At 40.9% G+C, this 144,179-nt stretch overlaps 1 long non-coding RNA gene across 1 annotated transcript; it reads left to right on the forward strand.

Moving 5' to 3' along the window:
* The first annotated feature begins 55,365 nt into the window (after positions 1 to 55,365).
* On the forward strand, positions 55,366 to 92,863 carry LOC117064224. The gene is made up of 4 exons (XR_004429333.1): positions 55,366 to 56,603; positions 83,091 to 83,155; positions 90,757 to 90,797; positions 92,327 to 92,863. It is a non-coding gene; the product is annotated as an uncharacterized LOC117064224 (long non-coding RNA).
* The last annotated feature ends 51,316 nt before the right edge of the window (positions 92,864 to 144,179 follow it).

Genomic DNA, 144,179 nt, shown 5'->3' on the forward strand with positions numbered 1-144,179 from the left:
TGAGAACTGACTAAATTCCATCTGATTTTCATCTGTTTCAGTGAAAGGCAGAATTATTACAAAGCAAAAGATAAGAGTAATTTTGACCTCACAGAATATCCCAGCAATTTAACCTGAGTTTTTACAGACCTGTTCTGATGTGGCTTTTCTTAGCATGAAAGGAAGGCCATTTGTAAAGAAAAAGGAAGGAAGAAGTAAGTCACTGAATTCTGTAATGAGGCCAGAGAGCAACACTAATCCCAAAGAGACAGAGACTTTCACCACCCCATGGCTAGGTGGAAATTGACAAGAAATTATAAAAAACATAATTCATATTTTAATAACTTCCTGCTTCAGAAACATTTGTAAAGAATCAGGAGTTGGCCAGGCACAGTGGCTCATGCCTGTAATCCCAGAACTTTGGGAGGCCAAGGCAGAAGGATCACCTGAGGTCAGGAGTTCAAGGCCAGCCTGGCCAACATAGTGAAACCCCATCTCTACTAAAAATACAAAATGAAGTCAGGCATGCTGATGCACATCTGTAATCCCAGCTACTCGGGAGGCTGAGGCAGGAGAATCGCTTGAACAAGGGAGCCAAGATGGCACCACTGCACTCCAGCCTGGGCTACAGAGCGAGACTCTGTCTCAAAAACAACAAAAAAGAATCAGGAGTCAGAAGATAAGGCTCACTTTGGTTGTATTTTACCCCTCTCATAGGTAAACCTCTGGTCCATTTTAAAATTTGCTTCTCTACTTTCACTTCTGATAACAGCACTTCAAATTTGTATATTGAGTAGACTGAACAAGTTGCTTTCTGTCTCACCTGATTGGTATGAAGTTGAAGAACGAAGCTTGAGAAGGAAAACCTAACTCAGGCAAGTCTTTCTTTGCAGTAAGGGGCAAAACTCAGACTTGGACACCGGGCTTCTGGATTGGAGCCATAGTAGTCTTGCTGCACCATTACCCTCAGAGGCCTGTGTCAACACCAGCACCCCGTCAACTCACACACGAGCCTGAGGAACAGGGTCGCGCTGGTGCCATGGAGGATGCAGAGACACAGAATGAGGGCTTCACCTTGAAGGAGGATTGAGACAACGGAAGGTTACAGAACTAATTAATTAATCCATTGAATAATTACTGACAATCTACTGTGTGTCAGGAAATATTCTAGACTCCAGGATACAAGAAAGACTAGATCCCTCATGTCATCTGCAGAGACCGAAGACAAAACACAGTGGCAGATGATGTCATCACTGCATTAGTAAGATGGGCTCAGATTCTGACCAGCCTCCTGCGGCTGGGAGTGGGAGACTGGGAGGCTGTTCCTCAGGAAAAAACTAACCTGACAATAAGCCAGTGACAGGAGAAGAAAGCAGAGGGCAGGGAGCCTTGGGGAGGATGGGAGAAGTGGGGGCTTTTAGAAGGGATGGGATTTCCAGGAAGTTTTGAAGAAAGCGTTCGATTTGCTTAATTGGAGGGGGTTAGGAAAGCTGTAACAAACAACACAACCTCCCTCTGAAGTGTGGGCGCTTTTTCTGGCTACAGCGTGTTGTAGAGAATGCTTCTTTAGAGACAGAGACGTGGCAAGCATGGAATAGAGGATGTCTTTGTTTAGAAACAGAGAGAGAATTTCTTTCATGACTGGGAAGAAAATTGCGTCATTCCAGAACAATTGGAGGAGGTCACAATCAAAATGGTAACTCGTGGGACAGATGATTCCTTTTTTAACCACCATGCCCCTCTCTTGAGATGAATAGAACCATAGTTGGTGGGACGAACTTGAAGTTTTACTTGGGCCAACATTTTAAAGTTGTATGGTCTTCCTCTAAAATTTACCATCTTATCATTTTTAGAAAATTATGATCATGCCACTGCCATTCATCTATGCTGTGACAAATTACAGCTCTTCACATTAACAGTGTGCAATTCAGTTTATCACTGAGTCGCTTGCACCTAATGTACATGAAATTGATATTTTTTCTCAATTTGTAGAAAAAGGACACTGGCCTTGAAGTTGTAAACTCTGAGTTCCAATCTCGGTTCTACAATTAGTTATGTATCAAAGCCTATCTAATGCCAGGTTTCTCATACTGGAAATGGGTCTAGTGATGTCTGTCTGGCCTGTCTACTGAGGCTGTTGTAAACATAAAACATGTGAAAATACTTTAGAAACAGCAAAGGTCTATAAAGCTCTATAAAGCCAAAGCTTTCTAATATCTAACCATTACCATATTAAAATCTTATTTATTCTTTTGAGTACTATTTCTAGATGCTTTTAGAGCTATCAGGAAATAACCAGCCTGAAACCACATAGGATAAAAAGAAGACAAAATCATAGTGATGTTTAAGAGAAAAAGTTACTCATAACTTTTAAGTAGATATAAGAGGCCTTGAAAACATTAATATACACAAATGTCATGTTTCTAAGTACTTACAACAAGCTTGACTAATTGGCATAAATATTAACCACGACTTTAAAAAAATTAATGTAGAACTCTTCGCTTTCTTCCGCTTTGCTTCTCTGCAGTGGATTACAAGTGTAAATGGAGGAAATGCTAAAGCCTACATGTCGGGCCTTCGTATCACGATTGGTATCTTTTGGCTGCTAAATGGGCTGTCTTGTTTCAAACTATGAAAGCACTGAATGCCCATCTGTGTTTTTGTAGCTATAAATACACACTTTTATTAGTATAGTTAACTACCACGTTATAAAAATCTAAAATGTGGGATTGGCCACTGTACAGTCTCTCTAAAGAAAAAAAAAAACTGAGTAATAATCATAATAATATTATATATATTTATAATATAATCACAATAATAACAAAAATCGTAGAATCAGTGCCCTACCATTGCGTTCAAAGGAATGTAAAGGTTTTGGAAAAGGTGGCACAGAATTACTAAGTTATCATTATTTGGTTGAAAGTCGACCCAAAGTTAGAGAAGTTAAAAATGATCCCACAGCCCTCAGGCAAATCAACAACGGAGTCATGAAGAAATCAGAGTGGTAGGAAAGGTGGGACACTGGGCTCCTTGGCCCTCCCTCCCATCACCACTGAGACGTCCCAGCCTTCCTATGAAGCTAGCAAGGAAAACACACTCAGGAATTCTTCCAAGGAGACAAATATTGACGATGGAGTTCTTGGAAATCAAATGGCATTGTTCCTTGCTTAATGCTTTCTCAATAATGTGATTTCAATAAACATATTTGCTGAATTAAATTAACTACCTTTTTTTAATTTTTAGTGATTTTTTAAAAGTACATTTTTGGGCAACAGGATACCTGAAAATGGATAAATATGAAAAGCCAATAAAACCACCCACCATCACACAATTTCCTACTAGGAAGAGACTGAAGAATATTCAGTCTGTTTCCTTCTAGTCTTTTACAGATAGATAGATACATGGCTTTGAAACATTGGGATAATCCTATATATGCATCTCATATTTTTCCTTAATATTTAATTGTCAACATTCAATACATTTTTGCAAATAATTTTAATGTCAGCTACAATTCAGTAAGAAAAATTAAAATTATGATAAATATTTCTTGATGGTTAACTCTTTGGGAGTGAACACTGTGATGAATATCTATACATCTGTATCTATATCGATCTATACTGGTCTGTATTTCTTTCTTTCTGTTTTGTATTAGTGCTCTAATTGGCACTACTGGAAAATTTTTACACATCAAAACAGGCAATTAGATGTTGTCTTTTCTTTCTTATGATATCACATCTCTAAAAATAGTTGTTACCCATAAGCAAGCATTCAAAGTTGGTGATAAAATGTGTATCATCTTCTACTTTCTTGAAATAAAAATCATTTACTTTTACTTTTAAAAATAAGTATATAAGATTTTCTTCTTTCTACATATATTTAATTTTCTAGTTATCTCTGATTTCTCTTAAAGGCTGATAAAATTGGGTTTTTACCTAATTTCAATTCTAATTGAAATTAGAAATTCCAGTTTTCTTCCCTGGGTGTCACAATTTCACTCAACAATGACTTGAAACAATGCAATTGTTTCTAATACGTTAGTTTTCACATGATGAGCTCTATTGGCTGAATAGAACAGCTTTCATTTTTGTTAGCATCTTTTAAGATGGGCATCTTTTTTTTTTTTTCTTTTAAGTTCTGGGATACACGTGCAGAACGTGCAGGTTTGTTACATAGGTATACATGTGCCATGGTAGTTTGCTGCATCTAAGATAGGCATTCTCTATATGGAATGAGCTGATTAGTAGAAACACTGTTCTTTGATAAAACTGTAACTGTGATTTACTTTTCTTAGGGGAGCCTCACAAATATGAAGTTTTTATTGCCAAGCAGCAAATACCATATTTTTTAAATCACTGGTGATGTTTAGTAAAACATGTCTCTACAGTTTAAACCAGAGAAACTGAAAACAATTGAGGGCAGAATTACATTGTTTCTGTTGAAAAACATATTTCAGCCTCCATCCCTGCTGAGGACAAATGGCACAAATCCTTTATACTTGTCTCTCCCTTCTCATCCTACCGTGCCTGTTTTCATTAAACACTTTACATTGTCAAGGTTTGTGCCATTTTCTTTCTCCTTATTTCCCTGCAGCCGTTTGCTTTTCTTCCCTGGGAAAGTGGGGAGCATCTTCACCACAGGGCACGCACCTGGCTCCTGCATCTCACAGCCCCCGATGCTGGCTCGTTTCCCATCGGCTTGGGTTTCATGAGTGAGAAGTGTTGTTCTCGGGATGAGCCCGAGGGTCCTGGCTGCTGAACACCTAGATACTTGAACTCCTTCTTGACTTGTGGAATATTCACGTTCCCAATGGCCTCAGTTCAGAGCCCATGGAACCTGCATTCTGAGATCCAACGACCTCACATCCTCCCTCTGCAGGTCTCTTGCTTCTGAATAAATATCCCAGGGATACTTCGTTTATCCCAGATATTCAATAATAGAAACCAGGATAGGTCTTGGTGTCTCTCCCTGTATCAGACTTTCCTGGAATAGACTGAACTGATAAAGAAAGACTTTCGAACCTAATGATAGTTTTGACCATTTTAATCTACTAGAAGTAGATTATTCTAAGCAAAATTAAAATGTTTGGATATTGTGTTTTTACTAAAAATGATGTATTTTAATTCAATAATGGTCCACAGGAAACAAAATGTGTTTTTTTAATGAAAGAATACTATGTACTTATAATTAATATTCTGTTTTTCCCAATAATTCGAAAAATGTATGTCACCGTCATAAAATTAACCAAGGTATATAACTATCTTCCATTTGGTAAACAGTTAACCACAAGCAATGCACATGGTTTAATATTTAGGGTTGAGTTTTCAGTATATTCCAAGAGTTAATGACACTATCTTTAGATGCAAGAGAATCAAGATTTTTTCTAGAAAGCTAGAATTCTAATTGTGATAAAAGGTTATTAACAAGTCTAAAAGACCAGAGGCTAATCAGTTGTTTTAAACAATCAAACCAGGGTAAATGATATCTTGCTTTCCTAAAATTTTCTTACAATTTCCTTTTCAGTTAGCTTAATTTGACATTTATTCCATCCTTTATAAAAGCCAGTCCAAAAGAACAATGGAATCTTTATGGTACAGAAAACAACATTTTCAAGTGACTTCAGTATTTGAATCAGAGGAACAACATTGTTTCACCGTGATTACCCAAAATGTAATGCTTTTCCACTCTAGAAACATAGTTTTAATTTTTGGAATGGTTTAAGGTTAACCCGAGAGATGTGTGGTTGATCTTAACGCTATTTGACAGTGTGTGATCAGTCTTTGGACACTTTTCTGCAGAGAGAAGTGTCTTTCTCTCACTTTTTTATAGTATATGAAACTTAAGAAAAGATTTTGTTGGGTAGACAAAACCTTTGATTTACTTTAAAGTATGATTATTTTATGTATGTTAAGTAGCAACATCTAATATTAAAGATGACAATTGGTATAGAAACGTAGGTTTCATTCAATTAAGGCAGAAGTGATCTTTGTTAACATGAAAAAGATTTTGACTATGAGTAATATTGGTTGATATTTTGGAAGTTAGTGACAGAGAAAGATCTGTTTTTGGGCTGATGAATCTTTCTAACAAAGCTTGCACAGGACCGGGATTGGGCACCACCCTCCTGACTTGCAAACTGACAGTTCTTTTATGTTATTCATTTGAGCCGTCTTTCTACATCCCTCTCTACATTAGCATAAAGTCCCACTGCACAAAGCAGGATCATTTCCAAACCCACATTCCAATAACTCTAAAGATTAGGACTCTAGCCTTCTACTCAAGCTCAGAATGTCAGATGGGCTTTTTCTTGCTCTACTACTCTTGCTTCTCCTGCAACTTTCTGTAGCACATTTAGATCAGCTCCTGGCTTACAGAGTAATGTGTGTTGTGAAGCATAACTCTGGGAAAAGTTACTCTACTAGAAGCCAAGAGATCTCGTTTCTAGGCCCAGTAAACGCAATGACCACCGGTGGCTTGGCAATCACAGCACCTTTCTGAGTTGTTTGGTTTCCAACTGCAATGTGAAGATTTTACATTAGAATTAGCTCATCTCTGGATTCCTTTTAACTTAAAAAATGTGAACTTCTTGCATCTTGAATTTTAGAAGACTTTGTCTCTAGACTATAAAACACAGATTCCTGCTATTTCACACCTTTCACCTCTTCTTCATAGCTTGAGATGATCATGAGAACATCAAGCCTTTTGCGTTCTGTAACACGGTAAGAACACACACAGTTATCACAGCAGAGCACACATCGTGTGGGCATGCAGGGTGAAGAGGAGGCAGCTTTGGTCCAAGTCTGGACTTTCTGTGTAATTTTGGGCAACTCCTCCATCCTCCGTTTGTTTCAGCTGTAGTGATGATAACACACATGTCGTAGGGTTGTTGAGAGGATTCAAAGAAACCATCGGTTAAGGCATTGTTAGAGGGTGCAGTTAATGTGTATATTTGAATTGATTGTTTCCTTTGCTGTGTGGAATTGACCTCAAAAGATTCCACACAGCAAAGAAAACAATCAACAACATAAAGAGGCAATCTAGAGAAGAGGAGAAAAGAGCTGCAAGCTATTCAACTGACAAGGGATTATTAACCAGAATACATAAGGAACTCAATTTGATAGCAGAAAAACAAATAATCTGATTAAAAAGTGGGCAAAATATCTGAACAGGCATTTCTCAAAAGAGGACATACAAATGGCCAATTGATATCTAAACAAGATGCTCAGCATCACTAATCATCAGAGAAATGCAAATCAAAACCACAGTGAGATACCATTTCACTCCAGTTAAAATGGCCTTTATTAAAAAGATAAACAATAATGGAGGCTGGTGAGAATGTGGAGAAAGGAGAATCCTCATACACTGTTGGTGGGAATGTAAATTAGTATAGCCACTATAGAGAACTATACAAATGGTCCTCCAAAAACTAAAAATAGAACTCCCATAGGATCCACTAATCTCACAGTTGGGTATATATACAAAGGAAATCGGTGTATCTAAGAGATAGTGTCGGCTGTTGAAGCCCACTGATGCTGATTGTTATACAAAAGAAATCAGTATATCTAAGAGACAGTGTTGACTGTTGAAGCCCATGGATGCTGACTGGTTTTAAATTCTTGCCCAAGAATTCCAACAGTTGATTTTTCCTGGTGTCAGCTTTAGTTGTTTGTGGTTTCTCTCTCAGATCGGCGTATTCCTGGCTCTTGACATAGTGATTTTCAACGGCACCGGGACATTCAGGTCATTGTCTTAGGAGATCCCTGATCCTCTTTAAACACCCCGTTGGAGCAGGCGGCTGCCCTGCCCTGGGCTGGCTTGTGGCCCTGGCTGCGTTCTGAGCTGCAGCTCCAGGCTGGTTTGGTTTTCAGAGCCATGCAGGATTATTCTGAGCATCTCTGTTCTCCAGATGCCTTGGACTCCTGCTCTGTCCCTGCTGGGGCCACCCCTGGGACTCAGCCACCACCCTGAGCCCTAGTGTTACTGGTCCTGGGTTCCCCATGGCCTTTGTGGTGGGGGAGGGTCCCTGTGTGGGTAACCAGTCCTGGCTCCAGTGGGCAGTGCTGGCCGCCTTCCGGGCCCCTTGGATGCATGGGTGCCCGTAGTGGAGTGGGCATCGGGCTCCCCACCAGATCTCTGCAGGGCCCCTTCCCACCCTTCAGCTGGAAGGAACAGGCTTTATTTCCTATGTCATTTTGTCTGAGCAGTTGAAAGCTGAAGCTCCTTTCAGTGCCAGGTGGAAAGGACACACGACAGAAAGGAAACCCAGGAACTCCCAGCATCCTCATCCCTCCTCTCGAGGTCACGGCCGTCTTCTTTCCCACCTCTCAGAGTCTTTCTTGCCATCCTGTTCCCTAACGTCAGAGAGACTGAGCTGTACTTACAGGAGAGGGCAGGGTATGGGGAGTCTACCCCTGCTGGTCCAGAAACTGCCTACAGCTTATTTATTTCTGTATTTAAAATATCGAGTAACATCAAAGCAAAACTCAGACAGGTATAACTGATGATGCGATGATGCCACTGCATTGAATAATATTGATCTTTTTTTCTGTAATTTTATTGCAGTATTTTCCTGTATAGAGGTTCATAGATGAAGGTCTGGAAAGTGGAGAGAAAGCCGGGAGTCCAGATGGAAGATGAAGGTCTACCCTCACCATCCTCGTGTCCCCAGCACCTGACAGGTAGGGAGCACAGGAGCTGAACATTTGCAGAAGTTGTTCTAAATCTCTGAAATGTGCACCATCTCAGGACCAGCACCATCTCTTATCAAATCATAGAATCAGGAGAACAGTTATCTTTTTAGTCTTCCTTCTCATATTAAATGCAGATTATTTTCCTACAAGTATTATCTCAGGTACTTAAAGTGCACAGAAAACTTAGAATGTGCAGATTATTACTTTCATTTCCCAGATGAGAAAATAGAGGCCCTGGGAGTACTTTGCTTAAAACTCATCTAGAATTTGGTAGAGCCAGAATTTGAACTGGGATCTTCTGATTCCAATCCTAGCGTGGCTTTGTTAGAGTTTAGGCTTGTTTGAAGGTCCATCATCCTGCAAAACCCTCATAACAAGTTGTGGGATCCAATAAATTGATGATTACCAGTAACTTCTGTCTGTCCCACAGGTAGAGGGAAAATACCATTGTTACTATAAAGACCTGACAACCTACTTTCATGAAAAATCACTACAAGGCTCTTAAGAGTCAACTTTCTGAGAATGATGGTTTCCAGCTGCATCCATGTCCCTACAAAGGACACAAACTCATCCTTTTTTAAGGCTACATAGTATTCCATGGTATATATGTGCTACATTTTCTTAATCCAGTCTGTCACTGATGGATATCTCAGCAAACTATCGCAAGAACAGAAAACCAAACACCGCATGTTCTCACTCATAGGTGGGAATTGAACAATGAGATCACTTGGACACAGGAAGGGGAACATCACACACTGGGGCCTATTGAGGGGGGAGGGGGGAGGAATAGCATTAGGAGATATGCCTAATGTAAATGACGAGTTGATGGGTGCAGCACACCAACGTGGCACATGTATACATATGTAACAAACCTGCACGTAGTGCACATGTACCCTAGAACTTAAAGTATAATAATAAAAAAAAGTCAACTTCCTCACCTCATCAGGCCTTAATTAACTGAGCAAATATGCAATTACGGGAAAAGAAAGGGAGGGAAGAAGGAAGCTATGTGGAGTGAAGTCATTTCTGAGCATAAACCTTGCATGAGACTCAAGTGGGAAGGCTGGTTGAAAACTCAGATTCCTGGGCCCTAGCCCTGAAAGCCTGCTGCAGGTAACCTGGATTCGCACCTCAGAATGCATTCTCATGATGTAGTCCAGGTTGTTAGGGCAATGGGCAGTCCAGATATGACAGTTCCAGGATCTTTAGGATTCAAGAGGTAAGCAGGTCTGTATCCAGGATGCAATTCACCGAAAGTTAAGGTTGAAATTGAAATGTTAAAATGCCACTAAAATGTCTGACAAAAATTAGTTTTCAATTTCTTATGTGCATGCCAGGCATACTACACTCTGAACACTACAGGTAAAATTAATGCATTGGTAACAGGTAGACAAGCAGAAGATAGGAGGGTCACTTGCTCTTTACCTTTTTGCTCAAAACCAATTTTCTTCAGGTTGCAAAGTGAAGTTGCACCAGGTCTAAATTAACTTTATCTGTGGAGTCTGATTGCAACATGAAGACTGGCGAGGGTTGTCAACTGAAGCCACTTAGGTCCCAGCCGAAAACGGAAGGGAGCAAAATCAATCAAGCACCACCAGTCTTTCATTTCTCAAGAAACAGAACAAGTGCCAGCAAACGCTGCGGGGAAAAAAAAAAAAAAAAAAAATCCATCGCAAATTGGGGCTGGCTGGCTTCTGGCAACTCTCTTTCCAAGTGTTGTCCCATCTACCTTCTACGCAACTCTCAAACCTTTGTCTTCTGTTTTCTCTCTCTGAGCTGATAAAACGGACGGACAGCCAGTGATCCCAACTCCATTCTCAATTCACCGTAAGCATTTTCTGAAACACTGTTGCCCAAAAGGTCCTTCTTAACAGTGACTTTATTGCACACTCTCATGCTCAAACCCTTCTGGGCTGCTGCAGGTGGGAAGCAGACCCAGGGCGGCCTGTCTACGAGCTGAGTGTGCCACGGTACCATTCACACCTGTGATGTACAAGATAGGCCGGCATTTAATGAAAATTGTCTGCTCATACATTCCTGGTGAATAATCCAAACTACAACTCTTTTTGGAAACAGTACAATATGCATTTCTTTAAATAAATGAGGGATTCATGTAGTTCACTCATATGCTGTACTCAACAGCCACCTACTAGGAAATCAATCCTGTGTCTAGTATCTCAGTTCAGGAGATCATCAGGTTGCTATTAGAATTAGGATTATATGAAAAATGCTAAATTTTATTGTTAAGTAACAAAAGATGCATAAAGAAGAGCAGGTCTATTTTGGTAGCTTTGGCGTTAAGCTATGGTCAACACACACACACATGCAGTATTGTGTATGCAAGAAACGGCTTTGCCATCAATGCTCCCAAGAAACTTGTAAGACAGTGCTTGCTTCTTTGGGGAACTTGAAATTACGTGTACAAGAGAAGTTTATTTTTAGTTATATTTTCACTGCCTGCAAGTTTGTGTATTAATTTTATAAATATTCTTTTAGTTAACATCCTATTTATAGAAGATGTTAATTGTAACAATGTTATAACAATATTACATTCTAATTATAACATAATATGATATAATAATATAAAAATAGAATATACTGTGAGAAGATGAATGTACATAAAAGTGCAATTAAATTAGATTTTTGTATGTTAGTGCACTCATAATAATCATTTAGTAACTCCATTTACTAAGTCTATTTTTTTAAATATTTAACATATTTCATTTTAGAAAGCAATACTATCCATGTATAATTAACACAAAGGATACAAAATTTTAGACATGAGAAGTAAGTTCAAGGGAACTATGGTATATCATGATGACTACTGTTTAAAACAATGTATTGGATAGTAGAAAGTTGCTGAGAGTAGATTTTACATGTTTTCATCTCACCAAAAAAATCATATGTATGTGAGGTGCCACATGTGAAATAGCTTGATTTAGCCATTTTACAATGTATACATATATCAAAGCATCATTTTGTACACCATAAGTATATACAATTTTTACTTGTTAATTAAAAATATGATTAAAATAAAACTCAAGACCAAAAAAGTTTGAGGCACTTCATGTATGTATAGTGTTAATAATAATTTCTGAAAATTACAAAAACTCCCAAACTGTGCCATAAAATTAAGAAATGAAATGTGATAGTTTAATAATAATTTTGTATATTTTATTCTTTTACTTAGGAAAAATCTAATAAGAAAGTTTCTTATTTTTTCATGTTGAATAGAAAAATATAGATTCAAATATGTTTATTTTAAATGTTGTTTTGAATATAATTAAATACTTTTACTTAATTTATGCTTTTTTAAAAATGCTAGAGGCCGGATGCAGTGGCTTACACCTGTAATCCCAACACTTTCAGAGGCCGAGGCAGGTGGATCACGAGGTCAGGAGATCAAGATCATCCTAGCTAATTTGGTGAAACCCCATCTCTACTAAAAATACAAAAAATTAGCCACGTGTGGTGGCGTGCACCTGTAGTCCCAGCTATTCGGGAGGCTGAGGGAGGAGAATCGCTTGAACCCAGGGGGTGGAAGCTGCAGTGAGCCGAGATTATGCCACTGCACTCCAGCTTGGGCAACAAAGCGAGACTCTATCTCAAAAAAAAAAAAAAAAATGCTAGCAAAAACAGAAATGAAAATATAATTTATATTCATAGGCAGCGAAACAGCATGGAAAATTTTTCAAATCTCAGGTTGAAAATGAAACAAGCCAAAGTATATTATGACAATAAATGTCAATGAGACACACGTTTCTATTTTAAAAGGTCTCATTTTCTCAGTTTGACTTTTTAAAACTAACCTAGGAATAAAAGTGGTAAACATTGTAGAGAAGCTCTAAGATGTAGCAATGATAAACATCATAGGAGACGATGGATAAGCTGAGAAGCACGCAGTGTTACTGAGGGTGCAGTGTGGAAAATAGGTTGATTCTTGCCAGAGTTACTAGTTGAGAAACACATTCCAGTTCCACTGAAGATTCTTATGAGATTTTAAAAAAATAATTCTACAGTTCCCTTTAAAGTTACATGAGCATCAGTAACCACCAAAGCAGAAAAAGATTAAGAAGGGTCTGCTTTGCCAACACTAACTGTAGTTTAAAGCTTCAAATTTACACTGCTGCTAGTCCAAAAATAGGTAGATTAGTGAAACAGAACAGAAAGCTAAGAAACAGATTGTAAATTTTAAAATATATATAACTTCAGTAAATGGCAAAGGTGACATTTCAAATTAATGAGAAAAGGGTTCATAATTCAATGTTATTTCAGAATAATGTATTATTTAATACCTCTCTCCCTATTTTACATTAGATACCAAAATAAAATGTATTAGCAACTAGATGTAAAAGTATGAAACTATGAAAAATATAAAAATATATAACAATATTACAGCCTCTGAGTGAAGTGCATTTTTGTTATTGGTATAAGAAATAAAATGAACAAAAAAAAGGAAACTATTCAATGATTTTCGTAAGTTACAAACTATGTTTTATTTCCCTTTACTATGCATAATTTATCTCTAAGGAAAACGATAAGAAAAAATGGTGAATTCGAAGTCATGCTTACTCTCTGGGAAAATTTCTTAAGAATTTTACAATTATTACCTTGCCCTGAGGTAAGCAGAAGTGTAGAAAAGTGAGTTAGCTTTTAAATTTCAAATATTATGGAAAAAAAGAATGAAGAATCACATTAGCTAGACAGCAAGACAACAGCAATCATGTGAAAAGTTATTTGAATACCAAACTTTCCTTAAAATGCATTAGTTGAGCAGAAATTATTATGCTCAGCAATTACAAATAACTTGAATGAGTTTTAGAAGTAAAATAAATCAACATGGAGCCTTTCAATGTTTCCTGGAATGGTCTCCTGAAGATGGGTCGGGGGTCCACAGTGCCTGGGAGAACTCAGAAAGGATGGAGCCCTGGTCTGAGGGGGAAGCTCGGACGGTTGCACACCCACTGGAGAGGCGACCCTGAGACATTGCCCCAAACCTCGAGTTTTCATCCACAGTCAGGGAGTCATCTCGGAGGGATCAGGCATGTGAGAGCTGGTCCAGCCACTTCCATGCAGCAGGCATGCCTGGACGGGCCTCACCTTCCCCTGGAGGAGGCCTGGCCTGGGACAGCTGGGCAGAGTGAATGGAGTTGGAGCAATGCAGGCTCCACAGCCTCCTGCGCCTCCTTCTTTTCTCAGGACACCAATAAACCTATTTTCCTTCTTCTTAATATTGTGTGTTAAGTGCTTAAGTCAATCCTTCCACAAGGCGAAACAAGAAAGATTTAGATAAGCCTTTTTGCTTTAATTCAAGGTAATAGCTAGAGTCATCAAAGAGAAATCAATAGAAACAGGGTGCTCAAGAAATGGGGATTTTTACAGATTCTAAGCAGTGTGAAGTTGTGAGTGAAGACAAACCCGGAGGCTTGGCACAAGGCTACAGGACAGAGAGTGCAACAAAGATTTGATTGTAAAGAAGCTAAAGGTCAAGTTTCCTCCAGCTGCACACTCAGACCAGAGAGGCATGCTCTGGTTTCACATTGAAGACACAAGGATTCCAATGAAAGATGAAAAATTCAGCCAGTTGAGGGGCATTTTCCTTAGGCACTACTGAAAATATATTCATTTGGAAAACACAATTCTAGATTTTTCAGACGTTCAGGATCGTGAAGACAGGAATAACTATCACAAGACATTTCAATATGTGAGTTTTTGATATTCTTACCAATCATATGCAATTCAAAATTAGAAGCTCATGGATGTAGGTTGTAATCTAAGAATTTGTCAGGGAATGGCAAGATTTTTATAAACGCAGCTATTTAGGTTCATGCTTTGTGCACATGGGCATACCTTCATGGTTTGGTCAAACTATTGTTTATCAACAAGGACTCTCAAATTGAGAAGAGGGAGGCAAACATAAACACTGTCTGTAAATACCAGAAGTCGTCACCGAAAGCAAAGCTTCTGCTGCAGCTAATGTCAGATCTCTGCAGTGTTAATTGGATATGGAGCTATAACTTAATAACTAAGACAGCCTTTCAGCACGGATTCCATGGCAACAAAGTCATACCTAGAAACCAGGCTTCATTTCCTTAGTGATAAGTGAATCAAAATATGTTTTATTTTTACGGCATGGTCAGTTTAGTAGAGGAAGTCACATTGCTTTTACAAGGAAAAAGGAATGATATCTGAGGGGGAAGCTCTAATGTATAATCTGCTTTCATACTAACACAATTAGAAGTGTACATCGTTCGCCTGCTGGGGTTATCAAATAGGCAGGGGCTCTTGCTAGGATCAGTTGCACGAACACATTTAGACATCACTGTTTACAGCATTTCTGCCATGAAAGTATGTGGAAATTCAATACAGTAATACTACTTGCCTGTTCTTAACATTACGACAAGCACCTAATGCTTGTGAGGCTTAAAACCTAAACGACGGGTTGATGGGTGCAGCGAACCACCATGGCTCATGTATACCTATGTAGCAAACTTCTATGTTCAGCAAATGTATCCCCAGAACTCAAAGGAAAAGAAAAAAATGATAATATGCACATTCTTATTTCTCATTCTCTGAAGCCTATTAAAACGCCTACCTAAATTTCAAAAAGCCTCAACACTTCAGTAAAGAAGGAAAAAGAAAAAATGGATTCAATGCAAACTTTTTATTCTAAGCAAAAATATTTCTCTTTTTCTAAGGTCATCTCAGAGTTTGTTTAGAAAGTGTCCTTTCACTTAAGATAAACTTGTACATTTTTGTTCTTTTTTGGAGCTAAGATATATCTTACTTAATCTCTTCACCTCGGGATGTGATATTTATTTAGAGGGCCTTTCTAAATGTTGATACAGCTCACAAAGTTAAACTTACTTTGAGATTCTCAATAGCTTTTAAGAGTAAAAGGGGATCCAGAAACCAAAAAGCTTGAGAAACACTGCCATCGGTCATCACCTGATTTCACAGCATGGGGCTTCCGGCCTTAAAGAATGAGATACGGTATCCCATCCCAAAGCATTTGCTGCCATTAGAGGAAAAAGTTCTTCCCTCCAGCCCCGGAATAGGAAATTGCTCCAGGCCAGACTGATGCCCATTTGGAATCCCCTAATTTGCACGTACATTTAACAATAATAACGTCAGCATCAGTCTTTCCAGCCTCTCCTTTTCTTCAGTATCTGATTCCTGCTACTAATTCACTCTGCCTTTTGAGATAAGCGAGTTTGCCAAAATATTCCATTTGGTCTTGATTTCTTCTTAAGTTCCTTCAACTTTAAATAATAAAATAAAAGAATAGATGCACCACATTGTATTAATAAAGGAGGCTGCCAGCTCTTTTGGCCCTACAACAGCAATACACGGCCCTCAAATCCAGGGTTCTGTGAGGGCCAGGCTGAGCGTTTCATTGCATTCTCAGTTCCACAAGATTGATCGACGTAAACATCTCAGGGGCAACTGTAGGTTCACTATACCAGATGCTGAGGATAACGGTATCAATGGTTAACATTTATTAACATTATTGTGCCACGAGTCATTCATAGCCCGGCTTATTGAAGCCACATGGCAATTTAGAGGGTAAATCCTCTTATTATCTCCATTTACAGATCAGAAAACTGGGGCTTGCAGTGGTTTATTAATGTATCCAATGATATAAAGTCTGTTTGCAATTCAGCCTCTCAGATGCCTAAGCTCTTAACCACAGTATTCTCCTGCCCTAAAATAATGCTAATGATAACAATGATAGTCATAGAAAGTTGAATTCGTTTCTGCCCGGGAGAGGCTCACATCACCTAGAAGGGAGAGAGAAAATAATGCAAACTAGAAAATGCTACTGTAAAGCTTTCCTCTACGCATTTCATAAAGATTTGATGAATGCTTGAATAAATTAAGGATCTTGTTAAAAAGTTATCAAAGTATGGCAAACAGTTTAACTGGTTCAACCCAGACGGCTTGGAGAGGGCTGTAACCATGGTGACATGCAAACCAAGCCTCAATTCTTACGAGTTTACTTCAGAAAAATGTGGGGACTTTCCAGGGAGCAGAAGGAAACGAGAGCCCAGGAATGGGTTTATCCTGAACAAAGCTCTAAGGTGGTGAAAAGTCTGAAAAAAGGTCAGGAAAACTGTACCCAGGAGCCCAGTGGGCACTCACTGGGGCAGGAGACCGGGCTGGCGCGCAGGTTATGATGGACGGGGAAGAGCCGGGTGGCCGTCCCAGGATGCCCTTGACTTTCTCTAGGCAGGAAGAAGCCAGGGCAGGAGAGCCACGAAGAGACCTGACTCGGTGTTTCAGAAGCTCCAGTAAGGGTGGGCGAGGCCGATGTGTGAAAGAGAGCTGAGCAAGCGGAGCATTTAGCGGGCTGTGTGGGGTCCTGCTGGTCCCTTCATGCTCAGAGTGAAGGACGAGGACGCTTGGTTTCCATCGCTCTTCTGAGTCTGTGGTAGCTGCGAAGATTCCTCCGATTTGTCTCAGGTATGAGGGCTGACCCTGATCTCCGGATGGACCTTAAGGACGTTAAGCTCTAGGATGCAGAGGGAGGGTGGACGCATGCACACGTGCACACACACAGACACATGCACAGATGCACACGCAGACACATGAACACGTGCACACACACACAGACACGTGCACACATGCACACATGCACAGACACATGAACATGTGCATGTGCACACACACATGCACAGACACTTGCACACGTGCATACTCACAGACACGTGCACACGTGCACACAGACACATGCACATGTGCACACACATGCACACATGCAGACATGCACACATGCACACGTACAGACACACACATGCACACACAGACACACACACATGCACACACACATGCACAAGTGCAGAGACACATTCACAGATGCACACACAGAGACACATGCCCACGTGCACAGAGGCTCACACACGCACACAGAGACACATGCTCACGTCCACACACACATTCACAGATGCACACACACATGCACACTCAGACAGATGCACACGTGCACACACAGACACATGCACACACGCACACACACAGACACACCCGTGCATACACAGATGTCTGTTTCCACAAGAAGGAGGCTGTGTCTGGGCTATTGCCTTTAGTGTATTCTGCTTTTCAATGAAATTTCATTTCTTGTTACCACTTCTGTCTAAGCCAGTGTATTAGTCCATTTTCATGCTGCTGATAAAGACATACCTGAGACTGGGAAGAAAAAGAGGTTAAATTGAACTTACAGTTCCACACGGTTGGGGAGGCGGCAGAATCATGGCGGGAGGCGAAAAGCACTTCTTACGTGGCAGCCGCAAGACAGAATGAAGAAGAAGCAACAGCGGAAAGCCCTGATAAACCCATGAGATCTCGTGAAACGTATTCACTATCATGAGAATAGCACGGGAAAGACTGGTTCCCGTGAATCAATAATTTCCCCCTGGGTCCCTCTCACAACAGGTGGGAACTCTGGGACATACAATTCAAGCTGCAATTTGAATGGGGACATAGCCAAACCATATCAGCCAGCAATCTGGATTTACCAAGGGCTGTGATCTCTTTCCTGAATTACGATTCTCACACTGTTGACCCAACACTGGGAACCATTCTATTCCATCTGCAGTACAGCTTCATGGCTCCAGACAAGGGCAACTCCTGTTACTGCTGGGTAGTCCGAGTGTGGATCCAGGGAATTGCTGGAAATTCCACATCACTAACTATATTTCCAGTAGCCAACAACATAAAAATAAAATGGCAATTTGAAAACAGAATAAGGCATCTTGGGCCTAACACAGTCTCCTGAATCTGAATTTGCATCTTGGTAAACCCTGTGGCAATGCGGAGACCCAGCCAGGTACTGCTTTTACAAGTAAAGAATACTATGAGAACCTACAGTGCTGTGCACTGGGATTGCTTTTCTTGTGTTTTTCAATACTTTCCTATTTCCCACAAAGTATTTCAGAACTGATAATAATTGTCGAATGCCTTCCCAAATCTAGGGCCAACCTCCTTTTCCATCCCTGCCTCTCATTCTATGCTTCTTGGTGACATTTTTGGGTCAGATGGGACTACTGGCTCTCTCTTGAAATACGGTGCTAATGTCTCTCTGCATTAACTCACTAAAGTTTTTTGTTTGTTTGTTTTATTTCACAGCTTTATTGCCGTATAATTGGTACACAAAAACCCGCACATCTTTAATGCATATGATTTGATGGATTTGGGCATAGCTTACACCCATGAAACCATCACCATATCGAGGTGATAAACATATCCATTCCATCCAAAATTTTCTTTGTGTCTCTGTGTATTTTTTATTTTTTTTGGTAAGGGAAGACAAAGACAAGGCCAAGAATAGCACCAGAAAATATAAGAGGGTAGATCTCATGTAAAATGAGATTTACCTTTCAAGTGCACAATGCAGTATTTACACTTTCAAGTGTGCAATGCAGCATTTTCAAGTGTACATCAGTGCAGTATTGTTAACTACAGGCACGGTGCTGTACTGCCGATGTCTAGAGCTCTCCACCCTGCACAACTGAAACTCTACCCACTGAACAGCACCCCCTCCCCCCTCGCCCTAGTAATCACAATTTTACTTTCTGCTTCCATATGTTTGACTATTTTAGAGACCTCATGTAAGTGAAATCACGCAGTATTCATCTTTCTGTGGTTGGCTTCTTTCTGTTAACGTCATGTCCTCAAGGTGCATCCATGTTGCTGCACGTGGCAGGATCTCCTTCTTGGTTAAGGATGAATAATACCCCACTATAGGAATATACCACATTTTCTTATCCATTCCTCTAATGATAGGTGTTTGAGTTGTTTCCATATCTTGGCTATTGAGAATAATACTGCAATGAACATAGGAGTGAAGATATCTTTTTGACATACACATTTCACTTCTCTTGGATTTTATATTGAAAAATGGAATTGCTGAATCATGTTGAATCAATCTATTTTGATTTTTTCATGAACCTCCATACTGCTCTCCACAATGGCTGCACTAATTTACAATCCTATGAACAATGTGCAAGGTTTCTAATTTCTCTGCAATATCATCAACACTTCTCTTTTTTAAGTAATAGCTATTCTCACAGGTATGATATAATATCTCATTATGGTTTTGAGTTGCATTTCCCTGATAATTAGTGATGTTGAGCATTTTCTCATAGACCCTGTTGGTCTATTGTATGTCTTCCTTGAAAAAAAAGTTACTCAGACTTTAATTCATTTTTAAAATCATATTATTAGACTATTATTGTTTTACTACTGAGTTGTAGGAGCTTTTTTGTACATAGTTTGGACGCAAGCCTTTCATCAGCTGAGGCTGACAATGATTTGCAAATAGTTTTCCCCAATCCATAGGCTGCCAATCAACAAGATGAAAAGTTGACCTATGGGTTCTGTTGATTGCTTCCCTTGCTGTGCAGAGCTTTTTAGCTTGATGTAGTATGACTTGTCTCTTCCTGCTTTTATTGCCTGTGCTTTTGATGTTCTAGTGAAGAAATTATTGGCAAGACCAACATCAAGAAAGTTTTCCCCTATGTTTTCTTTCAGGAGCTCAATGGTTTCAGGTCTTACATTTAAGATTTTGACCCAGTTTGAGTTGATTTTTGTGTACGGTATAAGATAAGGCTTCAATTTTATTTTTTTGCATGGGGATATCCAGCTTTTCTAACACCATTGTTGAAGAGACAGTTCTTTCCCCAATGTGTGCTCTTGGGAAGTTGTCCAATATCAGTTAACCATGTGGTTTGAATTTATTTCTAGGCTCTCTCTTCTGTTTAATTTATCTATATGTGTATTTATGCCATTGCCAGACCTTTTTCAGTTACTGTTGGTTTGTAATGTATTTTGAAATGAAGAAGTGTGATGGCTCCAGTTTTCAGAAAGATGTGATGTTCATGGATTGGAAGAGTTAACAACATTGTTAAAACATCCATGCTACCCAAAGTGACCCGCAGATTCAGCGCTGTCCCCATCACAACCCCAGTGACATTTTTTACATAAATAGAAAAAAATCAATCCTAAAATTCATATGGAACCACTGAAGCTTTTTCTATACCTGATATACCCCTAGCCAGTCTCTCTGTCTAGCCAACTCTTACTCATTCCTCACTCACACCCATTAACTATTTTATTAACGCATTGACTATATTAAAATCCAGAGTTTTTTTGTTTCTGAATTGGCCCCTTCTTTATGATTTTGCTCATACAATGTCTCAATACATTAAATGTATTTTAAAAGAAAATAGTTTATAAATCTTATGAATTGTAAAGTGATCCTCAAGGCATCGACCACACAGTGCTAGAAGCCCAGTAGGTGATGAGCAAGTATCTGTTAAGTGAGAAGGCAACCCAGTGGATGAAAGTCTCTGAGTGATTGGTCACTTCAGGTGTTGACTAGTTCCTCTCACCACCTCCAGCCCCATGGCTCAGCCTGGTGGTCCAAGAACTCTCCTTTCTTGACTACGACTCTGCTTCCAGCAGTGCCCTTCTCTCCTGAGGCTGACTCTAAAATGGTCAGCTGTAAGCTTTTTGAGAACAGAAGCCATGAGTCAAATTTTTCTTTACTCTACAATATTTGAAAATTGGTCTTGCACAGCACAAGTTCCAAATACAAGACTACTGACTGATTGAAAAACATGTGCTGTGAGTTGCTATGACTCAAACTGATGAACAAAACCTGAAGTCCTTTCAGAAGAAAAGTTCCCTGAAAAGAACGTAGGAGGTTCTCATCGCTTCGCTCAATATCACTGTGCTTAACCTCTTCACAAAGAGGAAGAAAGCCTTCCCTTCTGGCTAATCAGTTTCTCTTACTCATCTCATCATTTGGCCACTTTTTAGAATAAAAGATTACAGTGATATGACACTATGTTCACTGTCAGGGCAGGCACTAAAGATGACTGTCTTAAATTTAGAGTTTCTGTGTCAGAATCTTGACTCACTTTTCCCACACAACAAAGTGGGAAGCAGCAATCACTTGCTCAGGGCTGGAATAGAATGAATGGCTTGGTGGTCATGGGCGTCTGTTCCTCACAACCAGCCTCTTCCTTTAAATGACATGGATGGCATCAACGTGCAGGCTGCCCAGAAGAAGGGTGACACCTGTCACCATGGAGACCAAGAGCAGCTAACCATGCTGCTGGCTCCAACCTCTTCTCAGTGGCGGTGGGAACTGGATTTTGAGGATGGGGTTTCACAACTAACGGGATAAACCAATCGCTTCCAGAATCGCTTCCAGAAGTGCTCTGAGATGCTAGGAAACATCTCAGAATCTGTTGTGCTGAACTTAAATTTTAAGTAATTCTGAAGAGCATTAGCACCTTTGAACACCAAGTTTGGTCAGGCAAGAGATCCACACTGGTTCAAAGCCAAGTGCATTTTGTCTTCTGGGTGCAAAGGAGCGTTGCTTGTACATCCTGGGGAGGGGAGATTCCGAGCTGGAAATGTTGGATTTCATTCCTAGCTGCAGAACTTTATTGCTGCAGGGCTTTTGACAATTCATTTACCTTCTCCGTGCTTTGACTTTCTCTGTATTTCTATCAAATGTGTGCTAACTCAGGATGGAGTTCAGCTGGATATAGAATCAGAGGATAATTAAGTCTGAGAGAAAACTGCAAATCCACCATATATTTTTTAAATCCGGGTGTCAGTTAACTTTTTCTGCAAATAGAGCTTTTTACTGCGATTGTTGTCACCAATTGTTGGAGGGTGGAGGAGGGAAGTATTGTGGTGTGAGTGACAGGGCAGTTATCTTTGGATGCAGAGCTGGGACAAGGATAATCCCCTTCGTCTCCACACAGGCCAACTGCTCCTGTTTTGTTAACCAACAAATGGAAATTCCGCCCTCTTGAAGAAATGATTTCAGGAGGAATATACACCTTACTTTGCAAATAATCACAGAAATTAGTGGAAAATCTGTGTCTGATATTTGTGAGAGAAGGTTGTGCACAAGTAACCACCCAGCAGGAGGTGCAGGAACTCACAAGTTGTTAGAACAACTGGACCTCCTGTTTCAAAGATGGTTCGATCAGGCAGGTGTAAAAGGAAGGATGGACGGATTCTAGCAACCCTGAGTTAGTGTGGGTAATAAATGACCAGATTAAAAGGAGCTATTGTAAATAAATCAGAGAGATAGATAGTCATCAAGAGGTTATTTGTTTCTGTGGGATGAGTTGTCAGAGTCACTAAGTTTTTGGTGGAGAAAGGCATGTTAATATTTATGCTAATCTTGGAATGAGTGAGCTGACTGTCTGTAGCAGCAGCTAGCCCAGAAGTGGGTCTGTGTGTAAAGCCGGTGGTACGTGAGCTGGGGAGGGAGCCCCTAGCAGTCAGCACTCACCCCTGGGAGCCCCACTCGGAGTCTATACAAATCCCTAGAAGAGGCATCCCATTTCAATAGCCAAAGCTCACCACCAGAATTGTCAATCTTATTAAGGTTTTCTTTCATTGACTTATGCTAATTAAAATAAACGTAAGACAGACATTAAAAATGTGTTGTACAAAGACGGCCTCATTTTTAATACAGAAACTTCCTGTAACACAGATCACTCTAAGACTAGCAACAGTAACCAAAATGTGCATTGTTTTAAGTAAACACCATGGACACAGCCAATATTTATGCAACTTCTGTGTATTCAGAACACAAAACAGTCATTTTGTTCCAAATAACCTCACTGAAAAACTTCATAAATGACGTTATAATTGCTCTTTTCAGGTGATTTTACTTTTACATTGGTGTCATCTTATCCTAGAATCTCCCCATGGGATGTATCACATAATACAAGGAGAAGGTTACAGAAAGGCAAAGCCGCTGTAGGCTGCCTGGCTTTTAAGCTATGAGAGATTTCCCAATATATGATTTAGTTATGACTGTGTTATAACTCAAATCATGTGATATCGAGGAGTGATGCAATTGCTTTAAAACACTGTGAAATTATTTTTACTGAGCCTAACAATGTCCACAGAAACAGACAATAAAAATTTCAGTTGAAACTTTACACATTTTATGTAAATTAAATGACTGCCTTTTAAATTCACTAAGCTAGATCATTTAATTATTTCTATGTGAATGATACTTAAAAATTAGTTCAGAAAAACATTGTGTCGACAGTTTTTTGTGTTAATTAATATTAATACATAAAGCATTGAGATAGGGATTATTTTGAAAATGAATGCAGTCTAGGTTTAAATGCTTTATGTGTGTGAGTGGGTGTGATAGTGTGGTTGTGAGAATATGGTTATGTGTGATTGTGTAGTTGTGTGAGTATATGGTTGTGTAATTGTGTAGTTGTATGTGCATATGTGAGCATGTGGTTGTCTGTATGTTTGTGCAGTTGTGAGTTTGAATATATGATTGTGTGTGATTGCATAGTTGTATGTGCATGTGTGAGTATATGGTCATGTGTGAGTGTGTATGATTGTGTAATTGTGTAAGTGTAGAGTTGTATGTGTGATTGGGTAGTCCTATATGCATGTGTGAGCATGTTATTGTGTGTATGTGATTGTGTTGTGTGTAACTGTGTATTTGAGTGTGTGAGTACATGGCTGTAATTATGTAGTCATATGGACGTGTGAGAGCATGTGACCGTGTATGAATGTGTGTGACTGCATTTGTGAGTTTGAGTATATGGTTGTGTGTGTGTGTAGTTATGGGTGCATGTGTGAGCATGTGGTTGTGTGTGTGAGTATAGGGTTGTGTGTGTGATTATGTAGTTGAATGTGCATGTGACCGCATGTGACCGTGTATGAATGTGTGTGATTGCAGTTGTGAGTTTGAGTATATGGTTGTGTGTGTGTGCAGTTATGCATGCATGTGGGAGCATGTGGTTGTGTGTGTGTAGTTTTCTGTGACTGTGTCATATGTATATGTGTGAGCGTGTGGTTGTGCATGTGTGTGTAGTGTGCGTGAGTACGGGGTTATGTGTGTGACTGTGTAGTCATACATGCATGTGTAAGCATGTGGTTGTGTATGTGTGTTTGTAAGGATAGGGTTGAGTGTGTGATTGTGTAGTCATATATGTATGTGTGTGCCTGTGGCTGTGCATATGTGAATGTGTAGTTATGTGAGTATAGGGTTGTGTGTGACTGTGTGATCGTATGTGCATGTGTGAGCACATGGCCGTGTGTATGTGTGATTGTAGTTGTGAGCTTGAGTATAGGGTTGTGTGTGATTGTGTAGTTATGTGTGCATGTGTCAGTGTGTGGTTGTGAGTGTGTGTCTGAGCTACTGTGTGTATAGGAGAGGAGAATGGGGAGGGAGCACACACTGCCCGTTATTAAGTGTTCATGTTCTGCAAATTCCAAGTCTGTGCAGCGGGCGTTTACTTGAGAAGCTTCTCTGAACCATGCAGACATCCAACAGAGATTCTTTACAAAGATTTTTATCCCTCTTTAATTCGATCATTAGGGCCAAGATGAAAGGAGCCCAGGCCAGGCGTGGGGGACAGTGCGATGTCCCCGCGTCCTCCTGGCGCGAGCAGAGCTTGGCTTGGTACCAGGCTCCCCGGGGCGGCGCCTCCAAAGTGCGGCCAGCGCTTCCCTCTCAAGCATGAATTATTCACGCGTCATTTCAGAAGCGCGAGCTAGACTTCAATTTTAAACATTGGAGTTAAATTTCCTTTGGGAGTCTTTTGATCTCACAATAATAAAAGACATGAAGAAGGAAAGTGGATTTGCTTCTGACGTAAAAGTTAAGGAATCTATGAATATATGTGATATGGACCTGGCAAGCCTGAGACTGTCTTCAGTCCGATGTGTTGGAAAGGAAGACGCCCTCTTTTTTGTGCTAACTCATCTGCCTCGGTGAGCCCCTCTTCCCACTATGGAAAAGAAAATGCATCTTGTCTCTTCAAAGCGTTCTGGTTGCGTTGGGTTAATGGTCTCTTTCCAGTAAATATTCATTTGCATTCTGGAAGGGTCCTTGAGGCCCTCACTCAGCTCCGAGCCTTGTGGCTCCCCACTCGCCCTGCCCACCTTCCCTCTGGTCACTCACTGCGAAGAATTTAAGGGCCGTCTAAGAGCCCACTCTGCAGAGCGGAACCCCTGCAGGGCTGCCGGGCCCTGCTCGCAAGAACCTGGCTATCTCAGCAGGGACAGCATCTGGGGATGGGACCTGGCATGGCAGCTCTTCCCAGCACCGTGTCCCCTGCACCACTTCACAGCTTTGGTGGGATGCGCCAGCGGACCCCTGTGCTCAGCTCCCCGGCCACACACTCTCAGGTTGCAGGACTCGGGCAGACCCGTGGAGCTCAGTTCCCACAAGGAACGAGTGCCTCTGCTCTGCCCTGCAGTCTCTGGGTAGGACCTTCCAGCTGTGCCTCGGTGCACCCCGTCTCCAGGTCCTGCCCATTGAAGACCAGCCCCTGATGGAGGCACACGTGCAGTCCAAGGTCCACACGCGCACAAACGCGACACACCTCAAGAAATGGACATTTCTAGCCCCGAAAGATTCCACGTCTCCTCCTGTCTTCTCTCCCACGTTTCTCACTGGGAAGTCGTGCCATGTATGTGCCTGTGGGAGGGTCTCTTTATTAACATAGAAAAGCCACCACAGACGGTGTATAATCATTTGGTGTCAATTCTTTCATGCATCAACACGTTTTGCGATTCATTAGTATTGTTTTACAGAGTTGCAATTCTTTTATTTATATTACTGTATAGTTTTCTCTAAATGAATCATTATTCTACTTTTTTGTTTTACGATTTGTTTGTTTTTAGACAGGGCCTTGTTTTGTCACCAGGGCTGGAGAGAAGTGGCATGATCTTGGCTCACTGCAATCTCCATTTCCCAGGCTCAAGTGATCCTGCCACCTCAGCCTGCTGGGACTACAGGTGCATGCCACTATGCTCAGCTAACTTTTTTAAAATTTATTTTTATTATTTTATTTTATTTTATTTTGAGACAGAGCTTGCTCTGCAGCCCAGGTGGGAGTGCAGTGGCATGACCTCTGCTCACTGCAAGCTCCATCTTCTGGGTTCACACCATTCTCCTGCTTCAGCCTCCCGAGTATCTGGGACTAGAGGCGCCACCACCACATCCAGCTAATTTTTTGTATTTTTCGCAGAGATGGTGTTTCACTGTGTTTGTTATCCAGGATGGTCTCAATCACCTGACCTCGTGATCTGCCCACCTCGGCCTCCCAAAATGCTGGGATTACAGGCATGAGCCACTGTGCCCGGCCAGCTAATTTTTTAAAACGTTTTTTGTAGAGACAAGGTCTCACTATATTTTTCAGACTCATCTATTTCACTCTTGATGGCCAATGGGTTGGTTTACACCCTGGGGTTATTTCGAACAGTGCTACTGTGAGTGGGTTTTGCATGTTTCCTGGTGCATGTGTGTACGCATTTCTGCAGCATTTCACATTTTTGGTGCTATTGTAAATGAGGCATATTTTTAAATGCTTACTTTTAAATCATTGTTCTCAGTAATGCCACATATTAATTTGTATCCAGCAACCTTGCAAAACTCACATTTTATAATATTTTATATAAAGATTTATTTTATTTTTCTAAGTATATAATCTTATATGAAAATGACGAGTGTTTTTCCCTTGCTGATTTTTTTTCTTTTTTCCATATTATACTGGCCTGATTTCCCACAAAAGGTTGAATGGAATTGTTGAGAATAGCTCACCTTGTTTCTATTCTCAAAGAGAAAACTTCTGCATTTACCTTTTGAAGTCAGTTCTCTCTTAGTGACCGAATTCTCTCCTCACCTTGCTGCTGTAAGCACTCGAGGACGTTTCTCTGTGGTTCCTTCTTTGCAGGGCGGTCATACTTCCCTTTCTCTATTATGCATCCGAGGAACACTTCCTGATCAAAAAAATTTGAAATTATGGGTGGTTTCTTTATTAAAGGAAAATCACCTGTGCTGAGAAACTGCTGCAACAAATACTGATCAGAGAATAAAGGGATGACTACAAAGATGATTAATAGAATTAATACTTTCTTAAATGTTAGGACTTGGTTTGAACCTTAAAAAGGAAAGGTTGAGACTTGGTTTCAGGAAGTTTCATCCAATATCATGACTTTTCATAAATCACACTTGGGATCGGTTGAGAGACTGGAGACTTCAGTAAAGGTGTACTTACCTGGGAAAGGTTTTCCTTGAGGACAGTATGGCAATGTGGCCGCAGGCTACTCACCTGTCTCAGGTTAGGGTTCTGCCTTTCTCCAGCCTTGGTGGGAGACATGGAGGTGTCAGCAGATCTGGGGTTCTGGGTAATCCTGGCTTCTTGGGTCGTTCCTAGGTCCCAGGGCAGGACTCGTCACTGGCTCTCTTTATGAAGATGGTGATGGCCCCTGTCAGAGAGGAGAGGAGGATGGGTTTGCAGAAGCAAGAGGTTAAAGGAAGGCACAGTAAACCAAGCAGGCGCAGGCAGCACAACACTTCATGGCCATGTGGCTTGGAAGGCTGGGCAGAGGGCTGGGTCAGGTGGAGAGTACTGAAAGCAAAAGCAAAAGGTAGGGTTTAGAACAGCTGTAACAAGATGGTGGAGGGTTTGCAGGTCAGGATAAGGCATCTGAAAGTTGTTCCATGAGGAATATTCATCGACGCTGTGGGGAGCAGAGAGGAAACTCATGTAAAGCAGATTTTGAGAAAGTGAATGGGATTACAACGTATAAATTTGATGAGTGGAATAAAAACACTATGGACAGAAATAGGTTTAATAATCTCAGTTTCAAGGAATGACGAATTGAACTAGAATGGTTTGGAAGATACGTGGCAATGAATGCAAAAGACGTTTTCTAAGTAAATCCAAGATGATGTGATGGCTGTTGGGAAAGAAGGAAGGATCTTTGCTGTTTCCCACATTTTGAGGCTTGGAGATAGGGTGTTCTTGGCAAACAAGAGGTGTAAAGGGGGAAAAAATCTATTTGGATTTCAAGAATTAGGCAAGCATGGTATGTCCAAGTGGGAGTATTTAATAGGTAGTGAGAGAACAGCAGGAGAATCTGAATGGAAGTATTGATTCAGGATTCGGGTATAGATTATTGGAACTATAAGAGCTGATATAATCACCAAGAAAAGAGATCTGCAAAGAAGTTTAACAAACTGAGTTCTGTGGCACATTTAGATTATAGCAGAGGAAATGGAACCAACCAGAAGACAAAGAGTAAATGTCAGAAAAGGAAATTAGAAAGATAATATTCAAACAGTGCGGAATCACAGTAGCTAAGGAAAGAGAATTTCAGACAGTGTTAAATGCTTCAGAGAAGTCCAGGAAACAGTGAATGGCTAAACTGGACCAGGACAAATTCATCATCACTCCCGTGAGAAAGAGGCACCACTCTCAATAGGAATGGGTCAGCAGGATGAGAAGAGACAGACAGATGGACAGATGGATAGACAGGCAGACAGATGTTTTTATTATTTATTTAATTTTTTTTAATTTTTTTTTTTTTTTTTTTTTTTTTTTGAGATGGAGTCTCTCTGTTGCCCAGGCTGGAGTGCAGTGGTACAATCTCGGGTCACTGCAACCTCCACCTTCCAGGTTCAAGTGATTCTCCTGCCTCAGCCTCCCAAGTAGCTAGGATTACAGGCACCCGCCACCACATCCAGCTAATTTTTATATTTTTCGTAGAGACGGGGTTTCACCATGTTGTCCAGGCTTGTCTCAAACTCCTGACCTCAGGTGATCTGCCTGCCTCAGCCTCCCAAAGTGCTGGGATTACAGGTATGAGCCACCACTCCCGGCCTCATATATTTTTATATATAGACTTTCATATAAGAAACTTTCATATAAGAGACTTTCATATATGTTTATATGTGGGCTTTCGTATAAGCTTCTTTTGATAAACCCTAACAGAATTTTGCCAGCTTTTATTTTAGGTTCGGTGGTATGAGGACAGGTTTTCTTCTTTGTTTGTATGGAAATTAAGTATATGTTTACTAGTTTATATGATTTCTTTAATTTTATTTTTATTATACTTTAAGTTCTAGAGTACATGTGCACAATGTGCAGGTTTGTTACATAGGTATACATGTGCCATGTTTGTTTGCTGCACCCATCAACTCATCATTTACATTAGGTATTTCTCCTAATGCTATCCCTCCCCCAGCCCCCCACCCCACCTCAGTTCCTGGTGTGTGATATTCCCTGCCCTGTGTCCGTGTGTTCCCATTGTTCAATTCCCACCTGTGAGTGAGAACATGCAGTGTTTGGTTCTCTGTCCTTGTGATAGTTTGCTGAGAATGATGGTTTCCAGCTTCATCCATGTCCCTGCAAAGGACATGAACTCACACCGGAAGACAGTGTGGAGATTCCTCTAGGATCTATAACTAGAAATACCATTTGACCCAGTGATCCCATTACTGGGTGTATACCCAAAGGATTATAAATCATGCTACTATAAAGACACACTCACATGTATGTTTACTGAGGCACTATTCACAATAGCAAAGACTTGGAACCAGCCCAAATGTCCATCAATGACAGACTGGATTAAGAAAATGTGGCACAGATACAACATGGAATACTAGGCAGCCATAAAAAGATACAGGTTTTTTTAAATGGGTATATTGTGTGATGCTGAGATGTGGTGTGGAAACGTTCTCATTACCAAGGTCGTGAGCATAGTAGCTAATAGTCAAGTTTTTCAGCTCTTGCCCCACTTTCTCCTTCCCCTTCTTTTCATCCCCAGTGTCTATTGTTGCCATCTTTGTGTCCGTCACCAAACCCAGTGTTCAGTTCCGGCTTATAAGTGAGAACATGCATATTTGGTTTTCTGTCCTGTGTTAATTTGCTTAGAATAACACTTCCACCTCCATCCGTGTTGCTACAAAGGACACGGTTTCACTCATTTTCATGGCTACATAGTATCCCATGATGTATATGCACATCTTCTTTATCCAATAATATGCTCCAATACATTTATTTTGGGGGTTAAATCATCTTTTAGTTCATTTTTTGGTCTCTGAAATCCAAAAAACCAAAACAAAAAAGCAAACAAAACAACAACTGAAACAATGAGCTCACTACTTATGGTAAGTCTCTCATTCAATTAGACTTACTTTCGAAGGATAAATATCTTATGACTTTTTTCTTAAAATCCACAATACCTTGTTGGAAGAAGGTCTCCCCAACCATGTGTGTTTGTACCTTTATTAGTTCCCGTTGATCTGAGGACCAGAAACTCTCAATAATCCCAGAGCTCATTATTGCACTCTTGTCATGTGTTGCTGTTTGTATAAATCATCCACATTTAAGTGGATGATGCTTAAGTTATTTTTAAGTAATTTTTTTATGACAGGGTCTCACTTTGTCACCCCGGCTAGAGTGCAGTGGCATGATCATGGCTCACTGCAGCCTTAACCTCCTGAGTTCAAGTGATCCTCCCACTTCAGCCTCCTGAGGAGCTGGGACCACAGGTGCACACCACCACGCCCAACTAATGTTTTGTATTTTTTTGTAGAGATGAGGTTTCGCCATGTTGCACAGGCTGGTCTCAAACTCCTGGGCTCAAGCAATCTGCCTGCCTCAGTCTCCCAGTAAATTGGATCCCTTGAATAATTTGATTGTTAAAAGTTAGCATCCTAACAGGCCAAAGCCTCTATGTTTCCTAAGACTCCTGAGTTACAAGCGTAAGTCATTTGTGTACGTACATAGTTATGGGTTCACTTGGAAGTCACGGCCCCTGAGTGGGCTGACCACACATCCCAGCCTGGCCTGAGCAGTTCTAGACTCCCTCAGTGGGGGTAATTTAAATCATCTTTCATTTCACTCTTAAATCTGTCCTTGTCTTGATGATAGATTAAATGTTTACCACACCTTTGAAGTTTACAAGGCATCTCCATTACTACATATTAATCTATATTACCATATTACTACATCTATATTATTATACAGTAATGTAAAAAAAATTTTCCAAATTACATACAAGGAATCCATATGCTGAAGATTCTGCCATAAAAATTCAGCATATCTCAAGTACCCTGCCCACGTAATTACTCAGATGGTTGACAGGAATGTTTCTAAATACATTATCCCTTTAAACATATAGACAGACACTGTTAATCCTTGTTCTTGTCCCAGTTCCCTTAGGTTTACAACATATTATCAGGGCATTAGTTTATAAAAAATAAAAATGAATAATATAATCAGGGCATTCATTTATAAATGCCCTCATTGTATTACTCATATAATAAATATATATGGGCTGAATTTAGTGGTTAATACATGTTCTTTAGACAGATAATCTTTTGTATTTTCTGATTAAGCATGTGTATTTTGAAAATTTTGGTAACAGTGTTACAATTTAATATTAATAATTTTTTTCAAAAAAATTATTTGTATGAATGGTTGGCTCTGATAAACATTTTATTTATGCAGACTTCCAGAAGCGCTGATTCACGTCTTCTAAGTAAAAGCTCAAGAAACTGAGTAAAACAAAGGAGATTTAGGGCTCACTGAAATACAACAATGAATCATAAATATTCAGACAAAAACCTGGCATATTGTCTTGCGTCAGAGGAAGATGTCAGATACCATCTGAAGACATTTTGAAAACAAATGTTGAATTTTTAGTATGCGAAGTGTTTTACTTGTGACTCAGATTTCTTCCTCTTATAGAAAATCATTTCACTCTGCATTAATTTTAATAAGGTAAGACAAAAGCAAAGAAGAGGTCACCACGGCTTACCCGGGTTCCACACAGTGCAGATTTCATGAACCCTGACACGAAGCAGAGGCAGAGGCAGGCATTTCTGTTCTCTGACTGATACTTTACCAGGTTTCTCTTCGTCTTATCAGGAACCTGTGGGAAATTGAGTGTATTTTCATTTGCTGCAGTTTGAAACCCTGCCCTACAAAATGTCTTGCTGCTGTCGGTCTTCACATCCACACCATGTACTGCAAGAGTCTAAGTTTACCTTCAAGCTAGCCCCTTCTGTGAGGTCAACATTTATTCTCTCAGTGTTTTGTACATATTCATGTGGTTTTTTTAGTTTTTTTTTTTTTAATTTCATTTTATTTATTTATTTATTGAGACAGAGTTTTACTCTTTCGCCCAGGCTGGAGTGCAGTGGCTTGATCTCAGCTCACTGCAACCTCCACCTTCCTGTTTCAAGCGATTCTCCTGCCTCAGCCTCCCAAGTAGCTGGGATTACAGGAACCCACCACTGTACCCGGCTAACTTTCATATTTTTAGTAGAGATGGGATTGGCCATCTCTACTAAAAGACCATGTTGGCCAGACTGGTCTCAAACTCCTGACCTTGTGATCTGCCCACCTCGGCCTCCTAAAGTGCCGGGATTACAGGCATGAGCCACCATGCCTGGCCCAGTTTTTATTTTTATTGATACATAATAATCATACATATGTACGGGATACATCTGATAGTTTGATACACGCATACAATGTGCAGTGATCAAGTTGGGGTAACTGGGATATCCATCATCTCAGACATTTTTCATGTATTTGTGGTGGAAACATTCCATGACATTCACTTGCATAGATACAAAATGCTAAATGAATGAGGACAAGAAAACCATGAGGAGTTCTAATGGTGCTGAAATTGCCTTGGGTCCAGGGTCATGTGAACCTCAAAACTGAAAACCAGACACCTTCCAGAACAAAAGTCTGCACATCAGGAAGATCCAGATAAAAGGAACAAGAACAAAGAAAACAACCTCAGAAATTGCAAGTTCGTCTCTTTTATCACACCCTGAAGCCCACATAATTTCTTTTTTAAGGGACAAGGAGAACTCTCAAGCTGTGAGACTAGAAAGCTGTCCTGGTTCAATTATCCCTCCAAAAAGTAAAGGAAAAACATTTCACTTAAAAATCAGCAAAAACACAGAATCCCAGTCAATTCTCACATAAAATTATAAGAAAAAGAATTAAGTACAAAATGATTTATCTGAAAATAAGTACATCATGGGCAATGAAGTTTACTCTAAAAATTCAAGAGTGGTTCAGTATTAGAAAGTACATTGATATGGTTTGGCTGTACCCCACCCAAATTTCATCTTTAATTATGATCCTCACATGTCGTGGGAGGGACTGGATGGAGGTAATTGAATTATGGGGTCCGTTTTTCCCATGTTGTTCTCGTGATAGTAGGTGAGTTCTCATGAGATATGATGGTTTTATAAGGTCTAACATTTCCCCTGCTTGCACTCATTCTCTCTCCTGCCGCCCTGTGAAGAGGTCCTTCCACCATGATTGTAAGTTTCCTGAGGCCTCCTCAACCATGTGGAACTGTGAGTCAATTAAACTTTTTTGTATAAATCACCCAGTCTCAGGTATTTCTTCATAGCAGCATGAGAATGGACTAATACACACATTAACGAATCATTAAAGGTAAGAAAAAAAGCATGATTTTCATATATATATATATATACACATGCATATGACATTTCACATAATTCATCACTCATTAATGTTAAAAACAAACAAATAGAAATTTGTGATATTTCTCGTATGCCTCTATTAGAAGTAAAATATTTCTCGCGTTTTCCCTGTGCCTCTGGCGCCCTGGATGGATCCCTGTGTTGCCAGGCAGGAATGGTCGGCGTGGGGACCCAGCGCGCTCCCAGGGCCTTTCCCGCTGCTTCCTCTATCCCGTATTTCGCTTGGCTGTCTAAGTTGACCCAGCTCCAGGTAAGGTCAGAAACTTCTGCCAACTAGACCATCAGTGCGGGTGTGTGTTCGGGGCGGAGCCGCAGTTTGAGCAGTCACAGTAGTATTAGGGGTGTCTTCGGGTCTTGCAGGTGCAATCTGCTTCCTTCAGAGGGTCTGTGGGTCCCCTCGGGTTTCCTGGTTTGTTCCTCCGGTGGTTCTGGAGCTAAGATTCACCATGCAAGCCTCTGCACACTGCGGTCTGTCCGAGTCAGAGCTCCAGTCCAGTCCTTCCTCCCCTGCCATGATGATCCTCCGCCTACGCCGAAATAGTAACAACAGTTATCTCTAGGTTGTGAGGTTATGGAGGACTTTAATCTATTATTTATACCTATTTTCACGTTTCATCAATGAGCAGACATACGGCTTATTTTCAAAAATTACCTATATTCTTAAATCATGTAACCCCTCATGATTTAAGGTTATCATGGTCTTCCCAGAAGTCATTGTTACAGTTAGCTTTGTAAACTCATTCTGTTTTTTTCTATGCGATTGACATTAAAAACAATAAAGAAGCAAACACATATAACTTTTTTTCTTTTTCTTTTTTTTTTTTTGAGACAGAGTCTCACCCTGTCGCCCAGGCTGGAGTGCAGTGGAACGATCTGGGCTCACTGCAAGCTCCGCCTCCCGGTTCACGCCATTCTCCTGCCTCAGCCTCCCGAGTAGCTGGGACTACAGGCGCCGCCGCCTCGCCCGACTATTTTTTTTTTATTTTTATTTTTTGTATTTTTAGTAGAGACGAGGTTTCACCGTGTTAGCCAGAATGGTCTCCATCTCCTGATCTCGCGATCTGCTCGCCTCGGCCTTCCAAAGTGCTGGGATTACAGGCTTGAGCCACCGCGCCCGGCCAACTTGTGTGTGTGTGTTTTTAATGTGACTGATGTACCATACTCACATCTTGTTTTTTTCCAACTATTTTGGAGCTATTTTCAAGTAAGGACATGTTGTTCAACCTATTTTATCTTTTCTTTGTGATGTGAGAAGCTTGACCTCTGTGAACACTCTAGCCTGATTTGTTCACACAGATAATAAACAAATGAGTTAAGTGTTGCCTATTTCAGAGCATTTTCGTGCCTAGAATGAAGGCTATTTATTTGAAAGTCTGTTTCTACGACTGCAAAGTGTTGCTGTAGGTCCATTATAATTTACAGACCACCTAGCATGTAATGGGCTGTGTAAGACAGCTGGTGGGCTCACAGATCAGCAGACGTGGTATCAGACACACTATGGGGTTGCAGAACAGGTTCTCCCCTCCAAATCCAAATTGTATACAAAACCAAAGGTAGTGGGTGGCACAGCTGGCCACATCTTTTCTTCCTGAACGTTTCTCTTGTTTTGGCGTCCATAACATTCTCTTCTCGTGGGTTTTTGCTGATTCTCTGCCTCCTTCCGTTGTCCCTTTACTAATTCTTCTTTCTTCTACACTATTTTTAAATATTGGGGCCCTTCACATCTTGCTCACATTCTTTCTTTTTCTCTGCAGTTGTTTACCTGGTGAACTCACCAATCCTATTGCTTTAAATATGAACTATATTTTTAGGGCCCCAAATTATATATTCTTAAACTTTAGACCTATATGTCCAACTGCCTGTTTGTAACTGCCACATGAAAGTCTACAGAGCACCTCAAATTTAATGCTCTTTGGTTGTTCTCACTTTTGTTACTTTTTTATCAGAAAATTTGATAGCTTCTGATAGTTAGAAGTAGATGATGGCTAACGTCTTTCTTTCTACAACCTAGCTACCATGTGGCGTGTCACCAGGGAAGCAAGAATCACACTGAATTCTGCCATGTCTAGAAACACGACCAGCAGCAAGGCATAAAGGGTGATCCAGCCTGCTCTCGACAACACCCAGCCTCTCTACATTCTTTTAGGCTCTTTGATGAGGTCCTTGCATGAAAGGTTTACTTGGGAGAGAAGCAGCGGTATCAGCAGCAGGTCTTAGTGAATCTGCTTAGTGTGTGAAATTTCTGAGTGGCAGACATGGGCCCGCAAGGAGCTCTAAGCCTCCTGTAGTTGTCAGGTTTTTATACCCTGTTCATGCAACAAAGGGGGGTCCATGCAGCACGTGTGTCCAGTTCGTGTCTCGAATGGCTTTCATTTCACTGGTGAAAGGTGACTTCTAGCATCTATTGTTTTAATACACAAACTCTGGTGCTGACCCTAAGTAAGGCAAGTTAAAGAGTTTGTAGATGTTCCAGTGTGGTTTGTGAAGTGTATATTCTAGGTTGGAATCATTCAAATATTCGTCAACACCCCAAGGATACACAGACAAAAACTAATCTTTATGCGTGTATTGATTGTGCTGTCTCTGCTTAAGTATTTAAAAATAAATGACGGCAACACCCAAAGCCCAAACTCCTTCCTGCCCCATGATCTGCTTCTCAGTAAAGGCTGCCTTTATCTTCCCCAGAGCTGAAATGGGCATTGCCCTTGATAACGCCGCCTTTTACCTCCACCCTCAAATACCTGTCCATCCTGTTGGTTATCCTGCAATGTGTCCACATGACTTTATCTTTCCTTTTGCCAAGCCATCTTGCCCAGACCACAGCAGAGGCTGATTTGCTCTCCCAAATCCCCTCTTCCCTGCTCCATTTTCCTTGCGCATCCTACCCCCTCATCCGTAAAGTCACCAAGACTCACTCTTATAGGAATGATTATAATCCATGCTCTGAAAATGGCCAATGCATTCCCTTTGACTGTTTCCAGTGTATACATGATTATGGGTTTGAGGCTATTGTATGATTGTGTATTGATCTTTATCAGATATGTGTAGAGTGACGCTTCCCATCCATTCTGTCACACTGTAATGTGTTAGGACTATCTTTTGTAGCACAGAAGTTTTACATTTTTTAAAGTTGAGATTGTTAGGGTTTTTTGTTTTTCTCCCCAGTGCTTTTGTAGTTTGTTTTGCTTCCTTTACATTGAATGTTTTAATCCATCTGTAGTTGATTTTGGGGTGTGATAAGAGAGGCGATTTTATTTCTTTCCTCCCTGGATAGTTAATTGTCTCACAGCATGGAATATCTCCGCCAAGCAAGGGAACTGAAGGGCTATTGCCTCTTGCATGCTGCCATTAATGAATTTCATCCCCAGTGTTCTCAGTCTCTGGGTCTTTTTATTCCACATTTTAAATTACTGGGAGAGAAACTCTGATGAAATCCATTTTGATTATGCAACTGTCTTTGGATCAATCATGAGAGCCGGGGTGGCTGGCTAGGGCCCACTCCGCATCTCAGCTGCTCTTGCCGAGGGAAACAGTAGTCCAGGCAGCCACAATTCTTGCTATTGGCTACAAGAGTGAACTAAATTTATGATCACAATTCCAGTGCATTAGGCATCACCTCGGGCAGGCCTTTAAGAAAGTGAGGAAATGCTAACCTTAGACATACCTGAAAGCACTGCACTGCCATGTGTGCACCAGAAAAGCTCAGCCAAGGAGCCCAGGTTTCTTGATTGCTTTTCTATTATAATTATTCAAGACTTCAAGACATAAAATAGCATAGGAGAGATATTTGAAGAAAGATTTCTGCCATATCTCTGAACTATCACTATGAACATTTCTGTTAAATTTAAGCTATGAGCTAAAGTTAATTTGAATGCCAAAGTCCTGAAACTAGTGGTGACATTTTATTATTATTATGCAAGGAATGGTAGTAATGGAAAATAAAATCTACAGGGTCTTGGGCCCTTGGCTTATGTCTCCCCAGTTTTGTTTTGTTTTGTTTTATGGAGTCTTGCTCTGTTGCCTAGACTGGAGTGCAGTGGCGTGGTCTTGGCTCACTGCAACCTCCACCTCCTGGATTCAAGTGATTCTCTGCCTCAGTCTCCCAAGTAGCTGGGATTACAGGTGGCCACGATGTCCAGTTAATTTTTGTATTTTTAGTAGAGATGGGGTTTCACCGTCTTGGCCAGGCTGGTCTTGAACTTCTGACCTCATGATCCATCCACCTTGGCCTCCCAAAGTGCTAGGATTACAGGCGTGAGCCACCATGCCTGACCCCCAGTTGAGTTTTTAACTTGCTGAATGCATTTCAGTAGCCACTTCGCCACTCTAGGATTCTGTAGAACTGCTGAAACAAATTAGGCAGTTGGTCTGAGTGTCAATTTTCTTTTAAGGCTCTGACCTTCTTTCAATATATGGCTCTCCCAACTTTCCCATGAGTGAAAATGAAGAACATTTGTGTCTTTGGATGTTCCCATTCATAGCTTGAGGGTGGGGAGAGAGGAAGATGGAAGTTGGGATTCATCAAGAAGTCAACATAGAAGTCTGAATTCGGTGTCTCATCAGAAGATACCTTATCCCTGGAGACACCTAGTCCACATGACTGAGATTTCCATCTCTTTTGGGTACTAGAACTGCTGATTTGAGAGCATTTTGACCCTTTTGTTTAACAGGCATTTTATAGATTCAGAGACCTCTTAGAATAAAGTGTTGGGTGATTCCTGCCATGGTTTGCTTTTCCCTAAGGTTTCAAGAAGAAGATCACTTCTTGTGTTAGTTCAGGGAATGCCTCGATATAATCTTTGACTCCTGTCATATGAACCTGGACTTTTCAAGGTTCCTTGAAGTTAACCATGGAAGTCCAAGAGAAATCTAAGCTGAGTTCTGTGAAGCTCCCCTGTGACTCGTGGGCCTCTGCTGGGGAAGACATCGTTCACTTTTGTGTGACTCTGGTGTTACTAAGTCCCTGACATCCGTGGAAGCGTCCTGAGTCATCACCCCCTCTCCCATTATCAGATTGTGGGAGGAAAAGGCAGTGAAGTGGAGGAAAAGTAGGGCCATGGCTGCAAGATGGGTCTTTTTAAGTTTCCTTCTCAGCTCATTCACCGCTGGTGTGCGCAGAAGCTTAGGAGGAGCATGCCTGGGCTGCCCTGTGCCTCCTCCTGTGAAACTGTGTGCAGAGCAGGCTCCAAACTTGTTTTCCTTGGGTGTGCTGGGGCCATCCAGCTCACCTGTTCTGTGTGAATTGACTGGTGAGAGCTATGGTTTTGCTCTGGGTCAGATCTGCACACAAAATGACCTATTCATTTTCTGAATATTTCTCTACTCTTCATTGCATGTTTGGACTTAACCAACAGATCTAATCAGTTACAAATCCTACTTGTCATAGTTCCTCTGAGGATTCCCATTATTTTCTTTAAAGGATTTTAAAATCATTTACAAAAATTTAGATCGCTAGGTAATTGTTTTTATTTTCTTTTCAAAACCAAAGCCCCCTAAAATGTCCATTTTATTTCTAGATGTTGCTTGAAGGGGTCTGTTTATAGGCTAAATTGGAGAAACCTGGGAAAATGTGACTTTGGTATGAACATACTCAGCTTCAATTGTAAGAAACTGAGCAGCAGTAGACATCACATTAGTCCACATGACTAGGGACAGACAGTTTTACAATAGATCACTCATGTCTATACCTAGGCAAAGATAGTTGCTTAAGGAATAATAAACTATCTACTTGTAGGTCTTGAGTCCAAAGTCAGCTCTTAGGGCTTCAACAGCGTTACTGGCTCAGTTTAATTTAATTAGGTACATTAATCAGCAAGCTTTGCTCCAAATATAACTGTTTGGAATACCGAGTGTGAAGAACGTGGGTTTCTTCTCTTGTGTAAGAATGCCCCAACCTAGAGTCCCTACAGCGTGTAACTTTCCGTCAGTGTTTGCCAATACTCCAATCTACATTTGAACAATTTTTCTATCACCTGCCCTGTGTATGGTGGAGATATCTAACACAATATGAGGTGTAATACGGATGTTTTTAAAGCAAACGAGAAATGATTCCAGAGTGGAAATCTGTATACTTTAATAGCCTCTGAGCCACCTTCAGAGACCAGCTTGTTTTACTTTCTTGCAGTCTTTCATCATTTCCTGGCTCTAGATGACTGCCAGCACCTTCCCTACTGTGTAGGGCTGTCTACATCCCCCCTGCAGTCTCACCTGTCTAGTTAGGCTGATTCTGCAGTTCCAGAGCTTCTCTCTATCTCATTCCAAAATACATTAAACAAAAACAGACAACCAAAACGACACTGAGAATAGAAACACTTTTCTTTTCCATCCAGTCTGTCACTGTTTGTAGCCTATGGGAATGACATGTGGAGAAGTGTTTACTTTATAAAGACAATATTTTACAGAAGCACATGGGATCTGCACACATCGAAGGTTACATATCTTTATTTTACGATGTGTCACATTTTATGTATGTTAAGTTCCTTTTTTGTTTACCTCCTTGCTTTGTCATAGATACTTATTTTTATTATTGATTCCCATGTATATGTTTTAAGAATTTTATTTTCTGGGGAACTGAACGAGTGCTTTTTCAAACTCTGGCACTGAATTATTTCTGTCATTTTTTATAAGGCTAATGTTGAGAAAACTTGCTTCCGGGCTTATCTTCAAGAGGGCAAGTTGGGAGCATTTTATATCAGGGAATTTGCTCAAGAATGTTGTGGCAAATGCATGAGAAACCATGCATATAAGGAATGAAGATTTCTTCTATGTGATGTGCAACTGACACCTTCCTCATCACTCTGCAGGAAGGAATCGCTTAATAGCCTGTATTTTAATTTGCTTTCCTGTTTGTTTGCTTTTCAGAATGAAGTAGGAAAGACAATACATGTTTAGGAAATGGGCTCCAAAATTTTTAAAAGCAGTGAGGGAGGTAATTTTCATGTTTCAACTCCATTGTAATTAGAGAAGTCTAACTTGGATGCATTAGAACTTTATTGTGTGAAGTATCTTTTAAAGATGATGATTTTTACTCAGCGATTTTTCTAAGAAAAAGTGTTAAGTTTTTTTTTCTTTTTAGGAATGATAAATTGCTGAGTTTAAGTTAGAGGTAATAAGTTTTTCAATAATTGGTGCATTATTAAACATATTCTTTAGTGGTGCATTATCAAACATATCCAAATATGTTTAATATTCAAATATTTAATATTTAATTGAATATTTAATATTCAAATATGTTTGATATTCATATATTAAATATTCACATATTAAACATATTCATATATTCAAATAATTGGTGCATTATTAAACATATTCAAGTAAGGTTGACCCTCTTATCTACGGTGGACTGATTCTAGGACCTTGCAAGAATCTGCAGTTGTTCAAATCCCAGTTACAAAATGCCTTAGCAGAGCCAGCCTTCATATCTGCAGATTAGAAAGTCACAGCGGAGTGCTGACTGCAATCTCAGTTTAACATCCCTCATGGTAAATGTGATTTTCTTCTTTAGAAATGAGAAAACCAAGGCTCAGAGGTGAGCATCCCTGCTACATGGCCTGTTCATGACAAAACAAGGCATCAAGTCCATATCAATATAGCAACAAAGATTGTACTTGTTGCATAATTAGGATGTTTCCATTTTGTGAACTTCCAGGGGTAGGCAGAAGTTGTTGTAACTAATACCAGTATAGAAGACATTCTATTAGTGACCAACTACCAGTTAAGGATATTTCAATGGATGCTTTTATTTTGTGAATGACTAGGCCAGATAATTTAAAAGATTCATTTTATTACTATTAAATTGTGATGAAATTACTGGTAGTTTCAACCAACAAGCATTTGTCATTGGTCTCTGATATGGTTTGGCTGTGTCGCCACCCAAATCTCATCTTTAATTGTAGCTCCCGTAATCCCTGCATGTCATGGGAGGGATTGGGTAGGAGGTAATTGAATCATGGGGCCAGGTTTTCCTGTGTTGGTCTTGTGATAGTGAATAAGTCTCATGAGATCTGATTGTTTGATAAAGGGGAGTTCCCCTGCATGCGCTCTCTTGTCTGCCACCAGGTAAGACATGCCTTTGCTCCTCCTTCATCTTCTGCCATGATTGCGAGGACTCCCCAGCCATGTGGAACTGTGAGTCAATTAAACCTCTTTTTCTTTATAAATTACCCAGTCTTGGGTATTTCTTCACAGCAGTATGAAAATGGACTAATACATTCTGACTTTAATTCATGTCAGTAAGTCTCAAGTGAACCCTCAAGAAAACCTAAAAATACCACTACATTCTCTCATTGCTCAAAAACAACTATTTCAGCCTTTTTCTCTTTAAACCTTTACACTTGGATGATGATCTTGTTTCACACTGCACTGAGAAATTGGTTAGAAATGATTAGAAGGAATCGCTCTTATTTTATCACTTTTGAATCTACCAATCTACCTTCATCTATATTCACTCTCTCTGCTTTCACTTCCTCCTTTTATGTAAAGTTAACCTCTTCACTTATATTATAAATTCCATTTCCTTATTCTTTCAAGCCTATAATTAAGCCCTTCCTTCCTTGAAAGTTCATAATCTTCCTTCAACATCTTCTTATCAACACACAAACATGCTCTAGTATTTCCTATACTGAAATATATAAATGATAGAATCTGACCCTCTACACCACTCCGTCTTAACAGGAAGGCTCTATTCTTAGGTCTCCTCACAGTAGAATACTTCTCCAGTTCACTGTAATTAAGAGCTTAATTTCAGCCCCCTTTTCTTTCCTGGACTTACTCCTTCTGTGCTCTGCTCACACGTCTGTCTGAAATTACTCCCTCAAGGTTATTGTATTAGCGTGTTCTCATACTGCTAATAAAGAAATGCCTAAGACTGGGCAATTTATAAAGAAAAAGAGGTTTAATGGACTCACAGTTCCACATGGCTGGCAAGGCTTCAAAATCACGGTGGAAGATGAAGCCAGAGCAAAGATTCGTCTTACATAGTGGCAGACAAGAGCGTCTGTGCAGGGGAATTCCCCTTGATCAAGCCATTAGATCTCATGAGACTTACTCACTATCAAGAGAACAGCATGGGACAGACCTGCCCCCATGATTCAATTACTTCCCTCCAGGTTCTTCCTATGACACCTGGGAATTATGGGAGCTAAATTCAAGATCAGATGTGGGTGGGGACACAGCCAAACCATATTAGCCATCCATCACGAGCTGGCTGGATCCCATGTCTTGCTCTGTCTCGGTCTTCATCGACCCAATTGCAGCAGTCAGCACCACGGACAGCTCCTTCCTGTTTGAAGCACTCTCTCCTCCCCATGACATCCTCCCAGGTTTGCCTCATTCCACAGTGGCTTTTCCTTTATTCTGTCTTTACTGATTGGGCTGACTTTTCTCCACTAGTAGAGTTGCTGTGTTGGCATCCCTTAGGTCTCAATTTCTATATGTAGGCTCTGCTTACCTAAATACATTCTGTAGAATGAATAATCCCAATTTTGTGTCTTGGTGGTAACTTCCTTCATTGAGCTCTGAACTCAGGTAGACAAAGTCCTGCTCAGTGTCACCATATGAGTATGTAGCATGTGTTTCAAACTAACATGGTTGAAACAGTACTCTTGGTTTCTCTAAATCTTGACCCAAACCTTACGTCTTCTCCTGTTACCCCATTTTAACCTCTTCTTTTTGTTGGATATGAAGTGAGTTCTAGTTACTAAAAGAAAATTACAAAATATCCTATGCTTAATATAGAAAATAAAATCCACAAATCTGTAAATAACCATCATCAATGTGTTGGTTTAGATCCTTCCAGGTGCTTTTCTATGCACTTTCACAAAAAAAGTGGCTTCTTATTGGCTCTGATTCTTTCAGTTTCAAAACACAGAAGGTTAAGTCAAACTCTTCTAAGTAGAAAATGAATTCACTCCCTCATCCAACTGAAAAGCCCAGTGGGTGACACTGCTAATTACAGGGGCTCAAACCAGGTTGGCTCACAACATGACATGGCAATGATGGCCTCTTTCAAGAAGATGGACTGGCTTTAGTTGAAAATCTCCCAGCAAAAGAGAATGCTGTTTTCCTGTAAGCACCAGCAGAAACACCAGGGAGGACTCTCATTGGTCCAGCAGGATTACAAGCTCACTCCTGAGCTGATCACGGTGGCAGGGGGATACCCCACTTGGTAAAGTGCTTTGCCCCAAACCCCATGCCACCCACAGGACTAGGAAAAGAGGGAGAGGGAGTTCCCTCAAGGAAATGGTGAGCAGACAAAAAAGTCCATCTCAGCAATCATACCACAATAATATTTCTACACTGTCTTTCTCATTAAGCAAGATATCAGAAATGTCTTTCAGTGTCAATAAGTATATCTTTAGTAACAGCAGTTTGAATGGTTGAACTGTGGTCAGATATGTGGAAGTTTAATAATGTAACCACTCCTTGCTGATAAACATTTAGGTTGTTTCCAGTTTTCTTTAAGACATTCGATAGCACAGGAATATCCTTTTAATGAAATATTTGCACACACACATTGAATTCACTACTACCATGCTTAAATATTTTTAAGAAATGGAATCTGAATCAAAAGGCACATGTGTTTAATGCTGTTGGTAAATTTCATTAACTCACATTTCTAAAAAGTATGCAAATGTACACTCCTACCAGCAAGATATACAATTATGGATTCTTTTCATCATATTCATAACAGCAAGGTTTCCTCATCTTCCAGTTATGTAAATCACTTGCTTCTTGTTTTTACTTTGAATTCATATGATTAATTGTGAGGCATGATTAATTTTGTATTCCTGCTGTCCATGCTATATTCTCCAGCAGTATAGCATAGGCTACAGGCCAGCTGAAGCTATAATAATAATTAGATAAAGAATGTATATTAGCCTTTTTTCACCCTGCTGATAAAGTCATACCCAAGACAGAAGAAAAAGAGGTTTAATGGATTTACAGTTCCACATGACTGGAGAGGCCTCACAATCATGGTGGAAAGCAAGGAAGAGCAAGTCATGTCTTACATGGATGGCAGCAGGTAAAGAGAGGAAGACAGCTTGTGCAGGGAAATGCTCCTTTTTAAAACCATCCGATCTCATGAGACTTATTCACTATCATGAGAACAGCACAGGAAAGACCTGCCCCCATGATTCAATTACCTCCTACTGGGCCCCTCCCACAACATGTGGGAATTCAAGAAGAGATTTGGGTGGGGACACATTCAAACCATATCGGAATGATAATTGTCATTTGCTGAGTATTTACAAAGGGACAAGGATTGTACCTAACCATCACCATTGTCACCTCATTTCCACATGACCTCCTGTTTAACCACTTCCCCAGCTTCACCCTCCACCCCCTCATCCTGACACTGCATGGGGTCCCATAGGTCTTTTCCCCCTCAATTATGCTTAGTTTGTTCTTAAGCCATTTGCTTTTCTTGACCCTTCTTGGAATAATCTGCCCTGAGCATCTGCACAGCCACCACCTTGATATTATCCTCATTTCTATTTCACTATCAGTTTCAAAAGGAAGCCTTATTTCATTGCCTAATCTAAAGCAGGCCCTGGCTCCCCCAACCCAGCCGTGTTCCTTCACTTTGTTTCATGGTCTTCTCAGCACTTCTGGCTGTCTGAAATCATCTTGGCCATTTATTTGTGTTCTGATTGTCTGTTTCTCCCGCTAGAACATTAGTAGGAGCTTGTGCCCTTCTACTCCTAAAGGACAGCACCTAGAGCCCTTCTTCTTCAGCCCCTGATACATGTCTGTCACACAGGTTAGCACATGAATGGATGACCTCCGTTACCTGGCTGGAAAATGCTGGATTCCACCTTGACTCATTTTTTCTTTTCATTAGGTTTATTCATTTGCTTTCCTCTTCTTCATTCTCTTGCTTCATTCCTGTCCTCTCTTGCCACAGCCCAAGTTTAATTTCACATCACTCTGGACTGTTTTAATGCCTTACTCAATGCTTTAACTTTTTCAGTTTCTTTTTCTATTAATTCTTTTTAATAGATCACTGTGGAATTAATCTTTCCATAAAGGAGATAAAGAAAAATCTTGTTTATAAATAAGAACTCGTTATAGCTGTTTCTGTCTCTCCAGAGGAGGAAATTATATTAGTAGGGAAATAAAGTGGCACATGATTCCCTTCAGCAACAACTCACAGTGGCTGACTGGGGAGGGAGAAGGGAGACAGGGGCTTCTGAGAGCATCTGTCAACCTTTCTGTTCTGTCAAAGGGCGTAGTCTGAAGTCTATTTCTCTCCATTTGGCAGGCAAATGATGAGGTGTTGAATATGCAAAGTCAAGTCAAGAGCCTGGCAGGAGATGGGAAACAAAATTCTTTGCATTATAAACTGAGGGTAATCAAGTTTATAGAGAAAACCTGAAGGAGAGGGAGCTGATTATAGGAAACAAAGTTTGGAAGCAGGTGGTGCAGACTGTGAAACAGAAATGGAAGAGCCTTTGGTTGTCACAAATGTTCAGTAAGTCAGCAGCACCCACAAATGCGTTGGATGCTGGAAGCTTTGTAGCCGAGGTACAGGGGAGGGATCCTTATTCAGCAGAGGTGCAGCAGTGCAGAATGAGGAAATAATATGTTAGTCAACAAGATGCAATTATTAAGTACACTCAGCTCGTACATGACAAGAAAAATGCCAGCCAACCCCCACTTCTTGATAACTGAATTCCATCCCATGAGGAGTAGCATTGGAGTCCATTTCGTTTGGAATTCTGCAAGCTGGGTGTCAAGGTTGACATCTGGGACATGTTTTGAAAAGGTGCTTCCCACCTGTAAATCATCTCCTGGGCAATATTTGGTGGCTTCTCTGCAGGTAGACAAAGTACAGACTTAGCCCCACACTCAAGACCCTTCACGCTCCGACCCTCACCTATCTTTGCAAACTAATTTCCAAAACCTGCCCCATGTGAGCCATTGTCTCTACATGGAAACAGCCAAGGCTAAGCCATACTCTTTTTTTTTTTTGGTACTGTGTTTTGAATCCCCTTTGGAATGATGACAAGTTTCAGACCCATCTCAAGGAAAACATGGTGACAGACATTTAGTAGATAAAGCTTATCTGTAAAGGAGAAAGCTTAACGACAACACACATTTCTTTCACTATTTGAAGAATACTGAGTAGGTGCAAAGTGGTCAAAATGTTTGTAGCTCCCAAGGGTAGCTGAGACCTCTGGGTGAAATGTAAAAGAAAGTCAATTTTGAAGACATGCAGAAAGACTATTTTAACAACAGAATTGGAATAAGCTGACTCACGACGCAAGTTTCCTGACTGGAGATGTCCACATGCACAGGTAACTCCAGAGAGCGATAGTACCTCCGAGCGCAGGCAGTTGTCATAGCCTCCATGAAAAGCCCTTTCAAACTCTAAGGGTATATGGTTACAGAATGGCCCAATTATTCTTGCAGTTTTTCTTGTCAATATTTTAGTTTTCCCTCTGTAAACCTTTATGGATGATCTTGCTTGTACCAATCTTCTGTTTTGTTTTTAGTTACCTTTTCGTGTGCCTTTCTGGTATTCTCAATTAGACTGGAAGTGCACTGAGGCCAGGGACTGTATTTTCTTCTCTGCATCTTAAGTGCCTGGTAGAGGCCCCATTCCCACCACCTGTTAACTACCTACTTTAGCCCAACTTCTGGTTTCCTTCAAGGTTGCTTATTCCAAGAATGTCCTTAGATAGGTAGTCCTTTTACATTTATGAAAGAAAGTGATGAAATTAAATAATTCACCTAGGGTATTAACATTGGAAAATCTAGTGAATTTTGCCTTTTCAATAACACTCCAGGAGGAAGTAATGTTTTAATCAAAAAGAATATTGCTATTAACGGGGGGTCTCAGACCCTGGTATAGGAGCTGGTGGATGATCCCAGAATCTGTAAAATCTGACGATGGCTGCCCCTTCATCTTGTTCAGAGACTAGTGCTATTCTCATTCATAATATTGTCTCCTCACACATTCTACTTTGCACAATTCTCTCTTCTATTTGATGGTTATGTAGTTAACATTTCCTTTTGTGGGCCGCTGTTATGTGTTCGCAGTTACTGAGACTGAATTTAAAAACAGCCTTCTTTTCTCAGGAAATTGGACGAATGTCCATTTCCTGAGCCATTTCTCCTGGGAGATGTTCAGACTGGCTAGATTGGAGGTCTTTCAAGCCCTCCGGTTTTATTGTGAGTGGAAGTCCTACCATAGTGACTCTGGTAACTTTCCAGCTGTCAGACATCATGTGTTAGCTCTGCTGGAGTCTCTAGATCTTGCCCCAGATCTATTATCTAAAAACCTAAACAGGCTTTGCATGTTGCACTTGCCATAAAGTAGTTTTTAGGAGTGGAGACTCTGGGAAACTGTGGCTTCTTAGCAACAGCCCTGCCTGCACTGCATTCTTCTGCTTGTCCTGTTTAGAAAAGCACATGCTCCCCTCTCAGTTGTTGGTGCTGTATTCATTACTGCACTTTGGTTTTCTGTGTCTTACATGTTTGTGGATGGGCTTTAACAAAGAGCCACGGCTATGACAAACCAAGTGTGTTTATCGGGCTGAGCTAGCTCACACTCCATTCTGACCTCATCTAGTGTTCCTCCCTATCCTGCCAAGCCTGGAGCTAAAAACCACATTTCCCAGATCCCTTGCAAATCAGTTTGAATGAACAATTGGGTGGGAGGCTGGGCAGAAGCCCTCCGGTTGTGTCACGGATGCAGCCTCAGCACCCCATGTGACCCTGCTGAGGCAGCTACGCTCCTCCCCACGGTTGGGCACCACTCTCCTGGGGTGAGGAGCCTTTGCTGCACCAGTGATTCAGGAAGCCACCTCATCCCTGCTGATAAGCCTCTGTTTGCTTAATCTGGCTCGAATCATATTTTTCCGCTACTGACCTCTCAAGTGGGAGCTGAGAGGCAGTACTTAATAAATACAGAGAAAAAGAAGGAAAGAAAATTGATATTTACAACACAACCAAGTTTTAGTGTGAGTTAAAAAAGCGGGTTTTTGTGATGAAAATCTTCTAAAATTGTGGCAATGGTTGCACACATCTGTGAATGCACCAAAAACCATTGAATTGTACATTTTAAATGAGGGCATCGTTGCTCTGTGAGTTATATCTCAACAAAGCCATGGAAATAAGCAAACGAGAACAAACAGTTCTGTCCTAGGCCCTGCGAGGCCTCTTTCTAAGCGCGCCGCACGTGCATCTGGGCCGTTCAACTCCTCCAGGCGCTGATGAGCTCCTTGTATAAGAGATATTGCTGTGTCTTGTAAGGCCCTGATGTACTTTTGCTTCCGTATTGGGGTAAAATGTAAAGACAGTAACACTGATGATTTGAAGTGTGCATTTAAAAAAAGTTTTGACAAATGTATAAACACGTGTCACAACCCACCCCAGTCAATACATAATGCATTTCCATCACCGCAGCACGTTTCCTTGGTCCCCTTTCAAATTCTTCCCTGGTTTCTGATTTTAGGGCTGTGCTCTGCCTGGCTGGGAGCCCCGCCCAGGGAGGTGGAGTCCTGTGGGTGCTGCTTGCAGGGCAATTCCTCATTTTGTGGCTGGAACTTCTGCGTTGTCCCTGCATTTTGTAACTCTCCAGTGTCGTCAAGCAGTTATTCTTCAGATGTATTTTTCCAGAGTGTCTCCTTGCTGTCAGCAAGTGAGTAATTCTATAGGAGCAATTCTAGCAATAGAGGGCACCAGAACAAAAACTTGTTTTTGATTTTGTCTCCAGAAGTCCCTGAAAATTCCTTCGGACATCCTTACATTTACTATATTTGGAAATGTTCCTCTCTATCAAGCCACACATGAACCCCTGTTACAATTTTCATCTCAAATTATGCTCAGCCAGTTTATCCAACCAGTCTCCTTAGAGTTTGCTCCATAGTAAAAATATGTCATCTAAGCAAAATAGTAAAAATATGACTAGCCTCAAATGCATGCTTCCCATTATCCTACAGTATTGAACTCTGCACATACCCTCTTGCTGACAGCCACATGCCTACAGTATTTAGAGATTATAAGTCAAATCTCGAAACAGGTGCAACCACTGATCGGAATTGCCTTCACTGCCGTGTAGGGGACTTCAGCAGGGTCCAGAGGCCACGCAGACTGTTGTGGCCTGGGAAGAGCCTTCTGCGGGCTGTAGTGGGTGGGGACGGGGGTGCTACCAAGCATCTCTCAATGATCAGAAAGGCACCCAGCACCACACAATCGTCCAGAAGCAACATCTGCAGCGCCATGTGTGAGAAACCCGCTGTGTCCTCTAAGTGCAAATTCTCTCGTGTAATAGACGACTGGGAGTGGGCTAGCGGGCAGTAAAATACTGCAGCTAAAAGTAAAAAATGTCACCCTTCAAATCCATACTAGTTACCAGCATTTGGATTCTTGACAAAATGCTTAAATTCTTTTTTTGTTTTGTTTTGTTTTTTTGAGACAGGGTTCCCCTCTTGTCACCCAGGCTGGAGTGCAGTGGCATGATCTCAGCTCACTGCAACCTCCACCTCCCAGGTTCAAGCAATTCTCCTGCCTCAGCCTCCTGGGCAGCTGGAATTACAGGTGCCTGCCATCACACCCAGCTAATTTTTGTGTTTTGGTAGAGATGCGGTTTCACCATGTTGACCAGGCTGGTCTTGAACTCCTGACCTCAGGTGAGCCACCCTCCTCGGCCTCCCAAAGTGCTGGGATTACAGGCGTGAGCCACTGCACCTGGCCCAAATGCTTCAATTCTTAAAGCTTCCTTTCTCATTTTTTGTCGTGTTTATTTTTATAGAAGCTGCAATGTCTTTATTTTCATTATTCACAAAATATTAAGAAATAGTTTATATATTTTAGGTGTACAATATGATGTTTTGATATACATTTTCATCCGTAAATTTGGAGTAAGGATATCAACGTCATGAGGACTAAAAATGACATTTGTCTTCGCACATAGCCCAGCTCAACATGGTTTTGGCGTCTTGTCTAACATATACTGCAAGCAAGACTCACATGGAGCCGGGCGGCCACAGTCAGGATCGGGAGCTCCCAGACTGGCTGCCCCCTTTCCATGAACATTGTGCTTGCGGATTCACAGAAGCCCATTCCCCGGCGCTGTACGCGCTGCTCGGTATCGGGGCTTGTTTGCTTCGTTTCACGCGGACTCCCTAGAGCTTGGAATGGTGCCTGGAACACAGCAGCGCTCAAAGAACAACACTGTGGGGTCTCTTCTTAGGTGCCATTGGCATGGTACAGAGAATAACCAACTGACGACACTCCGGTGAATTTTTGTTTACAATGTTTATTTTACAGTCCATTTTTATTTTACAACTTTATTCACAATTCACGATTTTCTGCTGTGTGTAATCTAACCCCATAGAAGTTTTGTGTGGACGAGTCTTCACTTCTCCCGTGTGTACGTTTGGGAGTGGCACTGCTGGGTGGTGGGGTGGTTTTCTGTTCAGCATTCTGAGGACCTGCCAGGTTGTTTCTGGCAACAGCCCTGCAAGGTGTTTCTGACCTGCTCCCGTCCTGAGCAGCCCTGGTTCTTTTCTTTTAGCCAGACTGCCTGTGGACCATTCCATCTGAATAGTCCAATTAACATGTGAATGTATTATCACATTAATAGGTTAAGAAATTGGCACCCTAATAACAGTCACTCACATTCCCCGTCTGCTCCTGCCGGCGTCTGTCCCACCTGAGCCGGTTCTCCTGCTGGCTTTGTCACTTCGGGCCCTGCTCTTCCTGCATTGCAGGTGCCGTGCACTTTCTGTGGAACGCTGGACATCGAGTCATAGGAGAGAACAGGACCTTCCGGTGACGATTTGTGCCAGCCTGGTTAGCATCTGGGCTTTGCTCCTCACTTGCCTGCGGCACCTAATCCAGGTGCACCCTGGTGAGCTTGTTCTCTCTCTCTCGACTGTGAGCTTTTCCTACAGACGTCTCTTCAGAGGAGGTCTGTCTCTCAGCTCCTGTGGCTGTACTCACAGTTACTACCCTGGAGTCCTGTTGTGGTGGTGGTAATGTCTGGGGAAGGAGGAACACCCTGGAACCTTAGGGTTGCGTCTCAGGCTCACCTCGTGCCGGTGTCTTGGGGCCACGGCTCCTCCTGTTCTCCAGCGTCACTGAGGTTATGCCCGTGTTGCTGCTGCTTCCCCGGCAGATGCCTCCCAGTGTTGCCTGACACTCCACCCTGCAGTCTGTGCTTGCTGCGGGCCCCTCAGGTGGTACAGGAATGCTGGGAGGGCAGGAGTGGAAGGAATTCTTTTCCCCCAGCAGCGATAAGACTCTGGCACAGTATTTCCCTCTGGAGGGAGGGCCTTTGGTGTATGGAGAAGGCTCTGGGTGTATTTCAAAATGACTGCTTTTTCCTCCACCGGTGGTGCCATGAGGGCCTCTCTGGGTCTCTCTCGGATTGTTACTGTGAGCACCCACTGGGTTCTTCAAGGTAAGGCTGTGAAAGTGCAGAGGATCCCGTAGCTCTGCAGCCTCCAGATAGTCCACACTGGCCTCCAGGGGTTCATGAGCACCACCATTGGAGGGTTCCACTGAGCTTCAGTGGTTCCTGCTCCAGATCAGTGGTCTCAACCCTGACTCTCTGCAGGAGCCTGTCTGCAGATTTGGGGTTGAAGGGTGCATTCTGACCTCTGTTTTCTGATCGTCTGAGGGTCAGTTTGTTCACTTTCCGTTTGTGGATGGGAGTGACAGCCTTCACGTCTCCACATTTTTGAGCAGAAACCAAAAGGCTTCTGACATAGTTTGGATGTTTGTCCCCTCCACATCTCATGTTGAATGTGATCCCCAGTGTTGGAAGTGGGGTCGGGGGGAGGTGTGAGTCACGGGGCAGATCCCTCCTGAATGGCGTGGTGCTGCCCTTGAGGTAATAAGTGAGTTCTCACTCTACCAGTTCACAGGGAGAGGTGATTGTTAAAGGAACCTGACAACTCCTACCCCCTTTCTCTGCTCCGTCTCCTGCCATATGACATGCCAGCTCCCCCTTCACCTTCCACCATGAATAAAGCTTCCTGAGGCATCACTGGGAGTTGAGCAGGTGCTGGAGCTATGCTTGCACAGCCTGCAGAACTGTGAGCCAAATAAAACTCTTTTCTTTATAAATTGGCCAATCTCAGGTAGTCCTTATAGCAACACAAAACACACGAACACAGATCCTTCTTTCTTTAGAGGGTGACTCAGGTGCATTCTGCCCTAACATTTAGAAATGTCTGCCAGTGATGCCCCGGTCTCCAACCTTCTTGATGTCTCCTGAATTTGAGTACTTAAAACCCTACACTTCTGTTTGCTTCAGGCCTCTGTGTCTGGGCATTTGGCATTCCGGTGTTGAATTGAATGTGGGCTCTGTCTGGCAGACAGCTCGGCTCTATGGGGTCCTGGAGTCTCTTGACTGTAACAGGCAATCTTCACGGTGCAGCCTGGTCTTCTCTGCGCGTCCATTCTCCCTCCTTGGCAGGACCCCAGACTGTTTTCTTCTTCTGCCAGTGTTGGGGGTGCCTCCAAGTGCTTATCTCCAGGGCCCAGTGGAACCCCAAGCCTTCCACCACCAGCTCCTCATGCCCCATCTTCCTTCTCTGCTTTGGTGACTCAGATGAAAGCTGAACCATCCTCTGTGCCAAGAGCTTCCCCACCCAGCAGGACTTAGCTGATTTTCTCTAGAGACACATTTTTCAGGCTCGTTGAGTAAAATAGTAAAGAAAACAGCTTATACTGGTGTGATCTACATCAGACCATTCAACTCCATGCTGAAGTCCTTCCAACATTGAGTTAGCCTGCTTGGCCCAGACATGAAAAATAGCCCACAAGCTCCCTGGCCAGAGGCAGGAGTCCAGGTCCCCTCTCTGGGCAGGAACTTGCCTGCTGCATGTACTGAGTGCTCCATACACGCACTCAGCTCCAGGTTCCTGCAGGAGCCTCCTCAGTCCCAGAAAGGAGTCTCCGGTGTGACAGCTCCAGATCTCGCCGCCACACAGGTAGAATTTCTGTAAGAAATGGGGATGCACTGGCTGTTGGAAGTAAAGGGCTACTGTGTCCCCACCCCATGCACTGGAACTGCTGGTTGTCAAAAGGAGCTTCCAACCATGGCTCCAAGTTGTCAACCTTTGCTCCATGCCAGCATTACTCACACAGCTTTTAAAATCTGGATACCAAGCTTCCCAAAGCACATATGTCGGTGGTTACAAACCTTCCCCAGGGGACCCCAGGGTGCAGCCTAAGTTGGACTCACAGTCCTATCCCTTTTTCTGGGCAGCAGAACCATTTCTACATGTGCTTAGGTCAGACAGTGTATGCTCAGCTTACAACAGCACACACTATGAACACTTGGCACACACAATGCATGCTTAGCACACACAGTGTACACTTGGCACACAGCACATGCTCGGCACACACAGTGCATACTCAGCACATGAAGTCCACTCAGCTTACACAGCACATGCTTGGCACACTTGGCTCACACAGCGCACGCTCAGCACACCGTGCACTCTTGGAACACACAGCAACTGCCTGGATCACACAGTGCACACTTGGCTCACACAGTGCATTCTTGACACACACAATACACACTCGGCACACACAGTGCACACTTGGCTCACAGTGGTCCCAACTGCTCTGGCCTCTGCAAAAATTCCCATCCTACCGAGATCACGGAACCTCCTTGCTGAGCATAATGGGCTTGTTATCCCAGTAGTGCTTCAGTTCCCCCTTTGCTGGTCTCGCTGCACAAGTGAAGCCTGTTTCCCTGACAAGCACATCCACTAGAATGCTGCTCTGAAGACGGGCTGCACGATGGAATCTGCTGGGGAGCCTTAGACATTCCTGAGGCTCGGATCTCATCATAGGACTTGTTCATCGCATGCCCTGTGGCCGAGGCCTTAGGAGTTGGAAAACTCGCCTAGGTGGGTGTAATAAGCACTTGAGGCCCTCTGGTCTAAACCTGGTGCTGACACCCACTGAGGCTTAGGATCACCTGGAGAGCTTTGGTAAAACAGGTTGCTGGGCCCAGCCCCAGAAGTTCTGATTCCGTAGGGCTAGGGTGGAGCTCAAGAATTTGTATTTCTAACAAGTTCTCAGGTGATGGCGGTTCTGGGACCAGATTTTGAGAACCATTGCGTTTATGGCACTGAGCTGAATCTTTGACCTCCTCTGTGGGAGAGAAGGTTGATGGATGCTGCTGACTCCTGCAGGGTGAGGAGCTCTAAGGCCCTTGCAATGCCTTCATGGAGAAGCTCTAGATGGGATGGGTAAAGATCCGGTGTGCTACGGATGGTGCATTACGGGTGGAACTTTAGGCATAAAAACTCTGAGTTCCCTGTGAAATACCCTATTTAAAAAACATGCTGTTGGGATTTTCCTTTTTCTGCAATCTCTCCTGTGTGTTGGTGTGATAATAGGAGAATGTTTCTCCCACTTGAATTATTTGCCTGTCCTCCTTGGAAAGTCAATGGTGAACTAAGGTGGACACACAGAGAGACGGCCGGGGTGCTTGGTGAACTGCCAGTGGCATGAGTTTTCCCCATAATTCACCACTGCCTCCTCTGAGTCTTTCTTTCTTGCCCTTTGCTTTCCATTTGAGTGAAAAAAATCTCAAGACTCAAAGTCTGTGTCGGGGTCAGAGTGCTTTGCCTGCATGAGCATGATTCTTATAGGCAAAGAAAAGCTGTACAGTATGCTCCCATACATCAGGAAGCCACGCTGGGATCTATGCCGCAGTCGATCTACATTCACATCATCCACATTCATTTCCTTCAAGGAGAACTGAACGAGGAAAGTGGACATCAGCGTGGTTCAGGTACCTGCAGCCAGGTGCCAGGTGTGCATCCTGTTTCCACTGTCCACCAGCAGCGTGACTTTGGTGAGTTACTTCCATTTGTACCTTCACTACTGTCCTTTGTAAAATCCTGGTAATGACTGTAACTGTTTTGTAGAGTCTGTGTGAGGACCCACGGCTGGTACATACACAGCACAGCACAGCTTGGGTGCTGCACAGAGCAAGGGTTCAGCACATTCATCCTTCCCTCTGCCCTGCTTCTTTTAAAGGGGGAGCTCACCTGTCTTAGTAGCCTAGTTAAGGACTTGAAGGTTCTAACCCCTAGACTAGTAAATTTTCCTCTCATTTCATTTTGGTCAATAATGTCCTCCCCAAATCCTCAGCCTTGTAGTAAGACCGTGGAGCTTCCTCTCCAGCTCCTCCAGTGCTTCCAGTGGGAGTGCTGGTTTTCTGTCACATCCCCCATCGCCAAAGCTTCAAGTCACTTAACTTGGAATAGAGACTATGGGAGGAGAGAATTAGGGAGGGATGTTAGAGGCTCATCCAATCCTAGGAAATCCTAACCATCAAATGTGATGGTGAATAAAATAGACTTGCCCTTTACCTAGAGATGTTTTGTTGTCTTCTCTCTGTGGGAATGCAATAGAAACAAATGCAGAATACTTAGTTCCCGTTTCCTCTGAACCAAAGAGCAACTTCCATTAGTTCACAGATGTGTGTGTTGTGATCTCTGACATGTTGGCATGTCTCTTGTCTCCTGACAGTTGCAAATGTCGCCGTGATAAGATCAGTATTTAGAACCCTGGTGACATCGCTTCTGTACTGAGCTGCCAGGCGAGGGAGATCTCAGGAATGTCTGGTGGGTCTGAGTCTCCTTATTAGAGTGGGTTGACGCAGGTGTTGTCAAGGTCTAGGGAATGGGAGCTTGGCGGAGGGCTTTAGCTGACTGCACGTGGCAACAACTGATTTCTCAGAACTGTTTAAGAGAATAAGCAGCTGTCTTCTGACAAATAACAATTTGTGGGAGCCAGGAGTGTGGACTGAAGTAGTTTGTGATTAAAGTATCTGGGTTTCAGCCTTGAACGCCCACGTGAAACGTAATGCCTTCAGTAATCACCATAGCACATGGTGAATGGAACACAGACTGTCCTTATCTCGAAGAGAAATCCTTCTTTCTCCTCTTATTTGAGAGGCGCAGCCAAGGAGTGTTGAGATCAAATTCTTTTCTCTTTGATTGTCTTGAGCATGACATAAAGTGATTCTCATAGTTTGAAAAGCTGTGCTAAGATGACATCTTAAGTCGGCACCTCTCAGGGCCTGAGAAGGGTGACAGGGGTGTGGCTTCTCACAGCGCTGACACAGCTGGGCTCATTTGAAGCAAGAATGCTCTCTGAGAGGACAGGTTCTTAGAAGGATGTCATTTCACAGGACTTGCAAGGCAATCTGAGTGCATCCCCCATGCCGCCAGCATATTCTCCCTTTTCCAGGTTAATACAGTTCCCAGAGTTAAGGAGTTCTCTTCTGCTCTTCTAGAGACTGTTCATGTGATTGAATTCAACAAGAACCAAAGAGAAGTTGCCCACTCTCACAGGCCTCAGGGTGGAACTGGATCAGAACAATGCTGGCAGAATTACAGTGCAGTGTGGACACACCTAGTGTGCAGGCGACTCAGACACTTCCTCTACCGTTATTTTATTGACATGGAACATGAAGATTGATCAATGGATTCAACTGCCCCTTGATTCATCCTTTATTAAGTTTTTCCCACTTCTGGCACCTCTACCTCTTACCTGAATCCTGAAGCTGTCATGACAGCATTTTTCTTCCCCCAGGTGTGGTTATTAAATCAGTGTTTCTGTGGAAGACGGGGCTGGGAGTCTCCTCTTCTATCATCATGCTTCCTTCTCTCCACCTGATGAATTGTATCCATCGATGATTACTGTCCAGATCCTTGATGTCCTCAGAGGTTACAAAGTGGTGACTTTCCTAACGTACAATTTCTGCTGAACTTACTAGTTGAGTTTCCTCCATACGGATCTCTCACCACCTACTTAGTTTTCTGTTTGATACAGAAAAGCAGCACAAATGCTTGACTCTTACCCTTTATTTACTGATTTTCAGAAAAACGAGTAGCTATCCCAGCAATCTCCAAATATGATGTCTGTGTGTGTCAGTAGGAACCCCTGGATTTCTACATATTTGATGCACTTTGCCTTCTTGTGATCATTGAGTTGGTATTTTGTGGTTATGTGCATTATCACTGTCCTCCTCCCCACAAAACTGTGTTTTATTTCTTGTGCCATCACCATTTTCATAGTGCCCATGCCTGGAGGACTGTGGGCTCTCCATACATATGTGTTTTGGAGCAGTTATAGAGGTTTTTTTTTTTTTTTTTTGCTAGATATCTAGTTGTAGAAGATATGAAAGGTAAATTATAGCATTAAATATTTCAGATCATTTGTTTCCTGAGCAGATCAGGTGGAAGAAATGGGTTATTGGCCGGGTGCAGTGATTAAATATTTCAGATCATTTGTTTCCTGAGCAGGTCAGGGGGAAGAAATGGGGTTATTGGCTGGGTGCAGTGATTAAATATTTCAGATCATTTGTTTCCTGAGCAGGTCAGGGGGAAGAAATGGGGTTATTGGCCGGGTGCAGTGGCTCATGCCTGTAAACCCAGCACTCTGGGAGGCTGAGGTGAGTGGACAACTTGAGGTCAGGAGTTCAGAACCAGCCTGGCCAGTATGACGAAGCCTTGTCTCTACTAAAAATACAAACATTAGCTGGGTGTAGTGGTGCACGCCTGTAATCCCAGCTACTCGGGAGGCTGAGGCAGGAGAATTGCATGAACCCAGGAGGTGGAGGTTGCAGTGAGCCAGATCCCACCACTGCACTCCAGCCTGGGTGACACAGCAAGACTCCGTTTACAATAAATAAATTAATAAAATAAAATAAATAAAAATAGCCAGGTGTGGTGGCACCTGCCTGTAGTCCCAGTTACTCAGGAGGCTGAGGCAGGAGAATCGCTTGCACCCAGGAGGTGGAGGTTGCAGTGAGCCGAGATTGTGCCACTACACTCCAGCCTGGGCAACAGAGTGAGACTCCATCTCGACAACAACCACAACAAAGAAATGGGGTTATTTCCGCTTAAGAGAAGTTCTGAGTGAGGAAAGTCACGGTTGGATAACACAGAAAAAGGCAGAGGGCTCACGGCACTGGAGACTCAGGAATGAGGATCAGGGAGGGTTGAGAAAACCCAGTGGTGTGGATAACTTTTGAGAAGTATTTCTAGGTGATGACATGATCCAGGGCTTGGCACTGTGATCCAGCAGAGCAGGCGGAGCTGAAGGTCTTCAGACTTAATGTTGTCTGGGGATAGCGACACTCCTCAGGAATAGCCGAGACACTCCAGATCACTCAGGGTTTGGGATACAGAACAGGGGCTTCAGCAAAGGGAGGCAAGTGCCTGGGAGGTGGGGTGATAGGGTGACCCTGCTTAGAGCATGCTCCAGCCGAAGGGGTGAGTGGAGACAGGGAGAGCAGAAGAGGGGAGTGCTGATGGTGTCAGGGCAATGCCAGCTCCACTCCCTTTCCTGGGGTCTCATTCCTCTTGGGGGCCAGGGTGTGGGAGGGCTAGAAGTTCGCATCTGCAGGGGTTAGTCGGAATCAGTGCCCACAGTGAAGTATCCGATTTCAGTGAAGGCAAAGGGGGTGGAGAGGCTTTTCTGCAAAAGTGGGAGGATACAGTGAAGTTTGTTTAGAATCTACTGATGATTCCAGGAGGTATAATTTGGGATGTGTGTCTCGATACTGGGAAGAACTTGAGATGAGAACGTTGGGATCAATAGAAGGATATGGTCAGTATTCACGGACAGAAGTGTAGACGTGAGGTCTGCTTAGATTTAAGGCGCTTCCTTACATCTCTGAAGTCCAGCATGAGTGATTGTGTGTGCCTGTCTGGGTCTAACTGAATGGAGACGCCAGGAAGTTCACTAGCAGAGAACTTGTGAGTACTTCTCCCCAGATTAAAATGGGACAGGAGGGTCCCCACTGGGGCCCGCATCTGCATTTTTTCAGGAGGGCAGCAAGGGCTCTGTCCCAGTAGATGTGAGCACCTTGGCAAGCGCTGTCTGGCACAGGTTTGGAGCTGGATACATACTCACTACATAAGTGAACACACAGGCCTTAATTCCCAAGTGCTGGAAAGAGCCGTAGTTTCACGGGTGGGGCAGAGCCTGTGCCAGGATGTGGCTGAGAAGCTGCGGAAGCCCCTCCCAGGCTGGCCGGAGGTCATCTCACCCACGGCACCCCAACCCACTTTCACACAGAGCTCGTGCTTTTCATTTCTTCCTGAGTGCGCTGCCCGCACCTGCCACACACCTCCCATCGGGCCGCCTTCTGGGGATGGGGAAGGAAATGAGAGATAAGATCCATGCATTTATTAAGCCCACAGTAGGAAAGAGGGGATGTTAAATAATTATCCACAGTGTGCTTTAATTACAGTTGTAATGTTGGAATATTTTAGTATGGAAATGAGTATCATCAGTTTCACTAAGTACTCTTACATTTTTTTCATCTGAGCAGTTTCTGATACCTTTTTCTCCTCTGTAAAGTCCTCTAATTAAATAAAACACACTCTTCTTGTCTAAACTTAGAACTCATACTTTTTTTAGCCCCACAATATGCATTTGATTTTTTCATGGACTGAAGCTGACTTAAGTTTTGTATTCACCACTTTTCCAGGTTTCTTCAGTTCTTTATGTTTTTCCATAAAATCATCATTAATATCAGGACTAGAAATTCTCAAAGCAGGTCGCTTACTAGTTTAACTGTAATTGGATTGTACTGGGTGAAAATGGATGCTAACAAATTATTGCGAACTTATTTGTAAAATATTTTGATACCATTTTATAAAGGGAACTGAAAAAAGAGGACAGTATGACTAGAAGCTTCTAGACAGGCAAGGAATTACTGTTCTGCTTTCTGTCTTTGATGCTTAGAATATACAATAGGTATTCTTCTTTTGTTGTTTGCTTGGAGACAGGGTCTGGCTCTGTTGCCCAGGCTGCAGTGCAACAGTGGAATCTCAGCTCAGCTCACAGTAACCTCTGCCTCCCACCTCAGCCTCTGCAGTAGTGGGGACTACAGGTGTGCACCACCACACCTGGCTAATTTTTGTATTTTTGGTAGAGATGCCGTTTCAGCATGTTGCCCAGGCTGGCCTTGAACTCCTGGGCTTGAGAGAGCCTTTCGCCTTGGCCCCCACCTTGGTGTTGGGATTACAGGCATGAGCAACGGAGCCTGGTCTAAAGTAGGTGTTGTAAAATGCTTAGTAAGAAAAAAAAGAATTTATCTCTTTATTAGGACATGGGAAGCCAGGGTTCTAAAAGTCACTAAAGACAATTGTGCTGAAACATGTGCAGATATTTATGCAAAAGTAAATTTGTCAATTGTAGTTTAGGTAGAAAAACAACCAAATAGATTATAAGCATATAATATTCATCATTTCTGTTCATATTAATATAACTTGATATATCTATTCACATACAGATCGACTTTCTGAATGTACAATTAATTCTTAGGAAAGGATGATTTTCTTACAGTTGGTTTTGTGATTATCTACATCTGTTATTCAGTTGTAAAGTTTGTTGAAAGAAAGCCTTCTTATTCATCTTTGCCATTTTTCTAAAGCATATATTGTAGGATCAGCAATGAGTAAAGATTCATTGAATATATACATGAGTAAATTAATGAAATTGCTATATAAAGGAAACTTTATCTAGGGGAAATTAAAAATGCCCATGCCACGTTAAGTTTCTTCCTTTCATACATCTGAGGCATACAATATGTTTTCGGATATCACACATCAGTAAGAATCCTTAGGAGTCCATGTCGTTCTAGTCAAATCTGAACAAGGGCAGGATTACTCCTTTCTCTGAAGTTACCAGCGTTAGTATTATGTAGGTTTTGCACGTAGATCTCATGTATGTTTTGTGAAGTATTTACCTAAGTATTAGTTGGTGCAAAAACAATTTTTCTATTAGTTGATTTCTTTTTTTGAAGTGAGTATAAATGTCATTGTGCTTTTAACTTCCTTTTCCACATGTTCATTGTTAGTATAAGAAATGTGAGTAAATGTGACCTTGTATTCTCTGAACTTGTTAAACACACATATGAGTTTTAGAAGGTTTTGTTTTTTGTAGATTTCTTTTCTCCATATACAATCATGTCATTTGCAAATTATAATCGTTTTATTTCTTCCTTCCTTATGTGTATGTCTTTTATTTCCTTTTGTGGCCTGTTGTTCTGGTTAGAACTCCCACTATTTTGAATACGTGGTGAGGGCAGATAGCCTCTTTATCTTCTGATAGTAGGGAAAGCATTCACCATTCAGTACAATGTCAGCTGTGGGGTTTTTGTTGATGTAATTCTTCTGCGTTCCTAGTTTGCTGCAAGTTTTTATCATTAACAGATGTTGGATTTGTCGAATGCGTTTTCTGCAGCAATTATCAGGATCACATGGTTTTTTTCTTCTTTAGACTGTTGATATGGTAATTACATTGATTAATTTTGAATGTTAAATTAGCCATGCACTTGTTCATGTTACACTGTTTTTATTCATTACTTCACTAATAATTTGACAGTGATACTGTTGAAGTTCGTGAGAGATATTTGTCTGTAGTTCTGATCAGTGTGTACCGTGTTTGGTTTTGGTGTCGTTAATACTGGCCTCATAAAATGAGTATAAAAATGTTTCTTTCTCTTCTATTTTTGGGAAGAGGTTTGTGAAATTGGCGTTAATTCTTAAAAGTGTAGTCAGATTTTTCAGTGAAACCATCTGAGCCTGGAGATTTCCTTTTGGGAGCTCATTAATTACTAACTCGATTTCTTTAATGGTGATAGTGCTATTTAGATGATCTATTTAATCTTATTGAGTTTTGGTGGTTTGTGACACGGCAGACAGAATTACAGCACCTCAAAGAGAGCCACATTATAATCCCCAGAGTCTCTGAATGACTTAGGTTACATGGCAAAGAGGAATTAAGATGACACGTGGAATTCAGATGCTAATAGCCTCCACCTTAAAATGAGGAGATTGTGCGTGTTCTCCAGATGGGCCCAATGTCATCAAAGGAGTCCTTAGAAGGGGAAGAGGAAGGCTGGAGAGAACCAATCAAGATGGCAGCTAGGGAACTCCCGAGTTCAATGTTGCTGGCTTTGGAGCTAGAAGAAGGGGGCCACAGCCTGAGAATGAGTACAGCCTTCAGAGCAGCGGTCCCCAATTCTGTTAGGAACTGGGCGGCATCAGGAGGTGAGTGAGTGGTGAGCTAGCGAAGCTTTATCTGTGTTTACTGCTACTCCCCATCGCTTGCATTACCACCTGAGCTCTGCCTCCTGTCAGATCAGCCACGGCATTTGATTCTCACAGGAGTGCAAACCCTATTGTGAACGGGGCATGCGAGGGATCCAGGCTGTGCGCTCCTTACGAGAATCCAATGCCTGATGATTGGTCACTGTCTCCCATCATCCCCAGATGGGACCGTCTGGGTGCAGGAAAACAAGCTCAGGCCTCCCACTGATTCTACATGATGGTGAGTATGTATAATTATTTCATTATATATTGCAATATAATAAAATAAAGTGCACAATAAATGAAATGCACTTGAATCATCCCGAAACCATTTTCTTCCTTATGCTGCCCTACCCTTGGTCTGTGGAAAAATTGTCTTCCACAAAACTGGTCCCTGGTGCCAAAAAGCGTGGGGACTGCTGCTCTAGAAAGCCAAAAAGGTAAGAAAATGGATCCTTTCCAGGAGCCTTCAGAACAAACCAGCCCAGCCCACAACCTGTTTTTGTTTGTTTGGTGGTTTTATGAGACGGAGTCTCACTCTGTCACCCAGGCTGGAGTGTAGTGGCGTGGTCTCAGCTTACTGCAACCTCCATCTCCCAGGTTCAAGTGATTCTCCTGCCTCGGCCTCCTGAATAGCTGGGACTATAGGCGCCCGCCACCATGCCCGGCTAATTTTTTTGTATTTTAGTAGAGAGGGGGTTTCACCATGTTGGCCAGGATGGTCTCTGTCTCCTGACCTTGTGATCCGCCAGCCCCAGCCTCCCAAAGAGCTGGGATTTCAGGCGTGAGCCACCGTGTGGGCCCCACAACCTGGTTTTAACCCCATGAGACCCATTTCATGCTTCTGATTTGAGAACTGTGAGATAATTAGCTTCTGTTATTTTATGCTACTAGGTTTCTGATAATTGTCATGGTAGCCAAAAAAAAAAAAAAAAAAAGTACCATGCATTTCTCAAAATTGGTTTATCTCCTCTAACTCATTAAATTTATTATCATGAATTTGATCATAGCATTCCCTGAATATGCTTTTAATGGCTATAGGACCAGTAGTAATAATACCCTGTTACTTCTGATTGTAGAATAGTTATTTCTTCTCTTTACTTTTATCATTTTGCTATAGTATTACCATTTTAAAAAATCTTTTCTGATGAACAAGCTTTTTGTTTCAGAAATTTTCTCTATTTTCCTTTGCTCAGTTTTATTGATTTCTGCTCTGTAATATTTGTATTATATATAATATCATTTATTATGTATGCATTATTTTCTTCCTCATGCTGTTTTATTTTATTGTGATCGTTTTCCAGCTTCTTGACAGAGAATTGTTGTCAATTTGAGACCTCTCTCTTCTAACATAACCATGTAGTGCTGTAAATATACCATCATCACCGTAGTATTGCACATATGTTGATATGTTGCATTTTCACCTTCTTCCAGTTATCTTTCTTTTTTTAAATATCCTTCGAGACTTCCTCTTTGGCCTATGAGTTATTTCGAAGTGTCATGTTTAATTTCCAAGTATTTATCGAATTTCCTGTTGTTCTGTTCATGATTTCTAGTTGGATTCCTTCATAACTGGAGCACATGATCTGTAAGATGTCAATCTCTTCATTTTGTTTGGGTTTGTTTTTCTATGCCAGGATATGATCTATCTTTGTGAATGCTTCATGGGCACATGAAAATAAATGTGTGTTCTCCTGATGCTGGCTGCAGTGTTTATGCCAATTAATTCAGTAGGTTGATGATGTTGTTCAGATCTTCTGTGTGCTTGCTGAACTTTTGCCTCGTAGTTTTATCAGTTCCTGAGAAGGCAGTGAGGACATCCTCAACTCTAACTGTGAGTTTGCTGATCACTGTTCACCTCCATCCCGTTTACTCCTCGTGCATTTTGAGACTCTGTCTTTTGTTGTATTTCCATTCAGGGATTGTGTGTCTTCCTGGTGTACTGATCCTTTTATCCTTGTTGACTAGGGATACATTCTGTTAGTTTTCCTTTTTCTGAGAATATCTTTAATTTCCTTCATTCCTGAAATACAGTCTCACTGGATGTGGCCTCCACAGTTGATAGTTCCTTTCTTTCAGCCCTGAATATGCGTGCCATTTCCTTCTGGCCTCTGCTGGAGCGGTTGAGAAACCCACTGCCATTTGAACTGGTATTTTCCTACAATTTAATGTCTTTTCTTTCTGGCTCATTTCAAAATTGTTTCTTTGGCTGTAGTTTTCAGGATTTTGACTATCACATCTGTCTTGGCATGGATTTCTTTAGGTTTATAAGGTTGAGCTTCACTCAGGGTTTTGAATCTGTAGGTTTATTTCTTTTGAAAAATTTGGAACTTTTACAACTGCAAGTTCTGGGACTATTCTTTCAGCCCTACTGTCTCGTTTTTGTATAAGACAGTGGTAAATGCATCTTTGACCTTAGGAGTGTCCCATGGGTGCCTGAGGTTCTGTTTCTGTTCTTTTTATTTTTTTAGTCTGTTTTTTTCTCTCTCTTGCCCAAATTTGGAAAATTCTGCTGAACTGTCAAGTTCACTGATTCTACCCTGTTTCATCTCCACTCACTATGGAGATCATCCAACAAGATTTTACTTTCTTTAAACACCCACACCACACACCCTTGATGATTGCAGCTGTGTAGTTAACTTCGAAATTGGGTCCTCCAGCTTTGTTCTTCATTTTCAAGATGGTTTTGGCTATTCTTGGTTCATGGTATTTCCTTAAAAGGCAGATCCACTTGCCAATTTCTATAAAGAGGTAGTGGGGTGAGATAGAAATTGCACTGAATCTCAAGGTAAATTGGAACATACTGCCATTTTAACATTACCAAGCCTTATGATGTATGAACACAGGTTGTCTTTGTTTATTTATGTTTTGTTTAATTGCTTTCAAGGATGTTTTGTAGTTTTTCAGTTGTACAAGTCTTGTTCTTTTTTGGTTAAATGTATTCCTTAGTATATTATTCTTCTGATGCTATTGTAAATGAAATTGTTTTCTTAACTCATTTTTGGATTTTTTAAAATTGCTAGCATGTGGAATTAAAATGAAAATTTGTATATTGTTCCTGTGTGCAGTAATCTTACTGAACTCGTTTATGTGCTCCAGTGTGTGTTTGTGTTTTGTCATGAAAATGTTGCATTTCTCTCAGCTTCTATTATCCATGACTTGTGTCCTTTATTCTATTAATATGGTGTATTACATAGATTGGGGTTAAGTATGTTGAAACAACCTTGCATTACTAGGATAAATCTCAGTTGGTCAGGATGTATGATTCTTTTTATATGCTGTTAAATGTTGTTTGCGTGATTTTTTTGAGAGCTTTGCATTTATGTCTTTAAAGGATATTGCTCTATATTTTTATTCTTCTCTGATGTCTCTGGCTCCATTGTCGGGGTAATGCCATTCTTATAGAATGAGTTAGGAAGCTTTCTCTTCTTCTCTATTTGTAGAAGTATTTGCGATAAGTTGATGCTAATACATCTTTTAAGTTTGGAAGGATTCACCTGTTAGATAATCTGGTTCTGGTTTTTCCTTTATATAAAGTTTTTTGATTATGGATTCTATGTCTTTGCTTATGATGCATTTATTCAGATTGCTGAGTTTTGAGCCATTTTTAGTAAATTGCATCTTTCTAGGAATTTGTCCATTTAGGTTATATAATTTGCTTACTTTTTATTCTCTGTTTCAGCCCTGATCTTTATTATTTCCCCTTCTCTTCCTACAGTGGATGTAAATTGCTATGTTTGTATATATATATATATTTTTTAGATGAAAGGTTAGGTTATTGATGCCAGTTCTTTCTTACTTTTCTTAGAAATGTTTACAACCATACATTTCCCTCTACGCACTGGTTTAATTGCATCGCATCAATTTTTCTATGTTGTATTTTCTTTTTTATTCTTCTCAAAGTATGTCTAATTTCATTTGTTATTTCCCTGACTCATTGTTTATTCTTGCAGTGTGTTAATTTCTACCTTTAAAAAACTTCCCTTGTTTCCTTTTATTTTTAATGTAATTTCTTTGTTGTTGGAGAACATACTTTGTATAATTTCCATCCTCTTAAATTAATTGAGACATGTATTATGACTTAATATATGGCCTATTCTGGAGAATCTTCCAGGTGCACTTGAGAGGAATCTGTACTCTGCTTTTGTTGGGCGAAGATTCTGTAGGAATCGATTGGTTTTGGCTGATTCACAGTGTTTTTCAAGTCTCGTATTTTCTTGTTCATATTCTGCTTATTGATTATCCAACTATTATTTTCATATTGTTTCTTTATTGCTTCAATTCTTTGCATTCTTCAACGTATTTGAGACTTTCTTGCTGGATACCTATATGTTTATAATTGTTATTTATTCTGAACCTATTGATCCTTTATTATAAAATGTCTTTTTAGTAAAATATTTTTTGTCTTAAAGCCTATTTTTTCACAAATTAGGATGCCCTTATAGTTCTTTTTTGTGGGGGTAGGGGTGTCTTTGCATGAGATGTCTTTTTCAGTTCTTTTACTTTCACTACCTTTTTGTCTTTGAAGAAAAACTATGTCTCTTGTAGGAAACATAGTTTTATTATGCTTTAAAAAATTCATTTGGGCTATTTATTTTTTTAATTGGATTGTTTGATCGATTTACATTTAATGCTATTATTTATTGGATTTTAATTTGCCATTTTGCTGTTTTCTGTATGTCTTACATATTGTTTGTATTTCAATTCTCCTATTACTGTCTTTTGCATGAAATAATCTATAGTATGTCATTTTAATTTCCTTGTTATATATATATACAGATGTGTCATATATACGCATATACATACACATGCATATGTGTGTGTGTGTGATGTGTGTGTGGTTTTAGGGGTTGTCCTGGGTATTATAATGAGCAATACACATGCATACGCGCGCGTGTGTAGTTTTAGGGGTTGTCCTGCATATTGTAATGAGCAATAAACATGCATATGTGTGTGTGTGTCTGGGTGTGTGTGGTTTTAGGGGTTGTCCTGGGTATTATAATGAGCAGTACACATGCATATGGTGTGTGTGTGTGTGTGTGTGTGTGTGGTTTTAGGGGTTGTCCTGGGTATTATAATGAGCAATACACATGCATATGTGTGTGTGTGTGTGTGTGTGTGTGTGTGTGTGGTTTTAGGGGTTGTTCTGGGTATTATAATGAGCAATACACATGCATATGTGTGTGCGTGTGCGTGTGTGTGTGTGTGTGGTTTTAGGGGCGGTCCTGGGTATTATAATGAGCAATACACATGCGTGTGTGTGTGTGTGTGTGGTTTTAGGGGTTGTTCTGGGTATTATAATGAGCAATACACATGCATATGTGCGTGTGTGTGCGTGTGTGTGTGTGTGTGGTTTTAGGGGTTGTCCTGGGTATTATGAGCAATACACATGCATATGTGTGTGTGTGTGCGTGTGTGTGTGTGTGTGGTTTTAGGGGTTGTCCTGGGTATTATAATGAGCAATACACATGCATATGTGTGTGTGTGTGTGTGTGCGTGTGTGTGTGGTTTTAGGGGTTGTCCTGGGTATTATAATGAGCAATACACATGCATATGTGTGTGTGTGTGCGCGTGTGTGTGTGTGTGTGTGTGGTTTTAGGGGTTGTCCTGGGTATTATAATGAGCAATACACATGCATGTGTGTGTGTGTGTGTGTGCGTGTGGTTTTAGGGGTTGTTCTGGGTATTATAATGAGCAATACATATGCATGTGTGTGTGTGTGTGTGTTGTGTGTGTGTGTGTTTTAGGGGTTGTCCTGGGTATTATAATGAGCAATACACATGCGTGTGTGTGTGTGTGGTGTGTGTGTGTGGTTTTAGGGGTTGTTCTGGGTATTATAATGAGCAATACACATGCCTATGTGTGTGTGTGTGCCTGTGTGTGTGTCTGGGTGTGTGTGGTTGTAGGGGTTGTCCTGGGTATTATAATGAGCAATACACATGCATATGTGTGTGTGTGTGCCTGTGTGTGTGTGTGTCTGGGTGTGTGTGGTTTTAGGGGTTGTCCTGGGTATTATAATGAGCAATACTCATGCATATGTGTGTGTGTGTGTGTGTGGTTTTAGGGGTTGTTCTGGGTATTATAATGAGCAATACACATGCATATGTGTGTGTGTGTGTGTGGTTTTAGGGGCTGTCCTGGGTATTATAATGAGCAATACACATGCATATGTGTGTGTGTGTGCGTGTGTGTGTGTGGTTTTAGGGGTTGTTCTGGGTATTATAATGAGCAATACACATGCATGTGTGTGTGTGTGTGTGTGTGTGCGCGTGTGTGTGTGTGTGGTTTTAGGGGTTGTCCTGGGTATTAGCAATACACATGCGTGTGTGTGTGTGTGTGTGTGTGGTTTTAGGGGTTGTCCTGGGTATTATAATGAGCAATACACATGCATATGTGTGTGTGTGTGCGTGTGTGTGTGCGTGTGTGTGTGTAGTTTTGGGGTTTGTCCTGCGTATTGTAATGAGCAATAAACATGCATACGTGTGTGTGTGTCTGGGTGTGTGTGTGTGTGCGTGTGTGTGTGGTGTGTGTGGTTTTAGGGGTTGTTCTGGGTATTATAATGAGCTTCTTCACTATAACAGTCTCGTTTGGGTTAATAGAAAATTAACTCCAACTCATAGGAAAACATGGCTCCTTTATAGCTCTACTTCCCCCCAACCCTTGCCATTATTTTCACATTAATTTTATACCTTACACACCCAGTAACACGGTTTTGTAATTTTTGCCTTATGAAGTTGGTTTTTGAATCAAATAGGAGATAAAAAGTTACCAAGAAAAAATATTTTATTGTCTTTGATTTTTAGCTGTGTAATTTTCTTTATGGGCACTCTTTGCTCCCTCACGTGGATTGGAGTTGCTTTGTACGGTCTGTTCATCTCAGCCTAAGGGACTGTCTTTTGTGTTTCTTATAAAGCAGGTTCGTTGTTGGTTTGGTCTTGAAATGTCTTAAACTCACCTGAATTTTTGAGGTCAGTTTTGCATCAGATGGTATTCTTAGTTAGCCCTCTTTCTTTCAGCACTTTGAAGATGCCTCCTACTGTCTTCTGGCCTTCATGGTTTCTGATTGGAAATCAGCTGCTTATCTTACTGGCTTGACACCTTAGGCAATTTAAAATTCCATAATAATGCTGAAGCTTGTGTAACATATCTCGAGGGTTAGCACTCTTTAAATTATTTTTTCTTGCATAAGTATTTGCATTTATGAATTTATCAAGCACCATCTTTAGAATTATACCTTAAATGCTTATTGATTTGTTATTATTTATAATACAATTTCTATAATCACTTTACATATTATTTATGATTGGCATGCTGATTGTGAACAATCACAGCTGGATCATTACATATTTTCCCATCCCCCAGAAGTGTTACCAACACGCATCCTGTTATTATTACTTCTGAGACAATGAACTATTTCCTTACTTTGTAAAGGAAGCAAGTTGATGTTACTTGTCTTGACAGGAGTCTGGTGTGTCCCATGGGTATTTTGGTAGCAGGATTCTAATTGCATCAAGATACTGACTCATTATCAACTCACAGAGTCAAAATGGGGACAAAGGAAATAGATAAAAGAGAGTGTACAGTTCGTCTCCTATGAGTTGTTAAGAACAGCAAACTCTTGTAACAAAAATTATACATTTTGGAAATTGTAGCATTAAAAGTATGCTTGTCTAAGAAGCTTTAAGTCAGTCAGTAAATATACAGCTATTACTGGTATTATTTCCTCCCCTGAGTACCCAGCCCTCAGAAGTTAGCACAGTACACTTGAAAGGGATAGCGTGACTGTCAGTGGAGACTGCAATGTGTTTCTGTTCTTCAGGCAAGGAGCATGACGGCAGGCCAGGAATACGCAGAATCCATACAGGTCACCCTGTGATTGTGGTCATAGGTGCACACTGGAGATTAAATTGTGCAGCTTTCTGCAAGGGGCAAAAGCTCCTGCCTCTAAGTAGGAAAAAGTCCCTAATGAACTACTCACTTGGTCTTTGTATACTCATAACCAATGGAAGGTAAGTTCTATGGAAAATCTATAAACATGAGAAGGACCTGATGTAGTCATTAATATTCGGGGACTCCACACGTGTTAAGAGTGGGAGATGAGTGGATTGTGCTCAAGATAAGAATGAGATTAGTTATCCTGAGGGGTTGATACAGCAAGAATAGAAGCATTTTGCAGAGTTGTGTTTTTCTCTTTTAGACTTTGCTAAGCATTCTATTCCTGTAAGTGGGGCAGTGACAACGATTTATAAAATTAAGAATTCATCTATCTGGCCAGGCACGCTGGCTCACGCCTGTAATCCTAACACTTTGGGAGGCCGAGGTGGAGGATCACTTGAGCTCGGGAGTTGAGGACCAATCTGGGTAACACAGTGAGACCTCATCTCTCTCTATGTATATATCTACATAGATCTACATAGATCTACACACAGAGATGTAGTTCATCTATCTAGAACTCACATCTACGGATGGATGTTCTTTTCTTCTCCTCTTGTTGGCCTGAGGTGTGGTTACTGTAGCACATGGTTTCGGAGCATGCTAGTTTTACCAGGGCTACTGTTATGCATTACTTTGAGCTGGGTGGCTTAACACATCTAAATTTAAATGGACTGTCTCACCGTTCCAGAACTAGAAGTCTGACGTCCAGGCGTGAGCAGGGTCGTGCTCTCTTTGAGGGCTCCAGGGGAGGAGCTTCCTGCATCTTGCCACTTCTGGTGGCTTCTGACTTTCTGTGGCTGTGTCTGCATGGCTCCAGCCTCTGTCTCCGTGTTCACATGGACTTCTCCTCTTCTCCATGTGTGTCTCTCACAAGGACACTTGCAATTGAACTTTAGGTAATCCAAGATAATCTCATTTTGAGACACTTAATTTAATTATACCGGCAAAGACTTTCTTCCCAAGTAACGTTGCATTCATAGGTTTTGGGAGTTAGGATGTGAACATAGCTTTTTAACTTGATAGCATCCCATAAGTGATATTTCTTGGCTATGAAATAAATGAGAGACAAAAGGCCTAGTGAAGACTCGCACGAGGCCAGCCAGGCCAACATTATGTGCCACTCAATAGTAGATAATGATAAGGCCAGGGGACTTTCCTTGTCTCCATGACAACCAGAGCTGGAGACTTCCCAGAGACCCCACAGGACAGGACTTTCCAGACTCCCAGAGCAACCTGGCCCAGGGATTGCTAGTTTTCTGTGAAAAACAAGACTTTAAACCCTGGTTGCAGCTGGGCATGGTGGTTCACGCCTGTAATCTCAGCACTTTGGGAGGCTGAGACAGGTGAGGTCAGGAGTTTGAGACCAGCCTGGTTAATATGGTGAAATGCTGTCTCTACTGCAAATATGAAAATGAGCTGGGTGTGGTGGTGGCACCTGTAATCTCAGCCACTTGGGAGGCTGAGGCATGAGAATCCGTTGAAGCCAGGAGGTGGAGGTTGCAGTGAGCTGAGATTGTATCACTGCAATCCAGCCTGGGCGACAAAGTGAGACTTTGTCTCAAACAGACAAACAAAACCCCCTAAAAACCTGCTTGCCCTGGAAACAAGACCACTGAAGCACAGATGCAGCTTCCATAAACCGTAAAGCAAAGCTTATCCTTACAAAACCATCTTAAACTCCCTTTATGAAAGAAACACCTGGTAACTGGCCCAGACTGTAAACAGGTGAGAGAGAAAAATATGAATCCCTTAAGCTCTGAGAATGGTCTCAGAGCCAAGAGCCTCCTGCTCAGTGGTCGTCTGATCCCTGACTGTGCCTGGCTCATGCCACCAGCCTGTTCTCACTCCACTTGTAAGAACATGCCAAATAAACTGGCTGAGTATCAGTGTTTAAGACACATGTTTGAGGAGAATCAGACTAAAGGGAAGAAGTTGCCCCTGGGGAATCTGCTTGGTTAACTAGGACCACTCAAGACCCCCAAACACAAAACTCAGTACACTCCCCATCCTTCAACCCACTGAATAGACCAACCCCTTGACTACTGACCAAGGCAGAAGATGCATTTAGGCCAGCGTTTTATGAGATCTCAAAGAGGAACTCCAAAGCCAAGGGCCAGGGAGAAAAGCAGCCTCGAGGATGGCAGGATGGTCACCGTTTCAAGAACTGGCTCCTTTCATTACCAGTGGAATCTTTGGAAAGACAAAATTCCAGATCAGAACCATCATGAACTGGCAAAAGAGAGCAATAGAAGAAAAGTTGCAACTCATAGGTAATCGGGTTTTAATTGCTCATATCCAAGCAATCAATGTCTTATCTCATAAAATGTTCTAGTTTATTAGATTTAGATATGCATTGAAAAAAAAATTCCAAGAAGTAATTGCTTCTGGAGACCAATTGCCTTAGGATGTCTCCAACTAAAGTTAATCCAAATGAACAGTGAGCTGTAGTATCAGAAGCAGAGAGACAAGTTTGTCATGTAGGGTACATCCAGTCTTTGTGGACTTCTGTAATACTCAGACATATTATAAACCACCTAAACAGTATTCCTGGCCAGAAGAGCCATTGTCTCTTTTAAATTTGTACCTGGACTAACTAGATAGTGCATTTCGATGCATGTCTAAAATAGAGACAGAAACAAATTTGAAAACATTTGCTGGAGACAACCGTGGCATCCATGGGGAACAGCATAACTCTTCAAAGAAAGACACTTTTCCTCTTTTACAGGCATTCCGTGTTGAAATGTTCTATGAAATAGGCCAGTTCAATTTCGGGAATCGTTTGGTCTCATTCAGTTACTTGGTGAAAATTTAAAACTCTACAAGGATTAACTCATAAATCTGGCTATTCACATTGCCAGACCAAAGATAATGTTCGCATAATAATCCTGTGACCCTAGGACAATTCTGAATGCTGGTCCAGTAGAAATTATTTGTAAAATATCCAAGGGCTTTTGTGAGTTATCTAACTTAGTTACCGAGGGTGCCATGAAATCTGGTGCATATATAATTCATAATTTATGTGAGAAATAGATTAACTTTGCTCAGCATTTATTGGATCTTTCAATATAATAAAATATTGTGGTTCTTCTATAATCTATCATTTTGCTGAGTCGTATCAGGGACTTGTTCCAAGAAAATTGCTGGAAGTGGGAGAGGCAAATGGCAATTAAACCATTATTGCAGTTGGCTTTTGCATGGTGTAGCAGAAACTAAACTTAATGTGCTCCAAACAAAATTTATTTCTCTCATTCCTACCTCCCAACCTGCTTCCCCCACTATGGCCTGATTTAGACAGGAGACATCAAAATGCAGGTCAGGTAGCCATGCCAGAACCTCAAATGGAAGCTCAAAAATTTTGCCTTTTTTCTCTTTAACCTCAGATTTAAAAATTTTAAAAACTAGTAAGTTTTAAGTTTTAGAGCAGTTTTAGGTTTACAGGAAAAAAATAAAATGCAAGCTCAAACATTTTGCCTTTTTTCTCTTTAGCCTCACATTTAAAAATGTTAAAAACTAGTAAGTTTTAATTGTGAGAGACATTTTAGGTTCCCAGGAAAATGGTACACACGTACAGAGAATTCCCGTGTGCTGTCTCTCCTTCCTCCCACAATCTCTCCTATTATCATCTTACACTGGTGTGTACGTTGATTACCACTGATGAACCATTATTGATGCATTATTATTAACTAAAGTCCATCGTGTACATTAGGGCTCTGTGTCGTGCAGTTCTATGAGCTTTGACAAGCATACAGCGTCATACATACACCACTACAATCAGAACACAAGATGAGATCTCAAAAACTTCTAAGTGCATACAACATTAACTACAGGCACTATGCTGCACCGCGGATCCCTGGAGCTTATCGTCACACATACCGGAAACATTTCACCCTGTGAACAAACCCTGCCTCCTCCCCCAGCCCCGGCAGCCACCACTCTCCCCTCTGCTTCCTGAGTCTGACTGTCTTCGGTAGCTCCTGCAAGTTCAACAGGACAATATTTGGTTGGACCTGGAGGATGCTGTGCCAAGTGAAAGACAGCAGGCACAGAAGGAGAGTCATTCATTCTTTGTGATTATATCTTTACAAGAAGTCATGGGATAACACAGGCATGGAAGAGCTGTTTTTCTGAGTGAATACATAATATTAATAAAAGCAAACATTTTATACAGTGAGAGCAGCCAGCTGGCGGCGCCGGCTCTGGTGGGCACTGGGGGTGGGCAGCCGTTTCCCCTGCAGGACACAGGATGCATTCCCACAGTTGTCAGCTGTCAGATGCCTCCCATGTCCCTGCTGTGGAGAGCTGCCTGGCCCTCAAGCTCATGGCCTTCCTGGGGCAGCCTCCACTCCCGACAGGGTGTGAAAAACCCAGCCCCTCAGTGTCATTCAGAGCAACTCAACACCATCCCAGCTCCCCGTGTCGGGGAATGGTCCCTCTGGAGGCTGTGTCTCGGCCCCGCTTTTACCTTCTCTCTATGGATCCCAAGAGAGCTCCCTTCATGTAAATAAGCCCTGACATGCTGCTCTTCACCTTAAAGTCAGCTTAGAATGGAGTCTAACCTGTGACACAGGCTTCCACGACTTTACAGGAGAATCGGGAGAAAATCAGATTTTTCTGCAAAAAAAAATACAAAACAAAATTGTTCCAATTGATAGGATGACTTGGTTGCCCTGTGGGGAGTGGGATGGGGGACAAGGGAAATTACATGAATAAAGCGAGGGTCTCTCAGGTGCGCTTGGTAGAAGGAGGAGACAGCAAAGGTACACCCAGGCTTCACAAAACCCTGTGCGATAAGCACTAGCATCACCGCTTCATGGTGAGTCAACTGGGCCCAGTCAGACTAGAGAACCTTCTACAGTCATTTCGCCTGTGAGCTGTAGACTCACAAAGAGCAGGCCCTGTTACAAGACATGATCTCCCGGCTTAATCAGTAGTAAAGGTGTTGTTTATGTGATTTCAGCCGTGTGATCCTCAGAACTTCAAGTTAGGGCAAAGGAGGTCAAGACAGAGTGATTGTATTCTTATTTTTGTGATTTTAGAGACAGGGTCTGGCTCTGTCGCCCAGACTGGAGTGCAGGGTGTGATCATAGCACACTGCAGCCTCTTACTCCTGGACTCAAGAGATCCTCCTACCTCAGCCTCCAGAGTAGCTGGGACTACAGGCACACAACACCATGACTATTAAAAAAAATGTGTAGAGATGTGGTCTTGCTATGTTGCCCAGGCTGGTCTTTAACTCCTAAGCTCAAGCAATCTGCCCACCTTGGCCTCCCAAAGTGTGGGGGTGGACTGCAAGTCACCAGGAGCTCTGCCCTCAGCAGGACAGGAGAGCTTCTTGGGCAGGACTTAAGTGGCCTCTTTAGAGCACACCCACATCTCTACAGAGAGAGCCAATGCAGACCCTGAGGAAGCTGCGGGAAGCTGATGGCAATCAGGGCATCGCTACGGGGGGAAAACCTTTAGGCTGGCTTCCAAGAGGGCTGCCGGAGTGGCGGTCATTCTCTTCTTAAATTCACCCTTGTCTACGTTCTGAGTTTGTTAATACACAAGAAAGCATATCCGTTTCTCAGGGGTAGACACAACTTAACCAAGAGTGTAATACTCATGTGTAAAACCGAACTTTGCAATAAGCCCACACCATCCACCAGTCTTTCAGTGCCTGCAGTCTGAATGGAAAGCCACTCTGCTCACGATGAGAAGCCATTTCAACATATGAAAGCAAAGGATTTATCCAACATAAAAAGTCGCTTACACAAATGCATTATTGAGCATTGCCACGGAGGTTGTGGGAAAGTCAGAGACGTCATCTTGAGTTTTTCACCGGTACAACCCCAGCTGGACTCGCTCTTCCCCACACCTTAGACCTTCATGGTCGACAGCTCCACAAAACTTCTAAATCTCTGACTCTGTTTCCCTTTTCTGGGACCTCTTGGCATCTCCCCCTCTCCTTTTCAGAATACCGTAGTTCTGTCCTAGCTCTTGCAAATGGCAGTCCCTTCACCAATTAATATTTCATAGTGTATAAAACACACTTTCCTTAAGTTGGGGTTCAGCCACTATAACCAGACATCACATGTTGCAATGCTTTCAGCCTTGCAGGCTCTAGATTCTAGAATATTAACACTCATGGGGTAAATTCTCGAGGTCCTTAGCCACAGTAAGAATGGCTTCACCAAAGGCATTGGAATACAAAAAAAATTTTAGCTTAGGCTTCCTCAGCTCTGAACATATACTTCCATGTCCGTGGCCCCGTGAGCCTCTGGCCTCCCCGTCCAGGACTCAGTGCTGGCCGCCTCTTTCTGGGTGAATGCGGCATTTCCTAGTGTGCAGTGGATCAACTTGGGGGGAATTATGGCAGTCTTGGGAGACATGTGTGTTTTAAGATGATTTGTCCATCTTTTCTCTCAGGTGTTGATTCCACAATTTCACTTTTACAAGGTGATGGCATTTTCCTTCTCAAGTTCTGGTGAGGCTTCACATGGTAACCACCTAACTGCAATGCCTTTGAGCCAGTAACAATCAAGACCAGCAAGAGCAAGCTGGTTTAAGAAAAAAATCAGTGTAATCCTTGATTACAGCCTGTCTGCGTAGAGGCAGATTTATAAAATGTGGAAAGCGTGATCTTAATCAGAATTGACAGTACCAGCCAGCCTTCCTTTTGCCATGGTTCCTGTATTTATTTAGAGGGGGTTGGTGCACAGACCCATTCTGAGACCCTGATGACAGCGGAGGACTCTCTCCTGGGAAAAAAGCACAACCTCCCTCTGCTCCCTCCACATGGGCACACACAGACATAGAGACTTGCACACATACACACAGAGATACATACCTACAGTGCACACTCATGCATCCACAGGCACTCACACACAGAGACACACACATACACAGAGACACACAGACATACACGCATACAGAGGTGCATACCAACACACACAGACACACAGAGACACACAGACATACATACAGAGGTACATACCAATATCACACACACACACATCCAAAGGCACTCTCACACACAGTCACATGTATACAAATACATACATACAATACACACGTGTCCACAGAGACACACATACCTACAGTGCACACTCATGCATCTACAGGCACTCACAGACACATAGACACACAAACATACACACATACAGAGATACACACATACCAACATCACACACAAACACATCCACAGGCACTCTAACACACACACAGACACATACATACAAATACACACAGAGACACATATATACATACAACACACGTATCCACAGACACAGGCACTCTAACACACACACAGACACATATATACAAATACACACAGAGACACATATATACATGCAACACACGTATCCACAGACACACACAGGCACTCTCACACACTCATATACACACACACCCCCATAAACACAAAGATGCACGCATACCTACAACCCACACTCACAGGTATCCACGGGCACACACAGCACACATATATACATGGAGACACACACGTATACCATGCATGCTCACACATATCCACCAGCACTCACACAAACACTCTCACACATTACTGCAGGTACCTTCAGTTGGCTCACAAACCCTTTTGGTCTGTCCAGGAATCACTGTTCAGACCCCTGCTGGGAATGAGTGCAGGTGACCTGAAAAGTGATGCCCATGGCACCTGCTCAGTGACCTAGGGTCACCCATCCCAGAAGCACCGAGTGCTCACCACCTAGGAGGCAGCATGAAAGGTATAAGCAGGGCTGCCTAGGGCACTGACAGTGGGATTTACTCCTACGAGTGTGTATATATATATTTAAAGTGAAGGTCGTAACTCTGGCAAGCATGGGAGTTATGTACCTTTTGAAACTCTTTTAGTTTCGCGAGTTTATGATGTATAAATGGTACACGACAGAAACAATGTGGTCACATTCAGTCTCAATTATAGATGTTTCACTTTTTAGTGTATTTTTAGAATTTGAGGACTAGGAAACAGATGGACAGATTTTAAAGCTTTCTGGAGGAGATGATTGAGTTATCAGAACATAACTAGTAAATTAGTAATGGGAACATTCTCCATGACATGAGCTAAACCTATTTTTGTTTGATTTTAATTGCAGTTCTAAGGGGCCCACCCCTTCCATTTCTTATGAATGTCTTGACAGTTGCTGGCTCTGGTGCTGTTCAGCTGCAGTGGGGGGCGGGTGGAAGTGGTGATAAAGCCCCTCACACAGGCCGGGCGCGGTGGCTCACACCTGTAATCCCAGCACTTTGGGAAGCCGAGGCGGGTGGATCATGAGGTCAGGAGTTCAAGACCAGCCTGGCCAAGATGGTGAAATCCCATCTCTACTAAAAATACAAAAATTAGCTGGGCGCGGTGAGCAGGCACCTGTAATCCCAGCTACTCAGGAGACTGAGGCAGGAGAATTGCTTGAACCCAGGAGGCGGAGTTGCAGTGAGCTGAGATCGCGCCACTGCACTCCAGCCTGGGTAACAGAGCAAGACTCCTTCTCAAACAAAACAAAACAAACAAAAACACCCCTCACATATGCGGCTTCCCCCTCCCAGTATCTGGTCGGGCTTGATGCTTTATCCATGAATAATTCAGACTCAATGTGCATTATGTATTAGTTGATATTGATGTAATGACTCCTGTGCTTATTGCCTGAAGTGCATGATCTCTTTCATGAGTAAAAATAGCTCTTCCCTATTCCACTCCCGCGATGGGAAACAGGTGCCCCTCCTACCCTCGGATAGTTGGCCGTTGGCCTCTCACCTGCACGCAGCCCTCTCAGGCCCTCACGGCCCAACCTGCAGTAAATGTTGGCAAAGACTGTAAATGTGTTTTCTCCAGTGAGATTTTGTTATATAATCGCTTCATTACTTTGGTGCACGAACTCTAAACCACTTGTAATCAACTATGTGCTGTGAACAGTGCGTGATGCTGTTTCCTTTCAGTCATTAACAGACATGTGAGATATTATCATGCTGTATATAGAACCCTGGAGAATTTGAATTAATTCTCTTGCATTTTTCTTCCCACCATGAGACTTAGAGCATCATCTCTTAAGTGGTTGTTTTCTGTTTTCAGATGTGTGTCTGAACAATTATTTTTTCAATTTCTCTAGAGACCAAAACAAGGTTTTGAAGACCCTACAGAGGGGATGATATCAGTACCTGCAACCCTTGCTGCAATTCCACAAGGAATCGGGCACTAGGAATTCTTTTCCAGTCTTACCACGTTCCCACAATTCTCATTTTGCAGAAGTTTTCACAATGCAAGGAAAATTAACACGGCCCATTAGTTAGAGCATAGGGTGTGCACTGCAGAGATGGCGATGGTTTGCAGTGCGGCCTCGTAACACGTGATGAGGTGTTGGAGCTCAGAAGTTGCTGCTCCTTAGAACAGGAGTCAGAGTCATGGTGTTTGAGAGCTCACTGTGAAGTGAGGAACGGGTTATTTGTGAAGGTGGACTTTATGGATCAGAATGTGATCTGTCTAGGTGCGCGTTCCCTGTACACTTGAGAAGATAGGAAGGACATGTATTCTGCTGTGGCTGGATGGCATATTCTATATGGCGTATTCTGGATGGCAGAATATCTATATGGATATTCCCGATGGCATATTCTGCTGTTGCAGGATGGCATATTCTATAAATGTCAGTTACATCAAGTCGATTGACTGATAGTTTGGGTCATCTGTGTCTTTACTGATTTTGTTCCATGTAATACTGGAAGTCCCAGCCAGAGCAATTCGGCAAGAGAAAGACATCAAGGGTATCCAAATTGGAGAGGAAGAAGTCAAGTTAGCCTTGTTGACAGACCACATGGTCTTACATTTAGAAGAACTTAAAGATTCCACCCAAATAAAACCCATTAGAGCTGATAAGCATATGACACAAAACCAGAATCAATAAACTTCTAGGCCACCAAATGAGCTATTCAACCCCTGCTGCAGCTCCGATGCGAAAGGGCACAGAGGCAGACGCTCCCTGCATGACTGCAAGAGAAGGAAGGTGGGACACTGAAATAAACGACTTTCCATACCCCCATCAAACAGCTGAGCTTGCAAAGCAAACCTTCACCCCAAATCTGAAGAAACAGGAGAATCCAACTCAGTGTGGCACCAGCGGTTTGCTTCTCTGGAGTAGAAGTCCCTGAATGGTGCGTGGTAGGACCTCGTGCTGGGCCGGTGGCTTTGACAAAGGTCTCAGGCTGGAGAGTGGATGAGCGGAGAGCAAGTGGCTCCTCCTGACTATGCCATGGGTGGCCTTGGGCTCACATTCAGGGGCTCACCTTGCAGAAACCCCACCAGGTTCTCACATCAAGGACCTGGAGAAAAGCCCCTTATGACTGTGAGAGAGGGAGGGGAGATACCCTTCTAGGTATCACAGACCTACCCTCCAAGGGAGACTGTCCATCAGGACACGCAGAAACAGCACCCCCCTGGAGAAAGGCCCCCCTCAGCCTGCCCTGGCCTTGCTGGAGGTGGGGCTTTTTGAGAAAAGAACAAGGAGGCTGAAGACAGGGAAGACAGCAGGTGGGGAGGCTGGGACCCTGGGGGAGGGGTGGGAACATTGTGAAGGCCACGCCCCAAGCCCTGGGGCCCTGTATTGGGCCTTGGTTGCATTCCTATAAAGAAATACCCGGCCAGGTGCTGTGGCTCACGCCTGTAATCCCAGCACTTTGGGAGGCCGAGGCGGGCAGATTACGAGGTCAGGAGATCGAGACCATCCTGGCTAACAGGGTGAAACCCCGTCTCTACTAAAAATACAAAAAATTAGCCGGGTGTGGTGGCGGCGCCTGTAGTCCCAGCTACTCGGGAGGCTGAGGCGGGAGAATGGCGTGAACCCGGGAGGCGGAGCTTGCAGTGAGCTGAGATCCGGCCACTGCACTCCAGCCTGGGCGACAGAGCCAGACTCCGTCTCAATAAATAAATAAATAAATAAAAATAAAAGAAATACCTGACACTGGGTGATTTCTAGAGGAAAGAAGTTCGACTGGCTCGTGGTTCTGCAGGCCGTACGAGAAGCCTGGTGCTGGCAGATCTACATTAGCGAGTTCTCAGGAAGCTGGTGGAAGGCAATGCGGAGCCAGCAAGTCACAGGACGAGACCCCGAGCAGGAAAGAGAGGCGGGGAGGGGCCACACTCTGCAACCACCAGATCTCTGGAGAGCTCCCTGTTGGGAAGACAGCCCCAAGCCAGGAAGGATCTGACCTCGTGACCCCAGTGCCTCCCTCCGGGCCCCGCCTCCAGCACTGGGGATCACAATTTAACACGAGATTTTGGTGGGACAAATATCCAAACCATATCAGGACCTAAGAGGTGGAGACTTCATCGGAAAAGGACAGACCCCTTCTGCCCACCGCAGCCCCCACTTTACGGTGGCCCCAGCGTGTTCAGTCTAACAGCAGTAGAGTCCGGCTGAAGGCGCTGCCGCTGGCACCTCTCCAAACAAGAAAAGGGTAACCCGTTACCTTGAGGGTCGCCAGTGTTTCCGAGGTGGAGGTCCTGCCTCCCAGACCACCCTGCAGAGCAGAGGTTGCAGCTGGCCCTGGGGACACCCACAAGCGTGAGGAATAAGCCGGCATGTGGCATGCGACAGACATGGGGGCATCTTTAATATTTTGTCTAATAATGTATAGAAAGTCCGTTACTACTGACACTCCTGCAGAAAAGGAGAAACTTATTACTGTGACTTACACACATGTTGGTAAAAAATTATCCACTGAATCATTTTTATAAGTTGATTTTGAGAGCACCGAGTGTCTTGGAAAGAGAACACTGGCAGAGAAGAACCTGCTATACTGAAAAGCAATGAAAAAATCTGTTTCCAATGTTCTTACACTTCGTTTCTACATTGATTCGTACACGGTTTCTTTCAGGTCAGAAACTTCTGTGTGTCATTTTGAAATAAAGGTTTACATTCCATGACGTTTTCGTATTTTAATAAATATCAGTGATGTGCAAGAACTGAGTATGGATAATTCAAACACATTTCACTTTTACTTTTTATGGAAATATTATGTATTGCCAAAAACATAAATATTGTAAATTTATAGCTCAAGGATTTTTTTTTTTTTTTTAAACAGAACATGCCTGTGTAATCAGAACCCAGAAAAAGGAAAAGAGCATTCTTCACCACACAGAAGTCCTGGTAACAGTCTTTCTAGTTATTTGCTTACTGCAAGGGTAACACTATCCAAGCTGCGCTGATTAGGGTTTCGTATTTCCTAGAAATGGATTCATAGGCTACATGCTCTTTTGTGTCTGGATTCTTTCATGCAACAGTATTTCTGTGAGTTTAATCTATGTTGTTATAGGTACCCTTAGTTTTCTTTCCTCTTTTTTAATGCTGTGTAGTTTTTGTTTGTTTGTTTGTTGTTTGTTTGTTTGTTTTGAGATGGAGCCTTGCTCTGTCCCCCAGGCTGGAGTGTGAGAGTGCAGTGGCACGATCTCGGCTCACTGCAACTTCCGCCTCCCAGGTTCAAGGAACTCTCTGCCTCAGCCTCCTGAGTAGCTGAAATTACAGGCACCCATCAGGACGCCCAGCTAATTTTTGTAGTTTTAGTAGAGATGGGGTTTCACCATCTTGGCCAGGCTGGTCTTGAACTCCTGATCTTGTGATCCACCCGCCTCGGCCCCCAAAGTGCTGGCATTACAGGCGTGAGGCTGTGTAGTATTTTACTTTGTGCTAATTATAATTTACTTATTTTACTGGTGATGGACATTTAGGTAGTTCCAGTTCTATTTTTTGAGTTACTGCAAAAGAGTACTGTTGTGAACATTTTTGTACATGACTTTTGGTGAGCATATGTAGGCATCTTCACTGGTTATATGCCTCAGCATCTAATGTTGGTCACAGGCCATTCAGATATTCAACTTTAGCATATGCAGGCAAACAGTTCTGCAAAGAACTTGCATCAGTTTAAACTCTTCCCAGCAGTGCATGAGAGTTCCAGTTTCTCCATATGCCTGCCGACACTTGAAGTTATTTGTTTTTTTTATTTTGGCCATTCTTATGAGTGCATAATGGTGTCACTCTATGGATTTAATTTACATTTTCTTTTTAAAAATTCTGGTTGACAAATAATCATGCTATATATTTATTGGGTACACTATGTGTTTTGATGTGCGTATCCACTGTAGAAAACGTGAACAAGCCAATTAACATACCTATCACCTCACCTACTTATCATTGTTTGTGAGTAGCATGTTTAGAAGCTACTCTTGTAGCCATTTTGTAATATGCAATACATTTTTATCAACTGTGGTCAGCACGCTGTGCAATAGATTACAGAAACTATTCCTCCTTGTCTAAGAGAATCTTGGTACCCTTTGGCTAACCATCCCCCTTCCCCTGCCCTGAAGATGGATAAAGCTGCTCATCTTTTAATATTTCATTCACCATTTGTCATCTTTTTTGAAGTCAGTTCAGCTTTTAAAAATTCATTTTTCTCATAGCTGTCTATTTTTTCCTCATTCAGTTAAGGGGTATCTCATGTATTTACGATACAAATCCTTTTCTGGAAATGTGTGTTGCAAACATATTCTCCTATTCTTGGTTACTTTTCCAGTCACTTTTTCATTTGTTGTTTTGCTGGCAATGTTGTCTAAATTCTCACCACTATCACTCTTTTCAAGTTACTGCAGCTTTATAATAAGTCTTGATATCCCTTTTATAAGATTGAGCAAGATTTATTCCGAGGTATACGCACAAGAGTGGGAGTGTTTGACATAAGGCATATTCATATATACTTTCTCCAATAATCATACGGTTCTTCAGAATATCTATAGGGATTGTTGCATTATCAACATTTTACTCCTAGAATGAGACTTTAATCTTATTAGTACTATTTCTTCTAGGCAATGGGTAATCTGGCACTGCAAATACTTAAAAAAAATTAAAGACCAACACATAAAGATTGTGTACCACTAGTATGGATTGATGAGTGTTTCATACCATCTGTCTCATCTTGATTCTCTCAGACACTGACAATTTGATCCTCTCTGTTTCCCAGAACAGGAGAAGCATTGTACCTGTAGTCATTGATAGGAGTGGGGCTTAAGATGGTGCTTTTCTGTTTTAAAACAAGTAGCAGGAGTACCCCCCCAGGAGGCCAACTACACTTTCATTCATTTATTTCTTAAAGTAGCAAGTATTTGTTAAACATCTGCTGTTGCCAATACATCAATGAACAAAAGAAGTAACATCTCTGCCCTCCATGGAGCTCACTTTGTAGTAGTTGGAGACAAGCAAGAAAAATGAATATTAATTAATTACACATTTTGAAGCAGGAGCTAACAAATTTGATGAAAGGCAGGATACAGAAGATGAGGAAAAGAGGATTCAGCAATAAGGCTCTGGTGATTGGTCTGCTGATGCAGCTGCCATTGACTGATATGAGGAAAAACACGTTTGGATTTCAAGTGTTTATGTAGAGATGCCTACTAGACAGCAAACGAAACACTCTGAGTAGATACACGGATGTGTGAGACCGGAGTCCAGGAGCGGGGTCTGGGGAGGAGACGGGCCTTTGTGAGCCACCATGCTGTAGATCTGTTCAGAGCCATGGACCACATGCTGTCAACAAAGGAGTGAGGGTATTGAGAGAAGATGAGAAATTCAGAACATGTGCTCTAGGGCACTGTAAACTTTCCAATATGGAGAGATAAAGAAAAACCAGCAAAAATAATTGAGAATCAGAAATGAGTGAGGTAAGAGAAAATCAAGGAGACTGTTGCATCCTGGAAACCAAATAGAAAAGTGTTTCCGAAGGAGGATGTGAGCGGCTCCACAAAAGCCACCGAGATAACAATACGCAGGATGTATCAATGGGTTGAGAGGATGACTTGTAAACTCCAGTGCAATTCGGAGGACATGGGAAGAGAACTGGAGAACGTGAGTTAGAAAACTCTCAGGAGTGACACTTCTTGAGGAAAAGTATAGAATAAATGGTTGACATCTGCAAGGGGTTATAGAATCAAAAGGATTTTTGAGAAGGTGGAAAAAGATAAACGACATTTGTGTGCTCGTGCACACAACCCAGAAGAAAGGGAAAACAGGCGATGCACAGGGGAAGGCAGAGTTTCAGGAAGAAAGTCCTTGTGTTCTAACGCCCACGTGAAGGAGTTGAATTTAAAGGGGTGCATGACTGCGTCCTAAAGAATGAAGAGAGAGAAAGCGAGGATAAGGTAACAGCTGCAGATGAGTCCATTGGACAGCAGGAGATTGAAGATGTTTTCTAGTGTGTGAACCTTTTTTTTTTTTTTTTTGTGATGGAGTCTCACTCCTGTTGCCCAGGTTGGAGTGCAGTGGTGCAATCTCGGCTCACTGCAACCTCTGCCTCCCAGGTTCAAGCGATTCTCTTGACTCAGCCTCCTGAGTAGCTGGGATTACAGGCACACACCATCATGCCTGGCTTATTTTTATACTTTTAGTAGAGACTGGGTTTCGTCAGTCTTCTTAATCAAATACCAGGTACAGGAACCAGCAGAGAGTGACAATGAGGAAAGCCATGTTGGAAGCAGAATCTATAGATAGATAGGCTTCAAATGGGGGCGATTTTGCTCCCCCTGGGACATTGGGCAGTGTCTGGAGACATCTGTGGTTGTCACAATTTGGGGAAGAAAAAAGTGATACTGGCCTTGGGTGAGCAGAGGCCAGAGATGTATCTCAATATCCCACAGTGCACAGGGCAGCCCACACAGCAGGGCCCCTGGGACAAAGTGCCAACAAGGCCGAGGTGGGGACACACTGTGAAAGGGTGATGGAATGTTGTGTGTTGCCACAGAATGCTGAGGGCACATCTGAAATCGGTGATCAGAGATTGAAGTGAGTTCCCTTAACCCGGCGACATGCTTTTCTCCGGATTTGTTTAGCAATGTGCACATTGTGTAGAGCGATAGAGTTGGGGCCTGGACAGCAGTAAGGAGGGAAAAAGGCCACGGGTGGAGTTGAGCATCTGAGCGAGAGAATGACAAGCATGGCAAGTCAGCTGGGGATGGAGAGAAGTGAGGATGGTGGAGGGATGGGGCAGTGCAAAGGTTTTAGGATAAACTGCAGGGCTCAGGGGGCCGAATCACTGAGGAAGTTGGGGCACTGGACTTACTGAGGTGTGGAGTTTTACTGGGATTTACTTTTTAGCAACTCCATCGTCATGGGAACCAGTGGTTGAGTGAGCCTAGGGGAAAGGCTATCAAAAGAGAATCAATCAAAGATGCCAGGATTTTGAAAGGATTATGGACATTGATGTGAAAGTCACAGATTGTGGCAGAAATGGTTGGGGAGTGGCAGTGACAGGAACTCATTCTAGGATTGTCAGGGGCCTGGCCTGGGAGCAGCAGACAATTAGCATGAGAAAGAGGGGAGGTGGGTACAACAGTTAACCCTGAGGGTTTTTAGAACAGAGAAAAGCTTTAACGTCTAGAAGTGGAACCAGGGGGCTCTGAGGACCCCTACTCCTCCTACTGACTTGAGAACACCAGGGTAGGGGGAGAGGAAGAGTGAGGACCCTTACTGCATCCACCCCTGGAGAGGGCAATGAAGCAGCTCCCTGGGGGAAGACCCTGCTTCACTTAAGAGGCAGGAAATTGCTGTGCATGATGGGATCTGCAGAGGGCACAGTGGATGGGCCCAGGAGCCAGGAACGTTGGGCAGAGGGATGAGAAAGGGAGGTGCTTGGGACGGTTTGGGGAGGTATGTCTGGGGAATGAGGAACTGGGACTCCAGAGCTTCTTGTAGAGTTCTACTCTAGAGTCCTCCTCTAACAGGACTACGCAGTAAAATACGATGATTCCAGAGGGACTCAAGGCAGGTAGTGCTGGTGAGGCACTGAGGGAGGTGGGCAACTAGAAGAGGGGATCTTTCCTGGAATATTCGGAGGTCTGGGGTTACTCACTTCCTTATTCCTGCCGTTGGTGTGGAAGCAGGTGGATGATGGCCCCGTCCCGAGCATCCAGCGCTCAGCTGCATAGACCTGGGGTTTCTCCCTTAGTTAATGGGCCGTTTTCATTGAGGTTTCTGAATCTCTGCAAAGCAGAGGTGCATGAACATTTGGTGTTCTAACTCTAACACCAGAATACAAGGGAGAAAGTGAATCTCTCTATTAGAGGCATTGTAAACGTGGGCAAGAAATGCCACATTTGACTTGAGTCTGCTGACATTTATTCCGGATGTAAGTGTTCCTAGCAAGCTCAAAACAGGCCGATGAATCTTGCACCTGCTTCATGAACCTGAGAGGGGCATCAGAATGATCTAACAAAACAACTGCACGATGAGAAATAGTTTCTTCATAGTGACTGAAAATGGAGGATGTCCTGTCCCTTGGTCCAGGTGGGCTCAGCTGGGACAGCAGTTGGCTGGGCACCAGGAGCACGTTCCACACTCTTGGCTGTCCGTTTCTAACAAGAAGTCTGAACCTAGGAGTCATTGATTTGTGGCTTTCCAGTTAGACTGCCTAAGTTCAGAATGTTTAATCCAGATGCATCAGACTTTTTTTTTTTTTGATACAGCGTCTTGCTCTGTTACTCAGGCTAGAGTGTAGTGATGCAGTGGCTCACTGCAGCCTTGACCTCCTGGGCTTAAGCAATCCTTCTGCCTCAGCCTCCCTTACGCAATCCTTCTGCCTCAGCCTCCTGAGTAGCTGGGACCACAAGTGTGAGCCACAACATCTGGCTTTCAAAAAAAATTTTTTGTAGAGATGAGGGTCTCATTCTGTTGCCCAAGCTGGTCTGGAACCTGGGTTTAAGCAGTCCTTCCACCTCAGCCTCCCAAAGTGCTGGGATTATAGGCCTGAGTCACTGCACCCAGCCAGACATAAATTTCTTATCTGGGTTTGATGGCCTTAGCAGCTCTAAATAAAAATAAAATAGTAAATATTGGTTTGTTGTTCTTTCTAGGGAGCCAATATCTTCATGTAATGCTCCGAGTGCTGTGAGATGCTCCCTGAAATTATATTTGTCATATGCTCAACAGAGACTGGATGCACCCAGTTCTAATTTCTTTTACATTTTTTTTTTTTGAGACAGAGTCTTGCTCTGTTGCCCAAGCTAGAGTGCAATGGCATGATCTTGGCTCACTGCAACCTCTGCCTCCCAGGTTCAAGCGAGTCTTCTGCCTCAGCCTCCCAAGTAACTGGGACTACAGGTGCCTGCCACCATGCCTGGCTAATTTTTGTAGTTTTAGTAGAGATGGGGTTTCACCATATTGGCCAGGCTGGTCTCAAACTCCTGACCTCATGATCCGTCTGCCTTGGCCTCCCAAAGTGCTGGGATTACAGGCATGAGCCACCGCACTCGGCCTCTTTTACATTTTTAAAAGCTAAAAATATAATATGCATTCTGAAAAGTTGATACATCATAAAGTGTAGACCTCAATGAAATTTATGAGCTGAACACAACCATGCAACCAACATCCAGATCAAGACCTTGGAACACCCTCAAGCCCCTTCCAGACACAGCCACCCCCGTGTGTGGCCATATCTTAATTTCCAAGAGCTTCCTGCCCGTTTTTGTACTTTATGTAATTCAAGTTATACAACTTGCGCTTTGTCTATGGCCTCTTCTCTTGAGCACAGCATCACCTTCATGAGATGCATCCGCATCATCGCTTGCAGTTGTGGGCTGCTCGTTCTCATTGCTGCAGAGTTTTATTCCATTGTGTCAGTATGCAACACTGGTTTTTTCATGATCTTAAAGCAGCTTCACCTAACAATGTGTGGCATTATGTGGAAACCTCACATACTGTTCTCATGTGTGATTTTCCATAGACACAGATTCATCTAGATCTTCTCACTAGTCACATTCTCGCGGACTGCTAAAAGTTAGCAGGAGTTGCTGACGTTTCATGGGGCACAATGAAAAATCGGCAAATCGGCTCTGCTTCCCTATATCTGTTTGGGAGTGTGCATATCATATGTTTGCAATGGTGAATTCCTGTTTTGCAAAGCATTGTTACTGTGGCCTCAATCAGTCTTAAGGGGTGTTAGCAAAAGACTAGAAATTGCAAGCTTCCTTGGTAATCTCAAAAGTGAACAAAGTAATTATCTAAAGATCTTTGCAAAAAAAATTTAGTTATTTAATTTTATGACTAAAGGACCACCTAACATATAATCCAAAAATATATCAATTAAATTCCACTACACAAAACCACAAAGATTAACAAAAATGTGCTAGCTTCGAGTTCTCCGTTCAAACTCTGCCTTAACCTTTTATATTCTAGGGAGTTCCTGAAGATAAAGCTATTTGGATTAATTTACCTGGGATTTTCTTATGTTCATGGCAGGGCAGATAGTATATATTTTCAGCTTTGTGGATGCTGAGAAACAAGATCCTCCAAACTTGGAGCAAATGTTCTCCATCAAAGATGAATAGCTTTGTTCTGTTGTGTTTACATTTTACATAGCTTGGGGACGATACCAAAGAGGCAGAAGATGGAATTTGCTCCATGGCTCCACTTCACTGAGCCTGCTGGAGGATGATGGTTACAAGGATTCCTTCCCTCTGGGGCTCAGCATGAGATGAAGTGGCCGGAGGCATATGAGTCCTGCACTAATAAAGGCGGATTCTGTCAAGCCTTACCTGGATGGTGTGTGTGACTATCCCCATAGAAAGGAGCAGGCTGTCTCATGAAGCCTCCATTCTAGCCTTTTGTGATCACTTGTGATCTTAGAGGGGTCCTCTACAACCCCGAGTCCCAAATAGGTGACCACAGAGTGGGCTCACACTTATTTCTCCACTGTTCCTGTGTTCTTTCAGAGGGCTGACCATCAAACCTACTTAGAAATAAGACCTTGAATGTAAGTGTATGTTGTTTATTATCTACATCCTTTGTATGGCAGAATGTCAGTTATAGGATAAACAACAGAGGGTAGGCTTTGTACCAAGTCATGGTGACAATAGTATAAAGCAAGGCTGGGTGTGGTGGCTCATGCCTGTAATCCCAGCACTTTGGGAGGCTGAGGAGGGCAGATCACGAGGTCAAGAGTTCGAGACCAGCCTGGCCAACATGGCAGAACTCCATGTCTACTAAAAATACAAAAATTAGCCGGGCGTGGGTCATGTGCCTATAGTCCCAGATACTCAGGAGACTGAGGCAGGAGAGTCACTTGAACTTGGGAGGCTAAGATTGCAGTGAGCCGAGATTGCGCCACTGCACTCCAGCCTGGGTGACAAAGTAAGATTCTGTCTAAAAAAAAAAAATAAAATAAAATAAAAAAAAAAATTAATAGAAAGCAAGTGCTGAGTGTCAAGTGACGTAACTTTGGAGATAGCCATGATCCTGATTTCTCAGGTCCTTTGTTGTTCCCAGGGTTACAATATGAACCATTGATTTCATCATTACTAATAAATATAGTTTTATAGTCATGTTCATAAATTCTAGACTATTAGAGATTCTAGAACATTTGGTACATGGTATTCACTTAGAAATATTTCTTGAAAGCAGTTTAATAATAGTCATTACTTGAATTTGTAACTTTTTTTTTTTTATTATACTTTAAGTTCTAGGGTACATGTGCATAACGTTTATATCATGTATAACTCCCCAATGCAATCCCTCCCTCCTCCCCCCTCCCCCTGATAGGCCCCAGTGTGTGATGTTCCCCTTCCCGAGTCCAAGTGATCTCATTGTTCAGTTCCCACCTATAAGTCAGAACATGCGGTGTTTGGTTTTCTCTTCTTGTGATAGTTTGCTAAGAATGATGGTTTCCAGCTGCATCCATGTCCCTACAAAGGACGCAAACTCATCCTTTTTTATGGCTGCATAGTATTCCATGGTGTATATGTGCCACCTTTTCTTAATCCAGTCTGTCACAGATGGACATTTGGGTTGATTCCAGGTCTTTGCTATAACTTTTAATCTTCAAAAAATAAGAAATGTAATGCTGAAAGAAAGAGTCCCTGTGGAAAGTAAGCCAGGAGATCCTAGTGCTGCTTTGAATTGAGTTTGCAGAAAAGTGTCTAGATGATACATTTCTGTCTTATAATAATTTGTAATGACTCATAATTGGTGCCATTTACTTGACTTTTTACCAGGCTAGGTTTTTGATAATGGCCATTATTCAGCTCATAAAACATGCTCTATGACTGACTTCTTTGTTGGATGCTGAGTAATATTTTATATAACACCTGAATTTCTTTTTTAGTATGATTGACTTTAGCAATGAATATATTGTAATGCTTTGGATAACTCATAAGTTTCTCAATTTCGTGTTATTCTATATTTTTATTTTCTATATTTAAGTGACTCAATTCTTAATGTTATAGTTTATCACTTTGAATGGTTCGATCTTTTGGTGAATTGTTTGTATCCTCTCGTATTGTTCAGAGGCTGAAGATGATCCCGGAAGGAGGCAGCACCAGCAGGAACCAGGCGTCATCCACTCAGAGTCATTCCCCAGGCACCCTGCCTCCTCCTTTCTCTTTGTCCTTGTTATGTGAAATGTGTTTCACTCGCAACCTTATTTTTATTCGAGAAGTATCAGCCTAGTTTCTATCATTAAATGCATGACATTGGTGTCGGTTCACCATGTGTGATGCTCTACTCTGTCTGCTGCTCCGCGTGATCTTTTTGAATGATCAGAGACATGCTTAATGCTGCTTTCATACTCTATATGAACATTCAGTGAACCTCTGTTAAATTAATAAATGTCGAGTGATGTTACCACACCCTATCTGGGTGATGCTTCCAATCAAGGGTGCTTGCCCATATTATTAGGTTGGACAATCACTGTGCAGTAGTAATTGTGGTTTTTGCCATTATTTATTCATCCTTAATGTATTTATGTAAATTCCCTCAATTATTTTATACCTTTAAAAGTATTAAAACCACATAATTAAAATGCCCCACAAAATTTGCATCATTGTTAAATTTCTGCTATGATTCTGTTTGCCTAATGTATATGGCTGCATATGCATTTATTATTATTACATATTTACTATTAGTTGTACCATTTATCATTTGGTAGAAATTTAGCTTATTGACATCCTTATTCAATTCTTGAAAGGTAAGTTGTTTTGTAAAAAATGTTAAGAAGAAGAAAAGCTGTATATAAGTTAGGTATAGGCATTGATGCATCCTTCTTTTACACACACACAAATGAACACACATACAAACACACATACATAAAACTTGGTTTTATGTATATTATCCTTTTAAACATTTTTTTAATGCTTAATTTTTCTCAGAACTGGTACTCAGGAAGGGTGTGGTAACATCACTCGACATTTATTAATTTAACAGAGGTTCACTGAATGTCCGTATAGAGTATGAAAGCAGCACACCGGGCGCAGTTGCTCACACCTGTCATCCCAGCATTTTGGGAGGCTGAGGCGGGTGGATCACTGGAGCCCAGGAGTTCGAGACCAGCCTGGCCAACATAGTGAAACCCCGTATCTACCCAAAATACAAAACTTAGCCAGTCCTATAAGTTCATCTCAAAATAACTAAATAGATACAAATTAATATTTTTCATAATTTATTTGCTAAAGTTTTCTAAAGAATATTTTACACAATAAAACTTGTAATTTATAAGGCCCCCTTTCCGTGTCAATTATTAGTTGAAGTTGTATAGAGATGAATGACAGCTATTTGCTATGTAAAACACATGCACACACAAATCTGTGTGTTTGAGTTTTATTATTCTGTACTCTACTGTCTATGTGGGGTTAACATTGATCACTTTTTTTCTGTCAAAATAACTTTTTCTACCCATTTCTTTGCCCCTTTAAATCTGCTGTTTCCACTGGCTATGAACTGAGAGTGTTATGCAGGAGAGCCAGTTCTGTGTCATAAGGGATAAGTTTTTTCTATTAAATTATGTATCTAACATTTATGGATTATTACCTCTGCCCTCTGCCAGACAATGGCATACATATATATGCTATTCATGTTTCCTGCATTCCCTGAACTATAATGTAATGTATTATATTATTATAGGATATATACACACACACACAAATTTCAATGATATAAAATAGAAAGTTTCAAATGCTGTAGAGAAGTATACACAGCAATACATTTGTGAGTGATTATAAATTATCTATTTCTGAGGATCCACTTTCATTATTGGGTTGTGTTTCTTTTAAATTTATTTTTAAATGTATACACAATAGCATTTTCACTGTTCAGGTCTATAAGTTTTGACAAATGCATAGTCATGCAAATGCCATCACAATCAAAATACAGAAGAGTTTGATCACCGTTGAAAAAGTTCCCTCCTGGTGGCCCTTTGAAGTCAAACGTTTAATCCCTGGAAATCCCTGATTTGCTTTCCTTCATTCTGTTTTTTAATCTCCAAGAAAGTCATAAAAATGGAGTCATAACATGTAGGTAACATGTAGCCTTTAGAATATGGCTTCTTTCATAGGGTCATGCATTTGAGATTCATGCATGTTATGTGTCTACCAATGACCGTTCCCCCTTTTAAATTGATGGGTGATACTCTCTACTTTATGTTGGTACTGGTTTCTTAATCCTTTTCCCAGTTGAGAGACGTTGAAGATGTTCCCAGGGTTTGTGAATTGTGAGAAATCTGCTATAAACATTCACCGTTAGGGGTGGGTGTGTGTGTGTGTGTGTGAACACAGATTTTTCAGTGTTCAAGTCTACTTTTGAAAGAATATCTAGAAATAGGATTGCTGTGTTCATGGTGAATATATGTTTAACTTTGTGAGGAACTGACCAGTGTGTTCCAGATGGGCTGTGCCCTTTCACAGCCCTCCCAGTGATGCATGAGAGTTCTATTTACTGTGCAGTCTGGTTAGTATTTGATACTGTCTGGATTTTGAAAAAATTTTAGCCATCCCCGTAAACATGTTTTTTTCATTATAGCTTTAATTTACATTTTCTTAATGACTAATGATTTTCAGACTATTTTATATGTTTATTGTCATTTGCGTCTTTGATGAAATGTCTACATCCTTGGAAAACTCACTTATTCATTAAGAAAATAAATGTCGGCCGGGTGTGATGGCTCACGCCTGTAATCTCAGCACTTTGGGAGGCCGAGGAGGGTGGATCACTTGAGGTCAGGAGTTTGAGACCAGCCTGGCCAACATGGTGAAACCCTGTCTCTGGAAAAATACAAAAATTAGCTGGGTGTGGTGGTGGACGCCTGTAATCCCAGCTAATCGGGAGGCTGAGACAGGAGAATCGCTTGAACCTGGGAAGTGGAGATTGCAGTGCGCAGTGAATGCACCACTGCACTCCAGCCTGGGTGACAGAGCGAGACTCTGTCTCAAAAAAATAAAATTAAATAAATGTTATGGGATTTTCAATACAGACAATCATGCCATCTGTGAATATAGACAGTTTTCTTTCTTTAAGATTTTTGCTCCTTTTATTCCTTTGCCTTGCCTTATGGCAACTTGTTCGGACATCTAGTACAATGTCGAATGCAAATGTTATGTGTGAATGTCTTTCTCCTGTTCTTCATTTTAGACCATCTATTAAGTATGAGATTAGAATTTTTTGTAGATGCCTTTTGTTAGGTTAAGGAAGTTACCTTTATTCCTCCTACTTTGCTTAAGTTATAGAAATTATGATGAATGAATAATAAATTTTACCAAATACTTTTTTCATGTGTGGAGATGATTCTGTAGCCTTGTCTACTGTAATCTTTTTAAATGGCGAGTTACACTTCCTGATGTTCAAATGTTGAACTCGATACGCATTTTTGGAAGAAATCTCACTTGATGTGATGTACTCACCTTCTTATACATTGCTGTGTTTAATATTTGGTGGAGCATGTTTATATTCATGAGGGCTATTAGTTATAGGTTTCTTTTTATATAATTTTTTCCTGATTTGGGGTTAGGGCACTTCTGGCCTCATAAAAGAGTTGGAGTATTTTTTTTTTTAAGAGCCTGTGTAAAATTGGTATTATTTCTTTCTGAAATATTTGGTAGAAGTTGCCAGTGAAAGTATCTGGCCTAGAGTTTTCCTTGTCTAAAGGTTTTGCATTATAAGTTCAATTTCTTTAACAGGTCTAGGATGATTTAGATTAGCGACTTCTTTTTCAGTGAGTTTTGGCATGGTGTGTCTTACTTTTCAGAAAACTTTTATTTTAGATTCAGGGGTACACAAGCGGGTTTGTTATATAGGTAAACTTGTGTCACAGGGGTTTTTGTTCACTTATATGACTGCGTAGTATTCCGTGGTGTATTTGTACCATATTTTCTTTATCCATTCTACTACTGATGGGCATTTACGTTAAATCCATGTCTTTGCTGTTACTGCAATGAACATACATGTGCTTGTATTTTTATGACAGAACAATTCGTATTCCTTTGGGTACATACCCAGTAATGGGATTGCTGGATTGAATAGTAGTTCTGTTTTTAGCTCTTTGAGGAATTCCTACAATGCTTTCCACAATGGTTGAACTAATTTGCAATTAATTTATAACTAATTTACAATGAATTTACTAACTGTAAATTAGTTCAACCCACCAATAGTGGATAAATGTTCTCTTTTTGGTGCAACATTGCCAGCATCTGTTATTTTTGGACTGTTTAGTAATAGCCGTTCTTAATCGTGTGAGATGGTATCTCATTGTGGTTTTGATTTGCATTTCTCTAACGATCAGTGATGTTGAACTTCTTTTCACGTGCTTGTTGGCTGCTTTATGTCTTCATTTGAAAAGTGTTTGTTCATGTCCTTTGCCCACTTTTTAATGGGTTGTTTGTTTTTTTCTTGTAAATTTAAGTTCCTTATAGATGCTGAATATTAAAGCTTTGTCAGATACATAGTTTGTAAATATCTTCTCTCATTCTATAGGTTTTTTTTCACTCTGTTGATATTTTCTTATGCTGCAAAGAAGCTCTTAAGTTTAATTAGATTCCCTCTGTGAATTTGTGTTTTTATTGCAATTTCTTTTGGCGTCTTCATCATGAAATCTTTGCCAGTTCCTGTGTCCAGACTGATATTGCTTAGGTTGTTTTCCAGGATTTTTATAGTTTTGTGTTTTACATTTGAGTATTTAATCCATTTTTAGCTGATTTTTATATATGGTATGAGGAAGAGGTCACGTTTCAATCTTCTGCATGTGGCCATTGATCGTTTTTGTCAGTTTTGTTGAAGATCAGATGATTGTACGTATACAGTCTTATTTCTGGACCCTCTACTCTGTTCCATTGGTCTATGTGTCTGTTTTTGTACTAGGACCATGGTATTCTGGTTATTGTGGCCCTGTAGTGTAGTTTGAAGTCGGGTATCATGACACCTCCTGCCTTGTGCTTTTTGCTTTGATTACCCTGGCTATTTGGGCTCTTTTTTTGGTTCCATATGAATTTTAAAATGGTTTTTATCTAACAAAAACTTAGCTGGGCATGGTGGTACATGCCTGTAATCCCAGCTACTTGGGAGGCTGAGGTAGGAGAATCACTTGAACCTGGGAGGTGAAGGTTACAGTGAGTCAAGGTCACGCCACCATACCCCCAGCAACGAGAGCGAAACTCTGTCTCAAAAAAAAATACGTCTGGGTGTGTATATATATGTATAGTTTTTTTCTAGTTCTGTGAGGAATGTCATTAGTAGTTTGATAGGAATACCATTGAATCTGTAAATTGCTTTGGGCAGTATGGCCAGTTGAATGATATTGATTCTTCCTATCCATGAACATGGAATATCTTTCCATTTGTTTGTGTCATCTTTGATTTCTTTGAGCAATGTTTTGTAATTCTCATTGTAGAGACCGTTCACCTCCTTGGTTCACTGTATTCCTAGGAATTTTATTATTTTTGTGACTATGTGTCTTTTAATGTATTGTTCTAGTTTATCTAAGTTGTGAAATTTATACAATCCATAATTTCTTTTGCAATCCATTTTATGTCTGTAGTGTTTGTAGAGATATTCTGTATTCATTTTTGATATTGCTAATTGACATCTCCCTTCTTTTTTGGTAATTTTAGCTAGAGGTTTATCATTTTTCTGATCTTAAATATTTTTAATGCTAAATACTAGTTGTACATATTTTAGGGGTATATGTGATATTTTTATGTACTCATATAATGTATAATAATACAATCAAGGTAATTGGGATATCCATCACCTTAAACATTTATCTTTTCATCATGCTGGGAGCATTTGAATGATTCTCTACCAGCTCTCTTGAAATACAAAATGGATTCTTGTTTACTATAGTCACTCTACTGATTTATTGAACACAAAAGCTTATTTCTTTTAACTATTTTCTTGTACCCTCTCTTTGTCTCCCCCCACCACCCTTCCCAGCCTCTGGTAACCACCGTTCTATTCTTTATGTTCCTGAGTTTCACTTTCTTAGCTTCCACATATGAGACAGAAAGTGCAATATTTGTCTTTCTGTGCTTGGCTTATTTCACCTAACATAATGGCCTCCAGCTCCATCTGTGTAGCTGCAAATAACAAGATTTCATTCTTTGTATGGCAGAATAGTGTTCTATTTTGTATATCTGTCACATTTTCTGTATCCATTTATCCATGGATGGGCACTTAGGCTGACTCCACATCTTGGGTATTGTGAATAGTGCTTTAACAAACATGGGAGGGCAGATATCTCTTCAATATGTGGATTTTCTTTCTTTTGGATATATTCCAAGTAATGGAGCTGCTGGATCATATAGTAGTTTTATTTTTAGGATTTTGAAGAATCTCCACACTGTTTTCCCTAATGGCTGTGCTAATTTACATTCCCAGCAATAGTGTACGAGGGTTCCCCTTTCTCCAAATCCTCATCAGCATCCATTACTCCTTGTCTTTGTAACAAAAACCATTTTAACTGAGTTGAGATAATATCTGCCATTGCTCAGCTCCTTCTCGAACATCAGTAATTCTTAGATTTGGCCTTTTCAGTTATTTTTTTATGTGTTGTAGGTGTTCTTCATTCCTTTATATTCTTTTCTCTTTTATCCTCTCGGACTGTGTATTTTTCAATGGCCTGTCTTTGAACTAACTGATACTTTGCTTGATCTGTTCTAACATTGAGAGCCTGTAATGAGATTTTCAGTTGAACAAATATATTTCTCAGTTTTGGAATTTGTGCTTGATTTTTAAAAATTATTTCAATCTCTGCTGAAGTGAGGTAGCCTGATACCTCCAACTTTGTTCTTTTTGCTTAGGATTGTCTTGGCTATAAGGGCTCTTGTTGGGTTCCACATGAAATTTAAAGTAGTTCTTTCTAATTCTGTGAAGAAAGTCAATGGTAGCTTGATGGGGATAGCATTGAATCTATGAATTGCTTTGGGCAGTATGGCCATTTTCACGATATTGATTCTTCCTATCCATGAGCATGGAATGTTTTTCCATTTGTTTGTGTCCTCTCTTATTTCCTTGAGCAGTGGTTTGTAGTTCTCAAAGAGGTCCTTCACATCCCTTGTAAGTTGTATTCCTAGATATTTTATTCTTTTTGTAGCAATTGTGAATGGGAGTTCATTCATGATTTGGCTATTTTTGATGTATAGGAATGCTTGTGATTTTTGCACATTGATTTTGTATCCTGAGACTTTGCTGAAGTTGCTGATCAGCTTAAAAAGATTTGAGGTTGAGATGGTGGGGTTTTGTAAATATATAATCACATCATCTGCAAACAGAGACAATTTGACTTCCTCTCTTTCTATTTGAATACACTTTGTTTCTTTCTCTTGCCTGACTGCCCTGGCCAGAACTTCCAATACGATGTTGAACAGGAGTGGTGAGAGAGGGCATCTTTGTCTTGTGCCTGTTTTCAAAGGGAATGCTTCGAGCTTTTGCCCATGCAGCATGATACTGGCTGTGGGTTTGTCATAAATAGCTTTTGTTATTTTGAGATATGTTCCATCAATACCTTGTTTATGGAGAGTTTTTAGCATGAAGCGGCATTGAATTTTATCAAAGGCCTTTTCTGCATCTATTGAGATAATCGTGTAGTTTTTGTCACTGGTTCTGTGTATGTGATGGATTACGTTTATTTGCATATGTTGAACCAGTCTTGCATCCCAGGGATGAAGCTGACTTGATCGTGGTGGATAAGCTTTTTGATGTTCTGCTTAGATTCGGTTTGCCAGTATTTTGTGGAGGATTTTTGCATCGATGTTCATCAGGGATATTGGCCTGAAATTTTCTCTTTTTGTTGTGCCTGTGCCAGGTTTTGCTATCAGATAATGCTGGCTTCATAAAATGAGTTACGGAGGAGTCCCTCTTTTTCTATTGATTGGAATAGTTTCAGAAGGAATGGTACCAGCTCCTCTTTGTACCTCGGGTAGAATTCAGCTGTGAATCATCTGGTCCTGGGTTTTTTTTGGTTGGTAAGCTATTAATTACTGCCTCAATTTCAGAACTTGTTATTGGTCTATTCAGGTATTCAACTTCTTCCTGGTTTAGTCTTGGAAGGGTGTATGTGTCCAGGAATTTATCAATTTCTTCTAGATTTTCTAGTTTATTTGCCTAGAGGTGTTTATAGTATTCTCTGATAGTAGTTGACATTTCTGTGGGATCAGTGGTGATATCCCCTTTATCAGTTTTTATTGTGTCTATTTGATTCTTCTCTTGTTTCTTCTGTATTAGTCTGGCTGGTGGTCTATCTATTTTGTTAATCTTTTCAAAAAACCAACTCCTCAATTCATGGATTTTTTGAAGGGCTTTTTTGTGTCTCCTTTAGTTCTGCTCTGATCTTAGTTATTTCTTGTCTTCTGCTAGCTTTTGAATTTGTTTGCTCTTGCTTCTCTAGTTCTTTTAATTGTGATGTTAGGGTGTCAATTTTAGGTTTTTCCTCCTTTCTCCTGTGGGAACTTAGTGCTATAAATTTCCCTGTCAACACTGCTTTAGCTGTGTCCCAGAGATTCTGGTACGTTGTGTCTTTGTTCTCACTGGTTTCAAAGAACTTATTTATTTCTGTCTTAATTTCATTATTTACTCAGTAGGTGTTCAGGAGCAGGTTGTTCAGTTTTCATGTAGTTGTGCAGTTCTGAGTGAGTTTCTTAATCCGGAGTTTTAATTTGATTGCACTGTGGTCTGAGAGAATGTTTGTTATGATTTCCATTCTTTTGCATTTGCTGAGGCGTGTTTTACTTCCAATTATGTGATCAGTTGTAGAATACATGTGCTGTGGTGCTGAGAGGAATGTACATTCTGTTGATGTGGGTGGAGAGTGCTGTAGATGTCCATTAGGTCTGCTTTGTCTAGAGCTGAGTTCAAGTCCTGAATATCCTTGTTAATTTTCTGTCTCATTGATCTGTCTAATAGTGACAGTGGGGTGTTAAAGTCTCCTACGATTATTGTATGGGAGTCTAGGTCTCTCTGTAGGTCTTTAAGAACTTGCTTTATGAACATGGTATGTAGACCAATGGAACAGAACAGAGGCCTCAGAAATAATGCCACATATCTGCAACCATCTGATCTTTGACAAACCTGACAAAAACAAGCAATGGGAAAAGGATTTCCTGCTTAATAAATGGTGTTGGGAAAACTGGCTAGCCATATGTGCAAAACTGAAACTGGCCCTCTTCCTTATACCTTATACAAAAATTAACTCAAGATGGATTAAAGACTTCAATGTAAGTCCTAAAACCATAAAAACCCTAGAAGAACACCAAGACAATACCATTCAGGTCATAGGCAGGGGCAAAGACTTCATGACTAAAATGCCAAAAGCAATGGCAACAAAAGCCAAAATGGACACATGGGATCTAATTAAACTAAAGAGCTTCTGCACAGCAAAAGAAACTACCACCAGAGTGAACAGACAACCTACAGAATGGGAGAATATTTTTGCAATCGATTCATGTGACAAGGGCTAATACCCAGAATCTACAAGGAACTTAAACAAATTTACAAGAAAAAACCAAGCCAATCAAAAAGTGGACAAAGGATATGAATAGACCTCAAAAGAAGATATTTATGCAGCCAACAAACATGAAAAAAAGCTCCTCATCACTGGTCATTAGAGAAATGCAAATCAAAACCACAGTGAGATACCAACTCATGCCAGTTAGAATGGCGATCATTAAAAAGTCAGGAAACAACAGATGCTGGAGAGGATGTGGAGAAATAGAACGCTTTTACACTGTTGGTGGGAGTGTAAATTAGTTCAACCATTGTGGAAGACAGTGTGGTAATTCCTCAAAGATCGAGAACCAGAAATACCGTTTGACCCCCTAATCCCATTACTGGGTATATACCCAAGGTTTAGAAATCATTCTATAAAGACACAAGCACACATATGTTTACTGGAGTACTATTTGCAACAGCAAAGACTTGGAACCAACCCAAATGCCCATCAATGATAGACTGGATAAATAAAATGTGGCACATATACACCGTGGAACAGCATGCAGCCATAAAAAAGAATGAGTTCATGTCCTTTGCAGGGACATGGATGAAGCTGGAACCCATCATTCTCAGCAAATTAACACAGGAACAGAAAACCAAACATTGCATGTTCTATCTCGTAAGTGGGAGTTGAACAGTGAGAACACATGGACATAGGGAGGGGAACATCACACACCAGGGCCTGTTGGGGGTGGGGGGTTAGGGATAATATTAGGAAAAATACCTAATGTAGGTTACGGGTTGATGGGTGCAGCAAACCACCATGGCACATGTATACCTATGTAGCAAAAACTGCACGTTCTTCACATGTACCCCAGAACTTATAAGGAAAAAATTTTTTAAAAAGAAAATGCACCAAGAACTAACACTTTCCTCATATTCCAGTGGCTTTTATCCATGAAAGCCTAGCCTTTCTATTCTTTCTCTGAGCCTTGGAAGGATTTCTTTCTAAGGGAAAGACTTATCTTGCCATGTTCCTCTGAGATTCCTTGCTATTCCTCTGAGATTCCCTGTCATGCCTTCTTTTCCTAAGAAGTGAATTTTTTTTCAAACGGTGCATATAACTCAAGTCGAGCCATGATGATATGAACAGTGGTGTTCAAGTTTGTGCATGCTCCTACATTATGACTGCCACCAAGCCAACAGCAATTGTAAATCGGTGTCAATTCAAACACACTTTCAAATTTTAAGAATCTTAAAATGTGAAAAAAGTGAACATGCTAAAATAAATGTAGAAATAATTAACATTTGGAAAACTTATTGTCAGTCATGTTTCCAATCCATGACGTTTATTAACCAATTGAATTGTAACAATATGCAAACCTGTATAGTAGACTGTATCACAAATGAAGAAGGAGTGTTCCAATAACAGGGCATTTATGCCCAGGCCATCAATACAGTTCGCTGCTTCAGCAAGGCACCACCATTGTCAACCACAGGCCAAGACTGTTGAGGAAAGAATAAGACCTTAGAATAGTCCAAGAAAAGAAAAAAAAAAGTCTTTCAATACAGTTTCCCATAGGGTTGCCATATAAGGTACAGAACACCCAGTTAAACTTGAACTGAGTTAAAATAAATTCTGTTTTAGTATAAGTATAAGCCATATATAGCATGGGATATACTTATACTAAAACATATGATTCCTTTCTTTTCTGAAATTCAAATTTAACTGGGTATCCGGTATTTTTACTTCCTAAGTCTGGAAAACCTCTCTCCTATGCCAGACCAAAGTGCTTCTTTATACAACTTTACAAAATCTCACTTCCTTTCCAGAGAAGAGGGAGAAGAAGCTCGTGGGTTTTCAACATACTTCACATACCGTCTATTTTTACAAGAGTACACATAGCACTTTTCATGTGCCAGATATCTTACGTATGTTTTTACTGGTCCTCAGAACAGCCTGACAAGGACAGTACTTCTAGCCACATTTTATAGATGAATGAATTGAAATAAGTTAAATCATATATTCAAGGTTACACAGAAAATATGTTAAAACTAATACAGAAACCCTTTTTTGTCTGACTGCAGAGGCCAAGCCCTTTGTAGTGAAAGCCACGACTTTGTCCTATATTTTCCATCTTGACTATTCAGAACCATTTATTCCAAGTGGACAAAATTATTGCTTCTGTTTCAGTTCCTTTGAAACAGTGGGGATTATTGCCAAAAGGGAGGAGGGACAGTGTGTGCTTCTGTACTTCCTGTAATCACTATTCCACGGAGACTAGGACTGAGTCACCAACCCGATGTGGATCCACCCCCCACTGGTACATCAACGAAGAGCAAAAAAAGAAATCCATGCTAATTTCACGTGCTAATGGAAAGCCTCATGAACAAATCAATAAGTATGTGTTCTCCACATCCAAGAGGGGTAGATCTGTTCAGCAAAAACGTTCACTCTCAGATGACAGAAAAAGAAAAGAAAGATTTTTCTTCCCATGTTCATGTTGTTGACTTACAGTCAGATGCAGTAGACATTAACTCAACTATGGCTCGGGCTATATGATTATAATCTTCAAGATTTTTTGCCTTTTATGTCAGCAAAAGACAGACCACAGTTGCTCCACTATGCCTTTAGCAGTTTTTGTAATTCTTTATCACTCAATAATTTAATGTCCTCTATGGTAACATAAATTGCAATTTGTAAATAAGAGAATCAGATTCCAAAAACTCACTATATCTTGTAGTTCATTTTTGTCCTCTAATTCTAAACACAGGTCTGCATTTGTGGAAAAAGAAATGTGAGTATATTTTTAAAAGTTTCTTTTTGTTAAATGGATGGGGCTGAGGGAACTACAAGAAAAATATGAGTCTTGTAAAAGATCTAACTGAAAAGCTATAGGCTGAGACTTATTTACCAATATAGGAGTATTAGTTGATAGCCATCATTTGGATTGTTTGTTAATTTTGAGAAAAAAGACTCTGCAATAATGTAAGATGCATTCGAGATAATGTAGTTCCAGTCAACGGAGCTTGTTTCTCTTCTTTAAAAGGAAAAGTCTCTTGAAGTTTTTTTGGAGTACCCCCCCCCTTTTTTTTTTTTTTTGCATGCTGTTATTTCCTTTGTTTTAGTTTTTGGCATTTTTTTAAGCATCCAGGTTTTTTGTAGCAATTGTGAAGTGGAAAGTTAGGTCTGTTTTGAGGTTTATTGGGGGTTATTTTGGAGGTTTAGACTAAGTGGATAGTAGTTTTAATTGTAAATTTATAATTTTATTAGTCTTTTTTGTTTGATCTCTCTCTCTCGCTCTTTCAGTTAAGGTATAAGTAATTGATCAGCAAGGCTAACCAAATTATGAGTCTGAGAAATTGTCCAACTCAGGCATTGTCTTTTAATTATTGTCAATTTTTTATGTACTCTATTTATAAAATTGAAACTGAGAGTATCATTTTGATGATTAGCATAACTTTCTCTAGATAATCTTTTTTGTTTGCCAGTATTTTATTTCAATTTTTTTCTTTTACATTTTTGCACATAGAACTTTACAGCCAGAAATTGTGATTTATTAACAGGTTAAGTAATATTTTTACTTTAATGTTTCTATGTGGTTTTCATTTTGAAATCTCAACATTGTTCATACATTTTGATTATATAAAATGGAATATATCTTCAAATTATATATATGTATATATATATATATATTTTAAATTTCCACAGGTTATTGTGGTACAGGTGGCGTTTGGTCACATGAGTAAGTTCTGTGGTGATTTGTGGAATTTTGGTGCGCCCATCACCCGAGCAGTATACACTGCATCCTGTTTGTAGACTTTTATCCTTCGCCCCTGTCCCACCCTTCCCCTCAAGTTCCCAAAGTCCACTGTATCATTCTTATGCTTTTGCGTCCTCATAGCTTAGCTCCTACATACCAGTGAGAACATACGATGTTTGGTTTTCCATTCCTGACTCACTTCACTTAGAATAATAGTCTCCAATCTCATCCAGGTCACTGTGAATGCCATTAATTCATTCATTTTTATGGTTGAGTAGTATTCCATTTTGTGTGTGTATCAGTTTCTTTATCCACTCTTTGATTGATGGGCATTTGGGTTGGTTCCACAATTTTGCAACTGTGAATTGTGCCATTATAAACATGTGTGTGCAAGTATCTTTTTTGTATAATGACTCTTTTCCTCTGGGTAGTTCTACCTCTTTTAGTTCTTTAAGGAATCTCCACACTCTTTTCCATAGTGGTTGTACTAGTTTACATTCCCACCAGCGGTGTAAAAGTGTTCCCTGATCACAGCATCTATGCCAACATCTATTGTTTTTTGATTTTTTGATTATGGCCATTCTTGCAGGAGTAAGGTGGTATCGCATTGTGATTTTGATTTGCATTTCCCTGATTATTAGTGATGTTAAGCATTTTTTCATATGTTTGCTGGCCATTTATATACCTTCTTTTGAGAAATGTCTATTCATGTCCTTAGCCAACTTTTGATGGGATTGTTTCTTTCTTGCTAATGTTTGAGTTTGTTGTAGATTCTGGATATTAGTCCTTTGTCAGATGTATACATTGTGAAGATTTTCTCCCACTCTGAGGGCTGTGTGTTTACTCTCCTGACTGTTCCTTTTGCCATGCAAAACCTCTTTAATTTAATTAAGTCCCACCTATTTATCTTTGGTTTTATTGCATTTGCTTTTGGGTTCTTGGTCTTGAAATCCTTGCCTAAGCCAAGGTCTGGAAGGGTTTTTCCAATGTTATCTTCTAGAATTTGTATAGTTTCAGGTCGTAAAGTCCTTAATCCATCTTGAGTTGATTTTTGTACAAGATGAGAGAGGAGGATCCAATTTCATTCTCCTACATGTGGTTAGTCAATTATCCCAGCACCATTTGTTGAAAAGGGTATCCTTTCCCCACTTTATGTTTTTGTTTGCTTTGTCAAAGATCAGTTGGTTGTAAATATGTGGGTTTATTTCTGGGTTCTCTATTCTGTTCCATTGGTCTATCTAAATACCACCATCATTCTTCACAGAATTAGAAAAAACAACTCCAAAATCCATATGGAACCAAAAAAAGAGCCCACATAGCCAAAGCAAGACTAAGCAAAAAGAACACATCTGGAGGCATCACACTACCTGATTTCAAACTATACTATAAGGCCAAACTATACTATAAGGCCATAGCCACCAAAACACTATGGTACTGGTATAAAAAAATTAGATTATCTTGAATATTGTTAAAAGATTTTTTAAATCTCTCAACATATGTCAGTATCGACTTAGCAGGCTTTTGCCAACATTGCTGTATTTTCTTCTAGCCTACCACTTTTTGGAAGACTAAATGGATGGCTTGGAGCAAAGTCTTTGTAACCTCACAGGCACACGTGTGATCTTCTTTTGTAATTAAGTAGCTAAGACACATTTTTAAAACCCCTTCTTTTGTGTCCAGCTACTTATTTTTTACCTTTTAAAAAAATTAACGTGTGAACTAGTTGATACAGATCAGAAAAACCACAGTCGTAACTTTGGTGTTAAGCTTTCTGGCAAAACCAACAGGGTCCTCGTGGAAATTAGATTTTTATTAATTTTTTTTTTGAAACAGGGTCTTGCTGTGTCACCCAGGCTGGAGTGCAGGGGCCTGATTACAGCTCATCACAGTCTCAACACCCTGGGCTCAAACGATCCTCCCACATCAGCTTCCCAAGTAGCTGGGACCACAGGCACATGCCATCATTTTTGGCTATTTGTTGGTATTTTTTTGTAGAGATGGGGTTTCACCATGTTGGCCAGGCTGGTCTCAGTCCCCTGGGCTCAAGTGATCCTCCTGCCTCAGCCTCCCAAAATGCTGGGATTATAGGTGTGAGCCACTGTGCCTGGCCAGGAAATCTTACTTCTGTCTTTAAAGTTTACCTTTGATGATGGCTGATAAACTAAGGTGGGCTTTCCTCTGCCAGATATTCGCTGTTTCTGAAATTAAGCTAGAACAGCAGGAGTGGGAGGAGGGGATCAAAGGAGGAAAAGGTGAGCGCAGGTGAGATGCTTCAGACGCGGAAGGGAAGAAATAAGGAAGCAGGAGAGAATCAGCTTTGGCTGCTTATTTATTCATTTATTTTAGAGAGCTTGTTTCTTCCTTTAAGGAAAGAATTTTGTCAGAGCCTCTTGTAGATGCTTTTAAGTACTATAGGAAGGAAGTCTCCCAATTATTTTGTTTCATTTTAGAGCCAGTACTTTTCATTGTAAAGTAAATCCATTAATTTTGATATTTTAAAGGTGTATCACTTTGGCTATTGTGTGATTTTTTTTATGGGTTAAGTAAAACCATTTTACTCTTTAGATATTGACAGGAGGTGGTGCCATAAGTATTGGACATGAATCTAGCTGGAGTTTCTAAGGACGAATCACTCTTGAGGAAGACTTAGTTTCAGATGGACAGCTACCTATAATCTGGGTTCTCTTTTTAAGAAATTAAAGATTGAAAGGGAAAGATGTTTTGGATCTGGTGTGCTGCTTACTGAGAATTGTATTTTGAGGTGTCACTCACGAGTCACTTTTCCCCTCTCACATGTCTTGGTAAAACCCAGGAATCCTGGGATCTTAAGGCACTGAGAGGTCAGCCCTTCCTATGTTGCCACCAGGCTAAGCTAGAATTTCTGAATGCTTCTGGGGGAATAATTTCATGTGAGATTGTTTTATGTCGTGAGCAATGGCCTTCGTGGCCTGAGGTGATTTTTGGCCAGGAGAAACAGTGTTCCTCACTCTGGGGACTTACATTTGTCCTCAGAGAAAAATTTTTTATTGGCTTTGGTCACTTCGAAAAGGGACCTCAGATATGTCAAATAAACTGAGCTTCAGAGTTTTGTTTTTTTAATTATAAATTAACATTTTTAATTGTAAATCTTCCCTAAGCCATAAAATATTCACTCTTTTTGAGACAGAGAAATTTTTTTCCTGACCAAAATTTGAATAAGGGAAAAGGCTGTACAAATTTTAATAAGTAGCTTAACAAACAACCCTTAACCTCAGAGAAAAGTGCAGATCACAAATTTGTGAACAGCGCAATTTTTAGAGAACAAAAAACAAAATTTCTACCTTAAAGCAGAGCTTCACTGTCGGCCGCATCAAGCGCGGAATCAGGTCACCTGAATAAAGTCTAAATCTCACCCTAAACCAGACAGATCTAAAATTTGAGAGGGGCCTTGCCAGAGACCCTTGCGAGGTTGGGTAAATAAAAGCTGTGTGTGCTGGTACCCAGGCCCTTCTTGTCAGCGAAACAGTGAGAATCACTGCAGGCCAGGTTAAGGTCCCATCTGGGTCACCAAAATGCCAACCTACCAAAGAATCAGAGTCTAGTTTAAAGAGAGTTTATTTCAATGTAAAGTTTGAACAAAGCCATCCAGGGAACACATCTCCCAAAGGAGCAAAGTCAGTGTTCCAAAGTATAGAAGTTTAGGTTCAGTTATACAGACAAAGTTGAAGGAAGTTTAACAGAATTTTAACATCTTATTATATAAGTTTTAATGCATCAGTACGATGATCTGAATAGTCGAGGTGGTCTTTTTTGAGGGGAGTATATTCAACATTTAACACTGAAGATGAAACACTCATGGGGTTTTGGCATCACCTGGTCTGAGGTGCAAGGTAATGGAAGAGGCAGTTAATCTAAAACAGCAATCAGTGATTGGAAGGAGAGCAGGCCTGGTCCCTGGTCTCTCCTTGTCATTTATAAAACAAAAACAATGAGGGAAAGAGTTAATCTATAGTCTAAAAAGTAAAAGTTATTAATTTATATAACTTTACATAAAGTTATATAAAGTTTACATATGCTATGTGCTATGTGACTCATCCCCCAAGGCTTACCTTCTCCCTTGGATAATGAAGTTAGAGGAGCCTAAAATTATATTGTTTTATTTTATGCAAGTTTTAAAATTACCATGGGAGGTAAAAATGTGCTGGAAGAAAACCATAACTGCATTTTTAATTTTCATGTTTGGAACTGGTCTTTACTCTTGCTATCCAGGCCCACACCTGCCTACTTTGAGTGGAATATCTGGGTCTGTTTAAGAGAGATAATTGTACCCAGAAAGGGGGCTGCTGTGTAAAGTAACAAACAGAGTCTGGTGGAGCAGGTCACAGAGATCAAGGAAATTATGAGGGCAACATAACACCAAAGCATGTGGTCAGAGAGCTGGTAGGGAAACATCATAGATTCCATTCAAAGTAGACTCACAGGAGTAACTCATATCAAACTCAATATTCTATTCTCACCTCTCCATTGTTCTAGTATTACTTCACTGCACTTTGAGCAAATAGAAATATAACCTTAACCTATCACATTCTTTATTTATATATTCATTGTGATGGTTAATACCGAGTGTCAACTTGATTGGATTGAAAGATACAGGTATTGATCCTTGGTATGTCTGTAAGGGTGTTGCCAAAGGAGATGAACATTTGAGTCAGTGGACTGGGAAAGGCAGACCCACGTTTAATCTGGGTGGGAACCATCTAATCAGCTGCCAGGACAGCTAGAATATAAGCAGGCATCAAAATGTCAACAGAGAGACTGGCCTAGCCTCCCAGCCTACATCTTTCTCCCATGCTGGATGCTTCCTGCCTTTGAACATCGAACTCCAAGTTCTTCCGTTTTGGAACTTGTACTGGCTCTCCTTGCTCCTCAGCCTGCAGATGGCCTGTTGTGGGACCTTGTGATCATGTGAATTAATAATAAACTCCATTTATATGTATATCTATTCCATTCGTTCTGTCCCTCTAGAGAAACCTAACTAATACATTCATTGATTCAATAATTATCTTGAATGCTTACTCTGTGCCAGGCACTGTTTTAGGTACAGGGGATTCGGCAATAAAAAGAAAGAAGTGCTGCCGTCTTGCAGCTCACATTCCAGCGTGGGAAATCGGGTGATACCATAAGTAAGTCAAATGCACAGTATGCTAAGGGGCGATAGGTGCTAAGCAGGAAGGAAATGAAGCACAGAAAGTGGTTACAGAGTATTGAGGAGGTGGTGTACAATCTTATATGGGGTACCCAAGGAAGGCCTTGCTGGGGTTGCATTTCAATAAAACCTTGAAAGGATATGAGAGGAAACACTGGGTGACTTTTAAGGAAATAATACCCAATTACCCAATTTGAATGGGTAAAAGTAATGATCCAACACTATACAAGTGGACAGAATGGAGAGCAAAAATCACACGATCATCTCAACCAATACAGAAAAAGCACCTGACAAAATGCAACAGCATTTCATGATAAACACTCAACAAAGCAGAAGTAGAAGAAAACTACCTCAGCATAATAGAATCCATATATGAAAACCCACAACTAACACCATTCTCGATGGTGAAAGACGGAAAGCATTTCCTCTAAGATCATGAACAGGACAGAGATGTGCACTCTTACTACTTCTAAGTTCAAGATAGTACTAGAAGTCTCAGCCAGAACAACTAGCCAAGTGAAAGAAATAAAAGCCACCCTCATTCAAAAGAAGGAAGTAAAATTATTTCTATTGACAAATGACATGAGCATATATGTGGAAAATCCTAAAGATTTCAAACACACAATCCTGTCAAAATAAACAAACAGTTTCAGCAAAGTGGCAAAATATAAGATCAACACACAAAAATCAGTTGCATTTCTATGAACTAGCAATGACCAATCCAAAAATGAAATTAAGAAAATAATTCCATTTATTGTAGCCTCAAAAATACTTAACCAAGGGGGTGAAATACTTGTACACTGAAAACCATGAAATTTTGCTAAAATAAATCAGAGGAGATACAAATAAATGGAAAGACATCCTGTGCTCATGAATTGGAAGAATTATTATTATTAAAACATCCATATTAACCAAAGCAATATACAGATCATTGCAATCCCTTACAAATTCCCAATGGTATTGTGTTGCAGAAATAGGAAGATAATTCTAAAATTTATGTGAAATCTCAGGAAATGCCCAAATAGTCAAAACAATCTTCCAAAAGAAGAACAAAGTTGGAGGTCTCCCACTTTGATTTCAAAAATACTACAAACCAAAAGTAATCTATATGGGGTGGTTACTGGCTTAAAGACAGATGTACATGTGTGTATGTGGATACAGCCATTCACCAAGTGCTGGATTCTGCTTCAAGCCGGTTTCCACTGTCATTGCAAGGTGGCTGCAGTGCTTCCGCATTTTGCCCCTAAAACCACAATGTCCAGGAAAGAAAGAGTATATCTCTCCCTTTTTACTTTTACTCTCCCTTTTATAATACTCCCAAGTGTATATACACACACACACACATATATATGTGTATATATGTATGTATGGAATAAGTGAGGAGCCCAAAAATACACCCATATATGTAGTTAAATGATTTCAACTATGTTGCCAAGACTACACACAGGGGATAAAGGACAGTTTTTTCAACGAACAACACTGGGGAAACTAGATACCAACATATAAAAAATGAAGTTGCACTCTTACCTTATACCATGTATAGAAATTAAACCAAAATAGAATAAAGACCTACACACAAAATCTAAAACTAACTCCTCAGAAAAAAACATAAGGAAAAATCTTCAAAAGACATTGAATTTGGCAATGATTTTTTGGTTATGCGCTAAAAGCACAGGCTAAAAGCAAAAGTAGATAAATGGGATGACATCACACTTTTAAACTTCCAGACATCAAAGAAAAAAGATCAACAAAGTGAGAAGACAACCCAGACACTGGGAGAAAATATTTGTAAATCACATATTTAATAAGGGGTTAATATTCAGCATTTACAAGGAACTTCTACAACTCAACAACAAATAGTTAACCCAATTTTTAAAAATGGGCAGAGGTCTTAAATAGATAATTCATCAAAAAAGATACACCAATGGCCAACAAGCATAAGAATAGATGCTCAATATCACTAATCATCAGGAAAATGCAAATCAAAGTCATAAGGAGATTTCATCACACCCATTGGAATAGCCACTATCAGAAGAACAGAAAATAGCGTAGGCAAGCATGCAAGGCATGGGAATCTTCATGCATTGCTAGTGGGAATGTAAGATGCTGCATCCATTATGAAAAATGTATGGAGATTTCTCAAAAAATTAAAAATAGACTTACCATATGATCCAGCAACCCCACTGTGGGTATACATACAAAAGAATTCAAAGATCGGTCTCAAAGAGATATTTGCACACCCATACTCATTGCAACATTATTCACAATAACTAAAAGGTGAAAGCAACTCAAATGTCCATTGAAAGTTGAATAAAGAAAACGTAGCATATACAAACAACATAATATGATGCAGCCTTCAAAAATAAGAAAATCCTGTTACATGCTGCAACATGGATGGACTTGAGTACATGATTCTAAGTGAAATAAGCTAGTCACAAAAGTACACATATTTTACAATTCAATTCATATGAAGTATCTAAGTACTCAAACTCTTAGAAACCAAAGGTAGGAAGGTGTTTATCAGGTGTTGGGGAAGAGGGGAATGGGGACTTGTTTAATGGGGACAGGGTTTCAGTTTTGCAGGATGAAAAAAATTCCAGAGATGTGCTGTACAACATCATAAACATACTTAACATGACTGCACTGAACACTAAAAAATCAATAAGACAGTAAATTTAATATGGCTTTTACCACAATAAAAAGTAATAATCTAATCATTTTTTATGCTTTTTATTTTCCTTGTTAAGGAAATAGGGCTTCTGCTGTGCCCCCTGATTTTATCTCACTTTGCCGTGATTTCCAAGGGCTTTTCCACGATCAGTTAGAAGTTTGTTAGGAAGACTCAGAAAGGAAGGAGTAGCATAAGGGTTAGGGCTGAGCAGGGAGAGGAGGATTGTGTTTTGTTTTAGGATAACTGGGAGACTGGGAGAGCACGGTTGAGGAGATGGACAGGAATGCTGACACATGCATCCCACTAATAGAGAATAAAACATTCCAATGTGTGGTCATTTAACGGTGAAACTGCTTACAGATGAGGCAACGCGGAGCCGGTGTCAGGAACAGGCTTGTGTCACATGCTCCTGAGTAACTCGGCCATCACCTCTCAGTTTGGAGCTAGTGTTGCTACTCATGATAGACTGTATTTTTAGAAAACTCGAAGCAACATCGGCAGGGAGGAAGGCCAAACCATTTGCTGGATACTGAATACATGTCTGGCACTGTCTCAGGACGACAAATCAAACAGGTAGATTCAAGGGATTCCTCAGACAGAAGAAACAGACACATATGAATAAGTCTACTTAATAACGTGTTTGAATTGGCCTGATAAGGAAGACAGGATACGGTTCAAAAAAGGCACAAAAGAAGAAGCAACGCATCCAAAGGTGCACAGCTGGAGGGAGTGTGGTATCAGGAGACTTCAAGGAGAAGATGGTGTTTATGGAAGGTATTATTGATGGCCTACCACATCGTCCACCTCCATTTCCTCCCTGACAAGAAGCACTGCAGTTCTGTTCAGGATCAGCCTTGCCCTTAGGAAAGGTGACCCTACCAAGAATATTCCCTAGGTCCACAAGAATATTCCAAATAATCTAAAGACATCATAATACTCTTTCTCTTATAAATGACAGGTTTAGGGGTGAACAAATAACAAGTTTTCACCAAGTCATGATCTGATCTAAATCGGAGCACTGCTGGAAGACATTTCCCTGTTTCTACAGAAAGACAAAAGGGAGAGACAGACTCTCTTCCTCCCCTGGCCATTGTTTTTAGGGACAAAATGTGGAACCACTGCAGCCAGCTTGCAATGACGGTGGAAACTGGCTTGAAGCGGAGTCCAGGACTCAGTGAATGGCTGAGCTGTCCGGGGAACTACTTGCAGAGCTGTTTCCACCGGGAGTTACAGCGAGGGGATGCATCTTCTTGTTTATGGCAAGTAAGTCAGGGTCTCCTGTTACGAGAAATGAAAGTCACCTTAAGGAGTGTAGGTTTAAACTCCTACTGGTCAGATAATCTGTGAAAATTTCAGAAGTAGAAACTAGCATTGGAAGCAAAGAAAAAGGGATAAAAAGTCAATTGTTCTTGGATGTAATATTTCAGTAGAGCAGGTGAATGGTTTGAGATAGCAGAGAAATAAAACTAGTGTTAGGATGACATTTGTAGAATAAAGTCAGATCTGAGCTAGCAAACTCAGTAAATTCCTAATCATGAGTATCAGGCCTTGGCATAGTAGCTGGATTTTAATTTATAGCCAGGGGTTCGTAATCATTTTGTGCCTCGGGCCTCTTTGGCAGTGCAACAAAGTCTATGGATCCTCTCTCAGAATGTCTTTTTTTTAATTTATAAAATAAAGCACATGGTAATGAAGAAAACTAGTGATATTTTTAAAACATATGTTATTTTTTAAAAAAACAAATTTGAATTAAAGTAACAGATAGGCTTCTTTATCAACATATTAATGAATAAAAACTAGGGGTGCCTTTGTAACTACAGGAATTGGAAACTTGTGAAAAGCATAAAAAATACATCAATATATATCTACCAATTGTAATACAGTACAAAAATACGTAAATTCCATTGGAAAGAGGGCCTTAACAGCCATTAAAACCTCTGTGATGTGTTGCCTATTCTCATAAGTAAAGGAAGTACTGAATTTTTGTTAAAGATTGGTAAAAGTAAGTGTGATGTACCCAAGATCATTGCATCCAAGGCCACCGCAAGTGGCCAGGGAGGCCAGGATGAGAAACCTTGGAGAAGAGGTCTTTAAGACTGCAGGTACTGCCCCAAACTTAAATTAACATCTTTTTTTGTTGGCTAACAGTAGACTATGCCTCCAAGATGAAGTCTTTTAAATCATAATATAGACAAGTATTTTGACTGTAACACCATAATCTTTACTTATTTACCATGTGTGGTATACTGCATGTTGGAGAATGAGTACTCAAGGAAATAAATTATATCCTTTGTCATATATTAATGCAAGAGGTGAATAAGCCCATGTAGTAATGAACGGTCAGCTGATCAGGACAGATTTAAGTATGCAGTGTGATCCTTGTCCAAAACTGTGCATCCCTGTGACTGTGCATGTTGTCCCAGTGACCATCTTACAGTGTCCTTTTCTCCACTGCTAGGTTACTGTTTTGTGCTCTGAAAGGTGAGAGTGAGAGAGCGTCAGTATAAGGCATTGGACTGCACTCCTACGTTACATCAGTTCACCTTCATATAGACCAGCCACCATCCTTTGTGTTCTCTTATTACACAAGAAAATAAAATATTGTCTTAAAAGTCATAATAATAAAGGCTATAATAGGATAAAAGTTTATAATTTAATGGACAGAAATATATAAATGCAAGAATTTATAGCATAATGATTGCTATGTAGATTTTCAGATATAATTTATAAGGATTTCTGAGTCTATAAACACTCTAAAGATATAGCATTAACACTATATGTGTAAATAAATATACATATTTATGCAATAGAATAAGGATTTTAAAAAAAAAAATACCAAATTTCCAGATCTTTAACATAATTTTCAGTGTCTTTCTGGAGTTTTGTTTTATACGATAAGGTCAAATTTGCTACATTAGCCTTCTACTACTAGGACAATCTGTTTTCCTTGGCACTTTTCTTAATCCTGGTTCATCGTCTTAAAAATGAAGAGTGTTCAATTCAGGGTAATGGGGTAGTTTCGGTGGATCAACACTAATCTGTATATTTTGGAAAATCAATTTAAAAATTCATGCCCAATGAAAAATACTTGGGACCACACTACATGAAGGTACATGAACTCAATGTAACTTGATTAGGTAATAGCTTCTGAAAAACAGAAATTTGTGCTGATTCATTTTCAAATGCAGATGATAATATCTATTCAAAGAAAGTCTCACAATGCAGACCACAAAGATAAAACAGTATGTTGGCCTCAGAGAAAAGATGATATCATGATATCTAGTTTGAAATAGAAGAGCATGACCTTCATAACCGACTTGCTGGTGTGAGGCATTAGCTGTATTCTCCATATGCCAATTGGGAGCTTAGAAAATTGATATATCAAGATGTATTTGATGACAATCAACATAGATCGTAGTGAATGAGATCCCCCAAGAAGAATATTTAGTGGGAAAAAGAGCACAGGAAAGTGCCCTGGTCAGACTATTATTTATCATTCACAGAAAGATGAACCAGCAGAAGAAAATGTAAAACTCAGGAACGTGAAAAGTTATCCAGAAAAGTCTGGTGTCATCAGCCAAGTATTCTAGTAAGGAAAAAAGGCATCTTTGAATGATGCCACTGCGAACTACCAGAGTGACGAGGACAGAGACGCGAGGCATTGAGCTGAAAGTGAATGAGGTGGGAAGCAGCGGAGACCCCGGTATTGCTGTCTTGTCTTTCAAGAAGCTTGGCTGTGCTATGGGAAAAAGAAAGCAGTGAAGGGGAACTAAGTATGCACGTTTGTTTCTAAGGTGAGGGTAAGTCAGGAAAAGGGGCAAGCTGAAAATACAAGAGAGAAAGGAAACAAAACAGGATTCCAGAGAAAATCAGAGGGTACAAATGGGGTGGTGGAGAAGGAGCTTTGAGCCCAGGAAGAACCCCCCCACACTCGTCCCTGTGCGTGAGAAGGGAAAAGCCCAGTTCTCAGGGTGTCTGCTGTGCAGAGCAGAAGCCGAGTGTCATGGTGCAGGATATGACAGCAGCAATGAGGCACAGACATCGTTCAGCTAATGCTGGAAATCAAACAGCAGAGAGAGCCCAGCTGAGCGGCGGCGGACGGTCTGATAGGGAAATAGCCGGCCACAGGCTGGTTGGGTGGCTTTAGACTGTTAACTCTGTAAGTCTTTTGCACATCTTTACTATGACATCCAACAGCCACGTGGGGAATTTGCACACATTCCTTCCCCCTGAATAATGAATTATCAGCCACTATCAAGAGGAGAAATCATAGGTCTATAGAAATTACTACAATAAATCATTTCTGGTGACATGGTTCAGGGGCTTAGAATTATCATCGTCATCGTTATCTAATCAGCTAATATTTTCTGCCACCTTACAAAGTCGCAGGAGCTATGCCAAGTGCTCTTCGTATGTTAATTCATTTAATCCTCCCCACAGTCTTGAGATGGGAAACTTCATCATTCCTGCCACTGAACCAAGCGATGGCTCACACCCAGCCCAGGGCCAAGCGGCCAACAGCTGGACCAGGCAGTGCCCAGCAACTAAGCAAGTGCCCTCAGCCAGCAGGTTCTCAGCTGGACCAGGTGCCCGGAGGATATGCAGTCTCACAACAATCACTTCCTTTTCTTTGGCCACTTTTCAGGCTGCTAATATTTCAAAAAAATTAAAAAAAAAAAGTTTCTTTGGTTAACTTAAAAAAAAAAAAAACTTAAAGGCAGAGATTGATTCACTTTTGAATGTGCCATTTTTTCCAATAATAATATTTAATTTGAATTCTCTTTTTTCATTTAGAGCAGTACTTTAACAATTAATGCAAGTGGATAAATTCTGAGAAAATAGGAAATTTTATCATATCAGAAATTACTACTTGGAAAGAAAAATAATTAGAATTTACATTTTAAGTTTAAAAAATAAAAGATTAATAATCAGGAAGCACAGGAATTAAACATTATATTTCAACTGTGTTAAAAAGTGATTTCCTCAGAAAAAACTACTTTAGAAAGAATGCTGTCTTATGAGAACTGGAATTTATTTCCTCAACAAATATATAACTTATGTATACATAATTCATATATATATATATATATAGAGAGAGAGAGAGAGAGAGAGAGAGAGAGAGACAGGGTCTCACTCTGTGGCCCAGGCTGGAGTGCAGTGACATGAACACAGCTCCCTGCAGCCTCGACCTCCTGGGTTCCTGCGATCCTCCCGCCTCAACCTCCTGAAGTGTTGCAATTACAGAGGCATGCCACCACACCCAGCCAACAAATCAATTCTAACATACTTTAAGATACAGAGGATAAAATAATTTACATAATATAAATCAGCGTATTTAATTGTTTTGGTTTCAAGCAATGAGCTTGGGCCTTCTAAAAGACAGTTCCCTTAGTCAAGTCTTAGAAGAAAACAGGACCAGATGTTTGACCCTCAATAACTCCAAAGCCAGTGACTCAGGGGACAACTTGTGAGGTGGACAAGGTCCCCTACTTCCATGTGTCTCTTCCATGGATCCTGACACACAGATAAAGACAACAGGAGAGAAAGAAGGGCTTCCTGGAGAATAAAAAGCTGAGAGGAACTTACAGTTAAACTGTACCTTAAGGAATCTTTGAGCCCATCCCCTGAGCTTCACATGGGCTAATTCTTAATACCCCTGCTTTGGAAACTGGGTTCAAAACCATTAATTAACATATCTAAAAATAAGAAACTAAGAAGTGGTACAATAAGGCCACTAAAATAGGTCTCTAGTCTCTTAGTGTTCATTTCAGTACAGAGCAATATATGTCCCTACATGTAGGTAACATCCTCAATGCTGTTTCTTCCTAAGTTTCTGTAGAGAACCCAGTTTAATTGCAACTGGGAAATGCATGATTGTTTGAAGGCTCGTGCTTGGAAATCCATCAGGATGAGATATAGCAGCTCTAAGTGTCCCTGAGAGAGCCATTCTGATGCTGAAGCTGAGTAGAGTTTCCACTTGTAATAATGAGCTTAAGCAAAATGACAGTTACCTCTCATGTGCTGATGAACTAATAAAATAAATTTCATAAAATGACATGGGTGCTTTTGCTAAAAATTTATACTTTATTTGATTGGTTGTTTTTCAACAGTACCTTGAAGGATCTTGGTGAAATAGAAAAACATGGGTCTTGTGAACTGAAGTTACTGTTTCATTTAATAAATAAAAGAAAACGAATTGAAATATGAGAATCATAGCAATTATTATTTCACCCTCCAGGTGGTATCTTTGCCTGTTAACATTTAAAATATTAAACCTGTCAAATTGATGTAGGGTCCATTACTGCCCAAGCACCACTGGTATCTTCATAGCTTTGACATTTTCAACATTTCTAGGGAGCAATATGAAAACCGTGACAACACGTAGCCATGTTTTCCTGACTTGATTTGTGAGGCAGAAGCAATGAAAATTAAACTGACCATTTTAAGAATGTTTCTATTTTGGCTTGGTATTCATTTATGTATTGTTCCATTCATTAACCCAACACATAATGATTGGCAGTCCTTCCTGTGCCTGTACTGCTCTCAGTGCAGGAAGGGCATCGTGAACAAGACAGACAGAGCCCCTGCCTTCATGGATCTTAATTCCAGCTTTGGGAGGAGAAGGACGGAAGTACTGAGTCGAAAAAACACATCATGTTTCAGACGGCGATTCACACTAAGTAGAAAGATAAAGCGAAGGCAGACCACAGAGTGCGGAGGGTGGGTTGTAATCTTAATGACGTAATCAGAAGCGAACTTACCAAGAAGGTGATGAGAAAAAACTTGAAAGAAGGGAGAGCATGCTCCCAATACAGGAACCAACAAGCCCCAAAGTCTGCAGGCGCAGGCGGGGTTGCTCTTGGCTGTTTGATGCTCTAAGAATCCAAAGAGTGAGCAGGGTTGGAACTGACGGAGTGAAGCAGAGGAGTTCACGCCTGAGAGGTGATGGTGGCATGTTTCCCCTACATTAAATAGATCAATAAACTTTATCTTATTTGTATTCCTGTTTTAATTAAATAAGGAGCAAAACCCTTTGCTTTAATAAAACAAAAACTCAATCTCAATAGGGACATAAATGTGACCGACAGGTCACCACAAAAGGCCTCTTAGACAGTCTTACAAAATTTAAGTTTTGTAAATTTTGTGTTAAAGAATTCAGGTAAGTTCAATCAGTAGTCACATGAAGATAAAGTTCAAAGGTCAAGGTAAATGTCCCATCACTTGCTAGTTCCTGGTTGCCGCCATTTGCTGACTTTGAATTCACCTGTTTACCTTCCTCCAACTCTTCTGTGCAGTTCTTTTTGCCAAACCCTCCCAAATCTGTGCGTGTATGCTCAGATGTTCTAACTCCCCCTGTAAATTACCACCAAGCCCCGTCTGCTTTTCTATCACAAGAAGAAACACCACTGCTCCAAACAGCTTCCTAACTCAGGACCTTGATTCTTCAATTATGGCTACACATTTTATTATTAACCTCACCATAGTTGTGCCATTTAATATTCTGCAATGGTTATAAATTGTACTAATACTGTATATTAGTCTCAAGAATTAACATATTTTCCTTATTGTTAAGAACTCTGCCTGATGCAGTCAGTAGTCACGCCCTGTTGGTGGTATCATTACAACACTCACATCTCTGTTACAAATCCACATTTGCCCATACCATTGTCACTCACTTAGCTCAACTTAGGACTTCTCATCTGAATTATTTTAAAGATTTTCCAATAGAGCATTCAGTCTGACAATGCAAAATACCCTCATTTATAAAAATACTGTAAGATAGAAATTTTGGGACTGGAAAGGAACTCTTTTATCTAACTTACCTGATGCATGGACTTTTGTTCATTTGTTTGCTTGTTTTTTAATTTCTGCCAGGTAGTTTTCAGTCTTCCATTTGTAGCACAACTCTTCTGGTGAGAGAATTCACAAAATCTAAAAGTGGATACATTTTCTAACCATTCAAATCATCAGGCATTAATAATCAAATGCAGCAGTGTATTAAAAAATACACCATGGCCAAGTGGATTTTCCCCAGGTGCGCAAAGATGGTTCAACATTCCACAATCAATCAATGTGACCCACCGTATCAGCTGGATAAAGAAGAAAAAATGTATTACCATATCAATAGAAGCAGAAAAGCATTTGACAAAAGCAACACTCATTCATGAGAAAAACTCTCAGAAAACTAGAAATAGAGAACAAGAGTCAAATTCCTAAAGAGCATCTACAAACATCCTGCAACTAATATTATGCTTAATGGTGAAAGACTTACACTTTTTTCTTAAGATCAGGGAGATAAAAAGATGTCCGATCTCAGCACTCATTCAACGTACTACTGGAAATTCTAACTAGCACAAGGCGGCGAGATGAAGAAATAGAGGCATATAACGGCTCGATATAGGAAAGATGTCACTTCTCTCCAAATTGATCTATAGGTTTAATTCCATTCCTAGAAAAATCCCAGGAAGGTATCTGTAGACATAAACAGGCTGATTTTAAAATTTCTTTGGAAAGGCACAGAGCCTAGTCTGTAAAACAATTTTGGAAAAAAAAAAAAAAACAGTGGGAATCAGCATTCTTGCTTGATGTGAAGAATTACCACTAGAGCTACAGTAACCAAGACAGTGTGGTATAGGCTGAGGACAGACACAGAGATCAACAGAAAAGAATTTAAAAACCCAGGAATGAACCCACACAAATACATCCATCTGACTTTTGGCAAAGGATCAAAAGCAATTCAATAGAAGAATATCCTTCAACAAATGGTAATGGAGCAACTGGACGATAATAAACAGAAGGAGGAGGAGGAGAAGGAGGGAGAGGAAGAGGACAAGAAGAAAATGGAGAAAGAAAACAGAATTTTGATCTAAACCTCACACCTTATGCCAAAAACCTCACATTTATTGACTTAAATATAAAATATAATGTGGGTGGCAAGCCACCCAGGTGCTGAGACAAGAGACTGAAGGCACAAGCTGTTTCAGTGTAATAAAGACGATAATTATAAGTTATACTAGAAACAGGATATAGAGATGATTATGAATATTATCAATCATTAGTTTGTAGTAGTAATCTTTGTATTATTATTATAATAATCTCTGTTTTACAAGTATAACCTAGGGAAAACCAGGAGCTGAAGGGACACTGCAAGAGGTGACCAGAAGGCAAGAGTGTGAGCCCTCTGTCATACCCAGATAAGGGCCACTTAAGGGCTCCTTGGTCTAGCGGTAGTGCCAGTGTCTGGGACAACACCTGTTACATAGCAGACCTTGGTCTAGCGGTAACACCAGTGCCTGGGAAGACACCCGTTACTTAGCAGACTGGGAAAGGGAGTCTCCCTTTCCCTGGGCGAGTTAGAGAACACGCTGCTCCACCACCTCTTCTGGGAGACCTGACATTAGCCCGGCCTGCCTGCAGTCATCCGGAGGCTTCCATGCCTCCCCGTGCTGCTGTGCTTCAGTGGTCAGCTCCTTGTCCGCTTTCATGTTCCGCCTGTACAGCTGGTGCCTCTCTTAAGTTCTTAGAAGAGAGCAGTAGCAAAATTAGTGAAAGTATTAAAGTCTTTGATCTCACTGATAAGTGCATAGAAGAAATGTTGACGTATGCTGTCCTCCCTCTCCGCCTCAGCTACGGCAAAGGGAAAGGCTCCCTGTCCAGTGGACACGTGACTCGCTCCCTGTCCAGTGGACACGTGACTCGTGTGACCTTATCAATCACTTGAGATGACTCACTTTCCTTGCCCTGCCCCCTTGCCTTGCATACAATAAAAAGCAGTGCATCCAGGCATTCGGGGCCACCACCGGACTCCGTGCATTGGTGGTAGGGGTCCCCTAGGCCCAGCTGTCTTTCTCTCTCTCTTTATCTCATTCATGTCTTTATTTTTCTATGATCTCTCATCACCACATATGAAGAGAAAACCCACAGGCCCCGTAGGACTGGACCCTACAATATAAAGCTATACAACTTTTAGGGAAAAATATAGAAACTAGGACTAGGCAAAGAGCTCTTAGTCTTCACACCAAAAGCACAATTCAGAAAAAGAAATATTGACAAATTGGACCTCATCAAAATTAAACAGTTTGATCTGTGGAATACCCATGAAGAGGATAAAGAGACAACCTACAAATTAGGAGAAAATATTTGCAAACCACAGACCCGATACAGGGCTAACATACAGAATAATAAATAACTCAAAATTAAACATTAATAAAGCAAATATCCAATTCAAAAATGGGGAAAATGCAAGATAAATTTCACTGAAGTGGTTAGACAGATGATACATCCATGCATGAAAAGATGTCCAACATCATTAGCGGCAGGAAAACACAAAACTACAGCGAAACATCACTGTAGCTGAAGTAAAAAAGTCATAAAACCAAATGCTGTTAAGAAGGTGGAGAAACTGGGTCACTTATACATTGTTGGTGGAAATTTAACATGGAACAGCCACTCAATAAACAGCATGGCGGCTTCTTACTCTTGGCAGTTGACCCCAAGAAATGGAAACATGTTCACACAAAAACCTATACAGAAGTTTTACTCACAAGAGCCCATATTGAAAACAACCTAACCAGCCTTCCATGGATGAATAAACTGCAGTGCATTCACCCCAAAAATACTACTGAGCAATGAAAAGGAGTACAAAGAAAAGTATTGATACACATAACAACTCGACGTCACAGGAATTATGCTAACTATGCCAGTCTCAAAGAATTCCCTATTGTCTGAATCCATTTATATGACATTATTAAAACGCTGCATTTGTGGAGATGGGAAACAGATGAGCAGTTGCCAATGTTAGGGAGTGGAGAGGAAGAGAGGCAGCTGTGGCTGTAAAAGAGGTGTGCAGGGGGCTCGTGTTGGGTTTATCCTTGTATGTTTTTTCATCTTGGTGGGCACACAAATCTACACGTGATAAAACTGCGAAGAACTACAGGCACACGCACACACCACACACACACACGCATGCACCACACACGCACGCACACACAATATTCTCAGGTTTACAAAGAAGCTGCAAAAGAGAATTCCCGCATGTTAACATGTGACTACCCTTCCTTTACTGCCTATACATGCAGTTTGTGTGTGTGCGTGTTCACATGGTTCAGAAAACTATGAGTACAAGTTGCAGACATCATTGATGCTTTATCTGTTAAAATTTCAGTGTGTATTTCTAGAAATAGACCATTTCATAACCACAATCTGATTCTGAAAATGAAGAGGTGAATGTGGACAGCATCCTATTTTTCCCTCCACAGACTTGATCTGGGTTTGCCAGTTACCCTCGTGCTCCTGATCTGGTGCAGGAGCCAATCCCGACCATCCTCACATTTAGTTGGGCGTCTTCTTAGTCCTTTGTAATCAGGGACAATTCCTCCATCTTTCTTTGTGTTTCACAATCTTGACACTAAAGAGTGGAGAACAGTTGTTTTGAAGTATAACTTCCATTTGGGTTCACTGGATGCTTCCTCCTGATTAGATCTACGTTATGAAATTTTGGAGGATATGCACAGAGGCCATGTGATGTGCTCTTGTCAGTATGTTCCTTGTGTCTAAGGGCACAGGAGCTCAGCTCATCCCATCACTGCGATGTTAATTTGATCACGTGATTACTGCATTAAGATGGAACCTGCTATAAAGTTCCTATTTTTCCTTTGGCAACTAATAAATATTTACATATTCTGTGACTAACAAATATATAAATATCTTGTTTTTCTGCCTATTTCTGCATGATTTTAATGACCATTGGTAATTCTTCCCCAACTAAAGTAGTTACCAAATGCTGAGATTTTAATTCCATCTTCCCTTTATCTTTATTGGCTAGATTCCTACCATCTGGAAGAGGTTTCCCTTCTCTTCCATTTATTTATTATCTATTTGTACATACCCAGTGTGCATTTGTAGATTCTCATTCTATTCAGGGGGACACAACCCATTGCCATCAATTATTCTGTCACTCAAATTGTCCCAGACTTGGCCAGCGGGACCCCTGCATCTCATGAGCCCTTGCTAACCATCTGGTAATGGGGCAGCTGGAGCCCTTCTTGCCCCAGCACAAGCATCAGCTACATCTCTAACGAACCCAGGTTACCTTTACTGAAAGAACAATATTTACAAGCCAGAATTGAGTGCTAGGCATGCTTGTTGCTACCAGAAATGTATGTATATACAGGCAAAGATGGGAAATTTGTATGCATAAATACAGATATAGATACACACACTTCTATATCTATACCTATGTCCATTTCCATTTATCATCTATATCTATCTCTATTTTTTAAATTCTATGCATGTGTGTCAAAAATCATGCGCTCACACTGATCCCTCTGATCCCAATCCAACACCAGACGGTTTCTTCTAGGCTTGCCCCACTCACGTTATTCCCGGTACCACAATCTATTTACTTACTTTCTTATGAAAAGCTGCAGACAGTAGTTGCATCATTTCTAAACCACACCTCCATATTTACAGAGCCAAAGCATGGTGCTCACAAACAGTGCATCCCAGAGCCACTTAGACTCACTCTCCTCTCCTCACCTTCACCCTTCACCCTTTACCTTCACTCTCCTCTCCTCACCCTTCACTGTGCTGAGGCCACTCATTTGAAAAACGTTAAGTTCACTCATTTTATTCTGTTTTTATTTCTTTTTGTATTTCTCTTTTTCCATACTTGTGGATTTTATGTATTTATTCACTTTTAGACTGGGAAACATTAAGTTTGTTCTAAAAGTCAACATAGAAAGGTAAACTAGGCAGGGGACCACTACCCCATCCTTCCACGCATCCCCAAGGCATCCGACCTCATTGTTCCTGGTGTAGGATACCGGAGCTTATGGAGGGGAGAGGTCAATGAGGCAACTAAACCCCACAGGATACCTGAGCTCATGGAGGGGAGAGTTCAATGAGGCTACCAAAACCTCACAGAGCCTGGCTTGCAGTCACCACCCCTGACCACAGCTGCACGAATGTCTCACAAGAAACCAGCAGAATATGTGCTGAGAATAAGCAATAATATTTCTTGTCTAAAATAAGGAGCTTTGTTTCCCTTATATTATGTTTCTGCATGAACCCCTTCTATTTTGCAACTGAACAAATTTCTTCCCAATTCCTTGCTCATAGAACATTTCTTTTTCTACTATTGCATTAGCATTTATTGTAGACTTCTTTAGTGGTCTAATTTATTTGTCAACACTTTAGAACTTTTCAGGAAACTTGGAAATCCCCTAACTACATTTGTATGAATCAGCACATTGTCAAATATTCTAATATCTCTCTCTCGTGAACTCATAGAAAAGAACGATCCATCGATGCCACCACAACAGGAAGAATCCTTCTTCTATGAAAGTCTGGTTAGAATCTTCTGTAACTTAAGACACATCCACGATCTGTTGCCTACAAGATGGAACTCAAATTACTTTTCATGGCATACAAATCTTTTTGTAACACAATCCCTGTCTGTCTCCTCCCATCTCACACCCCCCACAGTTGACCTCTGTGAATCTTAATTCCAGCCTCACACTAGACTTGTACTCGCTGGGTTTATCATGCTGCTTCATGCCTACTGGTCTCTGTGGAAATTGGTTCATCTGCCCATGATGTCTCTCTCCTTCTTGTACAAATGTGTACTCATCTCTTAAGTTGCATCAAGAAAAATCACTGCACTGATGCTATCCCTGGATGCTGTCAAGAGTTTCCCATGCTAAAATCTGTCTTGACTTCTCTTCAAACAAGTCTGCTGAGTTACAGCATCTTCCAGACAACTCTCCTGCTCTAAGCCCCATGTTCTCTTTCTCTCAGCCTCTCCCTGTGTGTGTCTCTCTCTCTGTCTACCTCTATTTCTCCCTCCTCTATCTGTCTAGAAGAATACTCCTTATTTAGATCAGACAAACAATCCTAATTAGTTTCGTATCTCCAGTGCCCAGTACATGACAGGTACCTGAAAGAAATGAGTCAATCCATTAATGTTCAAGGGTGGAGACTAGTATGTATATTTTTAATTGGATTAAAATGAAATGAAATGAACAGAAAGATGCTCTGCCAGGAAGTTAAACTTCATTCCTCTGCATCAATTATCAAAATTACCCTAGAGTTTTTCCTACAGTCTGTGTGCTAATTCAATATAAAATTTCAGCCCAAATATTTAAAAATTTATCACAAAATATACTTAGAAAAACAAACTAAATTCCAGGGAAAGCTAAAAAAAGCCTCAATCAAATATAGTTTTTAAAATTATTTTAGAAGTCATATTATCAAATCAGAATCTTATTAAAAGAAATAAAGCTTTAGTATTTTTATTTAGTAATATTTTTATCTCATAACCCTAATTTAAATATAAATTTAAACATTAACTTCAAAAGCAAAATTATATGTCTTTTAGAAAAAAATTGTAGCATTTTTAATTCCTTTTATGAGGTTAGCATAAGCCTAAAAGCAAAATCTAAGCATGACCCTGGAAACAGTATTGTGAGGCTCTGACAGATAAAAGGCTTATAAATTGTCACTCCCGACCTTACAATACGAAAAGGACAGGGCAAACTGAAAAAAATTCAATGAATTTTCTTAGAGCCATCAGAGACTGAGATTACAGGGCCAAGTACCACCTCGACATCTTGGAGACAGTCACCAGGATTTGCTCACCTAGAGCAGAAGACACTGGCGATGTGAACTGGTAGAGACATGTCAGTGGTCACTCTGATGAATTGCTGTGCACACCAGTATCTGGGGTCTGCAGAACCAGACACCTACTGTTGTCACTTTCCACCCAGATATCCTACCAGTTCTCACAATAGAAATCCATGAAAGATTCCTCATGGCTTCAGCAGAGAGAAAGGAAGAGCGATCACGTTGAAATTCACCCAGAACCTTCTTTATCGCAAAAGCTTACTCTACAAGAGGAAAGACTCTGTCAGAGCTTTTTCCCAGGTGGGAAGAACAGCCCTCCCACTCTGAAACCTCTAGTCTTCTCATCTCACCTATATGCATACACACACACACACACACACACACACACACAGACACACACAAACACATATGCATCTACGTATATAAAACAAAGCCAACACAGAGAGGGCCTTAAGGAAATAGACTGGAGAGCACTGCAGCCAAGGAAGTGAGTAGGGAACAGGAGAAGGAAAAGCTGCACCACAGTGAACACTGTGAAAGTCCCAGCTTCAAGACACAGGCCAAGAAAATGCTGAGATTCAATCTGGAGGATATGGGATGCTCCCTTCCCCCACGCCTTATCTCCATACCAGCTGCGCTCGCCATAACAGTGGATTCCAGCTGAGGGAGCTCCAAGGCACTCTCTGAAGAACAGAAACTACTGAAACCCAAAGTCAAGAGAGGAGGCAAAGACAAGGACAACGGAAGATTAAAAAGTCTCCAGGAACTACAGCTGTAGCTCATGTTAGAAACAACCCAGTCTAGCCAGACAAGCATAAATCCTCACACTAAAAGTGTATGTCCCTCAGCTCCTGTGATGCAATACAATGTCTGGTGTTCAAAAAAAATTACAAGATGTGCCAAAAGGCTAGAGATGAGTAATTATCAGGATCAGACACAGATATGATACTCACATTGGAATTTTCATACAATTATCTTTTCTGCTTTTTCCATTAGGGCTCTTAACATTAACATGTTAAAGCTGGGAACAGACAGGTGCTATGAGCAGAGAGATTAAAACTCGCAGAAAGAATCAAGATAAAGCATGATAAGTCAAACATAGAGAAATGAAGAAAGCCTTTGATAGGCTCATGAGTAGACTCAATACAGCAGAGTTATACATCAATGAGGCTGAGCGCGGTGGCTCACATCTGTAATCCTAGCACTTTGGGAGGCCGAGGCGGGCAGATCACCTGAGATCAGGAGTTTGGAACAAGCCTAACCAACATGGTGAAACCCCGTCTCTACTAAAAATACAAAAATTAGCTGGGTGTGGTGATGCCTGCCTGTAATCCCAGCTACTCAGGAGACTGAGACAGAAAAATTGCTTGAACCTGGAAGGTAGAGGTTGCAGTGAGCCAAGATCATGCCCCTGCACTCCAGCCTGGGTAACAGAGATGAGACTCTGTCGAAAATCAATCAATTGATCAACAATCAATCAATCATTGAGACTGCAGATAAGTCAACAGACTTTTCCTAAACTGAAACATGTAGAAGAAAATTATGAAAAATACAGAACCGAATGCCCAAGGACTCTGAAGTATAACATACAACTAATGGGAATACTGGGAGGGTGAGAAAGAACCAAGCAAAGATATACTTGAATTAATAATAGCCAAAATCTGTCCAACATTAATAACACATACCAAACCACAGACTCACGGTGTTAGAGAATGTGGAGCAACACACATATTAAACCCAAAAAAGAATCCACACAGAGACCTATCATATTCAAACCACAGCAGACTAAAGACGGTAAGAAAATCTTGTTAAAACAGAGGAGGGGAAATCTTAACTACAGAGGAAGCAGGATAAGAATTGCTGTGGACTTCCCATCAGCACTAAATTATTCAGGTGGAAAATAGAGTGAAATATTTAAACAGTTGAAAGTAAAAGAAATACCAACTTAAAATTCTATATGGAGTAAAGTTATCCTTTAAAATGAAGGACAAAAAAGACTTTCTCTGACCTCAAAAACACAACAGAGAAATCATCTCCAGTAGTCCTACGCTCCAAAAAATGATAGTAGTTCTTCGGACAGGAAAATATGATTAGTCAGAAACTTGCATCTGCGTGAAGAACATTAGGGAAGGAATGAATAGAAAATAAGACTCAACTATATGTTGTTTACAAAAATACACATTAAATATGAGAATCAGATAGGTATAAAGTAATCGTGACAGCTTGGTGTTGGTGGAAGAGTCTAATTGTATCAAATTTTATCAATTGTATGAAAATGTCGGAAACCTCACTGAAGGAGAAAGGGGTTGACCGAAGGAACTTCGGGAATGAGCGGAGTCTACAAGATCAAAATCCAACTCTGCTGCACGTAAGTCTTGTGCCCTAGTTGATAGGTTGTTCCCCATGGGGGTACAGAGTAACAATTCTGAATCTGCTATGCATGTGCTGAAATTGAACAGTGACATGAACGGATGGTGGCTGGTGGAGCCAAGTTTCTCACTGTTGGAGAGAAGGTCACAGAAAAGGAAGCTGACATGGCCGGAAGAACCCATGTAGTAATGGCTTCGAGTTGAAGACATATTAGCAGAGAAAGAAGCCGAGAAGGAGGGAGCCTGCCTCCAGGCCTCCTCACAGGGAACCCTGCAGTGTTGATATGAGGGCATCTGAACGTGGAATCAGAAACAAAAAGCAAGAAACATGGGTGGTTAAAACTACACTTGGTCTTCATCATAACCTGGTCTGCAGCAAGCTCTACACAAGACCAATTATTTTTAAATTTAACTATTATCAACATAAATACTTTAACCTTACATGAACCTCCTAAGGGATTGCAGACATTACACGCCTGGCTATTTTTTGTATTTTTAGTAGAGACAGGGTTTCACCCTGTTGGCCAGGCTGGTCTTGAACTCTTGACCTCAAGTGATCTGCCCACCTCAGCCTCTCAAAGTCCTGGGATTACAGGTGGTACTGCCCTTTTGATCAGACATCTAGAGAGTTTCCACTCCAGGTCTGGGAATCTTCTGGGTTTCCAATCTGCCTGCATCAGCCTGGTTCTTCATCATCCAGCAGGACCCCTGGGTTCTCTGCCAGGTGACACTAGGAAAGGATGTTCCTTGGGTCATTGAGAGACAAGTGCAGTACATTTTCAGTGTCTGTTTGAAATCACAGCTTGAATTTCATAGACAAAGTCTTTGTCATCACTGCATACGCTTTTATGGGACTCCTTAATGTTTCCCAAGTTTATGCCTCACTTCCTGAATACACTATAAGCTTATTGCAGAAAGTCTCCCACACCCTTCTGTTCTTGGATATGCCTGCAATACAGGGCCTTAAATACAGGACCAAAGATAGGATATTAAAAATGGTAGCTATTCAAGATTTTAACATCAACTTCTTCATTTTATAGACCAGCCAGCTAAGAAAAGCTGAGAATGTAAAAGATCTAAGATATATGCCACCATGATGTCTATACCAAAAAAAAGGAAGATGTGATCCTCTGAATATTTCTTTTGTAAAGACCTCATATGCAGAGACACTTAGAACTTCCATTCAACTTCAAGTTTGTTTTTCAGATGTCAGCCAGGAGATGAAGCCAGCTACAGCTAATAAACTTACGTTTTCGACAAGCACACTTTTCTATTCCTTATACACTGATTAAAGGGTTTACACATTTGCAATTATTTTGAATACACATCAAGACAAGTGGTTTCCTGGGGTGATAGCAATCTAAAGAGAAAGCAACATTTTTCAGAGCAGGAATCTTTTCAGGGCTGTGTTCCCACCTGCTGTTCTAGTTTACGTATTCAGTGTATAATATCTGCAATGGCATGTCAGACGCTTTTGTCTAAAAAAAAGTATACATGTGAAAAGTAAGAAAATATAGAAAGGAAACATCACATTTCTGCTGTAACCATAACAGAACTTACTATGTAAAAGTAGCAATATTCTGAAAGTGCAGCCATGCATTGATATACACATACCAGAAGTAGACTTAATTACATAAAGTCTGATTAAAATAAAACATATCTCAATCGTTTTATATTAGCATATCATTTGACTTAAGTGTACCAGCAATCTTGCCTACCCTGCTGGGCTGCTGTGCTGGTTAGCATTCTACTGGAAATATGTCTCTGTGAGTTTAAGGCATTTCCAAAAAAAGTTCCTCATTTGTCTACAGATGTGCATTCTTGAATCATTAGGCCCATTTCCACATTAGCAGAGAAAGAAGCCCGGAAGGAGTGAGCCCGGCTCCAGGCCTCCTCACAGGGGACACTGCAGTGTTGACGTGAGAGCGTCTGAACATGGAATAAAAAAAGAAAAGCAAGAAACATGCTAAAACTACACTTCGTCTTCATAATCTTGTCCACCACAAGCTTTATGCAGAGACCAATTAGTTTTAAATTTAACTATTATCAATATAGATACTTTAACCTTACATGGCTAAAATTCCACAGTAAAAGCTATTGGATATTTGTGTGTCTGTGCATTTGTGTGTGCGTTTGTATTATGCTGTACGGTATGTCTAGCATACTACCAAATGGTTTATAAGTAATGAATGCTCATAAATTAAGTCCACATGCTCTTCAAGTTTGCACAAATTTAGTACTCTTTGATAAATAAAAATTGTTTTGAAATTATTGGTAAAAATCAAGGCTAGGCGCAGTGGCTCACACCTGTAATCTCAGCACTTTAGGAGGCCGAGGTGAGCAGATCCCCTGAGGTCGGGAGTTCGAGACCAGCCTGACCAACATGGAGAAACCCTGTCTCTACTAAACATATAAAATTAGCTGGGAGTGGTGGTGCACACCTGTAATCCCAGCTACTTGGGAGGCTGAGGCAGGAGAATCACTTGAATCTGGGAGGCGGAGGTTGTGGTGAGTTGAGATCATGCCACTGCACTCCAGCCTGGGCAACAAGAGCGAAACTCCATCTCAAAAAAAAAAAAAAAAAAAAAATCAAAAAAATTTTGAATGTCTTCAAAATTGTTAGCATTTTTGCCTGGGTCCACTAATTATTTTATATTTACCTCTGTTGGATATTTTAAGATGTCGCGGCTTGGCACAAAGGTTGTAATAAAATAATCCCATTCAAACATAATCTTTAAGTGATTTTTTTTGACAAATAAGACTAATTTAATGTTGTTGATTCAATAAAAACAGCTAAATCTTCTAGGTTAGTGGTAAAAATACCCATGTATTTAACTTTAAGTTTCTTCCTTCGATGAACACCTGATATTCCACTGGCTATAAAAATGGTTAATAAAAAAATTAACTTGAAATAATGAGTAGCTTTGTCTAATATCTTTTTCAGAAATGATATAATATAAACTGTTAAAAAAATGAAAGAACTAATTACATATAAATAGGATAGGCCGGGCGCGGTGGCTCAAGCCTGTAATCCCAGCACTTTGGGAGGCCGAGGCGGGCGGATCACGAGGTCAGGAGATCGAGACCATCCTGGCGAACACTGTGAAACCCCGTCTCTACTAAAAAATACAAAAAACTAGCCGGGCGAGGTGGCGGGCGTCTGTAGTCCCAGCTACTCGGGAGGCTGAGGCAGGAGAATGGCGGGAACCCGGGAGGCGGAGCTTGCAGTGAGCTGAGATCCGGCCACTGCACTCACTCCAGCCCCGGCGACAGAGCAAGACTCCGTCTCAAAAAAAAAAAATAAATAAATAAATAAATAAATAAATAGGATAAATGCTTGTAGGTAAACATTTTGAGTAATTTAATATATTTAAATTATTTTGAATTAAATAATTAGTAAAAGCTCATTAGATGTATGGGTTATTCCCGGTTAAGTAGGGATTATGATATGAAAAAACACATGTTTCTAAAAATTACAGAATTACTTCATCTATAAAATGCTGACATGTGAAAAACAGTTCAGGATTTCTTGCTTCCTAGGTTTTCTAATTTTTTTTTTTTTTTTTTTGAGACGGAGTCTCGCTCTGTCACCCAGGCTGGAGTGCTGTGGCCGGATCTCAGCTCACTGCAAGCTCCGCCTCCCGGACTCACGCCATTCTCCTGCCTCAGCCTCCCAAGTAGCTGGGACTACAGGCGCCCGCCACCTCGCCCGGCTATATTTTTTTGTAGTTTTTAGTAGAGACGGGGTTTCACCGTGTTAGCCAGGATGGTCTCGATCTCCTGACCTCGCGATCCGCCCGTCTCGGCCTCCCAAAGTGCTAGGATTACAGGCTTGAGGCACCGCGCCCGGCCGCTTCCTAGGTTTTCATTAAAACTTTAGGTTACTAAGAATAAGAATGCTAACGAATATAAAATTCTGTAAGTTGTATTCTTATTGGAAACATAAATGATAATTTTATGCAATTTGGAGATTATTTAAAAGTTATTTATAAAACAAGGTATAAAAAGAGTAAGTAGAAGAGACGGAGGTAAAAGCGTTAGATATATAAAGATTTATTTTTGGTAAAGAAGATTATAAAAAAATAATTTTGGGCTTGGCGTGGTGGCTCATGCCTATAATCCTAGCACTTTGGGAGGCCGAGGTGGGCAGATCACTTGAGGTCAGGAGCTGGAGACCAGCCTGGCCAACATAGTGAAACCCCTTCTCTACTAAAAATACAAAAATTAGCTGGGCATGGTAGTGAGTGCCTGTAATCCCAGCTATTCGGGAGGCTGAGGCAGGAGAATTGCTTGAACCTGGGAGGCAGAGGTTGCAGTCAGCCAAAATTGTGCCATTGCTCTCCAGCCTGGGGAACAAGAGCGAAACTCAGTCTCAGAAAAAATAATTTTGTATAAGAAGGCACCTTATATGATGAATTTTTATCCTAAAATGAAATGACTAACCAGTTATTTTTAAAAAGATAGTGTAGGACAGGCCGGGCGCGGTGGCTCAAGCCTGTAAAACCCGGGAGGCGGAGCTTGCAGTGAGCTGAGATCCGGCCACTGCACTCCAGCCCGGGCGAAAGAGCAAGACTCCGTCTCAAAAAAAAAAAAAAAAAAGATAGTGTAGGACAAATCAGAAGGTCCAAGCATTTCATAGACAGTTTGTTGAAGTCATGATAAAGTTTGTGAACAAAGATATCTAATTTACTAAAATAAGGCTTGATATTTATTTTCAATTTTAATTGAGGAAAATAAGGGATCTTTACATTCTAATATCCTTATTTTACTTTAAGAAAATACATTTGAACTTTAATTAGACAAATTCAGTTAATACACACCAAAAGCCTTTCTAACCAAAGATAAATAAATAAATAAACTTTTTAGTTTGTTGGCATGAGGTACTGTGAAACCTACAGTAGCAATTTGAGTAGGCACTACCTAGAAATAGATAAAATCCTGAAAGGAGACATAGTCATCATCATCATCATTACCATCATCATTCTTATCCTCATCACCATCACCATCATCATTATCATTATCATCACCACCATTACCATGATTCTTATCATCATCACCACCATCACCACCATCACCATCATCACCATCACCATTACCATGATTCTTACCATCACTGTCATCATCCCTATTGCCATCATCACCATTATCGTCATCATCAACAACATCATCACCACTATAGCCATCACAATTAGCAAAGAAAATATTTACATAGGGTTTACTTTGCACTAGCCACCATTCTAAATACTGTCATATGTTAACATAATGATCCTATGACCTATGTACCATTATTATTCCCATTTTGCTGATGAGAAAAGTGAAGCACAGAAAAAATAAATAACTTGTTTATTGAAAAATAACCTGCTAATTGAAAAAACCTTGATTCAAATCCAGGGCTTCTGGCTCTTGTCAAGGACTGTCAGTTCCTGTGTTATATTGCCCCTCGGCCATGAAAATAAGTCCTCATTTCCAATACTATGGGGAGGTCATTCTGCAGCTCAGCACATTAATTATAAAGGAAGAAAAATACACATTTTACTTACTAGGTGGACACTGTAATGTCTACATTTTGGTTGGTAATACCATGAATCAAATGTGTACTTGTGACATCTAGTATTTTATCCAGGAAACCATTAGATATCATGAAAATGACTCCATAGATTATCTTTACTTTGATATGTGTAGTTATCAAAAAGAATTCTACACTGACTTTTGAAAGAAAATGTCTTTTCCAATAAAATATTTCTTTAATTTGAGGAAAGACAACCTCCTTCACAGCACATTTTTTTCATGTAAAAATGTGAGGTTTAGTCATTTAAAATTGCATTCTTGCAATGCTTTGATTTAAAAAATTGTTTTATTTTGTTTCATTTTAAAAATGTATTCCTAAGTGCTGTTTGAATTAGTATCCCACAGAGAAGGTATATTTTAAATTATATAAATGAAACACTTCCAAAAAAGAAATTCTTAGTAAAATGCTTCCACAAAATTTTTTTTTCAATCAGATAGTAGTTATTTAAATATATTTTATAAATTCATGACCACACTGTATCTAAATAATCATCATATCAAATGTCAGAAGTAGGGGTAACTATCTGGAAAAGACTGATACATTTTTGTCAAGATCATTAACCAACAAATTAGTGCACACTCTTTATTCCACAATATGCCTACAAAAGTTCCACAAGAACAATACTAACACCAACAATATGAAGTGACTTATATAGGAAAGAAAATCATCATGTTGACACCAGACTTTCAACAGTGATGCTTCATGTCAAAGACAGTGGAGTTACATATTTAAGATACTCAAGGCCAGGCACGGTGGCTCACGCCTGTAATCCCAGCACTTTGGGAGGCCAAGGCAGGCGGATCACATGAATTCAGGAGTTCGAGACCAGCCTGCCCAACATGGTGAAACCTTGTCTCTACTAAAAATACAAAAATTAGCTGGGCGTGGTGGTACATGCCTATAATCCCAGTCACTCAGGAGGCTGAGCAAGGAGAATCTCTTGAACCCGGGAGGCAGAGGTGGCAGTGAGCCAAGATTACACCATTGCGCTACAGCCTGGGCAACAAGAGCAAAACTCCACTTCAAAAAAAAAAAAAAATGCCCAAGAAAAGAAAATATAAGACACTTTCACGTACAGCTGAATTGTCTTTCAAGAAGAAAGGAGTATCAACAGGCAAGAACTCAGAGAATTGTGTTCCCATGGAACGTTCCTGAAGATTCTTTCTGATAACTCACTTCAGACACCCAAAATCACTGGAGAAACAATGGCACAAAGGCTGAAGGTGAGCATTACATGCCTACTTTACATTTGTTTATCTGTACTTGGCCAGTGGATCATTGCTGTTTTCTTTTCATTTAAAGTCAATAGTTTTATGAGGTTATATGTTAGGACTGTTAATTTTGTGCTGATTTTTCTAGGTACTCAGTGTGCCTTTTTGACATAATGTCAACTCTTTTAGTCCACACAAATTTTCGTAAAATATATTTGTTCTCTTCCATTGCTCTTCCATTCCATTGCTTGGATATTCTTTTCAGAAATTCTGATTATGCACATATTTGATATTTTGGCCCATATACCGTATTTCATCACTACAACCTTTCCAGGGAGCCCCTGTTGTCCAAGAGAATGAGCCCAAGACCTGGGGAAGGAAGTTAACTTAGTCACATCTGAAAACATAAAAAAGAGAATGATGCACATTGCATGGTACAATTGCATAAACTTCAACACATGCCCCAAAGACATCATGACAAGAGGTGCCCATCACCTTCCGGAACTGACCAGCCAGAATCCCCGCAGGCTTGCAAAGCACCAGATCCTCCTCACCTGTCCCCACACTGAACATCAGGCTCTCCATGTGAATCCCACCCCATGAATAGGCTTCTCGCAATCCACGGAGCAAGGGAGCAAACTCTCCTCAAAGGCTCCCCTTGCCGCCAGCCCACACGGAAGCACTGTTTGTCCAGGGTCTGCTGCCTGCCCTGTGTGAGCCTCCTGTGGCTCCATCGTGAGTGGCTTCTGAGAGACGAGAGACACGCAGCCTCAGGGGGAAACCTCATCCCCTTCTTCTGTCCCAACACGCACCCAGGGCCCAAGTCCACCGATGCTTTCCTTACACCCTAAAGGTCAGCGGCTTCTCTCCATCCACAATGTTACCATCACCCCCCAGCATCCTCACGAATCAGGGATTGCTGCACAATGACTGTGTCTCCTGGATGACCTCTTAATTGCCAGTTTTTAAAAAAATTTCTTCTCTTATATTAGCTTCTTGTGGCTGATGTAACAAAATAACCACAAACTGGATTGCATAAGAGAACAGAAATGTATTTGCTCACAGTTCTGGAGTATGTAAGTCTGAAATCCAGGTATGGGCAGGGCCTCTCTCCCTCTAAAGGCTCTAGAGGAGGATACTTCCTTCCCCTCCAGCTCCAGGTGGCTCCCAGCGATCCTTGGCCTGTGGCTGCCTCCCTCCAGTCTCTGTCTCTGTCATCACAGGGCTGTCCTCTCTGCGTCTGCATCTCCAAGTCTTCCTCAGAGGAGGACACCAGTCATACTGCACTAGAGGCAACCCTAATCCAGCACGACCTCATCTTAAAACATCACTTCCACATGAGGTCACACCCACAGATACCAGGCTCAGGACTTGGACATATCTTTCTGGGGAACACACTTCAACCCAGTATCTGTGCCTTGTCATGAGCTTAAATGTATCAAATCCGTGGGTAAGAAAAATCTGGCAGAAATGCTGAAATATTGGTTAATTTAGGAAGAGTTTAGTAGGTGGAAAACATAATTCAAACCCCATAAAATAATTTTTTTCAGAGTTAGATATATGTATATTCAAAAATATTTAAACTCAAACAAATGGTACAAGCACTTAGAGAAGTTAGCCTGGGAATATTCTAGATGACTATTGTGTGGCATTAAGTGAAAACTGGTGTTCATTTTAATGAAGGCACATGGGGAAAACAACATTGTCTGAACATATCTGAAAGGTTGTGTTTCAATCTAATTCTGCATTTCAAACTTAAAATTTGGTAGCCCGTCACAGAAAGTATCTGAAAAGTCAGTCACATAAGGAACCAGTGGAGAAGCAGAGGGTATCATTTAGCCTTGAGAGGGAAGATGAGGAGCCAAGGAGAAGGAGCTCACCTCAACTGTCTGAAGTGCTGACTGACAGACACAGGTTTGGAAATGCTGTGAGGTAGCAAATGAGATAACAAGGAAGGATGGGCCAAGGCTTCAGGAGCCCAGGTTTCAGGTCAGGGTCAGTTTTTCTGTTTTTGTTTTTTCTTTTTTTTTCTAGTTCCATCTCATTTTTATTGCTAAGTCAAAGGAAGTTTTATTTATTTATTTTGCTTTAAGTTCTAGGGTACACGTGCACAACGTGTAGGTTTGTTACATACGTATTCATGTGCCATGTTGGTGTGCTGCACCCATTAACTCGTCATTTACATTAGGTATATCTCCTAATGCTATCCCCCCCCTCCCCCCACCCCACAGCAGGCCCCAGTGTGTGATGTTCCCCTTCCTGTGTCCAAGTGTTCTCACTGCTCCATTCCCACCTATGAGGGAGAGCATGCAGTGTTTGGCTTTTTGCCCTTGCAATAGTTTGCTGAGTGTGATGGTTTCCAGCTTCATCCATGTCCCTATAAAGGACATGAACTCATCCTTTTTTATGGCTGCATAGTATTCCATTGTGTATATGTGCCACATTTTCTTAATCCAGTCCATCATTGATGGACATCTGGGTCAGTTCCAAGTCTTTGCTCTTGTGAATAGTGCTGCAATAAACATACATGTGCATGTGTCTTTATAGCAGCATGATTTATAATCCTTTGGGTATATACCCAGTAATGGGATGGCTGAGTCAAATGGTATTTCTAGTTCTAGATCCTTGAGGAATCGCCACACTGTCTTCCACAATGGGTGAACTAGTTTACAGTCCCACCAACAGTGTAAAAGTGTTCCTATTTCTCCACATCCTCTCCAGCACCTGTTGTTTCCTGACTTTTTAATAATCGCCATTCCAACTGGTGTGAGATGATATCTCATTGTGGTTTTGATTTTTCATTTCTCTGATGGCCAGTGATGATGAGAATTTTTTCATGTGTCTGTTGGCTGCATAAATGTCTTCTTTTGAGAAGTGTCTGTTCATATCCTTCACCCACTTTTTGATGGGGTTTTTTTTTTCTTGTAAATTAGGTCAGGGTCAGTTTAAGTAATACCCTTCTAAACCTCAGAACCATCCAGTAGAATAAGCTACGTGGAAAGCAGTGAGTTCCGCACTGCTGGAAGTGTTCAATCAGAGAATGGATGAGCTTCCAACAACGCTGGATGCAACATTCCCACTCAACTAGAGTCTTGTGCTAGAGAACCTCTTAGGGCCCTTGTAAAAACATCAAATCATAAGGTGAACAAGCCTCATACCAGCAAATGGATGCACAATTCCCGTTTTCCAGCTGTCACAGCAAAGTATTAATTCAAAGTTACTGAATAGCGTTTTGCTGTTGTTGTTGTGAAGATTTAAATTCAACTTTCTTCCCAAATTATTACACATATGAATTACAGGTTTTAATACAAATGTATACCTTATTATGTAAATAATGTTTATCCATATTTCCAAAAAGTTTCAAAATGTCACATGAATAAAAGATTTATTATCTAAAAGGTCAACATGTAAATTCCTAGAAACAATGGCTGTTTATGATCATATATTCAGGATTTCTGTACACTTTCTCTGACTAATCAAAATTGATGTCTGGGGCGGCTTTGGCACTCAGGAGACATGAATGTGCTCATTCTTTTTATAACAGGGAATGTGAGTGACTTGTAATATGGAGGCTCCCTTATCATACTGAATGCAAACTGAAATTAAACTAGGATGTGTGAATAACTGCATTAAGGAAGTGAGTAACCCAGCCTCTACAAAACAAGAAATCAGTAAATTTTCTGGAAAAATGAATAGAAGTATGTTGATCTTGTGAGAAACAATGCAGTTTCCCAAACGAGTATTTTGTGGCCCTTCTTGTCATATTGCTGGGAGGACCATGTCGTGAGTTTGGGCAAGTAACAGTGAATGGAAATTTTACTTCAAATTACATATAATTACCTCTTTGTGCTGCCAAAAAAAAAAAAAAAGGAAAAGAAAAAAAAAAAGAAATACCATCTTCTCTTGTCCATCCCTATTTTCCTTAAGTTCTACTCATGGCACAGCTGGAGTCATTATTATCCTAACACGAAGACTGGACAGATTAAGTGGCTGCACTGAATAGTGAGGAGAAGGTGAAACAGTTGCCTCCACTCCAGTGAGGCCTGCGATGAGGACAGCGCACTGCGCTCTATTGAGTGACATGTGGGTAATGACAGATTGGCTTGAAAATGGTTTTCATCACAAGGACAGCTAGGAATAAAGAGCTGGAGGGGTGAGTTACAGCTCTGGCAGGGAACTGCTTGAGCATGGCCTTTCACATTTAGACCACACTCCATCATCTCTCCGGCATGCATGCTGTCTACGCTGGACCGTAAAATCTGTGGGAATGATAAACTATGGGAATGATGTGAACTCAATTCTCAGCCATCTGAAAGAAAAACACAACTTACATACTTACAAAGCCAGGGAAAAATCCAAACCCCTTTCAAATTACAGAAAGTAGATATTTGAGTCACGGATGTGCAGAGTTGCTTCTTTTTAAAAATCAGAGTAATAGAATGAATGGATTTCATAGGTCGGCACGACCTAGGAGACAGGAGTCCAGAAAAGCGTCAGGGAGCTGAGGAGATTGGATTCGGTAATTTGGAGGCTAATGCAAAAGAGCAAGTGGCAAGTGATATAAGAATTTTAATCCAGAAGACAGCTGTGCATGTGAGGCAGGTGTGTGTGTGTGTGTGTGTGTGTGTGTGTGTGTGTATCTCACCCAAAAGGAGGCAAACCCAGTTCCAGAAGACAGCTGTGCATGTGAGGCAGGTGTGTGTGTGTGTGTGTGTGTGTGTGTGTATCTATCTCACCCAAAAGGAGGCAAACCCAGTCAACCCGCGTCCCATTGCCCAAAGGGGTGCCTACCAAGCTCCATTTGTGTCTCTCGAACCCCTCTCTGACCTGTGGGGAAGGAGGAAGCCCCTGGCCTTTCCCCTGGGGGCTCCCCACACTCGAAGAGCATCCTTGAGGGAGGGAGCAGGAGCCTCCTCCAGCCCCTGAACAGGGGCACGGGGCACAGAGCTCACCCCCCGAAAGTGCTTTCTCAGTCATGGTTTCCACTAGAAACATGCAGAACACGTCATTCTGAATCCACTCATTTCTCCTCTAACCATACAAGCTACAAGAAGAAAGACAGGAAAAAATTGCCCACCAACCCAATTATCACGAAATAAAAGAAATCTGTGAACTCTCGATTCATGGAAGGGCTGCCAAAAACAACAAAGACCAAGAACGTTTTCATAGATCCTCGAGGGAGTCCAAGGTGTTCTAACAGGTGAGAAAGGGGTGCGGGGATTTCAGACATTGTCAAGAGCAAGCACAGTCAGGAGAGAGCCACCCCGACAAGGACCCGCCGAAGGCAGCATCAGCTTAGACGGGCACAAGGTCCGCAGGGTAGGGGAGGTAGGGGATGCCTCAAGGGGGAGATCTGGCAGATATCAGAAAGCAACGTAACAACGAATCTTCTAAAAATTAGGGACTCTTCAGGGGTCTGAGTCTGGTTGGGTCCTCAGAGACAGATGACGCATTGCTGCACCCCCATGTGCCTCTGACCATATAGCTGCCCATGGGGACTTTCTGTCAGGTTAGCAAACAGAATCCAATGGCACACTGCAGAAAAACATGTCATGACCAGAGAGAGTGTATTCCAGAGATGCAAAGGGGCATTAGGAAATCTGTTCTATAATCCATATTAGTAGGTCTAAGAACAAAAAGTTATATGACCATCTCAATGCCTATTGAAAACTCTTTTGACAAAACACGTCTATCCTTGATTTTAAAAATTAAATATCAAAGAAAGTACTGGATTCTACTTACTGTGAATCAAAGAAAATACTTTTACTCAGGAAAAAGACAAGAATCGCTGCTATCACTATTAGTATCCACTGCAAATGTTTGCTAAAGCAACTAGACATAAAAGAAATCGGATGTCCAAAATCTAATAAAAAGGAGTAAAATATATTTAACTTTTTTTGCAGATTATATTTATACATATACAATTCAACAGAATCCACTGAAAAACTACTGCAAAGGATAAAAAGTCAGTAAGGTCACAGGACAAAATGAAGTGCAGAAATCAGTAGTCCCTCTGCAATGGTTAAAACATCACCAACTAGAGCCACAGAAACCAGCTAGAAGGTGCAAAGGAAGAAAAGATACTACTAGCAAGAATAGCAACTAAGCAGATAAGAAAATGCCTTGGAGTCCTCTTAACAGGAAAGGTGAAGCAAAAACAAATAAATAGTAAGTTGATAAAAATCTGAAAGACACACAAGTACATCTGAACACAAGAACGGCATGCAGGCCGACCTCGGAGATATTGTGGGTTCAGTTCCAGACCCTACAAATATCACAACAAAGCCAGTCACACAATGCTTTTGTTTCCCAATGTATTTAAAAGTTGTATTTATGCTATACTGTAGCCTATAAAGCATGCAACAGCACTGTGTCTAAAAAACAATGTACGTACCCTCATTAAATATTGCATTGCTAAAAAATGCTGGCATTCATCTGGGCTTTCAGTGAGCCATAATCTCTTTGTGGTGGAGATGCTTCAGCGTTGATGGCTGCTGACTGATCAAGGGATAGCTGCTGAAGGATGGGGTAGCTATGGAATTTTATTAAAATAAGGTGACAATGAAGTTTGCTGCATTAATTGACTGTTCCTTTTGTGAAAGATTTCCTCATGGCAAGCAATGCTGTTTGATAGCATTTTACCCACAGTAGAACTCCTTTCAAAATTGGAGTCCATCTCTCAAAGTTCTCCCCCACTTTACCAACTAAGTTTACCTAATATTCTAAACCTTTTGTTGTCATTTCAACATTGTTCACAGCATCTTCACCAGAAGTAGATTCCACTTAAGAAACCACTTTCTTAGCTCATCTGCAAGAAGCGATTTCTCATCCTTTCAAATTTATCATGAGATTGCAGCAATTCAGCCCCCTCTTCAGGCCCCACTTCTCCTTCCAGTTCTCTCATGATTTCCACACCTGCAATCACTTCCTCCACTGAAGGCTTGAACCCTGCAAAGTCATCCAGGAGAACTCAAATAAACTTTTAAAAAACTCCTATGAATGTTGATATTTTGATCCCCTCCCATGACTCACAAATGTTCCTACTGGCATCTAAAATGATGTA

Source organism: Trachypithecus francoisi, unplaced genomic scaffold (assembly GCF_009764315.1).
Source record: "Trachypithecus francoisi isolate TF-2019V2 unplaced genomic scaffold, Tfra_2.0 Lachesis_group19, whole genome shotgun sequence".
Lineage (NCBI taxonomy): Eukaryota > Metazoa > Chordata > Mammalia > Primates > Cercopithecidae > Trachypithecus > Trachypithecus francoisi.